The sequence below is a fragment of the Barbus barbus genome (genome assembly GCF_936440315.1).
Source record: "Barbus barbus genome assembly, chromosome: 43".
Classification (NCBI taxonomy): Eukaryota; Metazoa; Chordata; class Actinopteri; order Cypriniformes; family Cyprinidae; genus Barbus; species Barbus barbus.
Genome location: NC_136721.1, coordinates 10233667 through 10357609, shown reverse-complemented (window position 1 = coordinate 10357609; position 123943 = coordinate 10233667). Strand labels below are relative to the sequence as shown.

General features: G+C 37.8%; 6 protein-coding genes across 13 annotated transcripts in view; 4 read left to right on the top strand and 2 right to left on the bottom strand.

The window, feature by feature from the left end:
* Positions 1 to 11630: 11630 nt before the first annotated feature.
* Positions 11631 to 69049, top strand: LOC306862456 (protein phosphatase 3 catalytic subunit alpha-like; the record flags this gene model as incomplete). The annotated part of the gene is made up of 14 exons (XM_079405264.1): positions 11631 to 11685; positions 33130 to 33330; positions 41858 to 41982; positions 44318 to 44429; positions 49053 to 49198; positions 49328 to 49467; positions 58184 to 58261; positions 58451 to 58545; positions 59020 to 59145; positions 61754 to 61831; positions 62487 to 62571; positions 63863 to 63960; positions 64461 to 64508; positions 67177 to 69049. 14 exons carry the CDS (start codon positions 11631 to 11633, stop codon positions 67353 to 67355), a joined length of 1566 nt encoding a protein of 521 aa, XP_079261390.1. The 3' UTR covers positions 67356 to 69049.
* A 342-nt stretch (positions 69050 to 69391) lies between these two features.
* Positions 69392 to 75690, top strand: LOC306862465 (uncharacterized protein). Of its 5 annotated transcripts, none has more exons than XM_079405277.1 (11): positions 69392 to 69721; positions 69907 to 69972; positions 70172 to 70270; positions 70356 to 70397; positions 71158 to 71253; positions 71446 to 71487; positions 74344 to 74451; positions 74527 to 74622; positions 74733 to 74766; positions 75059 to 75129; positions 75255 to 75675. In XM_079405277.1, the coding sequence occupies exons 1-11, from the start codon at positions 69661 to 69663 to the stop codon at positions 75332 to 75334; spliced, it is 795 nt and encodes a 264-aa protein (XP_079261403.1). In that variant the 5' UTR covers positions 69392 to 69660; the 3' UTR covers positions 75335 to 75675. The 5 variants fall into 5 exon arrangements, with proteins under 5 accessions (XP_079261403.1, XP_079261401.1, XP_079261404.1 ...); XM_079405275.1 differs by having other exon boundaries at positions 69426 to 69721; positions 71377 to 71487; positions 75255 to 75628; XM_079405278.1 differs by lacking the exon at positions 70356 to 70397 and having other exon boundaries at positions 69426 to 69721; positions 75255 to 75690.
* A 424-nt stretch (positions 75691 to 76114) lies between these two features.
* LOC306862163 (serine/threonine-protein kinase pim-3-like) lies at positions 76115 to 79667 on the bottom strand. Its single transcript, XM_079404832.1, has 7 exons — positions 79245 to 79667; positions 78778 to 78941; positions 78429 to 78574; positions 77876 to 78256; positions 77501 to 77677; positions 77272 to 77360; positions 76115 to 77049 (listed from the first exon to the last, which is right to left on the bottom strand). The coding sequence occupies exons 4-7, from the start codon at positions 78105 to 78107 to the stop codon at positions 77038 to 77040; spliced, it is 510 nt and encodes a 169-aa protein (XP_079260958.1). The 5' UTR covers positions 78108 to 78256; positions 78429 to 78574; positions 78778 to 78941; positions 79245 to 79667; the 3' UTR covers positions 76115 to 77037.
* Positions 79668 to 80917: 1250 nt separating this feature from the next.
* Positions 80918 to 95080, top strand: LOC306862226 (dnaJ homolog subfamily C member 18-like). The gene is made up of 8 exons (XM_079404964.1): positions 80918 to 81383; positions 89449 to 89644; positions 89719 to 89864; positions 90430 to 90642; positions 90798 to 90910; positions 93265 to 93374; positions 93449 to 93621; positions 93701 to 95080. The coding sequence occupies exons 1-8, from the start codon at positions 81242 to 81244 to the stop codon at positions 93823 to 93825; spliced, it is 1218 nt and encodes a 405-aa protein (XP_079261090.1). The 5' UTR covers positions 80918 to 81241; the 3' UTR covers positions 93826 to 95080.
* Positions 95081 to 95436: 356 nt separating this feature from the next.
* Positions 95437 to 107147, bottom strand: LOC306862201 (bromodomain-containing protein 8-like). Its single transcript, XM_079404933.1, has 20 exons — positions 107045 to 107147; positions 106536 to 106629; positions 105902 to 105971; positions 105373 to 105422; positions 105160 to 105282; positions 105004 to 105084; positions 103978 to 104042; positions 103650 to 103774; positions 103371 to 103562; positions 102280 to 102373; positions 101920 to 102045; positions 101627 to 101766; positions 100273 to 100675; positions 99436 to 99479; positions 99048 to 99313; positions 97295 to 97387; positions 97113 to 97181; positions 96709 to 96991; positions 96382 to 96426; positions 95437 to 95977 (listed from the first exon to the last, which is right to left on the bottom strand). Exons 1-20 carry the CDS (start codon positions 107061 to 107063, stop codon positions 95918 to 95920), a joined length of 2442 nt encoding a protein of 813 aa, XP_079261059.1. The 5' UTR covers positions 107064 to 107147; the 3' UTR covers positions 95437 to 95917.
* A 15095-nt stretch (positions 107148 to 122242) lies between these two features.
* Positions 122243 to 123943, top strand: part of LOC306862792 (heterogeneous nuclear ribonucleoprotein H2-like) — a 5796-nt gene continuing 4095 nt past the window's right edge. The window contains exons 1-5 of one of the 4 annotated variants that reach the window (XM_079405787.1): positions 122243 to 122333; positions 122474 to 122505; positions 122709 to 122819; positions 122913 to 123068; positions 123517 to 123660. In XM_079405787.1, coding sequence (XP_079261913.1) covers positions 122735 to 122819; positions 122913 to 123068; positions 123517 to 123660 — 385 coding nt within the window. In that variant the 5' untranslated portion in view covers positions 122243 to 122333; positions 122474 to 122505; positions 122709 to 122734. Of the gene's footprint in view, positions 122334 to 122416; positions 122506 to 122708; positions 122820 to 122912; positions 123069 to 123516; positions 123661 to 123943 lie in introns of all 4 variants that reach the window. The other 3 variants (XM_079405785.1, XM_079405786.1, XM_079405784.1) reach the window with 3 other exon arrangements.

Here is a 123943-nt window from a genome sequence, read left to right as displayed (position 1 = left end):
TCTTTTTTTCTTTTTTTATAAAATCAGACATGTTGTTGACCCATTAATGTGTGAAATGCAAACATATGAATAACTTTTTTTTAATAAAGCATGTCTTTTTAAACGTCCGTGCACGTTAGTGATGCAGAATACACATTATACCGCCATGCTTTGGTAAACAGGGGTCAGCTGTGGTCTTTCGGCTCCTGGTTTCTCTTAGTCCACTCCGCTTCTTTTGAATGTCCTGTCTGCTGGCAGGCGGCCAACCGAAGTGTGTGGAAATGACACCGCCAGGGCGGCAGAGATTTTCCTTCATTTCTCTCCTTCCCGATCGCAGACGGGCTGACATTGGCTAGAAAGTGGAGCAGCTCGTCAGGGACAATCAATGCGAATCGATCGAGCCGCGCGGGTTTGAGGCTCCGAGCTGGAAAATAACGCGCGTGCGAGCGAGCGAGCGAGCGAGAGAGGGTGAGAGGCAGAGAGAGAGAGAGAGAGAGGACAGGGAGGGGATGTGCTACCAATACTCGCCTCTCTCACACACAAATATCGCCTTTACTAAACCCTCATTTCATGGAAGGCGCATCAAAGACAGTTTATTCCTGACGCAAGGATATTTTATCATATTCATCAACATTAAAAGGATATTGTTTTTCTCCAGCTGTCAAAGTTAGCCAAACGAAACGTGCATTGGCTGCAGCTATATGTTTATATAAGCAAGTGTGCCAATACTTCAATATAAATACAACGGGGTCCAAAAGTCTGAGACCACTACTGAAAATGCTTACATTTTGGCATCTTTCTAAATGAACTGTTATAAATTATAATATTATCATATAATTTGAAATAAAAGTTTAATTGAAAATGTAGCTATATATCATAATTTTTTAATATTTGGTTCTCAAGGTGCATGAAATTTTGTGTAAAACCTGATGATCGTGTTCCCCATCATGATTTGAGATGTTCCAAAGAGCATCTTGTGCTTCAGTGGAAGAAGAACATCTATATCAGACAGAAATATGCTTATTTGTTGTAAATTCTTCAGAATACTCAAATTTGGTTTAAATGTGATTTTGGATCCCATTTTTAATGTTGTTGCCGACTTTTAGACATTGCTGTTTTTGCAACATCCAATGGCATTCATAGATCTGGGCATTACATTATGAAGTTCTCATGGTGATTAATATAGACTTATGCTTTCATATGTCAAATTAAAGGCAAACGATATTTTCTTGTGCAATGCTATGGAATTTCAGAGCAGTGCAACTGCATGCATATTATTTCCATGATAAACAGCCTACAAACTGATTTACAAGATAATCTCTTGTAGAGATAGTAGAGATACCCAATGTCTTTGGGTAACATTCAAAATGTCTTGGTAGCCCATAGTAACACTCTGGTAATGGCATAGCAACTATGTGGTGATCCCATGGTAACACACCCATAATAGCATTGGTAAAGCTGTTTTGCCAACAAAAAAAAGGGAGGGGGGGGGGGGTGAAAAAGTACTGTTAAATCTATGGTAATTAAATTAAATATATATATAATGTAACTGTGTGAAAGTACAAGACAGCAATAGCTCCGTGATATGCCAAAATGTCATTAACCAAATTATTAATGTTAAATATCTCATTTAGCCTATATGACCTGTTGCTAAGCATATAAATCTGTTCTCATTGTTAGCTGTCAAAAATATATACAACATCAACAATACAGATTCTTCTCAGTAGAAAAAAATATATATCTAGCATGTACAGAGGCCACTGTTTTCTAATCCAGGTTTGTGCTGCCTTACACGGGTTGTATAAGTTTGACAATTAGCTTTTGTTTCACTGCTGACATATTTTCGTGGTCGTGGGCTGACACGCACGGGTTTCGTCAGAGAGATAAGCGCACAATGGACGCATCCAGTCCCTCACTGACGGGCTGGCGTGAATAAATTGGACACGCATTGCTTCGTAATCCCCTGAGTGTCTCTATGGCTCTGGCAAAGTGCCTGGCCTCACCGTATCTTACATTAAGCAGACGTCAATCCGTTCGTCCTCCTTACGCTTTTGAAAATCACTTCCATGTCGAAGTGCCTGACCGCTTTCTGTGCCTGGGCTCCGCCAACTCTCAAATAGAAGTGTAAACTACTGAATACAACGCCAGCGTGAGCAAATTATTTTCATAGGCATTTTTGTTTCACAAGCAATCTAAATATGTAGGTGAGCAAAGCGAAAAGCTGTATCCAAATAAGTTTTAAACAAAACACTTGTGTTTTGATATATTTGTTGTTGTATATGTACATCTGTAAAAGCGTGAAAAGTAATAGGCTAGCCTACTTGCGATGTTTTGACGGTGTACCGTACATCAATATTTATTTATTTGTTTCGTTTATATACCGTCTCTTATCCTCACCAGTTGTGCATTTATTTGATAAAAAATTCAGTAAAACGGTAGTACAATGTAAAATAACTTTTCTATTTGAATGTATTTTAAAATGTAATTTATTGCGGTGATGCACAGCTAAATTTTCAGCATCCATTACTCCAGTCTTGAGTGTCACATGATCCTTCTTCAGAAATCATTAATATGCTGATGCTCAATAAATATTTCTTATTATTATCAATGTTAAAAAAGTGAATATTTTTGTGGAAACCATAATACTCTGATGAATAGGAAGTTCAGAATAACAGTATTGAAATAAAACATTTTGTAACGTTACAAATGTATTTAAGGTCACTTTTGATCCATTCATCTTTGCTGAATAAAAGTATTATTTTATTTTTTAAATAAAAAAAAACTTTTGAATAATTATGTGTGTGTGTGTGGTATTCATATGGGGACCAAATGTTCCCACACGTATAATACCAGTAATTTTTTACCTTGTGGGGACATTTTTATTTTTATTTTCATTTTTATTTTTATAATCAAGCTTATAAATCAAAATACATATTTGAAAATCTAAAGCTGCAGAAAGTTTTCTGTGATGGGCAGGTTTAGGGGATAGAAAAATACAGCTTGTACTGTATACAAATCATGACACCTATGGAGAGACCCCATAACACATGGGAACCATTATGTGTGTGTGTGTGTGTGTGTGTGTGTGTGTGTGTGTGTGTGTGTGTGTGTGTGTGTGTGTGTGTGTGTGTGTGTGTATTTATATATTTCAGGATTCAGGAACACTTTTAAGCAACAGTTGTGAGGCAGCTTCAGAAAGCAGTGAATCTAAGAAGTGAGTGAATTACTATCAACTAATCAGGCTGATGTAATTAAAGTAACAGAATGATAGTGACAAAAAGCTGATGAAATCATGAGACCTGATAGAAAAGATGTTATTTTCTCCATTATTATTTCCAGCTAACCCTAACTATAAGTAGATAGGGACACAAAACTGAATTAACTCCCTCCAAAATCAGAAAGTGTCGAAACCATTCAACATTTTAGATTCATTGCATGAGACTGACCCTGAGACTTCATAGCATTCCAAGCTTGACCTCAGCATTTCTGAAGAATTGTCAGTATAAGTGTAACGGGGCGAACAAGACGTGAGGCGTGCGGATCCATGTGCAAGCTTTTATTTATAAACATAGTCAATACACAGGCAGGGTCAAACAACGGCAAACAGATATAGCACGGGCAAGACACAAGAGTGATCCTAGGGCAAGCGTGGGTCAACGATCGGTGAACAATATCCAATAGGGCAAGGCAGAGAGATAATCCAGGTACACAAGCAATAATCCAAACGAGGTGCAAACAGAGTCCGAACGGTAAGGCAAATGGTTAATCCAGGAAACACGGGCAAATATCAAAACACAAGGAAACAGGCAAGGCAAGACTAGAACAACTGAGTGCGCTCTGTAGAGTAGCCATCGCTAGGATATATGCTAAACAATACTCGGCAGAGAGGAAAAGGAAGTCCATGGTTTAAGTAGGGTGTGTGATTTTGTGATAGTTCTCAGGTGTGAGCGTGATTAGTGTAATCAGCTGTGTGTGTGTCGTCCGTGCAATGGATGATGGGAAATGCAGTCCAGTGTGCTGTGTGGTGTGAGAGTCAAAATATGATGGAGAGGCGACCTCTGGTGGCTATCGGGCGGAAGGCCACAGACCGGATTCATGACAATAAGAAACTGACATTGGATGAAACTGAGAGACTGACTCTGGGATTCTGAACTGTCGCATGGCTGTGCAAAGTGTGCAACCGCATAGGGTCCCGCACTTTAGGGTGCCTCGCAATATTCAGTTTACTTTTGAAATGCTGGTAAATTTCAAGTATGTTTCAAGTATTCAATTTCAATTTCAAGTATGAAATGTTCAAAAGTATGTGTGCTTCTATACAACAATGTATCTAACTACTTAACCACCATAGTAAAAGGCATTGTTGTTGGAACTAACCAGCTAGTCATGACTCTTTGTTTTAAATGGTCCATCTCTGTCGTTTGAACCAAGCTGGTTCAACAATATAGGACGGACATTAGTGACACCAGGCACAGGTGGTGAAGTAATAACTTCTACTAATTCATTGATTTGAGATCTGCTGCAATTATCATGGACTACTTCATTATTTTTTGTTACTGGTCTTTTTGCTTTATATGATGGTCCAAACAGGTTCAGGAGGGATGGGCAGGCAAACTTGTGAATTCATATTTTATATATTGCAGGCTCCTCTTTACGTCATACTCTGGGGTTCCCGTGTCCCTATGCTTTTATCTACATGTGTACTATTCAAAATATGGCACTTATTGAGGACAGGCTAAAATATAAAGATTTAAATAGATATACATTATGGAATGTAAGTTTTAGATCGTACTGCATGTTATGTTGCATAATTTATTTAAGTTCACATATCTTACTAACTAGAAACTGCTTCTAACCGCATGTCGAGAGCAGTAGTTCCGACCACGTAAGTTTGGGATGCAGTTTGCGAATGTTCTCTTTGGAAACACACCCCTGGTGATTTTTAAGGCAGCATAGACACTTGTTTATTACAGTATATCCTAAAATCCTGAGCTTGCAGTTGGTGGAAAGAACAAAATAAAAAATGCAAATTAATAAATAAAAAGTAAAGTAACTGAAAAATTTTCAAATGTTTGTTTGTTTTTTCTAGCAAGAAATAAGAATTTAAATGATTATATATTTTATTGGTTATGACTAATGCACTTGTATTTGTTCATTATATCATTATACATGAAATGACATCGGCCACATTCACAAATCAGTCCTGTCTTTATATTGATACAGTTCAGTTAACACAGTTAAGTTAGTAACAAGAGTGATTAATTCATTACCCAACTTATACACTTAAGAACCCCTGAAACAATTTAAATTTTCGGTCAAACTGTGCTTTGTGAACAAAACCATACTGAACACCTAGTTGTCTGCTACACATTTGAGCATCAGGAGGCATGAAAATGCAAACATTTGTATGAACAGGACAGTTTGAGAATTATATGGTTCTCAGTCTCAAACACTGACTTGTGATCAGTGTGCACCCCTGTGTAAGGCTAAAATAAAGTAAATGCAAAACTTAAGAGACCAATCATAATTCACCCTTTGCACACACCTGCCCCCTTAGTTACTGTTGCTACATCCGACAAGCCACAGCGCTCTCACCCCACACATGTACTGTGTTCAGAATTGCCCCCAGGATTGATTGAGTGCACTCAATAACCTCCACTATGGTTTACAAATGGCTTTCCCTTCAAATAGTGCCCTATATAAGGGAATGGGGGCAATTTTGGACACAGCAATGTTCTAATGCAGTAAACAAATACATCACAGAGCAAAGAGTACACTGACAATGTGCTGACAAGACAGAGCAGGTTCCTTTTGCTATGAAATTGTGTCATTTGTAAGAAATTTCAAACAATAAATACTGTTCTATTGCATTTTAATGTGCCACGTCAGATCCCTGTAGCACCTTAGTTCAAGTGGCACATGAACAGGTCATATCTTCCTCTTTACTACCAGTTACTGCACAAAATAAACATGAATGAACATGAATGATCAGAAGGTATGCAGTTCTGACATCAATTCACACAATTTTTCAAGTTCAAGTCTGTCAGTCAAACTCCCGGCGAAGGGTGAATTACATATTCAAGTGCAGAAGAAGACCAATCAGAATTCAGTATGTTGTGATGACATCATTGCTGCTGGTTGGATTTTGAATGTTCAACATTCTATCAATGTAAATTAATTTCACATTTTTAACCAATCTTTTTTTATATTTCAATATAAAATATTTCAAGTTCAGTACAAGTTAAGCTTAATGTTTTTGGTATTCAACATTATGCCAAATTATGCTGTATATAGATTATAACTTGTATTGAACCTGAAATATTTATTTAACTATACTATTTCCACCATATTAAACACTAAAGGCTGATGTTACCAAACACATTTTTAATAGAAACAGTATGTTAAGTGGTTTAACCTGAATTAATTGCAGAAATCTGTAGTCAGAAGACAAATTAAAATTGAATGTTTGAAGAATATTAATGCAGTGCTGACTTGCACATGCAGTAGTTGTAAAGTGATGATCTTTGCACCAGGGCTCTGTTCTCTGAAAGCTTTGAATTTCACAGAGTTCTGATTCCAAATCAATATTAGGAATAAACACTCTGAATATACTTTTTAAAAGTTGAAATTAAAAACATTTCAGATTTTTTAAATCTACAGTAAACAATGGCGGAACTTTTCTGCTGTACACATTGACAAAATATCTTTACAAAATACTTTTAAAAGTAACCTTATTACATCAATACAAGTGATAAATTTACAATTGTGTACTGCAGTATTTAACAGAATCTTAAGACCCTGATCAGATAATTTGTACAAAAACAACAAAATCTATAACAAACAACAAAATCTACAACGTCCCATTAGTTAACGTTATTAGTGTGTTATAACATTAACTTATAATCCTTGTAACGTTAGTTCACAAATACAAATGTTCATTGTTACTTCATGTTAGCTTATAGGTCCAGTAAATAATATTAACAGATACAACTTTTGATTTTAATAATATATTAAGAAATGTTTAAATTAACATTAACTAAGATTACTTAAAGCATTTTCATTAAAGCATTTTCATGTTAATAAATGTTAACAGTTAATAAATGGAATCGTGTTGTAAAATGTTATGCTTTTAATTCCTATTGCTAAATTTCCCAATTTCAAGTGCCCACATTAGAGATTAGGAAGGAAAGGAATAGTTACTGACTTACCCTGACTTCTATAGTATGAAAAAAGTACTATGGAAGTCAATGGGGACCAAGAAAGTGTTTGGTAGTGCATTTTGAAAAATGTTGGTAACCAATCAGTTGCACCTTCTATAGTATGGGGGAAAATACTATGCAAGTCAATGGGGTAGTGCATTTTGAAGAATGTTGGTCACCACACAGTTGCTGTTAATCACTGACTTCCATAATATTGGGAGAAAGTTAGAGGGGCGGGATCAGGAAAGGTCCTCGAGCCAGTATTTGAACTCTGGAGGCCCATAGTGCATCGGCGTTATATGACAGCGCCCTGCCCCAAGGCTATCTGTGTCGACTGGTAATGCATTTTGGAGAATGTGGGTAACCAAACAGTTGCTGGTAGCCACTGACTTTCACAGTGTTTTTTTTCCCCCATACTATGGAAGTCAGTAGAGACGAGAAACTGTTTGGTCACCCAAATATTGTTTGTGTTCAGAAGAAGGACAAAATTCATACAGGTTTGGAATAGCTTGAGGCGAGTAAATGATGACAAAAGTTTCATTTTTAAGCGAAAATTCCTTACTAGAATTTTAAAACTAGTTGTTTAAAAGAAATGCCAAATGTCAAAGCTGCTTGTTTGGCTGAACATTGCCTGAAAGAGAAAGAGTGCTCTGGTAGGGAGTAGCAATGCGTGACACAGGAGAGGCCTTGGTGGGCGCGCTCGCCCCGGGGCTACGGCCACACTCAGATCTTTGTTGCGTTCGCTCTGCGTGAGATGAGGCAGAGGCACTTTCCTGAGAGAGTGAGAGGGAGAGGGGGCTATTAGTTTTACTCTGCCCACTGCTTCCCACTCCAGCTGCATACATGACTAGCACCGCAGGAGTGCCCCAGAAGACTGCCCGAAAAAAGAAATGCCAGAGAGCAAATAGAGAAAGATGTCCGATTTCGCAGACGCTCAGGAATGTTGCGAGCTGTGTGAGATTTCCAAACAAACACCGCAGTGCCGCTCTCTCCTCTCTGCCCTGAGGCTCAGCCCAGCACTCCTTTACGTGCTCACCTCCCACCGCTGCCTCAGCACAACAAGCTACCCATCGGTCTGGATGATCTGTTTCACTAATCCATCAATTGTTCATTTTTTTTCCTTTTTCTTTTAATTTGCAGTGCTGTTTAACACATCCATTGTTTCCTCTGGACTGTCTCTAGCCTCTTTCCCCCATACAAAGTGTCAGATTATGGGACATGCAGTACTTTGACTCTCCCTCTGCGTTCAAGAGCATATGGTTGTCTGTGAAAAGCCGACCCTGACAGGATGACAGCAAAAAATGTGTGCCGTCTCTCTGCCTTTGACCCAGTAGTACGAGAGAGAGAGAGAGAGAGAGAGAGAGAGAGAGAGAGAGAGAGAGAGAGAGAGAGAGAGAGAGAGAGAAAGCTCCATCTGAACCCTCATGCACAGAGATCCATCTGAACACTGGCAGGCAAAAGTGAATTAGAGGAGGAGGAACTCAAGAGCCGAATGACTAGGATCATCATCATAGGAACAGGTGTGGCCAAATACTGATGTTTTCATAGGAGATGCTGATGAGACAGATCCGCTAGAGATGTTTGGCTCTCGTCTGGGATTCCTAAACACGAAACATCAGCCCAACTGCGCATGTTAAGAAGTGTCACGCAAATGACTATGAAACACAGAACAGATGCATAATGATGTAGCGAAGAAGGAATCTAGCGTTCTCAAGACATTTAGAGATGAGAAAAACCTGCAATAATAGATCACCATCTAGTGGTCATTTGGCTACATTGCAGATTTAACAAAAGTTAAAAATTAAACCCCCGGTTTAACAAAACAAAGTTTAAGCCTAGTCCTAGATTAAAATGCAAGTCTGAGCCGTTTCAACTGAAATAAACTTGATCTTAAAATATATCAGTGTCATTGTTTTGTCTCAAGATGCACACCAGTAATGTTTTTATTTCTAAGCATGTTTATAAAAATTACTTAAATGTCCTAATTGAACTATGTCCTAATCCTGGTTTAGTCTAAGCGACTAAAAGTGTGTTTATCTGTTACTTTAATTTATTCCAGTTTAATTTGCAGAGACAACTACAACTATAAGAAATTCATTGAGATGTATTGACAGAAAATGTTTGCCTGTCAATGAGTCATAAATCTAGAAGGGATTTAGATCTGGTATATTATTATTGTGTTACATAAGTAAGTAAGATAATATATGCTTATTATTATTGCTTAGTGTAGCTTTTTACCAACCCTCATGTTGTTTCAAAGCTGTATTACTTTCTTCTGTAGAACACAAAAGAGAATGTTTTGAAGAATGCCACTCTATTCCATGCAACAAATGCTCTAGAAAATAAATAAATAATTCAAAAAAGTAACCCATGCAACATATGCAGTGTAAGTCTTCTAAAATTACTTTATTGCTTAATGTGCATTAAATGGATCAAACATGACAGTAAAGACTTTTACAATGTTACAAAAAACTGCTGTTTTAAATAAATGCTTTAAAAAATCCATTAATCAAAGGATCATAACATAAATGTATCATGGTTTCCACCAAAAATATTAAGCAGTGCAATTGTTTTGGACTTTTATATTAATAAATGTGTCTTAAACACCAAATCTCCTGAGTTCATGCTTCCATAACTTTAGCCTGCCCTGACCTCTATAGGAAGAATAAGGTATTGCAAAACTCTAGAAATGCGTATATGAATGCAAAAGCAGATCAGCCCCCTGAACCAATGGGAGTTCCCTGCAGCTGTGTTTTTCACCAGCAAGAAAAAGCTGCATTAATGTCTTTCCGCAGTGTCAGTTCAAAGCTGACTGCCTGTTGCACCTCATTGGTTCAGCTTTCGGTCAGTGTTGCCCAGGGACATGTAGACTTTAAAACAATGAATGTGAAAAAAGTAAGATCTTTTAACACTGCAATATAAAATAAAGCTACATATAAATTAAAGCTACTGGCGTTTGACTGTTACATTAGATGCACCCAAGAGTCGTCCATTTGAGAATATGGGTTTCCTCAAATCAACTGGGAGATGATAAAACATTAATATTTATATGAATATTATACTTAAACTCATTTAAGCAGTTTTTATTTTTATTTTTTTCAGCAGAGAACACTGTTTTGAAAGATAACATTGAAATACCATATTTACTACAAACATTTCTGCAAAATCATTATCATTTTGCCTAATATTTGCCTAGTGTTGACATTATAGCTACTAGCACATCTTCAGTGTAATTTGATAACTTTACTAATTACTTGCTAAATCCCATATCAACTTTGACAGTTACAATGCAAGTAGGCTATAGACATGTAACTGCTTTGAATTAATTACAATTAATTTTCAAATTAATTCTGCTTTTACTTCTTTTAAATAAATAATATAATATTGTATAATATTAATAAAAATGTACAATATATAAAATTATTCATGAACTTACCAAAGTATTTAAAGGGAGAAGGTTACATTAAAAACATAATAACATTAGACGTTACATTACATTTTGATTTTAAGTCAAGTATTGTTTTATAATCGTTCTATATTCAATACAGTATTTAATGCAATTGCATCAGAAGTAACTAATAAAATTACAGAAAATTAAGAGTAATCCCTTACTTTATTGTTCAAAGGAAAATTACGCTATATTAATTAGGCTAATTAGTGCATACAGACTTAATCACTTAAACACTAAATACTTTTAGTAACGGCATACGATATTTGTTTTATTATTGTTGCATTCACAACTTAAAGACTTATCTAAACAGCCAATACCATATTTACTACAGCCATTGTAACTAGCCTACTGTAAAATATTTGCACATTTGTTTAATGTCTTTTTGGTGACAGTTTTGGCTAATTCCAAATTATCCGTTTTTATTGAAGTGTCATTATTGTGATCATAAATATGAACAACTCCCGTTTAAAAAAGCACAGAAACTCAGCGTTATTTAGAAAAATGCAATTCGCCGTTCCCCTTAAAGAATCTGGCAGGGCGAAGATGCCACAAGCGGGACACATTCTTCCAGACCTGCGTGGCATTTCAACTTGATTATCAGTCATGGCGATGAGCGAGCGGCACGTTTTCGGGAAAGCCCTTCACCTCCACCTGATGGCAGCATCACCAGGCCCTTCACACGGGTGCGTGGGAGTTCCCCGCTTCGCCATGTCGGGGTGGTGCAACGCGCTGAAAGGATCTCCCGAGCGCGTGCGCTCTCTCTCCCTTTTCTCCACCGCCCCCACCCCATCAGCTCCATCCTCCCCCGCACGACAGTCTCAGTCTCAGCAGCAGCAGCATCGTCCTCGCAGCAGCAGCAGCATCCGGCGGTGAGACACGGAGAAGACGCATCCGAGTGATGCCACTGCACCAACCGCATCTCGCCACCGCGAAAACACGCCGAGAATAAAGCGCTTCTTCTGCGAGGAGGGAGAAACACATTCGCCTGGAGAGATCCACTGCCCATGAAGATGTCTAACGCTGAAATGGTCTTGAACTCCACCGATCGGATAGTGAAATGTGAGTCTACATTTCCTCCCTCTCTTCTACCTGCATCTTTATTTTGTGCCATGATTTACGCACTAAATGTTAAAATATTGCCACGACGTATGGATCGCATTTATTAATGTGGTCAGTTCATCTTTAGGACTGAATGTTTTTGAGATAGCGATGATTTTCTCTGCTATGGATTGATGGTAATTGAGTCACGGGCAGGTTGTTAAGTAAGGCAGATCCAGTGGAGGCGGTGATGCAGCAGGATTTAGGAGGTGGCATCACGCAGCCCTTCCTGTATTCTTCAGAGACAATCAAGCAATAAGGTTTTCAGTTCATATTTAGCTGTTTGCGTTCTCGAGGGAAGCCTCCAGTCTGCAGGTAAACCATTAGAGATGGAAACTGTCACGCCCCCGTTGCGTCTGATTGATTTTCGCACATTTACCGGTCACGTAGCGCACATTAATATTCACATGTAGGAACATAAAAGCATAGATCACTGAGACTGAATATAAGCGTCTCGGTCTTAGGCTAGAAACTAGATTTTGGTTAATTGAAGGTGCACTAGGTAATTTTTTTGCTTAAAAAACGGGTTAACATTAATGGCACTTTCATAGTGAAATAGTATTGAAATAATACATATACACCGATGAGGAGGTGTCAAAAGTCATATAGTATTATTATAGCAAAAAAGCTGTTTGTATTTTACACAGAGCGGGTCGCACCTTCTTGGGCGCTGCTATGTTTGGATCACGTGACCAGCCGTTTGATACAATTGATCGTATTACTAATAAAATAAGCTAATAATTTTGCCAGGATGCTTTACAAAGCATAAATATAAATGTACATTCTAACAACAACTGACACAACAAAAAAACTGTGCCATGGTGTGGATCAACAGGTGTGTGACCCACCAGATGAATGAAAAAAAAATAAAAAATTACGACCTAAGCCACAATATGGGAAATATAGAGAAACATGGAAACACAAAACAGAACAGAACATGCACAAAGCAGTGAGTGAGCAAATTTAATGCATCCAGGCCAATAGGTGTCAGTGTATACAGTCCAAAACCAGTAATATTATTTGGATGAATTGGAGCAGATAAATGTAAACAACAATTTACTTAGTGTACCTTTCTGTCCTTCAAGGTAACAGACAGAAAACAGCTTCGGCGTTTTAATAGAAACATAATTTCTTTTAATTTAGTTTAGTAATGGGTCACGTTTTCACAATTTGCACTTTCATAGATTCTGCCTTCTCCTCTGAGGGCTGCTACTTTTGTCTTTTTGGTCCAGCGATGTATAATTTGTGATATTAATAATGTGATATATTCTTGTGTTTGAATTGGAGACTCTGTAGGCATGCAGTCTCCTCCAAACAGTAAACCACCTATGTTAATCTTTTTCTTGTTTTTACACAAAATTAACACTTCAGCCTAGCTGATTGATCTGAATTGCAAAAATCTGTGGGCTTGTGAACTTTTGAAACAGTTTCCAGGATATCTCAATTTGCATGCTAATGTGGCCGCATTTAAATGGGTTGTCTACTGTGTTGATTCGATAAATAGTATTAGCATTTAAAACACCCTTTGCGTCAAAGACATAGTTCACCCAAAAATAAAAAATCTGTCATCGTTTACTGTTTAAATCCCATATGATTATCACAAAAAGCAGATGTTAGGCTGATTTACGGCATGAATGAGGATCATTTTAGTCATGTTGCTCAGTCCTGATTTGTTGACATGGACATTTTTTGGCAGAACATTTGATTTGTATCTGCTTTTGAATGCTGAATCTTATGACAAGGCCCATTATAACTCAGGCTTTGATATAAGTCATCTGACCTCTCTAAAAGTTAAGGTTGCATTAGTCACTGCCACACGTAATGAGTCACAGTAGTGACCCCCCTCCAACGCACCGGCTACCTCATAGAGGTACTTTAGATCTGCCAGTTTTAGCCGTAATGCCATTCTCTGAACTACCTCTGTCTCCTCTCCCCCCTTATGTATAATTGAGGGCTTTATCATCAACAAAATGCATCAATAAATAACCACATCTAAAAACCAAGTGATGAGGTTAGCTAAGCATTCATATTTAGCAGTGTGCAGCGTCAAATGCAGGAGGCAAACAAAGAATTTGTCTCTGCATAGAATCCCCACAAAAGCAAAGAAGGATTTCATAAAACACTGCATGGTGTGTCATTTGCAGAGTCTCATTTACTAAGTGCAACTAGAGTTAGGCCTTTCATTCCTGCACTGGCATAATGGATTTTATGGCGCTTTCCATTTAGTGTTTTGTCTCATGGGAGCTGTACTGAGCATCACTCTTTGTATGCGAAATCATTATATTGTAGCCACACTGTTAACATTCTCATACTCGTTTCCAGCTTGCGTATGAATCTGTCGTAATGATCCTGGTATGAAGGCAGAAAACCATTCACAGATTTGCAAAGGTGAAATGAACAGACTAGGGATGTCGTTATGCTTCATTCATGTCTGTCTTTTAGCTCAATGTTGTGGCTATTCTGTGGTTGTATTAATTTTGGACAATTGACACTATTATTATTATTATCATCGTATAATTTTTTGGTATAATGTTTATGTATTAATATTGTTTTGGCCTTTTCTTCAGGCCATGGATGCATGGGAGTGGGTTTGCATCTTGTTACGCATTTCATTCCACAATATGATTTTTCCTTGTTCTTATTTATTTGATTTTGATAATTGATCAACAAAAAATATGTATTAAAATTAAGATACAAATAATACAAAACAAAATTCAAAAAAGGGATTTTCCACAAACAAAAATGTATGAAGTGGTCAAAAACTGTCTGGCCCACTCCGTTTCTTCTGGCGTATTGGCGTTGAATTCATTACCACACCCTTTATGACATTTACAAAATTACACAAATTTCTTTCATAATTAACAGATTAAACTGAAACAAAACACAAACAAATAATATTAAAATATAAAACAAAATGTTATTTTCTTGAATGACCACAACAAATATATTATAATATATTTATGTTGTTAATATAATACATTAATACAATACATTGTAAATTATTTTTTATATATAATAAAAATATTTATAAGGACTGCATGTTTTACACAGTAATTGCTTTATAATAATAATATAGTTCTGATTAATAATTGCAACGCAATCCATTGCTAAAAACTGAACAAAGACATTGCTTCACCTAAACTAAACTAAAAGTAAGTCTGTAATATTATTATCATATTTTTATGTAAAATTTATATATTTATATAACATGTGACCCTGGACCTCAAAACCAGTCTTAAGTAGCATGGGTATATTTGTAGCAGTAGCCAAATTATATGGGTCAAAATGATAGATTTTTCTTTTATGCCAAAAAATCATTAGGATATTAAGTAAAGATCATGTTCCATGAAGATATTTCATAAATTTCCTACCGTAAATATATCAAAACTTAATTTTTGATTAGTAATATGCATTGCTAAGGACTTCATTTGGACAACTTTAAAGGTCATTTTCTCAATATTTAGATTTTTTGCACCTCAGATTCCAGATTTTAAAATAGTTGTATCTCGGCCAAATATTGTCCTGTCATACATCATAACAAACCATACATCAGTGGAAAGCTTATTTATTCAACTTTCCGATGTTGTATAAATCTCAATTTAATAAAATTGACCCTTATGACAAGTTTGTGGTCCAGGGTCACATATAATAAATATATTTGATGAATAGAATTAAATGATAGCTACAAAAACAATTAATTAATAAATTAATATATAAAAACAATAACAGTATGAGGAGTATATCTTTTGCATGTGTGGTCCTGCCATCCAGCATGTTGATGTGCTTGTGTTTCATGCAAAAATCTGTGACGTGTCAAGAAATTGGCCACTTTAGGGGACTCGGGACAACATTTTGTGAATACTCCAAACAAACCCAGACCCCTCTAAAGCAAACTAAACTGAATGCAGTTCGCTTATACTGTATAATGATCACACAAGGCATTTTTCTGCTCTTTGTTATTGTTGGTTTATATACTCAAAAGGGCACACAACTGTAGTTGTGAGGCACAGTAGTTTGCTGATATACTAAACATTGACATAGATGTTTACATAGGTGTTTCTGGGGAGGATATGATAGGTAAAGTGATAGTGTAGTGCAGTTACTAGACAGTGCTCTTTAAAAATACAACATGTCAATCAGCACCTGGTTTTAAAGCCCAGAGGAGAAATAAGGTCAAGTGTTGCTTCAGCCTCTGAATTCTGGTGTGTAGATGCCACTAGCCCACTCACTTCTCTGGGATGCCTTCATGCCAGGCTTGGAACGGCCTACTTTACTGAGCCCAATTCTAGGGCATTAACTGTGTTAGTTCTAATGGGGCTTGGCGAGCCACATGCGGCTCAAGAGGTATTGTTAGGATATAAACAGGACACTTGGAAAGGTGAGTCATCTAGCCGTAATGGTTCTCTGGGTCATGTTCTGTTTAGGACACATGAATACTACTACAATTAGTGTTGTTGCAATGCTGTTGACCTAACATTTAAACTAGTAAGTAATGTTGCCAAGTAAGATGTGATGTTGTTTACTTGTCATTGTGTGGCAAAGTAAAATAACAAAAATTGGTTTAATTCATTTTCTGAGAAAAAAAAAAGTCGGTGGTGCTTGAAAGACATTTACTGAAGATGCACAATAAATCAGTACCATATCAGTTATAGGCCGATATTTAATTGATTGGTATTTGATTGTGCATGCATACATTTCCCCTACTTTTAAATTTAGACTACCTTTGCCATCACTTAAAGCTAATCTTTAATACACTAATACCTTACTAAATGTAACAAATCTTGTAATAAATCAGTTTTTGCGCCGTATATTAAAATAGGTAACACTTTACAACAAATTTCCTTGGTTACCCATTTTAATATACGGCACAAACATCGATTTATTACAAGATAAAATCAAATCAAAACTTGTATCTGTTAATATTATTTTTTAATGCATTGTTTAATTCATCTTTGTTAATGCATTAACTAGCAGCATTAACTAACAATGCTGCTAGTTAATGCATTAACAAAGCATATAAGGAAGGTTATTGTAAAGTGTTATCTAAAAAGGCGATGCTTTCATTTGTAGCATTTAAAATGATAGGTTTTAGTTTTTAGTGTAGACAAACTTATAATGTCATATCTTATAATGTATTGGCCAAAATTGTAATAATCATTGCTATCATGCTCAGGTGTTGAGGGTGGTTGCAATGGCATTGCAGTTACTAAGATGTTCTTACATTGGTTTTTAGAGTATTTGCTATGCAGTTGCTATGGTGTTTTGTGGTCGGATGCATAAACTGCTTATAGACTAGTCTTACCAGCTGATCTAATTTTTCTTTAATGCTGGTCTTATTTAGTCAGTTACATTAAAACTAGTGCTGTCAAACGATTAATCGCGATAAGAATATGAATATATTAATGTATAAAACATGTTAATATTTTCAAAATATATACTGTATGTGTGTGTCTTTGTATATACATAATTAATATACACAGTACACATACATATATATAATGTAAACAAAACTTTCATTTTGGATGCGATTAATCACGATTAATCGTTTGACAGCACTAATTAAAACTTGTCCGAAAAGTAAGACTGATTACCCGTTGGCTAACTGTTGGTTGGTTAGGCTAGTTTTTAAATCACAGTTCCAACATAGTGGCTATGTTAATGAAAATCATAAATCTTGTTACTTGGAAAAGTCACTTCTCTCATCAATAAACCATATGACTTGAGTTACCTCTCTATATCTCAAAAAGTGTCAGTATTTAGTGTCAGTGTTCCCTAATCTTCAATAGTAATAGAATCTTTTTAACTTTTCAGTAAATAAAACTGGTTGTATTTATTAAATCCACCCAAACAAATGGTTTCAAACAAATGATCTGTCATTTAAGCTTTGCTTTCTTTATCGGTTGTTACAAATAGCTCAGCATGAGCCTTCTCTGGCCACGATGTTGCAGTTTCCCATATTTATCATATACATTTTTAATGAGTTAATAAGCCTGTGTTTTCCCTTTGAATTAGTGTGATCCCTTGGGCTATTCATTGAGTGATCGTCCAAAACTGTTGTTCGAGCATAATCTGTTAGGTAGATGAAGGAGTCCATTCAGAGTCAGTGGTAGGGGGCAGGTGCACATGAAATAGTTGGTAAGGTGGAGTAATTACTGACAGGATTGACAGGGAGCGAGATGGATGCTGAGGATCCGCTTGCCTGATATGTACATGCAGGCTTTATATAGTAATGTGGGTGAATTATTTAAGCATTGGTTTGCAGCACTGTTTCACTTCACATGGCTCTCTTACATAACAACACTTCCCTGAGGTCTGCTGATGAGATGGAGAAGAGGGAGATGAGGGAACGAAGAAGAAAAGATGAAAGAGAGGATGAACAATCTTAAGGCCTACTCACACCAGTGTGAATATTCACTGCAAATATTCAGTCAGAGGACAAATGTTGAATAAAAACACTAGGTTTCTATGGGCCTGGGAATATCCGGGTGTGAATTCATCTGCCGACAAATCTAACGCATTTGGGGGTTTTTGCAGAGCGACTTTTTGTCTTCAATTGGCCGATAAGATAATAGCTTTTAATCATGTTTCCCAAGTCGCTGCTGCACAATCTGTTACATATGGTTATGATGTTGTCTTTGTACTCAACCAGAAAAAGAATACATGTTTCAAATATTTTTTAAATACAGAATTTGAAAATAAGTCTTATAAAAAATATAATTGAAATAATAGCAAAAGTAATTAATAAATAATAATAAAAAGTACTTATATATGTAACTTTTTTTTTTTTTTACATAAATTACTTTTGCTAATTATATTTTTATATGATTTATTTTCAAAGTACTTTGGTTATGCTGTTGTCTTTGTCCACTACCAGAAAAAAATACATCATTAAAATTTTAATACAGATTTTGAAAATAAATCATATAAAAAGTAATTTATAAGTAATAAAAAATGACTTACATATTTGTGTGTGTGTGTGTATACATATATACACATTATACATTTAATGCATAATACATTTGAATAATTTATGAAAATTGGGCAAATGCATTAGACTTATCTAAAGTAAAATGAATAATTAAATAAAAGTCTGAATTGAAATCCTTATGCTGACAGATGTGTGCGTCATTGTTTCAGTGATCAGTGCGTCACTGTTCAGCACCACCTATTCCGCCAGAAATTATTTGTTTGTCACATAATTCTAACAAATAATTGTTTACATTTGTTTTAATATTTGTATATACGTTTTGACTGCAAATCGTTTTGCATTTTTGTTTTTTGCTGGGTGTGAATAGGTATTTAGCCAGGGGGAAAAGAAAAAGGGAACGGGGGATGTGTGTGAGTGAGAAGGCTGGAGAGGTGTAAGACATAAAGGCGTTTCCATGGAGAAAGGTGGACAAAGGATCTGGAGGGCAACAAAAGAGAATATGAAGAACGTGAGGAGAAAGTGACAGATAAAGGCTGAAGTAGACAGGCAGGACATGATAGAGAGAGGGAGAGAAATAAGACGATAGGAAAGAAGTAGAGACAGAAGGAGAGCCACGCATGAGAACGCTTGTAAATTGCACAAATACATGACAGGTCTGTGGATGAAGTGTCTGCTTATTATAGCGGTCCTGCTTCAATAAACACAAACCTTCACACGCATCAAACATCACTAATGCTGTCACTCTTTCATCAAAAGGGATAATTCACCCAAAAATGGAAATTCTGTCATAATTTACTCACCCTTAAGTTGTGTCTGTATGAGTTTCATATATTGTGGAAAATGCAGTTTTTATTATTTCTGTCAGGACCACTAGCGATTATCGTCGATTTGATTGCACAGATACTATTTAAACTAAACTGAGCTAGATAGTGACATCTCTGAATTCAATAATGAAATGCCTTTAACTGAAAATTGAGTGTTAATCTTATCATTATACATTACTGACACTCTGATCTCCAATTTGATACTGTTAAGTGCTTTGACACAATCTGTATTGTTAAAAACGCTATATAAATAAAGGTGGCTTGACTATCGTCAAAGATGACTGGCAATTAGCATACAGTTTGGATTGGCGATATGGTTCTGTTCTGGGCAAGAACTCCCTGCGCATCCATGCAGCCTAGCTTGGATGAGAGCAGGAAGAGCAGCGATAACCCCCCAGGGTAAACAGAACAGAGTTAACATAAATGTATTGCTGATATCATTAAAGTTCAATAATTTTATGAACACATTTTATAATTAGTCTGATTCAAAGGAGAATCAGAAGGCTGAATCCTGACTGACAAGAGGGGGAGCTGGGGATAGAGGAGGGTAATTAGCTATTGAGCAACGCGAAAACTGCTGATGATACTGAGGGACCTTATACAGTATATGAATGCTTAGATAGGTGTCGTATTCCTATAGGTAGATGGGGATCAGCTGATGCGAGCTTGACTAACATGACCTACTCTTCATTTTTATTACAGTAACAGTAATGCAGAAAAATCTGTTTTATTTTATATTACACTGTAAAATTACAATACTAATATTTATGTGTTCAATGTTTCAAACGTTAAACCACAGAGCCTTTATTTTGATGGTTTGCCAGCAAATAAGTATATGTGCTGCATGTTTCAGAGTGAAGGGTAGCACTGTGTTGATTTTATTTCGATATACACTGTATTCTCCTGCCCCCCATTCTAATACCAGTCAGCAGGGATGGGCAGCCACACTAACTCCATCTCTTTCATCTCTCCCTTCTCCAGCATATTGGCTTTTCATGCATGGGTTGTGCTCAGGTCTGCAAGCTGCCACACTGCCACAGCCCATAAACACGTAAGGGCTCAGCACAGTCCAGGTCTGTGCATGTTGTGGGAACCACTGACACATTTCGACACAAGCGGTGCTCATGTTTTGAGTCGTGTCTCATAAAACAAGTGCTCCCAATTCTGGTTGCCAGATCTATTTAGTCATAAGTATTATTTTTTGTAATCCAAACAACAACAGAAATCAGATACAACGGCGCCTGGACCGGAGGGCGATAATCTGAATCGCTATTCCAAAGTGATTCCTAGCTGCGCTGCTTCACGCCGTGCAGTTGATCCTGCTAGAGTTAATGTGGTAGACACTTTGGAGTATGTTATGTAATCCAGTTTCTTCAGTTATTAATAATGTCCTGTCAACATGTCCACTTCTCTCTGTTCTTTTTAACAAGCTCCACAGCTTTCCACCACCTCTGAAACATCTAAAATGGTACACTGATAAAAGATCCGCTGTACAACATTAGCGGCTTGTCGTGTGCCGGTGACAGGCACATTGTTAGCCTGTAGTTCACATTATATTTGGCTAAAACGTGGACAGTGGGTAATGGTGAAAAGTGAATAATTTGACTAAATAAAGTCATTAATTATTGTAACAGAGTCATGAGCAAAATGAATAATGAAAGCTCTCAGTTCACCCGGAGATTGAGTAGGTACTACATTTGGTTTGAAAATTGATGACTTACTGCATGACTGTATAAATTAGTAGTATGATACAGTATTAATATGAGTAGTATGATTGAAATTTGGATGTACATCTGGCATGTTAATACTGTCAAGTGACCTACCTGTGTTAGTTGCGTTGCTTTAGTGCCATTCATAAATCCTCATCTGTGGCCCCAATAAAGTGTTTTTGCCTGCTACAGTGTATAGTATAGAAGTATGCCTATTCGGATGGACTGTTTATGTTTTCTGATAATTTGCTACATTCGAATATGCAGCAAAATGCAGAAGAAAATATCTGTAGTTTAGTTTTATTGTAACTCATAAACACATAAACTCAATTACAAAATCTGCTTAGCTGCCTTACTACCTAGTGCCACATAGACAACTTTGTACATAAAAGGTCATAACTGATTTAATGCAATACATCAGTTGATTTCAGTACAGTTTGACATTAGCATGATGCTAAGCTAGTACTCTAATAAGCATAAAAATACATAGCACACTATATGTATTTGGTAAAATTATTACAAGGAACTATTTTATTGATGCTTTTCACTATTTAGTACTTTTTCGTCCACCATCTTAGCTTGTTGCAGTGCATTTTGGGATTGCATTCTCTGCAAAGGATACATGTTATGCTACCTTACTAAATATAGCATCTGTTTGTGTGCAAAATATGTGAATAAACAGAACAGCTTGTATAACAGTGTAAATTTGCTGTCCCCTCAAAATAACTCAACACACAGCCATTAATGTCTAAACTGCTGGCGACAAAAGGGAAAATGTCCAAATTGGGCCCAAAGTGTCAATATTTTGTGTGGCCACCGTTATTTTCCAGCACTGCCTTAACCCTCTTGGGCATGGAGTTCACCAGAGCTTCACAGGTTGCTACTGGAGTCCTCTTCCACTCCTCCATGACCACATCACATAGCTGGTGGATGTTAGAGACCTTGCGCTCCTCCACCTTCTGTTTGAGGATGCCCCACAGATGCTCAATAGGGTTTAGGTCTGGAGACATGCCTGGCCAGTCCATGGAGGTGTGTTTGGGGTCATTATATTGTTGGAATACTGCCCTGCGGCCCAGTCTCTGCTTCAGTATGTCACAGTACATGTTGGCATTCATGGTTCCCTCAATGAACTGTAGCTCCCCAGTGCCGGCAGCATTCATGCAGCCCCAGACCATGACACTCCCACCACCATGCTTGACTGTAGGTAAGACACACTTGTTTTTGTGCTCCTCACCTGGTTGCCGCCACACACGCTTGACACCATCTGAACCAAATAAGTTTATCTTGGTCTCATCGGACCACAGGACATGGTTCCAGTAATCCATGTCCTTAGTCTGCTTGTCTTCATATTGACATATGGGACTGTTTAGAGTGGTTTTAAATGTCATATTAACATGTGCATGTCCCCTTTCATCAAGGCTATGCAGAGAATACCAAAATCAAATTATTTTAAATAATTCTAAATGTAAACTCTTTGACATACTTGAATAATGAAAATACGATGTTATGCTTTTACTGTCTATGTAGAATTTGACTTTCGCTGTACTTTATGCTAATTATATTCAGTGTGTGTGTTTGTGTGTGTGTGTGTGTGTGTGTGTGTGTGTACACATACACTATCATTTTTATGGTTTTGATCCATATTATGAGGCTTGTTCTGTCAGCATTTGCAGATTCTTTTAAATGATTCTGGGTCAGTGAGTTATTTAAATAGTCACGCATATGTTGCATTGAGTGACAATTCGGCATGTATTTGACGCGTCATCTCTGGTAGCATTAGCACAGTTGTTTGCGGTCTCGGCCTGAGGCTGAAGCTCTTCTGTTAACATGAGGACATTGACAGGCATAGACACTGTTACGCTGCCAGGTGTGCTTGTTGGTGATTCTTGAACTGTGTAAGAGGGACAACCGTAACGGTTGTGTGTTTTCTGCCACACACAAGTAGGGGTTATTCCCATATTATGGTCTAACACACAGGAGGGATGTTATGTGTTTACATCCTTCAGGTTTCAGCTAAAGGTTTACTGTCAGTCACAGGCATCCAGAGCTTTCCCACAGGAGCAAATGAGGAGAGAGAGAGAGGAAGAGAGAACCTGTTCGGTGTAATAGAGCCGTCGATTGCACAATGTGAGGCAGTCATGAAGACAGGCAACCGTAACAGAGCTTGTTAAGATGAACGTAAGATGAAGCGAAACTACAATAGACTCATCCATAGAGGAATGTAGAGTCACGGAGGCTGTTACACAGACAAGATTTCCCTTCTAATGAAAGTGAAGCTTGAATGACATTGTGAGAAAATAAAGGACTAGACTAGATTACTTTTGCATGTCTGTTTCAAAACCTGCTGAGCTGCCTAGTGCCTACCTAGCCAGCATTTAAGGCACCATATATTCTGTGTAATTTTGAGTATGAAAATAGCTTTGTTTGTATCTTTCGCGTAGTTTGAAATCCCACAATGCACTGTGACTCAGTGAAAAAAAGAGAAGAAATTGTTGAATATAGTTGTTATTTTTGTTTTTTTTTAGCACAAAAAGTATTCTCATAGCTTCATAACATTACGGTTGAATGACTGATGTCACATGGACTATTTTAACAATGTTCTTACTACCTTTCTGGGCCTTAAACGTGCCAGTTGAGCTGTCTGTGCAGTATCAGAAAGCTCTTGGATTTCATCAAAATATCTTAATTTGTGTACCGAAGATGAACAAAGGTCTTACGAGTTTGGAATGACATGAGGGTGAGTAATTATGACTGAATTTTTTGACAGTTCTGGGTGAACTATCCCTTTAAGGTTTATGCTTTTTTTCTGCAGGATTTTCAGCTATATTTATATTTTATTGCAACATGCATTCTGTGTAACAGCTCCATAACAGTTCTATAGAGTGCAATAGTGCCCACCTACGTTTTAGCAGCCTTGGTTCTGGAAGTATTTTTCCCAAAGAGATTGTAAAAAAAACCTTCATTACAGAGTTATAAGCCATAAGGTAAACCAGCCATTTACAAGGTAAAGCACAACATTACAAACTCATTTGAAACAAACAGCTTCAGTGAAGGAAAGAATGACAATCCCATGGCAGGAAGCATTGTAAATTATTTAGTAATATATATATAATAAATAATTATAATATATATATATATATATATATATATATATATATATATATATATATATATATATATCTGATATCCGATATGTATTATTGTATATATTATGTATACAGACTTACACAAAAATGTTGTTACTAATTAAAAATTGGCTGTGTATGCTGAATTGTCCTGTGTATTTCATTCTTTTTAAAGAACCATGCCATTAGCAACATGCTAACATCACACTCTATTAAAATGTATTGTGGCTTCATGTGCCAGTGTTTTAGTGTTTCAGTGTTTGACACACTTGAGTTGCTGACTATGTAGAGCACTTGTGCGAAAAGAATGCCCCGTAGACAACAAAGCCCTTCGCTAGGTTTTGAAACAGAGCTTATATCTTACATTTATTAAGCAAACAGGGAAGAAAAAAATGACAGGTGCTTATTTTTGAATCAGTGATCAAGGAATTGTGCATGTCTGCTTAATCTGAATTTGCATTGTGCCAGGGTTATTAAACTTAACTTAAACCATAAAGAAACGCATGTGTTACTTGACATAAATGTTAACTGAAATAAAATAAATAATTTCTGCCAGTTGCCATGGCAACATTTCTCATTTTCATTTAGTTCAACTAAATCCTAAAGCTGAAATCAAAATCAATAAAAACAATATAGACATATATATAGACAAACATTAAAAAATTATAATAGTATCTCAGTGATACTAGAATAACACTGCAGTTAGCATTTTATCATAATTAGTTCAAGCTATATCTAATTTTGCTGTATGCAGCTCCTTCTTGATTCATTTTTGTACATGCTCTTCCATATGAGTATGCTAGGTGTACCTTGTTTTATTTATATGTAAATTTGTGTAAATTATACACCCCTGAGGTACACCCATTAAGAGCAGTTCTCCTTTTCTGCTTGCCTTGCCTTTTTTTTTCTTTAGCTGAAGCATACAGTAGTTTACTGCTTATTAGCTGCAGAATAGAATATTTCAGAGTGTTTGTGGTGTGTGTAGAGAAAGACAGAGCTGCTGCGGACCTGCACATTGGAGATTTAATCCCCAATCACAGTGTATACTGTGTCTGAACCGGCCACACTTCAGTAGTCACCGGCTGTTGCTCAGCAACATGCACCACAGTCCAACATCTTGTGAAGTGAAGAGCCAAGCTGCTGTTTTCCATCTCACCCTTGAACCGCTCTCTCTCTCTCTATTCATTTGCTCTCCATTCCTCCCTACTGAGACTGTTGTTCATCAGGCATTTCACACTTTCTCCTGTTTCTCTCTTGTCTATTCTTCCTATTAAGTTTCTTCTCACTCCGATAGGCCACATGGTGTGCTCTGGAGCATCTCATTATTGTTCATATATACACAAAGTGCTTGTCTGTCTCGTCATCTTTCTGTCTTTCAGGATGCTGTGCAACCATATCTCAGCCCTCTAGAGTTTTGGGAGAAGGCGAAGATGTGGACAAATAGGGACATTATGTTCTTGTGGAAGAGGCATTATGTTCTGCGTTGTCTGTATGTCTTTCTCTCACTCGCTCGCTTCGCCTGACTGTGCCGTGACGTCTTTTGGTGGACTCTCGCACTGAGTCAGAAAAGTGCCAAAAATTTGTTGAAATACTGTCACTGTTCACACACATTTGCTTCTTCACATTGAGAAGCAAAACCCATAAATCTGAGTGCTTTCAAATTTTTTTTGTTTTATTTGTTCTCCTCCAGATCCATCAAATAGCCAAAGGTCCCTAAATCAATACCAAACTAGAAATTAGTTTATTTTAGCTCATGATAAACTAGATAACATTAGCATTAGTGAAGTAAACGGTTTCAGAAATAAGCATCTCTATGTTATTTTGTATGTGCATTAGGGCTGCACGATTAATCGGGGGAAAAAAATCACGATCTCGATTCATACATAAATGCGATCTCGTTTCTAAATGACGGCGATTCACTTGCGTGTATTTCCCTGCATTCAGATCATGCTGCATTCACGCGTTATTGGTCACACTCACACAATAACAAAACACTATTAATTCACTAATCAATCATAAATCTCGATCACTTTTCTCCTCTCCCTCATTGGCCACGTTCCGCTGTCACTCACGTGACGTGTAACAAGGCGGCAGACCTAAACTGAGCAGAATGATCACCGTATGACATCAAAGTACCACGAGAGCGATAAGAAAGCAGTCGGATCCTATGCATTCAAATCGCTCTTGCGGTACTTTGATGTCATACAGTGATCATTCTGCGTCAGCATCAACGCTTGACGGAGGGCGTGTCTGAAGCTTGGTGCTGACCATAGATATATATACTGACTAGATGTCGCCTTGGGCCTCTAAGCATACGTCAACATCGCCGCCATCTTGGGTCGGGGATCTGAAGGAAGCGCCAAAGTTTCTCGGCATTCAGATCAAGCCGGACTTTTGTGCTGTAGTATATATTTTCATGAACTGGATGTTTTCAAAGAATGGTTAACCTGTTATATACTGTAGCCTAATCATTTAATAACTGTTGTAAATACTGGAAGATGTTTTCACACTACGTACGCACGTTATGTTTGTTTTTGTGTTATATAACCATTTTACGCTGGGTCATTGTATTGCGGCTTGCTGATGTACAAAATAAACCAGTACAATTCAAATGTTTTAATTAACATGAATTTTTAAGTATGGATATCACACCATTGTAGCCATTTTGTGTGCAGTAGACTAGGCTAAGGTAAGTAACAATAGTTAATTTTAAGTTCACTGAAGTGGAAGAATAATAAACTTACACCTAGTTTTGAAGTAGATTAATATCAAAAGCTTCAATTTTCTCTGGACTCGATCATAAATACATGTCTGTCAGTTGTAACAAACCAAAAAACTAAGAAAAATCATTTGAGATTTGGACGATTTATGATGATTTAATTTCTGCCTAGATGCAGATGTTAGGTTCCCCATCCTAACATTCTGAGGTCTGTTGGTCAGGAAGTCCATATTTGTTTTTTCCCCGCTTTGTTTGTTTAACTCGTGCCTTTATTAATTTAAATTTTGCTCTATTATTTATTTATATTTTATATATACTTTATATTATTCATGTTTTTTTCATATCACGATCAGCATCCTTGTAATTGTTTTGTGCATTGTAGAACAAATTAATTAGTTATGTAGGTGTGTCTAAGTATTGTATTGTATATGATATATCACATATTTATGATAGAACATAGATTAATTATTTTACTTATATCATATAAGTAAAATAATTAATCTATGTTCTATCATAAATATATGTCTGACATTTATAATAAACCAAACGGCTTGAAAATCGGTTGAAAATTAAGCAAATTAAGGTGATTTTAATCGTTGATAGTTCTCTGCCAATGTTAACTAATGCAGAGTAGACGCGGCTTCCCCCGACACAAGATGGCGGCCGCGCTGACGCATCGTTCCTATGGACAGCAGCGTCAGAGGTGACATCTAGTCAGTATATATATCTATGGGTGCTGACCAGAGCCGTTGAGAAACAGAGTTGCGACACGCTTTGATCTCGCCGCCGCGCGGTCACGTGGTTCATGGAGCTCTCAATATTTCCAAACAAATCCGAGCTGTCTGTAGGTTTGAATGAGATTAATCGGGTCAGACAACAACAGCGGCTATACTTGCAGCATTTTCCGGCAAATATTAACACAAAATGTCCATTGATTAATTCGTTTAATACACTGATAGTAGCATTTTGTCTGTGGCGTTTAATGGAAATAATATTAATGGGGTTTTCTTGTTTAACTATGGAGTAAAATCATAGTACAATGCAACACACAGGATAAGGCGGTTGCATTTCTTTGTATGCAAAGTATAAATAGTGTAAACTGCTTAATAAAGATTGGAGACTTGAGGCATGACTTTGTGTGTTTTTGTGTTACACTTATTCCTGTGGATGTGCAGACCAATGAGGAAATAAATGATGCTTATTTAAAGAGTATAAGAAATCTAATTAGTATGTAAAATGTGTTATTGTATTAATATATATTTCTTCATCTATGGTCATCTATTATTCACATTTTAATACAATATGATGTTAAAATATAAGATACAATATGCATACACAAGTGAATATCAATGAATGCTAGAAAAATGCTAGAAATGGTTTTAGCCATTTTCAAAAAAAAAAACATCTAAAGACATCTTTTTCGCCACCATCTGACTAATTAATACTAGCACTTACCTATTCTATTCTATTTATTTATTTATATTTATTAAAACTCATTGCTATGTGAACTGTGATAGACTAACTGAGACTTGTATTTTGTTGCTCTTTCGTTGGTCTGTTTGCTTCTACATTGTAAGTCGCTTTGGATAAAAGCGTCTGCTAAATGACTAAATGTAAATGAAAAAATGTAAATTTAAGTTTTGCAAATACTTCAAAATAAAAAAGGCAACCAACTATATTCATCAAAATATTTTACGTTATCTAACTGCAAATATAGCATATATTGCCTATTATCTAAAAATAAACATTAACTATAACGTGTTTCATAAAATACAACTGGTCAGATTTCTGAGAATTCAGTTCGGCAACGCTTGACGTCACTCCATTCAAAGTAAATGAGAGGCGTTAACGCCGACGCCCCGTGTGAATGTGAATATTTTTATTTATTATTGTTAATGTTCTCTTATGTTCAACAACTTAAAGCTTTAAAATTATTAAATTTAAGGGGTCTAAAATAAAGAAAAAAGACAATTTTCTGTTACTCCGGCACTTTATTATACTGAATGTTCTGTGTTTTGTTTTGTTTTTTGTACTTGAGTGTAATACATTTTGGTTGAAAAAATGAGAATCGTGTAAGAGAATCGTGATCTCCATTCCCATGGAGAAAAATTGTGATTCACATTTTAGCAAGAATCGTGCAGCCCTAATGCGCATATACTGTATATTCCTCTACAATAGTGGTTCTCAACGAGGGGGCTGGGGCTCATAGGGGCCCTCAAATTTACCCTGGGTCCCACTTTATATTTGGTGGCATCAGAACTATGTACTTATTGTGTTAATATTGTATTGCAAAACACTTTTGCTGCTATTAAGGTGGGATAAGGGTAAGGTTAGGGACTGGTTTGGTGGTATGCGTAGGTTTAAGGGTGGTTTAAGGTGTAAGGGATTGGTCAACAGTATAAGTATAAATTGAATTACAGAAATTAATTACAGATGTAAGTACATGCAGGTAATTTTTAAAATATAAATACAATGTAAAATGATGTACACAATATGTGCATTATATCAACTGATCAATTTAAATGTAAGCATAGTAGTTAAGGCCATAATATAAATTGGTATAAAATCATAATTAATATGTATAAAATGTATAAAATCAACTTAAAACATATTTAGTTTTATTTTCCCTCAATATGTATTCTAATAATTGAAGAACAGTTTTTGAAATTTATGGAATCACAAAATAAATTGTGGATAATTAATTTATCAATACTACCAGTTTTCGGTAATTAAAAAAAGTTTGAAATAAAGTGGATTTGTCATAATTACAAAGATATTTTCTTGTCTTAAATTACCTAAATGTGTTTTTTTTTAAAGCCATTAGAATAATCATGATGAATTATTTTAATCTATTGATGGCACTAATATTTTTCATTTTTAAGATCTGTTTTTGTATGACAAAGCTACAGGAAATTGATTTTTTTTTCTGCTTTTCTCTAGAGAAAAAAAGCCCTTGTAATCTCACATGTGTCTCCTCAGATGTTTCAGAAGAGATCTCAGCAGTGTTTTACATTGTCCTCGGTTTTTCCCAAAATAGCAAAGTCTGCAATCAAAGACAGAGCATCGCTTTGTTTTAAAAAGTTGTCTGGACAGTTGGAGAATACAGAGATTTTTGCTGTTTCTGATTTCACAAAATGGTGACGGCTTGGCGCATAAATATTAATTACCTTATGCAGAAATTATTATGCTTTCACTGTTAGATATTGATCTTGGAGATCAAGTATTTGTCTATTACCAAAGTTTGCGATAATTATAGTGCCATTTGGGCTTTTAATTAAATTAATTTTTTTTTCTATGATGTTACCTTATTGCATATGTGGGATCTGGGTTCTAGTCCCCCTTAATCAGACTTTCTATTTTAATAAAATGAAAACATTGTACATCAATGCATATAAAATAAATATCACCACATTTCACTGGAATAGATAGCAAGCCGCAGAAAGGCTGTGTGAACATTGCCGTTGGTGCTTTCCATAAGTGATAACTACAACAAAATATGTTTATACTTTACATGCCAGTGGCTAGAGGACTAACAGCATATATTAATAGGTTTCTGGAATGTCTTGTACATATATCTTGCATTATAGTCAACATATGAAACATTAAAAATAATATGTGGCCATATTTAGCATTGTACGGCCAATTTTCGTCCAGCCATTTTAATTGCAATTGGGAGCGCAAACAGATTCAAATTGGTTCTGAGCAACAGAAAGCTGCTTGGTTTGAAAGTGACTTCTGTGTGAGCTGTGTTTCATGCACTTCTACACTATAGACAATAAACAATGGACCTTTTTTCCAATAAAAATTAGCTGAAATTTCACTAATGTGACCACATGTTTCGATTTATTAAAGTTCACATGACCAAGGAGACCAAACATATACAAATATGGAGAAGCAACGCAAGAACTTGAATGGACTGTTTTTTTTACTGCTGTTAAAATCCTATGCTAGGCCTAGTCTCGTTATCCCAGCAGCAGGAACATGAGATTTCTCTTTTCCCCCCTCAAGTCAAACATGAATTATTTAGCTTTGTGTTGATCACGTTGAGTCTCTGCCCTGAGCTTCCCTCCCCAGTTCCACTGCTGTATCTCTCTCTCTCTCTTAGCTGTGGATGTTGCTGCTAGCCTCTACTCAGCAATCCAAAATGCATGTTTTTCTCACAGAATTGCCCATATCTCTGAAGTCTTATTCTGAAATCCTTCTCCGAGTGACTGTGTCATCATGTACAAGGAACAATGTGTAGCATTTCTTCTCAATGGCACTGTAACTGCACTCAGTAATTATTTCTGTACAGTGTGGGGCGAATCTTCGCAAGCACACATGCGTAAATAATTCACCATGCCAATGTTTTGTTGAAGCCAAGTCCCACATTATCAGTGTACACATTTGTGAGTCATAACGGAAAGAAACTGCCTTTGCCCCAATTTTTGGTGCAGATATTGTTTTCTCTGTCTAATTTCTAAATTGAATTTTCACGCAGCTGAGAATCGGCAACTTTATCAATTATTCACGTCCAGCTTTTGGAAGCTTAATAAGCAGCTGTTATTATGACTTGTCAGTCAGCTAACTCATAGCAGTTCTGGCTTTGTTTTTGTGATAAAAGGCCAATTTTGCATTGCTGTAAGTGAACTTAACGAGCAAACGATGATGCTCGGCAGACATGATTAAAGAAAAACAGTTTTGTGAGGAGTTAAGTTAACAGTCATTTATGTTTTAAGAATGGGTCAACTATAGGTTAGGTGACTCTAACTATCATCTTTTTTTTTAGTGGTGGTACTTTATTTAGCATGTTAAGTGTTGGCATGCTAACTCCATTCATTTGATTTTTTTATATTTTTTGAAAGAAATGTATACTTTTTTCATCAAGAATGCATTCAGTTGATGAACAGTGACAGGAAATACTGAAGTAGATTTCTATTTCAAATATCCCTGATAGCACACGTACGTCTGCAAGATGTCTGTTAAAGATCTCTTGATCTGGAAAGCATCTGCTGTCTACAAACATCTGGCAGACGTCTTTCAGATGTCAGTTTTACATACATTCTAAATCATAAACATCTCAAAGACATCTAATAGACGTCTGTTTGACATCTAAAAGGAAACATCATATAGACATATTGCAGATGAGCAAACACCCTAAAAAATACGTCTTTCAGATGTAAATGCAGACATCAAATATATGTCTCTGTGATGTACGTGTGCTATCAGGGATGCTGTTGTTTTGAACTTTCTATATATCGAAGAAACCTGGAAACAATTTTCATGATTGTCAAAAAAATATTAAGCTGCACAAATGTTTTTAACATCGATAATGATAAGAAATGTTTCTTAAGTACTAAATTAGCATATTATAATGATTTCTGAAGGAGTATTATGTAATAACTAAAACTAAAATCATAAAAAAACAACATTTTTGTTACTTGAAATAACATAGATGTTAATGGTTAAGTAGATGTTAAGTTTTTTCATGTTTTATTGCATTTCAAATAGTTTCCAAGGCAGCATTTCTCATTGTCATAAAAACTACAGCATATAGACATATTTAAACAAAAACACAGCAAAATTGCTTTATCTTTAACTGAAATTAAAACAAAAATGGATAATATAAAATAAATTCAAAATATTAATTAAAAACTACACATTATTAAAAACAATGCTACTTATATAACCCTGCTAAAGACTGGAGTAATGGCTGCTGAAAATTCAGCTTTGTAATAAATTACATTTCAACTGTTTTCTATTGTAATTCAATTTATTTTAAATAGTAATAACTGAATTGAATTTAACTGAATTTGTGATCAAATAACTGCAGCCTTGGTAAGCATAAAAGACTTCTTTTAAAAATCTTCCTGTGTTCGTGCAGCCATTTTGATTTAACAGACAAGTACTTAAATCTGTATTTTTCCAACACACAGTACTACTGTTGATAAACATATATAGTGTGGTCTCAGAATCTGAATCATCAAATGAGGTAGTTACAATATCCCCAGAGAATACTTGCAACTGACTACTGAGTTACACTTATACAACATAACTGATGTATCAAAAGTGACTATAACAATCAAGTTCTGATATACTTTCTGTTTTGTGTTTCCCTCAGCCGTTCCCTTCCCCCTGAGTCACCGCCTCACCATGAAGGAGGTGTTTGACTGTGAGGGGAAACCAAGGGTGGATCTACTGAAAGCCCACCTCACTAAAGAGGGCCGAGTGGAGGAGACCGTGGCCCTCCGAATCATAGATGAAGGGGCCTCTATCTTACGCCAGGAGAAGACCATGCTGGACATAGAGGCACCTGTCACAGGTACTTCCCTATTCTTTCTGCCTTTCCTCACATACGGTATGAAGATAAATATACAAAGTACTAAAAGGATGGTTTCACTTGACATGCATTTGAGTGACTATGTATGGAAGCCCGTTTCTGCCACTGAATAAAAATGGTAATTGTGAATTTTTATCTCACAGTTCTGACTTTTTTCTCACAATTGTGTTATAAAGTCTGCAGGATATAAATGCAATTCGTAGAAGTAAAGTCAGTTGTGTGATATAAACTCGCAACTGTAAGAAAATAGTCTCTTTTTTTCCCTCAGAATTGAACTGTATTTCTCATAATTCTGAGAAAAGACGTCAGAATTGCGAGTTGTGAGTTGTGCTATTGTAAGTTATAAAGTCAGAATTGTGAGATATAAACGCGCAAAAAAGGTTTTTATCATTATTCTGAGTTTTACTTGCAATTGCAAGTTTATATCATGCAATTATGAGAAAAAATATCAGAATAGTGTGATGTAAATTCGCAATTGCGGGAAAAATTGAGAGATAAAAAGTCACAATTATCTAGTTTTAGTTTTATTCAGTGGCTGAAACGGGCTTCCATAACCATGTGTGCCATGTTTTGCAGCAGGGTCGGATGTATTTTCAGACATTAGTCGATAAAGAGCGTCTGTGCATTAGCATCTGTGTGTGTACATAATGCAGTTTGTTATCTGACGCCGTCTGCATGTGTTAACTGTATATCCGTGACAAACTGCTTTGATACCGTCAGCAAACAGGACTAAAGAGCAGCAAGACAGCGAAAGCTTGAGAGAGAATGCACAATCCTGACCTCAAATACAAAAATAAACTCCAAAACACCCGACTGGAAGTTGAAAGAATGAACAAGGCCAACAAAAACAAAAGTGAGCAAGCGCTCGAGGTGTTTCCGTAAGAAGTTTACCTGTGAAGGTAGCTGTCACTTTGAAGTTCCATCCCTTGTATACGAGTGAACGTGTATATGTGTGTGTTAATTCCCTCCTTACCTGTCATCATATCAAGTATGAGGTGAGAATAGAGGAAAAATAGTTTTCAATTAAAACTTGGGTAATGTACGTACCACATAAAGCATGTCTTTGTCTATTCGATGGATCGTGCGTCTCTGCCTCTGAGCGTTTTTTTCACTTTTATCAGTGTCTGTGGATAATCAATAGAGTTGAGTATTTGATACCCGCGTCCATCTGCAGGAGTGTGTCAGCACACCAGCTGGCCATGATTTCCGCTGTCTCATCCGCGTATGAGCCGCTTACTCCTGAAAGAAACAGGCCCTTGTGTAACCGCACCAAAAAAATTAAATAAAAATACGCAGAGATAATGGACAAAGCTTGATTAATTTTTCTTTGTAATGTGATTCTGCTCACCCAAATGGTACATCTCCTTCACGCTGGGCGAAATTGCAGTATTTTTAATTCTGTTTTAGTGCCTAGAGTTTTGTTTATTTAATTTTAATGTGTGCTATAGGAGTGAAGTTGCTATATACTGCAAAAGTCATTTTCTTAATCAGTATTTTGTCTTGTTTTGTAGTGTAAGGATTAAATTGCCTTAGAAGCAAACTTTTAAAGATATTAATGTTTAGTTTCAAAGAAAATACGTTGAGTTATGTTGAGTTATATTTTTCTCGTTTTAAGCATAAAACTCACTTTTTATTTACTCGTATTGTTTGCAGATAGGGGCAAAAAACTAAATAATAATAAAAGCAGCAATAATTATTGTTGTATGTGTGTTTATACAAATATATAAGGTATATACAGTGTGTGTGTGTGTGTGTATAAAGGATTTACAAGGATTTATTTAATTTCTTTTGAAAACAAGACAAAAATACTGATGAATAATTAGTGTTTTGCAGTATGGGTGGGCTGTAAAACTGAGACAACTTATGTTAAAATCACTTCACAAAGGCCGTTTTTGGCAGCCAAGAAAGTCACACGGTCACAGGCTTCAGTGCATCAGGAGTCGCTCACCGCTGTGTTTTAAGACACAAAGCATTTGAGTTCACCCCAGTTCAGTCACAGTCTCACAGGAAGAGTTCAATTCCACCGTGCACTTAGATTTGTCTGGTACAGTGCAGCTGTTAAAATCCATCAGTTGATCAGAGCGACCTACAGAGCAAGAGAGAGAGCGGTTCTCTGCTGCAGAACACACCTACACCTCTGAGTCATCTGCATCTAACAGCTCAATATTCTCTCTCTCCCTCTCTCTCTAAATCTCTTCCCATCATCCAGTTCTGCTTGCACCCTTTGTGCCTGCAGTGGGTGATGTGAGATAAGCATCCCCCCCCCCTCCTCAGTCAGCACTGCACAGTCACTGTCACACATGAAGAGAGATACTTACAATTATCACCGGTTAGAGTTTACTGTGTGTGTGTGTGTGTGTGTGTGTGTGTGTCTTGTGTCTGTGTGTCTGTGTGTGCTTGATTGTGTGATGTCTGTCCCTGTGCTCAGAATATTTGCCCAGATCAGCCGAAATTAGGCCAAGAGACGTTTATGCCTGCCGATCGTCTATTATTAATATCAAAGGGATATGAAATATGCAAGAGGCACAGTGTACACAAGGACCCGTCATTGTCAGTAGATCCGCTTCCTTTGTGATGCAACATAATGGCAAACAAAGACATATCTGCTGCCGTTTGTCACTACCTTCACCCAGCTGTATGGCCATCACCTCATGCTATTGTTAATCAAGACTGCTTACACAATCACACATTTACACACAAACACACACATAGAGGGAGCACAGGTTTAGGCCCATTCGAGAGGAGAGGAGAGGAGAGGAGAGGAGAGGAGAGGAGAGGAGAGGAGAGGAGAGGAGAGGAGAGGAGAGAAGTTGAACAGATGGGAGAAAAAGAGATCAGAGGAAAGATGAGAGATAAGAAAAAGAACAGATGAAATGAGAGTAAGAAGAAAGGGTGACAGGAGAAGATGGAGAGAAGACAAAAAGATGAGATTCTGTTCCTGTTCAGAAGAGGAGAGGAAGAATGAGATGAACTCATGATCTGAGTTGAGAGGAGTGAGGTGAAAAGTAAAAGAGATGAACAGAGGAGAGGAGAAGAGAGATGAGATGGAAGAGGAGAAAGGACAGGAGATGATGAAGTGAGAGGATGGGAGAAAAGAGTAGAGGAAATGAAGAGATGAGAAGATATGAAAGAGGAGATGGACAGATGAGAGAGTAAGAGAACCAGATGAAAGGAAAGAGGAGAGGAGAATAAAAGATGAGGAGAGAAAATTAGCAGATATGCAGAGAGGAGATGGGAGAATAAGGGGAGCACATGGGGGAAAGAAGAAGAGAATAATAACACTCGAGAGAATGAGGAGGCAAGGAGATGAACAGATGAGTGGAGAGTAGAAGAGAAAAGAGAGGAGGTGAACAGAAGTCAGAATTAGAGGAGCAGATGAGTTGGGGGAAGAAGAGAATAAGAACAAACTTAAGGATGAGGAGGTGAAAGGAGAGGGGATGAACAGAAAACCCCAGAGAGAGAATATGAGAAAAAGAGAGAGCAGAGGAGATGAATAAATGAGAGGACAGAGGATAAATAGAAGAGAGGAGAGGAAGTGAATCAATGAAAGGAGAGGAGAGGAAGATGGAGATGAATGCATGTGTTCATAGAAGTGAGAGGAGATGAGCAGAAGACAGAAAGAGCAGATGAAATAAGAGGGAATGAGTAGGGGAGGAGGAAATTAACAGATGGGAGGATGAGGAGAAGATGAAAGAAGAGAGAGGAGATAAAAATTACAGAAGGACAGAAAAGAGGTGAGGAACAGATGGGAGTATAAGAGGAGTAGATGAGAGGAAAGAGGAGAAGATGAGAGAAAGAAGAAGAGAGGAGAAGATGAATAGATGAGATCCTGTTCATCTCCAAAATAGGAGAGGAGGTGAAAAGATGAAAAGAAAGGAGGGAAAGCAGGGGATGAACACAGATGATTATTTGAGAGGAGAGGAGAGGAGAGGAGAGGAGAGGAGAGGAGAGGAGCGATGGGGAAAAAGGTGAAGCAATAAACAGATGGGAGGATATGAGAGAGGAGAGAAGAGGAGCAGATGAAAGGGGAGTGATAAGAGGAGTCAAATCAAAGAAAAGGAAAGGAAATTAATATTTGAGACACAAGGGAGTAGATGAGAGGAGAAATAGCAGATGAACAATGAAAGGAGAGGAACAATATCAGAGGAACAACGAGGAGTTAAATAGATGAGATCCTATTCCAGAGGAGGAGAGGAGGTGAAAAGACAAAACAAGAGAAAGAGAAAGAGATGATCACATGAGATGATTTGAGAGAGAAGAAGAAAGAAGAAGAGAGAAGATAAGTAGTTTACAGAAAAGGAGCAGATAAGAGAAGGAGGAGAGCAGATGAAGAGGAGAGAGAAAAGGAGATGCAGAAAGGGAAGAAAAAAGGAGGATATCAGAGGAGAGAAGCAGATAAAAGAAGATGAACATAAAAGACATGAAAAGAGACAAGAGGAGCGAGAGGTGTGAGCTGTTGGATTGATCAGATATCAGGTGTAAAGGAGGTATGCAGAGACAAACAGCATTCAGTGGAGTCAATGTGACACACATCGGATTCCATCTACATTCTTCTCCTCATGCGCTCGGGTGGCATGTGACCCGAAAATGTGAACAAGCATGTTAATTGCACATTTAATACCTGTATCTCCTCAAGCACAGTTCGTTTAAACAGAAGCACTTAACACCGGGACCCAGGATCATTTTCATGCACAATTCATATACCTCTTCATGCATAATGTAATGTCTCAATACATATCTCAATATGCAGGATCCGCTCATTTATATACAGTTAACGCTGCTTACTAACACAGCCCGGGTGCATCTGACTTGCCCATGCATTATGCAGCTCTGATTCTGCGTCGTGACTGGGCATATCTGCATTTTTTTTCTCCCTCCGATTCGGATTATATAAACCTATCCATATCTACAAAGACTTAAACAACAGGACTTTCATACAGTGGTGGAGCTCTGCCAGATGAGCAAGTTTGAAGTCGTCAGGAGAAAACCAGGTGCCCGGAGGGAAAGAGCCCACTTGGGTATACTTGGAGAACTCCTGCTCCTGCAGCAGTGCAGACGAAATAAATGCATTTTGTGTTTTTAATGATCCTCTGCACTCGATTCATAACATCTAAGATCTCCCGCCTCCTATGAGACGAAATCAGATGGTGTCGTGCACTGTTTCCCACAATGCATCTGCGTTTTTATCGATATTCAGGGTGAAAGAAGGGAAATAAGCACAGCATGAGAAGGCTGGAGCGGTAACAGCTGAATACAAGGGGGCGGAAGAATCTCTTTACCAGTTGGTGGAGGAGCGAGAGCGCGCAGACAAGAGAGAGTTCAACTTGTCACCTCCCTGTCATTCATCAGCCTTGCTCCAGCAGAAAGAAAGAGAGCAAAACAGCGTTAACTGCAGCCCCCATGGCCCCGGCCTTACAGAAAACGATCCCTTTAGCCCTTCTCGACATCATTTCCTCTTGAGGCTTTCGTTCTTCTTGACTATGCTAGTGCTTGATTACTTCTAGAGCTTTTGTTCTATAATGTGAGTTAATGGTTCATGTTAATGGCCCATTTTGCATGTATGTCAGACTCGATGGACTGCTTGCGGTTAACTCGATGGATAAGTCTGCTATTTCATTTGATGTGAGGAATCTTAATTTAAGCTGCTTCCCTTGAGACGTTTAAGGCTAAATGAATGGTCGTTTTGAGAATGGATCTATTGATTTGGGTATTGATCTCTAAGTAAACAGCTGTTTGGGTTGAGCCTGACAGAATGTTTGTGTCCCTATAGTGAGCCAGCGTTATAAGAAAAGGAGGTCAACATCATATATTTATTAAGCTTGAAAAACAAATACTGGGGTGTTTAGGAAACAAATATTAGAGTAGAGGAAGGCCTGTAGCGTTGATTAAAATACTCAGTCTGAATGATACTTTTTGACTTTACTCTTAGTGTAATCCTAAATGGTTTTAAATGTCACTTTTAGAAGTTGCTTTGAAATGAAAATTGACAATTCTTATTTTTTCGTGTTTAAATTATTTATCCATGCACATCATTATTTGTTAAAAATACATGTCCCCCTTTAATCTTTAATCAGAAACATTAACTTCCCCTCCCCCTCTTTTTTTCTGATGGCGTTTGCACTGGTTGGAGGGCAGGACAATGATCTATTGCTTTTAACAACCTGTCACTCTCATGAGATTGCTTCAGTTAGCAAGCAACAACAATCCAATCAATTCTTCGTGGTCCTACATATTTTTCCCTTTTGAGAAGCCGTTTCACTTGGATATATACATCACAAAAGTGATTTTTAGTTTCTGCCAACTTCAAAATATGCATTATTTCACTTCTGGGAAAGCCAGTCAAAAATATTGATCACTCATCCTGCACTACAAAGATTTTTGTCCAATCAAATTGCCTCTGGAATGAGAATGCCCCTCCTCCAGCAACCACCTAGCAAGCAGCAAGTAAATCACGATTGTGACGTAAGTTTATTGGTTGTTTAAAAAAAAAAATGTTTCGATTTTTCTTGTTTATTTTTTTTGTTATATTTTAATGGTGGTTAAAATGGTATTTTGGTAATGGTAATGGTAAAATGGTAATTAAAATGGTATTTTAATTTTGTTAATTAGCATGCTGACCCTGTACCGAGCTACAGCTGTATACATTCAGGACAGATGTATTTGATCATGACATGTCTAACGTGGTTTTTTGGATTTTCCATCATCATTGGTGCATTTTGAGATGCATTGTTTTATTCTATTGTACTTAACTGTTTTTGAATGCGTCATATATAAACAGCTTATACGAACTCGGTTCGAATGGGGTCTGGTGAACCTGAAACCAGTCTGTTATGCACGGCTCCCTGAAGACTGATTAGTTGCCCTAGTCAAAATTATCCATTTTGAAAAAATGTCAAATCTCATGGAAAATGGTAACTCTTTTAGAGGGTGGCTATGTCGTAAACACAACCGTCACTGAAGGGTGCACCGATCATATAAATAACATATGAATGAGATCATATGAAGTCATACCAATTAATTTGCTGAAACTTAAAATAGATACAATTTACCTAGAGAATGTTGAGTTTTGTGCAGTTCTATATCTTGTGTCCATATTCTGTATGGCTTGCCTTCGTGTTTCAGTAGCACATATGTACTATTCAAAAGATTGAGGTCAGTAAGAAAAACAGGGGTCAGTTTCTTGAAAGAAATATTTTGTCAATTTTCTACCGTAAATATATCTTCATTTGGACAACTTTAAAGGCGATTTTCTCAATAATTTGATTCTTTTGGATCCTCAGATTCCAGATTTTCAAATAGTTGTATCTCGGCCAAATATTGTCCTATCCTAACAAACCATATATCAATGGAAAGTTTATTTAGCAATATTTTCAGCTTTCAGATGATGTATAAATCTCAATTTTAAAAAAAATGTCCCTTAAGACTGGTTTTGTGGTCCAGGGTCACATATTACAATGATTTCTGAAGGATCATGTCACTCTGACGATTGGAGTAATGATGCTGAAAATTCAACAGGAATAAATAACATTTTTAAGTATTTTAAAATATAGACTTATAGTAAATTGTAATAATTTTTCAACATTTTTCACTGTTTTTGATTAAATAAATGCAGCTTTGGTGAACATAAAAGACTGCATTAAAAAATCTTGCCGACCCCAGACTTTTACACTGAAGTGTTTGTTAACAAAGGAAAGAAAACTGCTTGTCAAGCAACGTCTTGGTGTCTTTAAAGTGGGAGAAACAGGAAGTGAGATGCTCCACATTTTTTTCACGGGTCTCAAGCATGGTGACGCACTTACAGTAGATCATATCACACAATCTGGACCTTTCGCTGTAAAATCATATTCCTCAAGTGACTGAAATTCTCCAACTCGTTTCCCTTCCCACAAGCTCAAGAGTTGGAACAAACACACTTGCTAATTTCAACCTCTATCTTTGTATGTCAGTGATGTGGGCTTGATATCTGAGTTTTCTTACATGATGCATGAGCTAAGAGGGTTTTAAATGCGTGTGTTTCCCTCTCTGTCCGTGGCCACACCCACACACACTACAGGCTGAGAGGCCTCTGGGGCAAACGCTTAGGCAGCATCTCCATGCCAACGCAAACTCCTCATTTATTTCATTCTTTATTCTCATCAAATTCATGTCTCCATGGCAACAGGAGTTTGCATTTCGCTCCCTCTCTCTCTCGCAGAGAGAATGATGTTGCAAAGGACTAATGTAGATTTTCAGGCCAGCTATGTTTCGTATAGGTTCACTCTCCCAGATGTGCACAGCTGTCTTTGTCAATTCGATCAGTTCGTTATGGCTTGAGCAGTCTAGTGGCTGATATTAAGGGATTACACCTAGCACAGAGCTGCAGTTACAGTATGATTTTAATAGCTATGGCTGTATGAATCCGCCATGGATTAATGTTTGTACATTCTGTATACTGAACAAACAGTTGAGGCTGTTTGCATCCAGGTCAGCTAGTCAATATTTTCCTCTGTTTTTCTATTTCTTTATGCAGTGTGCGGTGACATCCATGGGCAGTTTTTCGACCTGATGAAACTGTTTGAAGTGGGAGGCTCTCCAGCCACGACACGATACCTCTTCCTGGGTGACTATGTGGATCGGGGTTACTTCAGTATCGAGGTGAGAAAAGTTGCACTGGAATAGTATATGCATCCATCCATCTGTGGTTTCACCATTTTTAATCAAGTTAATTGAAAGAAATGATTCATTTGAATGAAAAGGTTCATTTGAGTCATATCCAGGTCCAGACTGTATATGCATTAAGCATTTTCTCAACTGATTTTGGGAAAAAGCTACAGAATGTATTGAAACATGGTGTTAAAAAGAGTAACTACACTTTTACTGGTAGCTGAAGCCATTATTAAATTTATTATATTATTAAAATTACGTCCAATAAACAAACAAATTCTGCAAAAACTACAAAAGAAGTTCATTTTCATAATGAATATTAATAAATAAACATGCATAAATATTAATAAAATCAATATTCATTAATATTAAAGGAAAAAAAATACAAATAAAATAAAAATAAGTGTGGTGTGACGCTTTTTTTTATGGTGTGTGCGCACCAAAATTGAATGTAATTATTTGCATGAGTAGATTACATACAAGGTCAATGCGAAGACACGAATAGATGCAAATTTACGCCAGGCGAATGATGCGAATTGAGCAACACGATTGCTGCAACAGTCCAATATACGCCTCAATCGCGTTTTCCGCGCAAGTTGAAAAATTTCAAGATACGTTTGAGATACGTTTTCTCTTGTTTGGTGGGTGTGTCAAAAATGTCAGCCCAATCAGCAGCGACATGTATATAAACCACGCGGTATTAAAGAGACAGATCGTACAATGGGTCCAGGTGAAGTCGCTTACAAATGTGTCTGCTTCAGCTGGGTATATGCAACAATTGAAGATATTAGAAGACATGTTGTCGAGCGTATTTTGCAATATTAAACACATCATCAGGCTCCGAGAATTCTTCAAAAAGAACACAAAGAATGGCCTTCTCTGCTGCCATAGTTGCAACACTTGCGTCATCATAACAAGGTGTTCAACGCACCACCGTTTCCGCTTAAAAAATGTTTTGCACCATTTTGTCAGGGCTGAACGCAGCCCTGGTTTGACTGGTTGTATCAGAAAACAGAGAAGAGCATTGCGCACTGTTTTTATTTGTGCGAGCGATACGAAAAACATTCAGAGGGAAATCTAGAGCAGTAACGCGATGCAAATATTTGCTTCGCTTTTGTGTGCACATTATAAGACATATTCCGTGTAGTCTCTCTACAGTCTTATTGATAGCTGCAAAGCAGTTTTATATTTGTCCAAATATTTAATTAAGAAACAAATTCTATGTAAACATGCAGAGGTTACATTTTAAAAACATTTATAGCTAAATACTATAAAAAAATTATAAATACAGGGTGACATTTAAAAAAAAACAAATCTATTTAAATTTATTAATAAATTAATACACATTGTAACTATTTAATTAATCAATAAATGCTCATAAAACAGCATTATAATTATAAAAGCATTAATAATCTTTTGTTCAAGATAAATTACCACATTGCAAGACACTGCTGCAAATTTAACGACTGAAAAAAGTAAGAAGAAAATAAGATGCCAATAATAATGAAATAAAATCTAAAATAAAATAAACATTTAACAATATATTAATGAAAATCTGTGTTTGCAGCTCACGAATGACTTCTGTTGCACCTGAAGCATAACTGTCCTCCCTCAGTAATACCTGGATTTATTCAATTATTAAAATTCACTTAAAAGTTAATCTACATTTTTCATTTTCATTTTGTAATGCATTTTCTCTTTTCAATGAAAACGTAGCATGAAAGCATAAACTACACTTGCTGTTGACCAAGCAGGCTCGGTTATTGGCTGATAGTCTCATCCCAGTTATCTTGTAACTCTCAAGTGTTCCTTTGATAACAAGAATGGGCAATTCTGTCACACACATCAGGGAATCATCCTCCAGCTTCAAACAGAGAGGAGGAATCAGTCATCTGTGAGCGCTGTGCTCTGACGTTCGTGTTCTTTGACATGTCCAACTTCTGCCATCTTTGACTGCAGGCCACGATTAGCTCTGCGAACACATCTCAACACCGACTGCTCAATTAAATCATTCAGCTCCTAATGTTTCGCTGAAGAATTCTTCTTTTATTTGCTATATTATCAGCATGAGTTGTGTTTAACTGTGTGTGTATTAGCAGTAAAGGGAGAGGAGGAAGCCCATGTATGGTTTGGTCCGAGGGCAGCCAGTGAAGGTGATGGGGACTGACAGTAGATGTGATAACTAAATATGTAATGTAATTGGAAGAGTATGATTAACACTACACAGACCTTGCGCTGGCCTGCATTAGCATGGTGTTTGTAGGTATCTCATGGATGTAATGGCCGTATGTTTCATCTCTTTTTCTCTCTCCTTCTTTCTCTGTAGTGTGTTCTGTACCTCTGGTCACTGAAAATGCTCTACCCAAAGACGCTATTTTTACTGAGAGGAAATCATGAATGTAGACATTTGACAGAATATTTCACCTTCAAACAAGAATGTGAGTATCCCCCTTGTTATGCTGTATTGATATGCAAAAAAAAACAAAAAGGTTAAAATAAATAGAAGCTTTTTCACTAGTAGTCTACTAGTTTGGGATCAGTATGATTAATACTTTTAATACTTTTATTCATTAAAGATACATTAAAATGTTAGTAAAGACACCTATAATGTTTCAAAAAATTACATTTGATGTAAATGGTATATTATTTACATAATTCAATAATATTAGCAACACAATCGTTTTTAAATAAGAATAAGAAATGTTTGAGCAGCAAATCAGCATTTAAATTACTTTTTAAAATATAGAAAGTAAACAAATATTTTCAATTGTAATAATTTTACTGGTTTTGCTATATTTTTGACCAAATAAATGCAGCCTTGTTGAGCATAAGAGATTTTAAAAACATTTTAAAAAATCTTACCATCCCCAAACTGTAGAACAGTAGTGTATATATATTTAATATAATTTATATTTATATTATATTTTAACATTTGTACATTTTTAATTCATGATTTAATTATTAATGTTTTAAAAGGAGTACATGAATTTGTATATTTTCCTATAACAAAAAGGTCAGTTTTCCAGTATTAACAGAACAGATTGATTTATCATAATTGTGTGTATATGTATATACTGTATATATACAGTGGGTACGGAAAGTATTCAGACCCCCTTAAATTTTTCACTCTTTGTTATATTGCAGCCATTTGCTAAAATCATTTAAGTTCATTTTTTTCCCTCATTAATGTACACACAGCACCCCATATTGACAGAAAAACACAGAATTGTTGACATTTTTGCAGATTTATTAAAAAAGAAAAACTGAAATATCACATGGTCCTAAGTATTCAGACCCTTTGCTGTGACACTCATATATTTAACTCAGGTGCTGTCCATTTCTTCGGATCATCCTTGAGATGGTTCTACACCTTCATTTGAGTCCAGCTGTGTTTGATTATACCGACTGGACTTAATTAGGAAAGCCACACACCTGTCTATATAAGACCTTACAGCTCACAGTGCATGTCAGAGCAAATGAGAATCATGAGGTCAAAGGAACTGCCTGAAGAGCTCAGAGACAGAATTGTGGCAAGGCACAGATCTGGCCAAGGTTACAAAAACATTTCTGCTGCACTTAAGGTTCCTAAGAGCACAGTGGCCTCCATAATCCTTAAATGGATGACGTTTGGGACGACCAGAACCCTTCTTAGAGCTGGCCGTCCGGCCAAACTGAGCTATCGGGGGAGAAGAGCCTTGGTGAGAGAGGTAAAGAAGAACCCAAAGATCACTGTGGCTGAGCTCCAGAGATGCAGTCGGGAGATGGGAGAAAGTTGTAGAAAGTCAACCATCACTGCAGCCCTCCACCAGTCGGTTCTTTATGGCAGAGTGGCCCGACGGAAGCCTCTCCTCAGTGCAAGACACATGAAATCCCGCATGGAGTTTGCTAAAAAACACCTGAAGATTCTCTGGTTTGATGAGACCAAGATAGAACTTTTTGGCCTTAATTCTAAGCGGTATGTGTGGAGAAAACCAGGCACTGCTCATCACCTGTCCAATACAGTCCCAACAGTGAAGCATGGTGGTGGCAGCATCATGCTGTGGGGGTGTTTTTCAGCTGCAGGGACAGGACGACTGGTTGCAATCGAGGGAAAGATGAATGCGGCCAAGTACAGGGTTATCCTGGACGAAAACCTTCTCCAGAGTGCTCAGGACCTCAGACTGGGCCGAAGGTTTACCTTCCAACAAGACAATTACCCCAAGCACACAGCTAAAATAACAAAGGAGAGGCTTCACAACAACTCCGTGACTGTTCTTGAATGGCCCAGCCAGAGCCCTGACTTAAACCCAATTGAGCATCTCCGGAGAGACCTAAAAATGGCTGTCCACCAACGTTTACCATCCAACCTGACAGAACTGGAGAGGATCTGCAAGGAGGAATGGCAGAGGATCCCCAAATCCAGGTGTGAAAAACTTGTTGCAACTTTCCCAAAAAGACTCATGGCTGTATTAGATCAAAAGGGTGCTTCTACTAAATACTGAGCAAAGGGTCTGAATACTTAGGACCATGTGATATTTCAGTTTTTCTTTTTTAATAAATTTGCAAAAATGTCAACAATTCTGTGTTTTTCTGTCAATATGGGGTGCTGTGTGTACATTAATGAGGAAAAAAAAATGAACTTAAATGATTTTAGCAAATGGCTGCAATATAACAAAGAGTGAAAAAAAGGGGGTCTGAATACTTTCCGTACCCACTGTATATATATATATATATATATATAAATATATATTAGTGCTGTCAAACGATTAATTGCACCCAAAATAAGTTTTTGTTTACATATTATATGTGTGTGTACTGTGTATATTTATTATGTATATATAAATAAAAACACGTGCATGTATATATTTAAGAAAAATATGTTATATTTATATATATTAAATATATTTTTATATAATATAAATTATGTGAATATAAATATAAACATGTAAATACATGTAAATATTTTCAAAATATATACAGTATGTGTGTCTTTATTTTATACAAAATAAATATATACAGAAGACACACATTGTGTAAACAAAAACTTTTATTTTGGATGCGATTAATCGCGATTAATCATTTGACAGCACTAATATATATATATAATGTTTCATAACTTAATAACTTAGAATAAATAATTTAATGTTATTTGTTTTTGTATGACATGTTTTAATATGTTGTTTATACGTTTTATAATTTGAATTGGAGTTCACATTTCTGAACAATGACAAAGTTTAAAAGGGGTATTTCCCTATATTTCACTGAGAATAATCCAATTAGAATAACGGAGCACAACCCTCAATTCACATTGATAATTTCCTACAATGCCTATTGTTCCTGAAAGGACAAATCTTTCCATTTAAAGAGAAAGGTTTATAACGCAGAGCAGTTGGGAAGGGTGGAGGAGGGGTGGGATGTGGAGTATGAGGTAATGCTTCAGAATGGAGTTTTCCCATGAGGCCGAGCGGCAGAGCGCAGAGACAGGTGAGGTGGGAGGGAGAGGTACGGAGTTGACGGCAAACTCTTTCTGTGTCTACTCCACTGACCTGTCGCCATGGTTACAAATGCTTTTGAGAGGCGGCGTATTGAGACATAATGAGAATAGGACACGCGTCGACACACTGAGAGGAAAAAACCCTCCTCCGTCTGGAGACAACTGTTTATCTTGTGTGTGAGTGTTTCTGACGCACTGAGACACATGGGGCTGACCGCTAAACTTTGGTCCCAGTAGGAATCTAATGAGACCGGAGAAAAACATGATAAGCGCTGTTATAACAATATAGCTGTTGCTTGCTACAAATATTAGGTTGTTTTTTCAAAATAACTGTAAAAAAAATACATGATGTCATGTTTCTTTGTCATAATTAATTACTTTTGCAACTTGATGCACTGTGTAAACGTGCTTTAATGATAACAATGCAGTCTCAGTCATGCCTAGTCAGAATTTTTACTTATTAGAATATGACCAGAATTGATAACAACTACGCCATTATGTTGAAAATAACCAATAATATTCATAACATCTTATCTTTCCTTGTCTTAAAGGTACAGTAGCAAATACAGCCTGTTTTGAAAGCTTTAAAAGTGGTTTTCAGGAAAAAAATAAAGTAAAATAAAATAATTATAAAGAATGCACACCAACACCACAACAATGTTGCATTTACATTGTTTTAATGATGTGTCAATTAAAGAATCTTAGCAGAAGCTAATTTGATATTTATCTTTAAAAGTAACTATGAATTGTTAATGGTATTTAGTTTTTATAGAATAACAAAGTGATTAAGTAAAAAATGCTTCTCATTCAGTGGGTTTATGAGAATAGTGAACTACATTTCCCATCATGCTCTTTGCCAATAATGAAAATTCACAAAGAAAGAATGAAAATTACACACGTAATGCATATCCGTTGCTTCGCATTTTGTTATGCTAGCATTAAAATGTCTTCGTAAAACAGAGAAACAGATACTGGCTTGATAAGAGAATGTATTTAACATAAAAATTATGGTAACACTTTAGGGTCCAATTCTCACTATTAACTAGTTTCTTAAGGGCATGCATATTACTAACATATTGGCTGTTTATTAGGACTTATAATGCACATATTAATGTTTTATTCTGCATGATCATATTTTAGATCCCTTAATCCATACCTAAACTTAACAACTACCTTGCTAACTATTACTAAGCAGCAAATTAGGAGTTTATTGAGACAAAAGTTGTAGTTAATAGTCAAAGGGATAGTTCACCCAAAAATGAAAATGTTGTCATCACACTCTCGTGTCGTTCCAATTTCCATACAAGAAAATATTTTGAAGAATGCTGGTAATCAAACAGGTGATGCTCCCCATTGAGTCAATGTTTGGTTCAACTGTTTGGTTTTTCAAAATTCTTCAAAATATCTTCTTTTGTGTTAAACATAACAGGTTTGGAACGACATGAGGATGAGTAAATGATGACAAAATGTTCATTTTTGGGTGATCTATTATTTAATAGTGAGAATAGGTCCCCAAACTAAAGTGTGACCAAAACGACTTATTATCCTTTGTACTCACTCGCTGTTTCTCTCCCTCACTGTCTATCAGGTAAAATCAAGTATTCAGAGCAGGTTTACGATGCCTGTATGGGTGCGTTTGACTGTCTGCCCTTGGCAGCTCTCATGAACCAGCAGTTCCTGTGTGTCCACGGTGGCCTGTCCCCAGAAATACAGAACTTAGACGACATAAAGAAGGTACTGCCAAGCCATGCGTGAACAGCAGCGCTGTGTGTGGGAGGAGAAAGATTTCATGCATGGCCACAAGAAAGCAGTATATGTGTGTATTTCTGTATTCTGTATTATATTTGTGTCTCTGTGGCCTAGTTGGACCGGTTTAAGGAGCCCCCAGCATTCGGGCCTATGTGTGATTTGCTTTGGTCTGATCCCTTGGAGGACTTCGGCAATGAAAAGAGCCAAGAGTTCTTTAGCCACAACACGGTCAGAGGATGCTCATACTTCTACAGGTGGGTGGTTTTTGTGTGGTTAAGGGTGTGTGTTTTGATGTGTCTGAGTGGGAATATGCTGAATCTGCCATTAAATAGGCTATAATGGTATTATCAGCATACTGTAAATAGTAAAACCATTCATGAAACAACAAAAATGTAAAACGAAATTTTCGGGTCAGTAAGATTTTTTAAATGTTTTTAAACATGTCTGTTATGCAATCTACCAAGCACAGCGCAAATTAGTGTAAGGATCTGTTCGGATTCGGATAATGTGTTGTTCTGGCATTCCATGTAAATTAAAATGAGTGGAAAAAAAATCCTCTCCCTTCTACCACGCGTTCTCTGTTCTCTGCAGTGCCTCCTCCTAGCAACAAATGCAGCCATTTCAAGCGAAAAATAGTTTAAGACGTGCTTTTTGGGGGGGGGTTAAATAATGGCGCAAATACCAGTAATTTGACGAGGTCAAACTTTAGTAAATTGCATTACGTGATTCATTTTAATAGTCTTAATTTTGCGGCTGAAAGGGAAACTCCTATAAATGTATATTCAATAAGGTCAGGCGCAAAAATAACTTTTCAGCGCTAATTCTTCACGGCGCGTCTTTAGTAAATCCTGACAGTACTATTTTAATGCCAAAAGGCGGTTTGCAATAGCGCAGATCTTGCCCTTAGTGTCATATGATCCTTCAGAAATCAATCTAATATACTGATTTGCTGCTCAAGAAACATTTCTTATTATTATCAGTGTTGAAAGTGATTGTGGAATTTGAAACAATACCTTTTTTTAAAGACGACCACCATTTATTTAAAATATAAACCTTTTGCAACATTATAAATGTATTTTCTGTCACTTTTGATCAATTTAACATATACTTTTTTTATAAATGTATTCATTTCTTTGAAAAAAATCTTATTGCCCCCAAACTTTTGAATGGTGGCAGATATTTTTGTATTTGTTTTCTAAATATTTTTTCAAAAATGTTTATATATTCATTTTTTGTTCACTCTTTTAACCAGATATAGAAAATTATGATATTAGGATTTTAATTTGGAGGATTGATTTCAGAGGGTTTTAAATGAGGGATTTGAAACCTATGGAATCTTTTTACTGCCACAGAATAAAAAAATATAAATGGTAATTGCAACTTTATCCCACAGTTCGGTGAGATTCTATATGTATGTCTTAATTCCGCTGCCACGATGCCATGAATGTGCATAATATGTGTGTGCTTTGATGTTGTGTAACATATTGTTCACATATGTGGGCGGATATATGTGTGTGTATGTATGTGTGGGGACAGCTGGGTCGATGGGGGGTTGTTGGGTCTTTCCAGGTGCTCAGGGTTGATGTTGTTTTCTGTCTTCTGCTCTGACTGTATAGAGCAACAGCCTCTTAATATTTCACACACTCTGCTGAAAATCTGATGGAACGGCAGTACACTGGTGTATGTGAGAATGAGTGTTTCTGAGCGAGAGTGAAGATTGGTCTGTTTTTTTCAGCATTTCAATGTTTGTGTTTTAGCATTAGCATTAGCACGTAGTCTTCTGAAACCAAACAGTATCTATCTATCTAGCTATCTATCTATCTATCTATCTATCTAGGGATGCACCGATGCCATTATTTTTGTTATTTGCCGATACCGAGTACCGATACTGATATTTTAATTGCATTTGTACATTTTTAAAATATTGGGTACAGAAACCAAAAGAGTATGTATAATGTTAATTGGTTAACTTCATTTATCAAATAAATACAGTCAAACCAAAATGTATTCAGACACCTTTAAAATTTCTCACATTATCATGGTTTATTCGCTATAGTTTAGAAAATGGTAATAAAATATGACAATAACTCAGAGTAAAACTGTGTCTGAACAAATTCAGCTTTATAATGTCAGATAACTTTGATAGAAAGGTAAATAATGGATTTCAATCAACCAAAAATTATTCAGACAGCTGTTAGTATGACAATATTTACACAACTATCAATACTCAGTCTGTCGGGCAACCCTTAGCCTTAATGACAGCCTTGTAGTCTCCTGGGCATGCTGTAAACCAGGTTCATGCAAACCTAAACTTCAGTTTTTTTTCCCAGACTCGGTCTGAATAATTTTTTTCCCCAAATTTGTATCAATTTTACGGGTAGTCCACTGTATGACGAATTTTTGGTTATAATATATCACAGTTTACTTTATTTTGATTTGACTGTATAATATCTTCTGTTATTTTCACACTTAATTATGCCCATTATAATGTATTTTACAAGTTTTTGTTACTTTCACTGTTCATTTTTTTGCTCTATGGTACATCATCTTTAATTTAATAGCATTAGAGCTGCGCCATTGCAGTGGCTCAGTACTGTAATTACGCGTTTTGCTGTAATAATGCAGGGAACCACTGGTTATAAATCTCCTAACTGTGATATTTTCAGAAATAAAAGTTGCTAAAACGCGCTGCAATTTATATTCCAAAGCCACTCATATAATGCATAATCAATCATGAAGCAAGCAAAACGCGCGCACACATTGGTGATGGCGCAGAATGAGAGTTAACTAACTCCTGTATTGTTTTACTTACTTGTTTTTGACATATCCGACCGAACTACTAACTACCCAGTGATGTCTGTGAGAAAGGGATATTCACTCGACGAGCTCGCGCTTCTGCGCCGCCGCGCATCTCAATCCACTCAGCGTGCTTTGTTTAGCCCATCAGCTCACGTACATCAGCTATACAGGCGTCAATACTGAATGTTTAACAATAATTTCATTGCATGCATATACTTCGTAGACATCCTTAATCTCTAATAACTCCATTCTACTGTCTGTTGTTCTGTTGACTGTATTTCTTTGACTGAATATGGCACTTATCACAAGCTGTGTGGGATCGGCGTTTGGTATTGGGCCATTTTAACGAGTACAAGTACAGGAGCTCAGTATCAGACATCTATCTATCTATCTATCTATCTATCTATCTATCTATCTATCTATCTATCTATCTATCTATCTATCTATCTATCTATCTATCTATCTATCTATCTATCTATCTATCTATCTATCTATCTATCATCTATCTATCTATCTATCTATCTAGTGTTTAGTGTCTGGTCTGGTGTAAACTGCAGATTTCGGCCAGTGGTTTGGAGCCCTACATTCATTAGTGTGTCTCTGTGTTATATGCATAATACCAGAGGCAGCTATGTTATAGAACACACACATCTGAATTCATCACATATACACACAGCGCTGCATACTCTACTTAGACAGATACATACCCACACACATCTCTGTTATGCAAGGTGCACAGAAGCCATTTGTTTTAATCTGGGTTGTCAGTGTTCCTCGAGCTGCCCACCTACCTGAATCACCATGTTGGTGTTTAATCACCCCTCTTTCACTCCATTCACTCTGTTTGTTTATGTGATTGCCTTTATGCACTTGCAGACTCCATGTATATGGTTTTCTCACAAATGAAGACATTTAGAGAATAGAAGAAGCAAGTAGTATAAAGACCCTCTCCAGTTAACGTTGCTATGTCCGACAAGCCATGCCGCTCTCACACTACACATCATGTTCTTACGCAGTGAAAATTACATAGTGGAGCAAAGAGAAAACTGACAACACACAGACAGACAAGACAGATCAGGTTACTTTAGGTATGAAACATAGTCTCAGCTTTAAAACTTTGTCGGTTTAAGTGGCATGTGAAGCGATCATCTCTTCCTCTTTACTAGTTATAGCACAAAATAAACATGAATGAACATCAGAAAGTACCTTGTTTCAACCACAGAAAGACATAAAAACACACAGTTTTTCAAATTCAAATCCACCGACTGTCTGGTTTGTTTATCGGACAAAATGGCAGATTCGGCATTATGATTGGTCAGCTCACCTGTCAATCAATCTTCCTGCGGAGGGACAATTACCACAAAAAATAATGTTCCTATAAAAAAGCAAAAATGAAAAAGTAATGTAAATCATCACAGAAATGTGAAGCTTGTCATTTCATGAAAGAACTTAATGAAGTTCTTCTCTTAAAACTATTTTGACTTGAAAGTTGTTCTCTGCATTTTTACAATTGTTTTAGGAGTTTAGGCGTAGCATTGGCATTACAACAAAGTTCAAATGAATATAACTTTACACAGAAAAGCTTAGTAGGTGATTTTTTTCTAAACTAAAAGTGTGTTAACATGCATATTTTTCCGCCGTGATTTCTAATATGTAAAAATATTATGTATTTGTCTAAGTGGACGCTTCGTCAGATTAAATTGGAAGTGGACCAGATTTTATGCTGATCAAACGTCTGGTCATGCGAGACTATGGTGAAGCTGTCAGAAGAGGAGATGGGGGATGCCCTTTCAGCCTCTTGCATCGTACTGTAGTCAGCAGAAAGAGCGAGATGAAAGGAGTGAGTGAAGGGCTTACACTGCGGCCAGCAGCGGCAACTCAGCTTCGCGATCTATCCCACAATCCCCAAGGGCTCTGCAGTGTGGTGTTGCCATGACGACCCGTTTCCTCTTCCCAAACTGGAGCGAGTGATAGCGAGAGAGAAAGAGAGATGCAGAAGAAGAAGTGATTGGTAGAGAGCTGCGGTAAAGCAGCAGTGCCCCCTCATTAGCCGACGACATGAGAGAGAGAAAGATCTAGAGCAGCTCACACCTTCCGTTACACACTCTCTGGGTTGTAGGCAAACATATGTTAGCGCTTTCTCACAGTGAAGCTTGACAGCATCCATCTCCATTAATTTTCATTGTATGGAAAAGAGCAGCATTAACATTCTGCCTAACATCTCCTTGTGTGTTCCACAGAATAAAGAAAATGTTACAGGTTTGGAATATGGGTGAAAATCAAAGGATAATAAAAAATTATTATTATCGCGTTTGGAAATCGCGTTTGGTCTCGTACTGTATCGTGTATCTTGTCAGTGTGTGCACTTGCTTGGCCATTTGTAGTTGATAAACAGGAAAGTGGGTTCAAGCGCCAGCAGAAGGCAGTGTAATGAAGTGGTCTTTAAGAGAAGTAGTCTATCAGCGGAAGTTTAAAATCAGCTCGTAAGTGTATTTACTTGTCTCAGTGTTTAGGGCATTTGCCGTTGCTAGGAAACGCTTATTTTGTTTACTAGGATGAGAGTTGCTGAAATCGCGTTTGGTCTCGTACTGTATCGTGTATCTTGTCAGTGTGTGCACTTGCTTGGCCATTTGTAGTTGATAAACAGGAAAGTGGGTCCAGCTGAATTGAAATGATCATTTGTTGGTTTGGTATAATAAAGGTTATTATACCGCGGCAGCGGTCGCGGCAGTCGTCGTGTGAAGCCCTCTTAGTGTGAAGACCAAAGAGTGTAAAGACCATCGACTCTACCGTGCGACTCCACCGGGCAGGGACACCGGCAAGGGATAGTAGTAGCTTTTTATTTAATTTTTTCATTGATATGTTTATTATTGAAATGTTGTTGTTATATGCATGTGTTAATTTTATTTAATTTCTTTATTTTCTTAAATATGTGGGTAGATAGTATTTATAGAGTTGTAACTTTTTAGTTTTAGTTACTTTTTCTTATTTGTAAGTCGCTTTGGACAAAAGCGTCTGCTAAATGACAAAAGTAAAAAAGTAAAGAGTGTAAAGACCATCGACTCTACCGTGCGACTCCACCGGGCAGGGACACCGGCAAGGGATAGTAGTAGCTTTTTATTTAATTTTTTCATTGATATGTTTATTATTGAAATGTTGTTGTTATATGCATGTGTTAATTTTATTTAATTTCTTTATTTTCTTAAATATGTGGGTAGATAGTATTTATAGAGTTGTAACTTTTTAGTTTTAGTTACTTTTTCTTATTTGTAAGTCGCTTTGGACAAAAGCGTCTGCTAAATGACAAAAGTAAGTAAAGTAAAAGTAATATAAATCAGTTTTTTTGATTGCGGCAGAGTGTTCCGGAAGTAAAAAATTCAATTTTAGTGACTTAAATTGTGGCTGATAAGCCTATAAACACAGACCTTCTTTGAGTTCTGAGGTTGTTAATTGAAGCTATATGTTTTTGTTGAAGCCATTTGTTTGCATTATTTTTTTTAAGCTTATTTTTAAATTCATTCTGTTTAACAGTTGAATTTGTCATGAAAAACTACACTACCCATGATTCTGTTCAGAAAATTGCAATAATCAGAGAGTCGTGGTGAGCAAATTGAGCCAAAAGAGCTCAGCCTCTGCAGGGAACGCCAACTACCGTGAAGTTATAATGTAATCGAGTCAGCACTTGCTATGTGAAACTTATTGTTTCTATATGTATAATATACCAATATAAAAAAAATGTAGTTTCATAACTCTCCATTGTTTTTAATTATATTATGTCATTTGCAATGCTTCATGGGATTGTAGTTTTTCTGTGTAGTTAAGTACACAGCTATATTTTGTCTTTTTGTCTGATTTTCAAATGTTTTCTTGCTTTAAATCAAAGTTTGTAATGTTATGATTCACCTCGTAGCTGTTTGGCTTGGTTGATGGCTTATAACACTTTAACAAAAAATTTTTTTTACAATCCCTGTAGGAAAACCCTATGGTAAAAATACTTCCGGAATCAATGGGACTGAAAATGTGGACCAACACTAATTTACTCTATATGATATTGCAGGGTTTGTGTGTGTGTGTGTATATATATATATATATATATATATATATATATATATATATTATTTTAGTGTATAGCAATTGTATTCTGATTCTGAATTTATGTTTTGGTTGAAAAGAAGCAATGGCAACATGACACAATATGGTCCCATTAGTTAACGTTAGTTAACGTATTAACTAATGAGGAGCAATACATTTGTTAAAGTAAAGAGTTGCTCTGAATAGTGACCAATCTTCAAAATATAACAAAAATTCTTGGCATGAGAATATTGAGACAGCACTGTGAGATAAAGTACCACAATACTTTGAACAAGTAATTTAATTGAAACATAAATCATATTGGGTCTGCTGAGACTGTGAGTGAAAATGTCTATGAAAATACATATATGAACCGGGTATGTCTCACTCATACTGGAAACTGAAGCTGCGGGCTCTTTGATCGCCCCCTGGTGGCTGGCCGCAGTACAGGTCATAAACTCTCCATGTAAAGGAATGGGACTTGAGTCATAACAAAAAAATTAATTACACTTCCAATACAATTTTCCAAAATATGATTTTGGTCATGGTAGTTGTTATCACGCTGATATATGTTAAATTGTTTGTTTTTGTGGTAAGTTTGATTTTAGCTAGTAATTGATGCTATAAAAACGGGGCGTGTCATAATGGTTGATTGGGTGTGCGGGAGTTTGATTCCGCGGCTCCACCCCACAACTCTACTGCGCAGACTCGGGCTCCAAATGAATCTCTATTGCGCAGACTCGGGCTCCAAACAAATCTCTACTGCGCAGACTCGGGCTCCAAACAAATCTCTACTGCGCAGACTCGGGCTCCAAATGAATCTCTATTGCGCAGACTCGGGCTCCAAACAAATCTCTACTGCGCAGACTCGGGCTCCAAACAAATCTCTACTGCGCAGACTCAGGCTCCAAACAAATCTCTACTGCGCAGACTCAGGCTCCAAACGAATCTCTACTGCGCAGACTCTGGCTACAAACTAATCTCTACTGCGCAGACTCAGGCTCCAAACGAATCTCTACTGCGCAGACTCTGGCTCCAAACAAATCTCTACTGCGCAGACTCGGGCTCCAAATGAATCTCTATTGCGCAGACTCGGGCTCCAAACAAATCTCTACTGCGCAGACTCGGGCTCCAAACAAATCTCTACTGCGCAGACTCAGGCTCCAAACGAATCTCTACTGCGCAGACTCTGGCTACAAACTAATCTCTACTGCGCAGACTCAGGCTCCAAACGAATCTCTACTGCGCAGACTCTGGCTCCAAACAAATCTCTACTGCGCAGACTCGGGCTCCAAACAAATCTCTACTGCGCAGACTCAGGCTCCAAACGAATCTCTACTGCGCAGACTCAGGCTCCAAACGAATCTCTACTGCGCAGACTCAGGCTCCAAACGAATCTCTACTGCGCAGACTCGGGCTACAAACAAATCTCTACTGCGCAGACTCTGGCTCCAAACGAATCTCTACTGCGCAGACTCTGGCTCCAAACAAATCTCTACTGCGCAGACTCGGGCTCCAAACAAATCTCTACTGCGCAGACTCAGGCTCCAAACGAATCTCTACTGCGCAGACTCAGGCTCCAAACGAATCTCTACTGCGCAGACTCAGGCTCCAAACGAATCTCTACTGCGCAGACTCGGGCTACAAACGAATCTCTACTGCGCAGACTCTGGCTCCAAATGAATCTACTGTGCAGACTCCAAATTACATAATTTACTCACGATGGCAGCGGCCATACTGAGATGTTTTGGCTTCACTTTTCTATAGTGGAAGGAAGCGGAGACGCGTCGTCCATCTTTTTTTACAGTCTATGATATGAGCTCAGAATTGCAAATATGTAAAAAAATAAATAAACAGGATTTCTTTCTCAGGATATCTGATAGAGCTGCACAACAACAGTTGAGGCCCACGCTGCCCCTGCTGGATGCATGTTGAACTGCACCCGTGCTCCATTCACATATGAATGTTTTGGTTGGCTGACAGTGGAAAGCATTGAAAAAACAATACAACATTAATGAGGCACGTCCACCCACAGTTTCTAATGTTGGCTCTTATTTTCTCTCTCATTCTCCTTTCCTTCTCTCAATCTCTGTGTTGCAGTTATCCGGCTGTCTGTGACTTCCTACAGAATAATAACTTGTTATCAATCATTCGAGCACATGAAGCACAAGATGCAGGGTATGTATTACCGGTCTTTCGCTCTGTATTTAAATTTTTGTGTATTAATATGCACCCTTAAGGTGTAGATAAGGTACTAAGGTGTACTTTTAAAGGTACACTTTTTTCATACACACACAGTTTTCTGCACATTTTGTCTATAAAAAGTAAATTAAAGTGTTTTTGTCTTCTCTCTCTATCTTCTAAAAGGTACCGGATGTACAGGAAGAGTCAGACCACTGGCTTCCCTTCCCTAATTACCATCTTCTCTGCGCCAAACTATCTTGATGTTTACAACAATAAAGGTGAGTCGTGTTTTTCCTTATGTGCGAGAAAAATGGAGCATTGTGATGGGAACAGAGAGCTGGACGAGTGCGTGGGAAGGACCATCAGCTTGAGTGACTCCATCCATGTGGTCTTATCATCCGCTGATGGAACAGGGTCAACCTCTCAGCAGTACCATCTAGTGGAAGCTTTTTGTGAAAATGAATGTTCAGGCACATACAAAATTGATATACTGTATATCCAGATGTATTAACACCATGTTTGATTGACATTTTCTTCCTTATAAAGCTCATTTAGCTTGGGTTTTTTCATATTATTGTGTGTACAATAATTTCAGGCAAAAATGTAGACGACGATTCCACTTGAATCAGTCGATTAGGAATCAAACCCAGCGGCTCAGGAAGCCATGCTCTCTTGAGATTATTTCTCATATTATTGATTCGCAAATTTTCATAAGCTGGAGGCTCACTTTTCCTTATTATTCACTTCCTCAGCTGCCGTCCTGAAGTATGAGAACAATGTAATGAACATCCGGCAGTTTAATTGCTCCCCTCATCCTTACTGGCTGCCAAATTTCATGGATGTTTTCACCTGGTCGCTGCCATTTGTGGGGGAGAAAGGTACCTTTATTTCATATATTTCATATTCATACTACATTTATATTTAGTTATTTAGCATACACTTTTATCCAAAGCGACTTACAAATGAGGACAATGGAAACAATCAAAATCAACAAAAGAGCAACAGTATGTGAGGGCTATGTATGCACACACACACACACACACACACACATATATATATATATTAGTGCTGTCAATTGATTAAGAAACTTTAATTATTCGCACATTTATTCTGAAATTAATTGCAGTTAATACCACGTAACATTAAAGTTTTTAAATATTCTTTTATATTGCAATAATTTCACATGCAATCTTCAAATAAATGTACAAACAACATAAAGACAGTATATTTTTTTTAAATATTTGTTTAGTGGCATCTTTTTTATGACTGAAGGCGAGTATCACTGATACCAATACTGATGTCTCTATGAAATTAAGCATTGATTATAGCCATGAGAGCTATCAATTAGACTTTAAAAAATATCAACTTTTAATTTAACTTATAACAATCTTCACATAAACCCATTATAATAAATGTCAAACCTGTGCCCTTCAGCAAGTAGGAAATACATAGAAATTGAATAAATTATCCAGTTATTCCAGTTATCAAACACTGAATTCCTATTTGAATCCTTAAAGCTACAAAAGTTACTGATTTTCTTTTTTTCTTTGATTAACAGACATCACAGCAGCTGGGTTATTAGGTTTGTTGGCTGCTATTTTTTTAAGAGCTGCCGCTGCTAAACGTGACGTGGATCTTACACGCATTGTGTTTTCTCACAACCTTTTATATATAATTGTGCTTTAATATGAAATGATATACAGCGCATTTGTGCGTACAATTGAAGAGCATGTGTTACAAGCACAGTATAACAGCAGACAGGAGAGACATATGTGACCCTGGACCACAAAACCTAATAAGGGTCAATTTTTTTAAATTCTACATCATCTGAAAGCTGAATAAATAGCTTTCCATTGATGTATGGTTTGTTAGGACAATATTTGGCCAAGATACAACTATTTGAAAATCTGGAATCTGAGGGTGCAAAAAAAATCTAAATATTGATTTAAAGTTGTCCAAATGAAGTTCTTAGCACTGCATATTACTAATCAAAATTAAGTTGTGATATATTTACAGTAGGAAATTTACAAAATATCTTCATGGAGCATGATCTTTACTTAATATCCTAATGATTTTTAGCATAAAAGAAAACTCAATATTTTTGACCCATACAATGTATTTTTGGCTATTGCTACAAATATACCCCAGCGACTTGAGACTTTTTTTTGTGGTGCAGGGTCACATATGGCCTGGCAACATCTCATTTGACATCAGTTCACTGATGTTGTACTGAAGCTCCCCGTCACCTGTTCGTTTGGACTCACGCCTGGCACTGAGGCTAAGTGGAGTGCGCGTCTGAAAAGTCTCCTGTTTGATATGGTCATAAAGACGTTCTGGACGTCTAAATAAATGGAATTTTTGTCAAAAAAAAAAGAGGCAGAAGCAGCAGTTGTGAGTGGGGAGGCCAACCCTAGCCCTGCCCCTGCGTTAACGGTGTTAACTATCTTTAACTTCGTTAAGCTAGAAAAAAATCAATCACATGCGTTAAGGCGCTAATTTTGACAGCACTATTATATATATATATATATATATATATGTTTGTTAATGTTTGTATATATTTTCTTTGATGATTAGAAAGTCCAAAAGAACCATTTATTTAAAATAGTGTCACATTGTATAATTTTTAAAGGGATAGTTTTAAAGGGAAATGAAAATTCTGTTGTTTATTACTCACCCTCATGTCGTTCCAAACCAAGACCTTCGTTCATCTTTGGAACACAAATGAAGATATTTTTGATGAAATCGAAGAGCTTTCTGACCCAGCATAGACAAGAAGACAGCAATGCAACTGACACCTTCAAGGCCCAGAAAAGTAGTAAGGACATCATTAAAATAGTCGTGTGTAAAATGTGACATCAGTGGTTCAACTGAAGTTATGAGAATACTTTTTTATGTGCAAAGAAAACAGAAATAACAACTTTATTCAACAATTCCTTTCTTCTATGCCATACTTCATCACGCATTCATGAGAGCACCACAACGCATGTGTGTGATGCTGCTGATGCAGGAGCTGGCATTCTGATGCAGATCCCGGATGTGCTGCGGCTTGTTTCCGTGAATGTGCATTGAAGTCTGTTGTGGAAGAGAAGAAATTGTTGAATAAAGTCGTTATTTTTGTTTTCTTTGTGCACAAAAAGTATTCTCGTAGCATTATAAAATTACGGTTGAACCACTGATGTCACATGGACCATTTTAACTATGTCCTTACTACCTTTCTGGGCCTTGAACGTGATAGTTACATTGCTGTCTAGAGTCAGAAAGGTCTTAGCTTTGGAACGACATGAGGGTGAGTAATTGACAACAAAATTTTAATTTTGGGGTGAACTAATCCTTTAATGCAAAAATCTTAACCCAAAACTTGACAATCTTCAGTATTTTTCCTTAAGATAAAACCGAAATGACAAAAAAGCTTTTGCTAGTGTCCAATACTTTCAACTAAATGTTGTTTTGATATGTTGTGACTGAGTGTCGTTGTTTTGCCTGCAGTCACGGAGATGCTGGTAAATGTGTTGAGCATCTGTTCTGATGATGAGCTGATGAATGACGGAGACGAGATCTTTGACGGTGAGACATCTTCACTCGTTTGCTCCACAATGTCCTTTATATTGCATGTAGAAGATGAATGTAATTTATTAGTTCACCAGCATGAAACATGATTATGATTTCTCGACAGAAAGGGCCTTTTCTTTGACGTCAGGTACATCCTGATTTATGACTCATAGTTCTTTCCTGTTAAGTAGCACTCTTGTGATATTGTGCTTGTAATAGCCCTGAAGTTTCATCTTAGTACTTGACTTTGCTAGCCGCTAACGTAACTACTGTACCAGTATTGGGGAGACCAAAGTTTTTCAAGCTACAAGCTACTTATAATTTAAAGAAATGTAAACTACTACTACAAGCTGTAATTATTCTTTAGCAATATTGTTTAGTTTAACAGAAGCAGTATTTCTTCGACTCAAAAAACAATTTTGTTTTGTGTGAATGAATCTAATTCACGCTAAACATTGTTATACAGTGTAACAATGTGAGTGAAAAAGTAGCTTGTACTTGGAAAAAAATACTTGGACAAAATAGTTAGTAGTGTCGCTTCTTTGGGTTAGTTACTCCCAAAACTGCTGCCAACACAATACACATAACCTCTGTTAGAAAATAAACGTTTCTGGAGGTTTTTAGCCTCTGGTTATACTGAGACTGCTTGATTTTTTCTTTCCGCCCACAGCCAATGCAGCAGCTGCTCGGAAAGAGGTGATTAGGAACAAGATCCGTGCCATTGGGAAGATGGCCAAGATGTTCTCCGTGCTCAGGTAAAAATGGGGCTTCTTCCAGCTGAGTCATCCAGTTTGCGGTCAGCTGGGTCACATGCTTATGAGACCACTTTTGCTTATCAGATAGATAGATAGAGGAGAGGCTTATTAAAAGCAAGATATGGCTGATATTCAGTGCAACAAACTATTTTAAAGGTACAGAAGGTATTTTAAAGAAAGTATTTCAAAAGGTATAGCATGGAATTCTGGTCTCTCTATGGACATCTGTGGTTGTAACATAAAATTGCAAGTTTTATGTGGAGAGTATCTTTGAGAGACTTCTTTCCTAAAATAGGGTAGCTGTTTTTTTTTGCTATATATAGTCATTTATACTATGTGAGAAAACCAGTAAAAGTTAGATTATTAAGAAAACATTCATTGAAGGGATAGTTCATCCAAAAATGAAAATTCTGTTATTAATTACTCACCTTCATGTCGTGCCAAAGCCGTGAGACCTTCGTTTATCTTCAGAACACAAATTAAGATATTTTTGATGAAATCCGAGAGCTTTCTGACCATCGTTAAAATAGTCCATGTGAATAGTCAATTTATGAAGCTACGAGAATACAGTTGACATGCGTTCACAAGAGAACTCTCGTGAACATGCATCGAAGACGGACATGGAAGAGGAGAAATTGTTGAATAAATTGTTTTGTTTTCTTTTTGTTCACAAAAAGTATTCTTGCATAAAATTATGGTTGAATCGCTGATGTCACTTGGACTATTTTAACGCTGTCCTTACTGCCTTTCTGAGCCTTGAACATGTCAGATCCGTTGCTGCCTATGCAGGATCAGAAAGCTCTCGGATTTCATCAAAAATATTAATAATTTGTTTTCCGAAGATAAACAAAGCTCTTACGGGATTGAAACAACATGAGGGTGAGTAATTAATGACCAAATTGTAATTTTTGGGTGAACTATACCTTTAAATTGCCAATGTACTAAAGCCAAATGTTAGCACGTATATTTATTATTTATGTTAAGGAATAAAAAAATCACAATTTATATCATGTTTTATGTTCAAGCCTAAGAACAAGAGAAATGGTGCTGAAAATTCAGCTTTGCATTGCAACAGTAAATTACATTTAAAAACTGTTTAAATAGAAAAGTTATTTTAAATTTCAATAATATTTCACAATATTACAATTTTACTGTATTTTTGATCAAATAAATGCAGCCTTCGTTTTCAAAAAACATCCAAAAAATGTACCGACTGCAAATTTTTGAATGGTAGTGTAACATCAGTAATGTGTATTTTATTATTTTTGATGGCCCTATGCTGTGTTTGCAGAGAGGAGAGTGAGAATGTGTTGACCCTGAAGGGTCTGACCCCTACTGGGATGCTCCCCAGTGGGGTGCTTTCTGGAGGCAAGCAGACTCTACAGAGTGGTGAGCACACGATCCAGTACTGGCCATGTTCCTCTCTTGGTTCTTGTCTCCCTCTGTCTCCTTCTCCCCCTCTCTCTCTTGCTTCTTTTTATTTCCTCCTCTTCTGTCTCTGTTACGTCTGTCCCTGTCCCTTCCGCCTGTCTCTCCATCTGTCTCTTTCTGTATCCTCTGACAACTCCAAGCTTTGGGGTGCTGCTATTTTGGTTCCCCCAAAGCATGGACACATTAGTGGGTCGGTTTACCCGTCAATGGTAAACTGGGGGTGAGAATGAGTTCCTGAGAGGCCCGTAGGGTGTCTAGAGCACAGGAAGCGTGGAAAGCAGGAAAAGTCTCTTGCAAAGTGCGAATGGTTGAGGGGATTGTCTGAGTCTGTGGTCCATAGTCTGGTTGGCGTGCATGCGTCCCGGTACCCGCCGTTGCTTGTGCACAACTGCTGCCTGTGCGTTACTGCTGTTGCATGGCTTGTTCAGGTGTAACACACTACCCTCCTCTCCCTCCAGCAACCATCGAAGCCATTGAAGCCATCGATACGGAAGAAGATGGAGAAGGTAATTCCAGGACATGTATCTGGGCATAATCCAACATACGATGGTAGATGGTTTGGGATCTGGTTTGTTTCTTGTTCAACATGGGACCTACCAGTTGGGAATACATTTTAAAACACATCTATCGTCATATGCTGGATTTTCCGCCAGGGTCACCACATTCTGAAGTTGACTGCTCTAACCAACTAACAAACTACAATAGAGAACAGCAACAAAACCAGAAAGCCACTGATCACTACGAAGGGGCACTGCACATATCTGGGAACAGTTTGGTGTCAAATCATTTTCAAGTAATCTGTCATAGTCTGGATTGCTTATTAGTTAACACTGTGGCTGTGTCCGAAACACAAGGCACCTGCCTTATTATCCGGTCAGTCAATGACTAAACAGACAGCACAAGTGGATTTAGGCACCAAAACATCACATCAAATTACCAAATTCAAGTGAGCTTTAGAGATAACCAACCATACAGTCGATGCTGGGCTCAACATTTCTGATTTTTACTTGAATGTATATAAATGTAAATGTGAAATTTTACACTACTGTTCAGAAGGTTGGGGGTCAGTAATATTTTTTTTAATTAATACTTTTATTCAGCAACAATTCATTAAATTGCCAATAAAAACATTTATAATGATACAAAATATTTCTATTAACGAATCCTGGAAAAACAAATTTCACAGTTTCCACAAAAATATTAGGCAGCACAACTGTTTTCAACACTGATAATCATAAGAAATTTTTCCTAGGCACCAAATCAGCATATTGGAATGAGCATAATTCTTTCTAAAACATGAAAACATCTTACAGACTCCAAACATTTGGATGGTAGTGTATATTTACATGAATAATTTTATGTTTGTAATTGCAACGATATATACAAATTTACAGCCAATCCTCAAATTACATGCAGGAAGGCATTGAGGGAAACATCTATTGTATGCTGGCTTCAGAAAGCAACCAGATGAAGGCATTTTAGTACACTCATATTCAGATTTGCCTTGATCCCTTCCTACTTTGATGTATTGCCTGCTAGTGCAATGTTTTTAAGTTGTAGACACAGCCATTATGTAACTAAGGCATCACAAGATGCTATTTGTACCGAAAAATAGTTTTCAGTGGGTATTTTTAGCAATTGTAATTTAATCAGATATTTGCCGTGCCCTTTTGGAGTGGTGACATTAAGGGAACATGCCTTTTATTACTTGCATGATGGTTTGAGGTAGCATCTAAACTGGAGGCATGTTTTTTGGATATGATCTGTCGGGCGCTGCTTTTCCTCTGGCCCTCATGGTTCTAGTGTGGGCATAGCATGTGATTAATCCCAATCAGGAACTCTCAGCCAACCAGAGTGTGTTCCTCTTCTACAACCTCTCGCTTTCTGAGACCAGCTCACCTCAGTGATACACACATGGATGGACTCAAGGGGTTTGGACACTGGTTTCTACTTCCTCTAAATACAAAAATCAGTAAAATAGTTCAAATAGCACGTAGGGTGGGGTGATCTCCAAATTTCCAGTCTTTTGACTTGTTATCTTTATATTTATGTTTTCTCTGAAATGGCTTAAAGATTTTCATTTTAGAGGAACCTCTAAGGCTGGTGTGGTGTCTAAAATTCAGTTTGAGGTTCATTGGCATTTTCCAATTGGATAAAAATTAATATTAAAAAAGCAGCTGGCAAATGGATTAGGAAGTGCAACTGACCAATGACTTTAAAAGTTGTGCTTAGTTATGAGTTCTTAAAGTATTATTTTATTGAAATGTTAATAAATAAATTATTCACTATGTTTTATATAGTAAAATTTACTATGTATAATTATATTATAATATTGTTTATAATAATATTAGTAATTGGATTAAACACTATGCTGAATAGTACTTTTAATTTATGTCTATTTGTTAATTTCAAATAATTTATTAATGCGTTATTTTATTGTTACATTTGACTTTTTAAATCTGAATTTTTCAATGATTTTCCATTTTGATAAGTCATTTATAAGTTTACATTTTTATTGTTTAATAAATCGACAACTGATTCCTTTATTTCATTTTATTTTATGAGTCCTCCGTAGATTATGTTTTGAATAACCGAGCTATATAGTACTGTTCAAAAGTTTGGGTCTGTAAATATTTTTTAAAGAAGTCTCTTACGCTCACCAAGAATGCATTTATTTGATCAGAAATATGATAAAAATCTGTAATATTGAGAAATATTATTACAATTTAAAATAGCGGTTTTCTAAAGAAATATATTTTAAAATGTCCTTCATTCCTGTGATGGCAAAGCTTTATTTGCTGCAGTCATTACTCCAGTCTTCAGCGTTACATGATCATTTAGAAATCATTCTAATATGCTGATTTGGTACTCAAGAAACATTTCTTATTACATTTCTGATCAATGTTCAAAACTCTTGTGTGGCTTAATAATTTTGTGGAAACTGTAATACAAGCAGAATAAATTTAAAAAAAAAATTTGTTAAGAAAAAAATCTTACTGACCCCAAACTTTTGAAGTTTATATATGTATACATATGGTATTATGTGTTATAAGTTTAAATTCTAATAAAAAGAAATTGCAGGCCTTGTGGTGTTATTTACAAATGTAGTTACAGGAAGCTGATGAGAACCACGAGTCTAGTTGTTCATTGTGGGCTTTTCCTGTCTCTCCGCAGCCATCCGTGGCTTCTCTCCACAGCACAAGATCAACAGCTTCGCAGAGGCTAAAGGTCTGGACCGCATCAACGAGCGCATGCCGCCCCGCAAGGATGGAGTCAACCACGTGGGCCACTCCATGGGCAAGATGAACATGTCTGAGACCAACGGCACCGACGACAACAGTAACATCCAGTGATGAAACGGCTGCCCACTCACCTGCACCTGAGTCCATGCCACCGCCATGACGCATGGCAGGACAACGCCAAACCCGTGATTTAAGGCCTCCTGCTTCCAACAAACACCTAATGACATCACCTACACATTCCTCCCTGCTCCAATGTCCAATTAGAGAACCAAACTATCGTTAAATGTTTCACTGAAAAGAGGCAGACTGTTTTCTCGCTGTCAGTTTGCCGCTTGCAATTTTCAAAAGCGGATACCTTGCCGACGGCAAGTTTCTGCCTTTTTTGGGAGTGTCGAATGGGAAGGAGGGGTGGGGGGTGATTTGCCTGTGAAGGGCTGAAAGTGTCTTTATCAGAGAGAGAGGGCGGTCTCAGTTCCTTTCCAGCTCCGCCCACATGCCAAATGGGCGGGGTTTAGGAACTCTCTCTTAAGCCTGATCCATCCAGTTCGTCGGTGCGGGTGACGAGTCCGTACCGGATCCATGCACACTTTTTTCCTCTTTTGATTGCGAGTTTTTCTTCATGATCCCATCTCGTAATGAAATGATCTCACTGTTGACGATGTTTTGCTACTAGTATTACTAAATATACAAATTTGAAATGACAAAAAATGAAAATTGTTTGTAAGAAAGGACATTTAACAATGAATCCTGTACATTTTATTACTTACGATGCAATCTTACCTGGGTTTTTTTTATTTCTTGATTTGTTTTTTGGTAAGATGCCATGAAGCAGTAGAGGAGAAGAGCGGTGATGCTTGTCCGCCGTAGACTCTCGATCAAAGCAACCGTTCGGACGGAGGAAAACCGCAGTTGGAGCTCAACTTTGGCGCCACCTTCCTGATTGTTTCTCACTTGCCTGTATCTCGAGAGAGAGAATGCACATAGTACATTTCGCAAGTCAAATAAATATTATATATATATATATATAAATATATTTAAATATGATTATTAACAACGATCGAGGACAATGATTTTTAACAGCATCTATGGTACTGAACGCATCAGTGCATGCAATTAAGTTCCTTATTGATATGTGAAATTATAATTGTGATGTGTTTCAATATAGTAGACTTGAATTATTTCCCTTCAAATGATATTTGTAAAGGTCTAGTTTGTTTTTATATCTCTATAAATAGATATGATTTTGTAATCTTTTATTTAATTTCTTTTTCATCAATATCATTTCATTATGGTTGATTTTATTTTTGTATAGTTTCGCTGTACAGGCACTGACGCTCTTTCCGAGGTGTTTTTTCGTCATCTTTCATTCTTTCTTTCTTTCCGTTTCGTTATCTCTGTTCAGTTGGTGTACAGAAGTTGTTCAGTAGTGTGAATGAACATATTACTCAGTGAAAAGCAACATTCAGGCTGCCAAAGCATGATCGCATGGTTTATTCAAATGTAAACTAATTGGACACAAGGAAAATTCAGTGTCTCACTTTGAAGAGGAAAACTATATTATCATTATGATTCTTGATGATCTTATTATTCTTACAATTAAGCTTACGGTTCTTTCATTTCCACTGTTTTCTGATCCTTGTTTGGTCCAGACGTGATTTATTTCAAAGAAGGAATTTTATGGATTTGTGACTATTTTTCTTGTAATTTTCTCTGGAACTAAGTTTTTGCATTTGACTTCCTAAATGAAAACACATATTGTAAGCATGCCCTATGGGACAAATCACTTTTTTTACTCTTGAATAAAATATGCATGAACTAATAATGTCTTTCCCCTTTCGATGTTGGACTGAAAATTTGCTTGCAAAATTATTTTTCTCTTTCAAGAACAGTAAACTGATTATTCAACAGCTGCTTAAATAATAAATCATGAATGAAAATGCCATTTTTAATGTAACATTAATGTGTAGAAATGCAAAGACCACAGTTTGCATGAGGTTTTTTTAATAGGAACTTCTAAGTTTCAAAGGCTCAGTCAATGAGGGCTTTTTTCCATGAGGCCATCCCACCTGTTTCCTGCTATTCTTCCACAGGAAGCTCTGGGGGCCGCAGCCACTTCTCCCTCCAACCAGAGCTCGGCGCCCACTGACACACACCCAAACACACGCTTCTCAGCAGGGCTTTGTAATACTATGTGCACTCCCTCGTGTGTTACTATTATATACAACAGGAAACAGATTTGGACATACTGGTTAATGCTTCAACCAAATTCACTCGCTCAAGAACATTTCCATAGTTTCTCTACGTTGTTTTTCATTTTTTACACATACATAAGTGCTGTAATTATTTCCTGATATCTGGGATAAATACGACCTGTCCTGTGTAGGTGGATGAGAGTAAAACCCATTTGGATTGAGACATGGAGCAGCTCTTTTTTCTTCTCATTCCCCTGTTTGCATCTTCATCCATAATCTCAGCAGGTAAGTCAATCAGAAGACAATTTTTTATATACAGTATATAGTAAAAAAAATACAAATGGGGAAAAAAGTTAACGTATGGTGGCCCCCAAAAGTCTGCCTTTAGTGCCCAAATACTTTTTTGTGTCCATTTAATATATACAGTATATCTTTTCATGAAATGTATGTTCTCTATGCAATTTGCACAGGAAATGACTCCAGTATACCAACTATGGTATCTCCAAACACCACTGCTATGTCTGTTTCAATAACAGGTCGAGTATTTCTATTATATTATTCTTATATCTAAACAAGAATTTCCCATATAAAAGATGATTTGAACATATTTTGGACAACTGGTAACTGTCATTTTACCAATGTTAAGATGATAAAATAGTGTTTGTTTATTTATTTAATATGTAAAGAAAAATCAACTTAATGTAAATGTATCTGTCTTTTTATATATTTTTGAAGTCCAAACTGAAAAAACAGTGCCTTACACTTTGTCATCTCAATATGTGAATGGCATAACTGTGAGCACAACCACAGCTCCTGTATCTTTTAGCCACACAGGTAAGGCACAAATATAACTTCAGTTGATGTAAATGTACTGTGTAGTAAACATACAATAATGTAACCTGTACCTCTGTTTGCTCAGCCACTAATGATGGATCCAGCTTCTCTTTGCATACCACTTCAGGTAGTAATTATTACCCACTGGTAAAAGAGTAGTTCACCCAAAAATAAAAATATGCTGAAATGTACTCACCCTCATGCCATCCAAGATGAAGATGATTTTGTTTCTTCATCAGACCAGATTTTAGAAATTTAGCATTGCATCACTTGCTCACCAATGGATCATCTGCAGTGAATGGGTGCCGTCAGAATGAGAGTCCAAACATCTGTTAAAAACATCACAATAATCCAGGTAATCCACATGAAGTGAAAACCTGTGTTTGTAATTAAATTTAGCAGCGAGTCCTCTATTCATAATATTGCTTTCTCCAGTGAACAAGGTGTCTCATCTGAATCAGGAGAGAAATATGCCCAATCTAGCACCATTTACAAGTGAAAACCATTCTTAACAAATATGTCGGTGGATATATGTGACAGGATAAAACAGGACAGACTTTTTCATTGGAGGGTGCATTATTATGGATTACAGACTGGCATTTTGGCCAGAAATGATGGTTTAAAGTTAAAACACCTTAATGATGTATTTGTTGCTTATAAACATGCGACTTTTCACTAGACCTTAATTGATGGACTGGAGTCTTGTGAATTATTGTGATGTTTTTATCAGCTGTTTGAACTCTCATTCTGACGGCACCCATTCACTTCTGAGGATCGATTGGCGATTTACTAAGTAAAATTCTATTAAAATTATTTACTAAGTAAAATTCTGAAATGTGAGGGTGACACAATAAATGTTATTAAAGTTATAAAATTGTGTATTACAGGACAGTCCATCACCACCAACTCCATGTTAACCACAACAAAATCCTACACTGACACAACTCCAAATCCCACCTCATCCCTAGCGGCCAAAATAACAGGTTTACCCTCCTTCTTCTGGCTTTTCCCACCAAAACTCTTATTTGCTAAAATATGAACAGTAAGTATCATTAAAAATGTAAATGGACAAGATATAATTCATTCAAGAATGTCTTGGTTCATAGCTGAGTTTTGGGGATCACTGTCAGTGGAAGTGGATGACAGTAATGTAACCTGTTCCTCTGTTTGCTCAGGCAGTACTGATCGATCCGGCCTCTCTTCACATAACACATCAGGTAATAATTATTAAATGCTAATAAAAGAATACAGTCTGGCAAAAAAGTATTTAGTCAAGATTCAAGATTCAAGATTTGTATTTGTCACATACACAATTATACAGGGTATAACCAGCAGTGAAATGTAGGTCAGGTCCGCTCCAAGGACAGTGCAATTATAAAGTATACAAATATTAAGAAAAAGAAAAGTAGAAAAAAATAAGAGAATAAAATAAAATAAAAGATAAAAAAATATAAATATAAATGTGCAGGTCAGTATGTTGTTGACTTAAATAGTAATATAACAGGAATGTGCAAAAAGTTAAAAGGTATTTAAATAGCAGCAATATGAGGTAGAGAAAAATTATGAATAGCTATTGATATTAGTGATATTTACATGGAGTCATGTAATGTTATGACACAGAGTTAGAGTTTAGGAGCCTGATGGCCTGGGGGAAGAAGCTCCTCCTAAGTCTCTCAGTTTTTGCCATCAGGCTACGGAAGCGCTTACCAGATGGAAGCAAAGTGAATAGATTGTTACCAGAGTGACTAGAGTCCTTGATGATTTTGACAGCTCTACTTTTGCAGCGTTTGAGGTAGATGTCCTGCAGAGAGGGGAGAGCAGACCCTGAGATGCGCTCAGCTAAGCGCACAACTCTCTGTAGTGCTTTGCAGTCCTGATTGGAGCTGTTTCCATACCACACTGAGATGCTGAGTCAGCCACCAATTGTGCAAGTTCTCCCACTTAAAAAGATGAGAGAGGCCTGTAATTTTCATCATAGGTACACTTCAACTATGAGAGACAGAATGGGGGGAAAGAATCCAGGAAATCACATTGTAGGATTTTTAATGAATTAATTGGTAAATTCCTCTGTAAAATAAGTATTTGGTAACCTACAAACAAGCAAGATTTCTGGCTCTCACAGACCTGTAACTTCTTCTTTAAGAGGCTCCTCTGTCCTCGACTCGTTATCTGTATTAATGGCACCTGTTTGAACTCGTTATCAGTATAAAAGACACCTGTCCACAACCTCAAACAGTCACACTCCAAACTCCACTATGGCCAAGACCAAAGAGCTGTCGAAGGACACCAGAAACAAAATTGTAGACCTGCACCAGGCTGGGAAGACTGAATCTGCAATAGGCAAGCAGCTTGGTGTGAAGAAATCAACTGTGGGAGCAATTATTAGAAAATGGAAGACATACAAGACCACTGATAATCTCCCTTGATCTGGGGCTCCACGCAAGATCTCACCCCGGGGGGTCAAAATGATCACAAGGACAGTAAGCAAAAATCCCAGAACCACACGGGGGGACCTAGTGAATGACCTGCAGAGAGCTGGGACCAAAGTAACAAAGGCTACCATCAGTAACACACTACGCCGCCAGGGTCTCAAATCCTGCAGTGCCAGACGTGTCCCCCTGCTTAAGCCAGTACATGTCCAGGCCCGTCTGAAGTTTGCTAGAGAGCATTTGGATGATCCAGAAGAGGATTGGGAGAATGTCATATGAAAGAAAAGTGAAAGTCGTGACGTATTGTCAAGTATGGTGACCCATACTCGAAATTGGTGCTCTGCGTTTAACCCATCCAAGTGCACACACACAGCAGTGAGCAGTGAACAAATGCACACACACACACCGTGAACACACACCCGGAGCAGTGGGCAGCCATGCTGCGGCGCCCGGGGAGCAATTGGGGGTTCGGTGCCTTGCTCAAGGGCACCTCAGTCGTGGTATTGAGGGTGGAGAGAGCGCTGGACATTCACTCCCCCCACCTACAATCCCTGCCGGCCGGGGACTCGAACCCGCAACCTTTGGATTACGAGTCCGACTCTCTAACCATTAGGCCACGACTTCCCCATATGGTCAGATGAAACCAAAATAGAACTTTTTGGTAAAAACTCAACTCGTTGTGTTTGGAGGAGAAAGAATGCTGAGTTGCATCCAAAGAACACCATACCTACTGTGAAGCATGGGGGTGGAAACATCATCCTTTGGGGCTGTTTTTCGGCAAAGGGACCAGGACGACTGATCCGTGTAAAGGAAAGAATGAATGGGGCCATGTATCGTGAGATTTTGAGTGAAAACCTCCTTCCATCAGCAAGGGCATTGAAGATGAAACGTGGCTGGGTCTTTCAGCATGACAATGATCCCAAACACACCACCCGGGCAACGAAGGAGTGGCTTCGTAAGAAGCATTTCAAGGTCCTGGAGTGGCCTAGCCAGTCTCCAGATCTCAACCCCATAGAAAATCTTTGGAGGGAGTTGAAAGTCTGCGTTGCCCAGCGACAGCCCCAAAACATCACTGCTCTAGAGGAGATCTGCATGGAGGAATGGGCCAAAATACCAGCAACAGTGTGTGAAACCCTTGTGAAGACTTACAGAAAACGTTTGACCTCTGTCATTGCCAACAAAGGGTAAATAACAAAGTATTGAGATGAACTTTTGTTATTGACCAAATACTTATTTTCCACCATAATTTGCAAATAAATTCTTTAAAAATCAGACAATGTGATTTCCTGGATTCTTTCCCCCCATTCTGTCTCTCATAGTTGAAGTGTACCTATGATGAAAATTACAGGCCTCTCTCATCTTTTTAAGTGGGAGAACTTGCACAATTGGTGGCTGACTAAAATACTTTTTTGCCCAACTGTAATTCACCCAAAAATGAAAATTTGCTGAAATAAACTCACCCTCAGGCTATCCAAGATGGAGATGAGTTTGTATATTTGTATATCTCAAATATATGAAAAAATGGCATTTGAAGATCATTTTGAGCTGTATGTTGAAAAGGTGGTCATGCTGTGCAGTACAGTCAAGCATTTATCATTTGAGACTAGATGAAAACACTATTTTGCGTGTTTGCTCCATGTGCAGTGGGTGTTTCTCTGCTTACAAAGAGCGCTAATTCAAACATCAGCATGTCAGAGGTGACGACAACACCTTCACAGGCACCAGAGAGCGGTCTCACTTTGCTGGCCTTTGGTAGGTTTTATAACGATATAATCTCATGATACACATTATTTCTGGTGCTAAAATATTTCCTGTCTGCAATTACAGGTGTGATGAGTCTTATACTCATTTTAATTGTTGTCATGGTGGTCTTGGTGACCACTATCAACCTCAGGGGATGGTGTAGAACCAAACAGCACGAGGGTGGGTTTCTCTCTAATTCTGTCATTTTCAAGATCACCTTTAAAAGCACACATGGCTATAAATGTGCAATATAATTGATCTGTTTTGCTTTGTGGGTTTTTTATTTATAGGTATTAAAAACTGTGATTCTGTGGTGTCTGACAGGTGAGGACTAATAATAAATGAGTAAATTCACATGAATATGAATGTGCGGTTATCGTCATTGTCTGTTTTAGGCATATAATATAATCAAATATAATATAATAATAAGAAAAAATGAAATGTGAAAATTAAAAAAGCATGCAAGTACAAGTTAATGATATCAATATAGCTTACTGTAATAATGGGACATAAAAAATACATTAAAAAATTAAATGCATTTACTAAAATATATTATAATATTATGTGTTGCATTTAAATAACAGATATGTTGAAAGTTAACTTTTTTTTGATCCAGCAACATGACCAGCAACTGTGATAAAGAGAGCATCACTCTTGTCTCTATGAGGACAATAAACACAGAAAACAGTAAGTACATGCTTTCCTTAGTGTTTTTGTGACTGATACCGAGAGAATTAAATCCCATTTTATTTTATTCTAATATATGAAACTGTAAATGTCCTTCTGTAAGACTTCACTTCTCTTCTGTGCAGATACAGATTCTCCCCAGATGTCTTCAGTTCGCAGCACTATAGTGGATAATGATGACCAAGAATTTACCAGAGACCTTTGATGGTAAACCATCAAAGATGGACTGTGATTTTACTCAGTTCATCGTGCACGAGATTGGAGGCTGCATACTTTATTTATAATATTAAATCAATGTGAATTAATGTGCCTCTAGCTGATGGTCAGCGTACAGATCACACATCATGCTTATGACATATATTGGTGCACTGCGTATTAAATTACTCCTATATCAGACATGCGCTCATATATTAAACATGACACATCCTTCATTGATAAATAAAACGTCACTTTTATGTTCATCTTCTTTTTCAGATTAAAAAAAAGTGCATTAATGTGTAATGTCGTGTATTTGTAAAGTGAAATATGGAATGTAAGGTTTTGAGTCAAGTCCCATTTCACATATTTGGTTTTTTTTTCCTATAGAAGCCACATTTGACGTGATGTTTTTGTCATTGTCCTGATGACCCTGTCAGACTTTTATTTTGAGGTAATGACTGTAGTTAGTGGTTTTCAGTCCTGGTCTACACACCTGATTCAATTCATCAACTGATTTGGTGAGAGCTCCATGAACTAAGAGAGACATACAAAATGTACTTTGAGTCCACAAACACCAAATCAATGCTGTACATTATACCTTATAGTTCTTGAAATACTGGTATTTCCATCAGGCATTAGAAAAGCTTAGAAATGGCTGAGTGCAATTATATACAACATATCTGACCTTCTGTACTTACCTGGCTTTGCTTACCTGAGGTTATTACTCAACACACTCTTGACTGGTAAATTAATGTCCTGATAAAACAACACATTTTGTGTTTATTTTCACAAACATTGTGTTTTAATGTGGCACAAAGGTGTACTATATTTATGGAGGAATCACACCAGTGACAGGAAACACTGGGGCTGTAAGAGGATCTTCTGATGCAGTCAAGACAGAAATTTCTAGGGCCAGAGCATCTTTAGCAGGAACCTTTGAGATCAGGGAGGTTGAGAGAGGAGTTCTGGAACGGGAGCAGCTTTAGCACTGGCTGAGGTTATGACAGGAAACGCTGAGGCGGCATTGGCTGGAGGTTTTTTGGCAGCCTTAGCATTAATCTCAACACCATCATGGGAGGAACCTTCATGGCACACATGATGGGAAGCTTTCCAACTTCGGCTGTTATGAGACAGAGCTCTGAAACCATTGCAGGTTCTGGAGTTGCAGCAGCAGAAACCTTCAGGCCTGGACAAGAAGCTGAGGGACCAGGGCAGCTATGAAAGGGTACCATGTCGAGTAACCTCTGCGGTGCCTTTGATTCAGTTCTCTCTGACCTCTGCAGGTTCTGGAGCAGCAGTGTCAGGAACCTTTATGGAGGTCTTCAGAGTGATTTCTGAAGCAGCCCTGACAGTATCTTTGGGCCCAAGGTGGCTGAGAAACTGAGCTCTGTCTCCATGTGAGTGGCAGGAACCTCTATGGCAGCTGTGCCAGGAACTTGTGGGACAGACTTCACAGGGAGATCTGGGAAGCTCTAAGTGACTCCATTTTTAGAAATATGATTGGATGGTGAAGTACTTAACTAACTAAAACTAAATGAACTATTTACAGTACACAACCCTAGGTAAGTAGTTTCGCAAGACGCTAAAAACTACTGCCTCAGGCCAAGGCGCCAGATGCTACCATGGCCTGCCAGCCCCACAAGACGCTACGGCTGGAGGGGTCACCCATGTCAGCCCGCCAGAAGCAAGGCTGACCCCGTCCTCCATGACTTACAGGGGGACCTGAAACACAAATACCAATTATACAATTACAACTTGTACAAATTAGACAAACCGATATCATAAGGTTCTCATAAAAATACAGCTTGTTATCTATGCAGTGTATGAGGATTGACTAGGCCTATATGAGTTACTGCAGGTATTGAAAGTAATCAAACTAGACCATCAAAAACTAAACAAACACTATATCTTTAAAATAATTTTAGCTTCTCTTTGATGCTGTACCTTAAACCAGTCATGGAAGAGCATCTCCTCCAAATGAAGCTTCTTCTCCGGGTTGCTCTTCAGACATCCTCGGATAAAACGGCAGCATTCTGTGCAGAAAAATAGAGAGATGTCTGATTATTACCTTTAACTTTGCACTTCCTAAACTGTAAAAAAGATTCCTGGATTATCCATTATCCACTTCTTTTATGAAGTTGTTTTTTCTAATTACAAAAGTGAAAGATCTCACCATCGGAGAAGCCTGGCTGGGACCAGATATCAGTGTCCATCAGACTGATATCGCTGCTCTTGGGGAAAAGGCTGGTGATCATGCGGAACAGAAGCACTCCCAGTGACCACACCGTTGCCTGTTTCCCATGGTACTCGCCCCTCTCATAATATTCAGGAGGGCAGTAGCTCGCTGTCCCTGGAGGAAAGAGTTTGTCACATGTCTAAATGTGTTCTTTACCACTGCATGTTTTCTCTGACTGCATGAAATACTAGTCAGTTAAAATAATATTATGACTGGCTGTTCTTCTGAGAATGTTGTTTAATAATTAAGACATGGAGTCACTGGTCACTAGAGTTCAAGTACCAAACTACATGTTTGAAAAATAATACATACCACTGTAGGTTTTGTACAATGTGCTTTTCAGGAGGTCCCCACAGCCGAAATCAATCATCTTCACCTCCAGGGTCTCTATGTTGACCAGGAGGTTCGGCATCTTGATATCGCGGTGGAGGATCCCCTGGGAACAGCACACGGCAGCAGCGTTGATAACCTGCTGCATGAAATGACAGGCCATCCCCTCACTGAAGAGCCCGTCATAATGCAGCCAAAAATCGTACATGTCCATGCAGGGTGAGGGCCGCTCTGATGTACCATGATGTACTGTTCGAGATGGTCCTGTCAGTCCAGTAACTCTATAATGTGGCGACAGCCGGGGCCTTGATTGGCCAGGACTGTCAGGGCCACCTCCAGAGGCACTGGTCTGGGATGGTCAGGCTAGAAGAAAGACAGTTTTTGTGTGTTAGATTGAAGTAATTTCTCAAATGAGGATTTTGCCCACATCTGTTTGATATATTAATTAGTACACTGTCATTCACATTAATCCAAAATGTTATAAACAGCAAACAATGACTGACAGGAGATGACATAGAGAGCACAGCTCACTTACAAGTCTGATGTACAGCTCGTTCTCCATCTTTGCTGTGAATTTCACAGCCACCTGAAGGCCGTCCTCACAGCGGGTCGCTTCGTATACAGAGCCATATGTTCCTTTCCCCATCTTCTTGCCGATGATGTATTTCTAGCAAATGTGGTCTATTGAAATATAATTATAGTTATAGGTAAGCCATACTTATTCTACACCTATTTTAACATTATTTGTAATTCTCATATAATTACTACTTGTATATTCATTGATATACTTTCTTTTATACATATACAACTAAAATAATACATTGTAAGAATAGCATGTGTGAGTTATATTTTGGATAATGATAGTAAATACCCTCAACCCTCACAATCTCATCACAGTCCAGCTGTCTCAGCAGATGTGGTGCAGTCTCGTCTGCTGACGGACTGACTGGACTGTCCTGATCTTGAGGCTGGTCCTTCATTTGCTGGTCCTCGGCAGCGGGAAGGACTTCAGGAGCACTGGCAGGAGGCTCCTGATGATCACTGTCCTCTACACAACAGATGACGTCCTGTAGACAAGTCTGATCTAAAGAGGGGAATATCAACCAAATGTTTGTTTTAATTAAACAGCATCAGTAAAATATTGCATACTCATATTCTTTTTTTCATTAAGAGAAACATTTGACTACTTGAAATATTAAACTTCTTTAAAATATTGCTTTCTATATTTAAACTTTTATCACATGTTGTGGACTAAAGTAATTGGTCTGCATTTTTATAATGAGTGATTTTGATTTTTATATTGTGTGTAAATGATTAAGAGACTTTTGGATGTTCAGAGCTTGACATTTACCATCAGTGCACCTCCTGGATGGGGCCTCCTCAGTGTCCTGCACTTTACCCTGCTCCACCTGCTCATCCTGAGCTCTGGTGGATTTGGGTCGAGACATACAACAGAAGAAAGAGGCAAACCTCCGAAACCTCTTTTTCGTCCTCTTCTTCTTCGTCTCGTCACTCTCTCTTTCTCCTGTCTCTCCTGGCCGCCTCCCTCACCGACAAAGACAGGCATCTCGTCGGAGCGAGGATGGACCTCCGCCTTGTGTTCGGTGAGTGTAAGTGATGTACCGGGATTTACCCCGTGCACACACTCGCCACCCTTCGCTTTTTCTCTGGGAGATTGTCGCTGTCCCATACTCGACAAAATAAAACACTATATCAACAACTGAATACACACTGTCTGTAACCACTGTTGATAACAATACTCCTTACTCGCCACAAAGTGAGCAGGCGAGTCTCGCGCTTTATATAGTCCCGCGCAACGTTCTAAAACTCCTCTATGATATCATAAGCGCTCATACAGAGCCATAATTCCATAATCTTTGTGTGGCTCCAAATGTAAATGTTATAATAACTATATTATTATTGTTGTTGTTGTTGTCGGTATATTTTAATTATTAATTAATATTTTAATTTACATATTAATTAATTATTGTAGTTCCTAATGTAAATTAAATAATAATTATTATTGTTATTATTACCACAAGTATATTTTAATTAATTATGTATTATTTTAACAATAATTATAATTATAATTATTATTTTACTGTCATGTGTGTGTAGTGTAACCTCAGCTGCATTGATCATCAGAAATTCAATTTTAACAATCTTAATCTTGAATTAATCTTACTCTTGATAAAAAATTAATTGCAAGAAAGAGTAGTTTCTAGCATAATTTCTTTGCAGACCACTTGGTCTGATAATTTAGCTAATGCAATTTAAATGTGTCTGAAATATTCAAATATCTTCTCGGGGCCACGGTATAAAATCTCCAGTCCAGTTCAACAAATTTTGAAGTGGTGAAAATTTAAAAGGCAAAATACAACAGTATCAAACCATTGTTATATAATTGTGTCATTTTTAATGTGTAGCCTATATTAGCCTAAAACACATTCCACTTGATTTGACCTGATATGAATGCAAAATGCTGTTGAACATCCTTCATGCTTTACTCTTGTCAGAATGTGTTCAAGATATTATACTGGGATTTAGTGAAGAGGACAAATCTTTGTCTCCAATCCTTATAGTTTGTGAGATTCACATTTGATGTTTCATGCTGAATTTTCATATTCCGTGTCACACCCTCAAGAGGGCAACACACAGTGCTTTCATCTCATCTTGAAATTGTGTGCATCCCCTAACAGCCGACATTCAGTGGGAACAGGGTTGTTGTTGTGTGTATGTGCTGTAAAGTATATACCCCTAGTGATGGCTCTTTTTTATATTAAACGTGGATTTTTGATGAGCTCATATGAAATAGTTCTACAAGGTCACTGTGGCCATTGTATGAGATCAAATCAAAGCGTGTTTATCCAAAAAATAACGTGTTAACCGATAAACACACACGGCAACATCACTCATTAGCGCCGAGCTCCAGCTAGGATTTGTATGGTATTGCCATCAAGCCATTTACGGCAAGGAATGTCGCCTTCTAATTGGCTGTTTGGATTGTAGTCCACCGCAACATGCGCTTCCGCTTCCGTTTAGCGATGGAGGTTACAAGCAGTATTGCATTTCTGTCTTTCTCGCACATTTTACAATGACGAAGCCAAATCTAATATAGGAGGTCAAACATGAATTGTTTTGATAATAAATTCATATTCGACTAAGTTGCGGTGTCCGTTAGGATAGCGGAAGATGTTTAAAATCGGAAGTTAAAGTGTTGTGGTTGTATTAGCGTAACGCATTAGATTTAGCTTCATGTCAACAACACTGCGAGTCATTTTTACAGTTCAATACGCTTTGTTTTGATTATTTTACTTTGTCGCGTCATTTAAGGTGTCGTTGTTTGAAATGTCACTGTTTGAGATGGAAAGAGAGGAGTCTGACAGGCTGATAGAGAAAGCCAAGCTGTGTTTGCGCTCAGGACGCAAAGAGAAAGCCTTGCAGCTGCTGTACGAGGCGCAGAAGATCTACCCGAGCACCCGGGCCAGAGGTTTGTATCATGCTGTTGTGGTTTGATTGACAAATCAGGTGTGTTTGGTCAGTGCGCTGAAATAGAAAGTGCAGCGTCTGGTTGTTGTGTGTTATATAATCTGTCCCCAGGTCAGCGGTGGGTTTGAGTCTCTCCCAGGGCCAAGGGGTTGAAAAGATATGATATATATGATCAGTCTCTTGTGTGAAACACGTCTCTGTTGTGATTAAGTCTGAAGAAGAAAAAAAAAAAACAATTCCTGCTTTTCGCTCATTTTCTTAAAGGGATAGTCCACCCCAAAATGCAAAATCTGTCTTCGTTTACCCAAATCTGTATGCATTTCTTTCTTCTGTGAAACACAAAAGACATTTTGAAGAATGTTGGCAACCACACGGTTCCTACTAACTTCCATTTTATGGACAAAAGTACAATAGAAATCAATGGGACCTGAAACTGTCCAAAAATTCATAAAGCATGGCTTTAAATGTTGCATACACTGCAAAAAAGTAATATCTTTGTCAGTATTTTTCTAAACTGTCTAAACGTCAAGATACAGTTACTTGAGATGCAAAATGAAGACTTGAAGTCTTGTTTTGAGAACTTGAACAAAATTAAATGAGTTTGTTTAGAACGAGAACAAATATCTGGGGTATGAAACACGGATTTCCCTTTGAATTAAGTTAATTTTGCAGATTTGTTTTTCCTTTTTTTAATGATAAATGGACTTAATTTTGCATATATTATGATTTAAGAATATTTAAACATTTGCACTGTAAAACAATACAAAAATACATAGTTATTTCCATATTCGATTTAAGCTATTTTGTTTGTGTGTATGTGTAATATGAATTAAGTAATGGAGATTGGTTGTATTTTCAAACTTTGAAGTATTGCTAATATTCTAATGTAATATATGCTAATATATTATTGAATTATTTTCCTTAGTCATTTACTTTTAGAAAACATTGATGTATTGCATCCCCTTCAATTTGATCCTTACATTTTCTTTACTTGATTTTAAAAAGCTTTTTAAAAAAACTCTTAAATTTGCCTTCATAAAATTTGTAGAAACCCTGTCAATAAAACTCGGGGACCAGCAGAAAAAAAAGGCAAGGCAAGTTTATTTATATAGCACATTTCATACACAGTGGTAATTCAAAGTGCTTTACATAAAAGAAAGTGAAATAGAGATTAAAATCAATAAAAACATGGAAATAAAAATAATAAAAACAAGGAATTTTAAAATGATATAGAAAATGATTTAAAATAAATTTAAAGAAAATTATTATACTTAAAATTCATTGCAGTCAGTTCGGACATATAGCACAGTGCTCATTCAACAAATGCACAGTTAAACAGATGAGTTTTGAGTCTTGATTTAAATGTGGCTAATGTTTTAGCACATCTGATCTCTTCTGGAAGCTGGTTCCAACTGCGGGCCGCATAATAGCTAAACGCAGACTCCCCTTGTTTTGTGTGAACCCTTGGTATTTCTAACTGACTCGATCCTAATGATCTGAGTGGTCTGTTTGGTTTATATTCAGTGAGCATATCAGCAATATATTTAGGTCCTGGGCCATTGAGTGACTTATAAACGAGTAAAAGTAAATGTAACTGGAAGCCAGTGTAAGGACCTGAGGACTGGTGTGAAATGCTCAGATTTTCTGGTTCTAGTCAGAATCCTGGCAGCAGCGTTCTGGATGAGCTGCAGTTGTCTAATGGTCTTCTTGGGAAGGCGGGTGAGGAGACCATTACAGTAATCCACCCTGCTGGTGATAAAGGCATGAACAAGTTTCTCCAAGTCTTGATTGGAAACAAAACATCTAATTCTTGCAATATTTTTGAGATGATAGTATGCTGATTTAGTTATTGCTTTGACATGACTACTGAAACTAAGGTCTGTCTCCAGAATCACCCCAAGATTTCTGACTTGATTTTTAGTTGTTTGACCCCTAGAGTCAAGGTATGCATTTACCTTGAGAACTTCATCTTTGTTTCCAAATGCAATGATTTCAGTTTTCTCCTTGTTTAACTGAAGAAAGTTCTGGCACATCCAACTGTTAATTTCATCAATGCATTGGCAGAGGGAGTCAATGGGGCTGTAGTCATTTGGAGATAAGGCTAGGTAAATCTGGGTATCATCAGCATAGCTGTGATAGGCAATTTGGTTCTTCCTCATTATCTGACTTAGTGGGAGCATATACAGGTTAAACAAGAGTGGTGCAAGAATTGAGCCTTGTGGGACTCCACATGTCATGGCCGTTCACTTAGACTTATGCTCTCCTATACTCACATAATAACCTCTCCCTTCTAAGTATGACCTGAACCATTTGAGTGCCATCCCAGATAGGGCTGTATACCTTGGAGAACCTGGCGATACGATACATACCTCGATACACAGGTCACGATTCGATACGTACCTCGATACAGAGCTGTCTCGATACGATTTGATACAATGTGACACGATTCGATACGATTCAATAAAAATACATGGGCCAGAGCCAATTAGTTAATGCTGAACACATTTACTCAACAAACAGAACTCTGCATTTTTCTTCAATTTAATGAAGACAAAAGTGCATTATAACAAAGTGCATTTTGCTTAAATATTTGCAACTTTAAGTGCTCTGATTAATTGTACACAAATTGTATTAATCTGGAAATTACCACAAGTCAACATTTAACTTTCCAAGGGTACAGTCTGAGCTCACACAAGCACAAAATCTTCTTCTTATTATTCTTAACTTCTTATTAAATCTTCTTATAATTCTTTTTTGTGACACCATGTACTGCCATAACATATTTCACTATGAAATCACTTAAAGGTGCCATAGAATGCATTGATACAGTATTTTAAATTGTTATATAATTGATATCTACACAGAAGGTATGTGGCTTAGGTAAGGGCAAAAAATCTCCAGAAACGATTTTACATGTCCATTTACAACCCTAGGATTTCTCCCTAGAATGAAACGGTCTGTTATTGGCTTATTTGGCAGGATCATGAATAATAATGAGCTCTGCTCTGATTGGCTGTTTCACAGTACGGCTCATCAGCAAGAAGGACGCACAGGGAGGAAAATATATATTTAAATACTTTCTCTCGCAGTTATATCGTCGGGTAATTATACTGTATATAAAACGCGGGCATCAGGGAGCCGTTATTAATATGCGAGGCATTGAAACTGCTTTTGAACGATCCATCGATCGCGTTATAGTTTCACTTTCAAGAGACGCGATCACACAAACTATGTTTACATTATGGAGCAACAGTACTTACCACACATTTCACAAGATCAGATGCTTGTCAGTGGTGCTCAGGATCTGTAAGTCATTCGCCATCATCCTCATCTCTCCTTACTGAGAGTGAAATCGTATGTACTGTAACAGGCTACCGCTAGCAAGGAGCTAACCATGTCCCTTTAGTGGCTCGCGTTATTTGCTTTCTATGCCTTTCTGAATACAGACACCAACCCATCCCTGCACTTCACACCCCCTGCACGGCCTGGAACATAACATTTATTTTGTTATTTTCGCTGTTGTCCGCGCTTGTTTATTTACAATACCTGCAGAGCTTCTGATGGTTCGGTGTTATGTTCTGATTCGCCTGTTTTTCAGTGGTCTTTTTTAATCACGAGATTTACATATGAAGGAGGAAACTATGGTGTTTGAGGCTCACTGTATGTCATTTCCATGTACAGAACTGTTATTATTTAAATATGCCAGGGTAAAGACAGTTTTTCATTCTATGGCACCTTTAAATGCTACATCTTGCTTTAACATTTTCCATGAGTTTTTTTGAAACTCGCGGGCGCCGCTGCGCCCCCTAATGGCTGAGCGGAGTATCGATACTAAGGGCTAGAATATCGATACTGTATCTTTTTTTATTATATTGGTATGTATCTAAGAATCGATATTTTGAGCACACCCCTAATCCCAGAAAGCCCGACCCAGTTTTCCAGTCGCTCTAAAAGTATGTTATGATCGACAGTGTCAAACGCAGCACTAAGATCTAGTAGTACCAGCACTGATATTTTGCCAGAATCAGAATTGACGCGAATATCATTTATTATCTTAATGAGTGCTGTCTCTGTGCTGTGATGTGCTCGGAAACCAGATTGAAAATTGTCCAGGTATCCATTTGACTTTTAGTTGTTCAGCTGATTAGAAACTACCTTTTCAATAATCTTACCTATGAAAGGAAGATTTGATATGGGTCTATAGTTGCTCAACATGGTGTTATCAAGATTGCGCTTTTTCAGAAGGGGCTTAACAACTGCAGTTTTAAGGGAGTTTGGAAAAGTCCCAGAAAGAAGTGAGGCGTTCACCACTTCTAAGAGATCAGCTTCTAAACAGTTAAGCACATTTTTGAAAAAGGATGTGGGAAGTGTGTCAAGATAGCAGGTTGAAGATTTAAGGTGCTGTACTATTTCTTCCAAAATTTTGTTATCAATTTCTTTAAAAACACACATAGTCACTTCTTTTTGAAATTGCGGTCGAATCTGTGTGACCTCTGCATAACTTGAGGATGTGCCAATCTCCTTTCTGATATTATTGATCTTCTCAGAAAAGAAGGAAGCAAACTCATTGCATTTGCTGTCGGAGAGCATTTCACTGGGAATCTGACTTGGGGGGGTTTGTCAGTCTCTCAACAGTCGCAAAAAGAGTGCGGGTGTTGTTTAAGTTACTGTTTATAAGGTTTGAAAAGAAAGTCTGTCTAGCTGTGGCTAGTTCCACATTGAAAGCATGAAGGCTGTCTTTATAGATGCTATAGTGAATTTCGAGTTTCGTCTTCCGCCACATCCGCTCAGCTTTTCTGCATTGTCTTTTCATGCTCTGAACTGCTGTTGATTTTCTCCAAATTGATTTCTGTTTCCCCGTCTTCTTGCTGACCTTTATCGGGGCAATATCATCAATAACATTCTTAATTTTTGAGTTAAATGACTCCAGGAGAAGATCAACAGAGTCTGCAGAAATGCTTGGTGTTAATGATATTGCCTTCATAAATAGCGCACTAGTGTTCTCGTTAATGCATCTCTTTCTGATAGAGACAGATCTAGATTCAGTGGTGACCGAGATCAATATATCAAAGAAAATACAGAAGTGATCAGATAGTGCTACATCCTTAATTACAATGGATGAGATGTTTAGACCTCTACTGATGAGTAAATCTAGAGTGTGTCCACGATTGTGTGTGGGTCCGTGCACATGTTGACTCAGGTCAAAAGTGTTTAAAACAGTTATAATTTCTTTTGTAGTTTTGATTTCTGCATTATCTATGTGAATATTAAAATCCCCTGCAATAGCAAAACAGTCAAACTCTGAGGAAATCATTGATAACAGTTCAGTGAAATCATCAACAAAGGCTGGAGAATATTTTGGAGGCCTGTAAATAATGATAAACAGGGTGCGTGGAGCACCTTTCAGCACAATACCTAGGTATTCAAAAGATGAATACTGACCAAATGACATTTGCTTGCACTGATAAACATCTTTAAACAGAGCAGCTACACCTCCACCTCTCCTAACAGTCCTGCAGACACTTATAAAATTAAAGTTAGGAGGGGCTGTTTCAGTGAGGACTGTTGAACTGCAGCCGTCTTCTAACCATGTTTCATTTAAAAACATAAAATCCAGGTTGTTTGTGGTTATTAAATCGTTGATCAGAAATGATTTATTTTTAAGTGAGCGAATGTTTAAAAATGCTAACTTGATGGAATTACATTTTGTCTCTACAGCAATCTTAGATTGATGCATTATAGGCCGCCGGTTAGATGGGTCAGCCGTACGGCTTGAGAAGGCCTTAGATACACCAGTCCCAGCATACACCAGTTCCTCCATTTTCTGTGAGAAGCTTAGAAGTGGAGATTCTGGAGAGAGTGATAGTGTATCTGGTGAGCAGGGCTCTGGCTCTGGTGTTTCCGCTGGCTGTGAGATGTCGTTCTGGCTTCCCTGGCTGTTTTCCAGAAAGTCGTCCTTGGGTGCTGAGTCTTGGAGCTGTTGTAGTACGTCACAGTCTGCATGTGATGAGCTCTGTGGGCAGGGCTCAGCTGGGATGTCCATGAGCAGTGCTTGTTGTGGCTGCGTGGTGTTATCCTGTTGACTCAGAAGCTGACATGAAGTCCTGTGGTCACTCATATACTGTCCAGGTGTGTGTGTGCCATTCAGGCCGAGTAGATTGGCACACACCGCTGAAGGATGACGGAGGGAGAAATAGATATTGTCCTTAAGCACTCTTGCACCGAGTCTGTTTGGGTGGAGGCCATCTAGTTTAAACAGTTGTCTGTGGCCCCAGAAAAGATTGAAGTTGTCGATGAAGTTGACTCCTTTTATACTGCAGGTTCTTTGTAGCCATGTATTCAGCCCAAGCAACCGTGAGAACATGTTAGTTCCCCTTGCTGGGAGTGGTCCACTGATGAATGACTGAACTTCAAGACTTTGAAGCGTTTCAAAGAGTTCACTGAAATCCTTCTTAAGGAGTTCTGACTGCTCCTTCCGAATATCATTCTTCCCCACATGGATGATGACTCGATTTGCAGTCTTGTGCTTCATCAGAATGTTCCGAAGTTCTTTGTTCACATCAGAGACATTTGCTTGAGGAAGGCAGTATGTAGTTGTAGTCCTGCTACTGATGTTTCTGATAATAGCATCACCCACTATCAGAGTCCTGGGCTCGGCTGCGCTCTGAGCTGAAAGCCGCTGTCTGCTCGACCTTGAGCGCCTGTTAGTAGCGATGTTAGCTGCTGGCTGATTCGATCCGTGTTTAGTCACATTTGCGGATTTCTCACCCACGTTCATTAATGCTTCAAATCTGTTCTCAAGATGTAAAGGGGGTGGTAAGATACCAGTGTTTACAAGTCTTGTCATAGCCGTATCTGGGGTAGAGGGTGCTACGGCAGCAATACGAGATACTCGTGATAATCTGATGTCTCGATTGCCTTTGGGTCTCGCTCCCTGTTTGTGCCATCGATTTGTCTGTCGATCTGTTTCGGCTTTTTCCTCTACACTTTGTATAAACTTTTGAGATTCAGAGGACTCACCAGCTGTATGCTGAGGGGGTCCGTGATGACCGTCTGCTGTGTGTTCCGCCTGTTTTGGAAGTCCAGCAAGTAACTTTGTTTCAAGAACCGCAATCCTTTGTAGAAGTTTGTGGCAGTTCGTGCAGCAAGTAGATCCCACGAGAGGCATTTTCTCTCATCTGTTTGAATGTAGACAGCTGTGTTTTTCCGTCTCTGGAATGTAAACTGCTGGGAGAAAGTCTTAAGTTTCCCTGCAAAAAATGTGTTGTCTAAGCACTGTGCTGATCTGCTGAAGTTAAAATCTTGGAGAAATATGAGAAAAATGCAAAAATAGGGAGCAAAGCGGAGAGCAATAAGCAAGAGCGTCCGAACAGTAGCAAAGCCGAAAGTGGAAGTGATAATATAATATGTTTGTTTTTACACTTTAAAGTATTGAGTAAAAACAACATGTACTCAATGAAGGGTTCCTGTTAGGTTTGGTTTAGGGTTATCTGCATGTAATTATGCATAAATTACGTACGTGTAAAGCCTGGAATACACTACATGTTTTTTGGCCCTATTTTCCTCCAATTTTCAGTTTGGAGAAGTTGACACTAGTTGCCGAACGAGCCAGTCTGCAGTTTTGTGTTGACAGATTCCATAGAAAATTGCACAATGTATGATGGTCACAGACTCTGTTTTTTTTTTTTTAGCCTCAGACTGATTCCACCCAGTCAGAGTATATCAAACATGTTTGATATTTTCAGCCGATTTTAGAACACATACTGTTTTCATTTGTCAAGCATCTCCTAGCAAAAAGGTGCATGTTTCTGCATGAGATTTTTGGGATTGGAGCAACTTGAAGGTCTGGTAGTATGCGATCCTCAGTCATGTAGTGATGGCCAGCTTTCCTTTGTCACTATTTACAAAGTCAGGAAGCGTATGATGCCTAGTGTTTTAAAAATCTGTTCAGATTTTAGAAGTCAAGTAGTGTATTCCAGCCTTAATGTGTAACACCATTTTTTCTGTGCACATAGTAAGTTTTAACGGCTGATTTCCCTACATGTCTCTCTGATTTCTCTTATTAGTACTGATTGATGCCATTGTCAAGAATGGTGGCACTCCCCCTGAATACGAGCGTACCTACACACCTCCACCAGGCTGGAGAAACTCTGATGAGGATGGGCCGGCTCCACTTCAGCGGCCCAGAACACAAGAGAGAGCAGAGGGGTCCGGTGACGACAAAAAGAGCTACACGGAGGAGCAGCGGCAAGGGGTGCTCAGGTACTGACAGGAGTAGTCATCCAAAAATGAAAATTCAGTCATTGTTCATTTATGTGCTTCCTAAACCTGTGCAGGATAAAGAGATGCAGAGACTTCTATGAGATTCTGGGGGTGCCAAAGGATGCCAGTGACGAGGACCTGAAGAAAGCCTATAGGAAGCTGGCGCTACGCTTCCACCCGGATAAGAACTGTGCCCCTGGAGCGACCGATGCTTTTAAAGGTATCTCTTATATGTTATGGCCACTGCTGGTGCTAAAAAGTTTTGGTTTGTTTTTATAGAAAATTAATACTTTATTCAAATAGGATGTATTAAGGTGATCACTAAATACTTTTAGATTGGTACAAAAAAATTATATTGTAAATAAATAGCTGTTGTTTTGATGTTTCTATTTATTAAATAATTCTAACAAAATGTCATGGTTTTCCACAAAAATATTAAGCAGAACAACTGTTTTCAGCATTGATAATAAAAAAAATGTTTGTTGAGCACCAAATTGACATATTTGATGATTTCTGAAAAATCATGTGACACTGAAAACTGGAGTAATGATACTGAAAATGCAGCTTGCCATCACAGGAATAAATTAGGATACATTTTAAAATTCAAATGGAAAACATTTAAATTGTAATCAGAGTTTACAATCTTTCTGTTTTTACTGCATTTGTTTAATCAAATAATAAGAGACTTCTTACTTTCCACAAACTTTTATATTTAGAATAATGTATATATATTATTCATATTAAACTTTAATATTTGGGTTTCTCTGCTCTTTTTCTCTATTCAGCTATAGGCAATGCATATGCAGTGCTCAGTAACCCAGAGAAAAGGCAGCAATATGATCAGTGTGGGGACCAGGGCCCTGCCGAGACATCCAGTCATACTTCAGCCCAGCCACGTCACGCGTACGGACACCACCGCAACTTTAACAGAGACTTTGAGGCTGACATCTCTCCGGAGGAGCTCTTTAACATCTTCTTCGGGGGCAGGTTTCCTACAGGTCTGAACCTCTATGAAAAGCATTGCAGATAAGGAAGTCATTTTCATTCATTTGCAGTGTGTCCATCACATTTCTCTGTTTCAGTAATGAAAACAATGCAAGCTAAATATTTCTCTCACACATTTAAAGAACAAACAAATCTTACCCTCATGCAGGCAACATCCACGTGTACACTAACCGAGGAGCTTCTTACGCTCATTATTACCAGCCCCGCAGACGGCGTACGTATGAGAGACGGGAGGAAGAGGTGGAGGAGAGCCACAGTCAGGTGAGAAGATCTTGATCATATAAGCGAGGACACAAGCTAAGGGCTAATGCTGCCTTCACGTGCTATCGTAAATACGAGTTTCCTAATCGGAAATTAGACGTGATCGACCTCTCAAGTCGTATTTACTACTGGGAAATTCGGAAATAATTTTGATACCAGAGTTTCCGAGTTGGGTGGGTCATAAACTTTAAACATGGTGGAGGGGACAACCATTGATGCTTCAATGCTGTTCTCACAACAACTACATCCCTTTGTCTTGTCGTTAAAGTAGTGTATATATAGGCTAGATACGAACAATCATTCGAAGCATATTGTATGTTTTATAAGCAGTGAAATAATTATGTATTTGACCGAAATTCCAGAATTGTCAGCAAACTGCATGTATAGCGCGGTGAATGTTTATATGATTGTCAACCAATGGGATGCTACATTTTTATTCTTTCCGACAATAAAACACTTGATCACGACAAGCTCGTAATCAAGACTTCATAAGTAGGAAAGAGGAAATTTCCCATAGCATTTGAAGGCAACATATAATGAGAACAATCCTCAAATAAGGGTTAAAAAACACATACTATGACCTAAGAAAGGTACTCTTTGTATTCAAGTTGGTTTCATATGGTTTTGAAAAACTAAATAATTTAATGACTTACGACATTTAAAAAAAAAAATTAATTTAAAAGTAAAAATAATGACATTGTCCTTACATCTTGAATAAATGTAAGTGTATACATCTTAATCATAATTTTCCAAAATGTTTTTTAAATATATTTTGTAGTTGAACCACAGGACATCGAATGTTGCGTGGTGTTATGAGGTTTTTGTGCATAATATAATTTCTTGTTGGCTGATTTTAGCAGACAGACGTTTTTAAGCAGTAATGCAGTTTATTATATTTTTGTAAGAAATAATACAGATATTTAAGGTTTTACATTAAATTGCATCCTTTTAGTGAGCCCCTGTTCTTTGATATAAGAACATAAATAAATTTTAATTCAGAATTTTAAAAACATGGTCGGTAGCCTTGTGGCCAGTGTGCCGACATATAACTTGTTGTCCCAAGTTTGAATCCCTCGTGGACCTTTCCCGATCCCGTCCCCCTCTCTCACCCACTTCTTGTCACGGCTATACTGTACTATCAAAATAAAATGTGAAAACGCCAAAAATACATCTATTAAAAAAATATAAATTTAAACACTTGTTCATCGTAGAAGAGGTATATTTAAGTAAATGCGTGTATAGCATTTATGTATTTTTATGATGACACGCCATTGATTCACATAAACATTGCCTTAAAGGGGTCATCGGATGCGACATGCATTTTTACAAGTTGTTTGAACTGAAATGTGTGTTAGCAGTGTGTGTACACGACCACCCTATAATGATAAAGATCCACCCAGTGTTTTTTTTTTAATCTCGTTAAATCATTATCAACTATCCCACGATAGTTGATTGACACTAATGTTTCAGCACAGACTGGACGGGTGTCATCAGTCCGCCATTGTTTCGACGCTGGAGCAGATGTAGACAAGAATGACTCCTAAGCGATTGAGGTGTTTTGTTGTTGGATGTAATAATGAACATAGCAGTCGTCATTTACTCCCGACATCTGAGCTGCTGAAGATGCAGTGGATTACATTTGTTTTTGAAGGGAATGCGCCGAACCCCGATCTGCCTAAATGCGTTTATGTTTGCGTGAATCATTCGTGATCCAGCCTCACCTACAGAAGAATTGAGTATAAGGTTTTTTAATGAATCTTTGCAACTCACCTTTCCTAATAATGTGCTAGTTAGCAAGTTTCACAATAAATGCGGCTAAAGTTTACCATCTCTCAGAGAGCAGCTCGGAAGAGAGGGGCGGGGCCAACAGAGCTCATTTGCATTAAAAGCGACATGCAAGGAAACGGCTTGCTATGAACAGAGCTGTTTTTGACTGGGTAAAAAGGGTGTTGTTTTACACTACCATTGAGAAATTTTAACCAAACCATGTTACAGACTTTTCTTTAAGACCCTAAAGAATCATATCAACTTGTGGAAAATGGGCATCCGATGACCCCTTTAAGGTAGGTCACAATTACAGTTGCTCAGCTAATTTGAATAGGAATCTTTCTAATTTGTAATTTTGAGTGAGAGCGAAAGATTTTGCCATGCAGATTTTGCAGTGGGTTCAAGTCAGTCATGATTTAAAAGTGACTTCTGTGTGAGTGCTGCTTCATACATCGCTACACTATTGATAATGGACTTTTTTGGCCCAAGAAAATTTCGCTAATTTGACCTCTTCTTTATTATCTTTCTGACTTTCATACTGTAAACAGGGTCCCTCTCAATACTTGTTCCTGTTTCTCTTCATGTAGAACAACTTCACAGCTCTCCTGCAGCTGCTGCCGGTGGTGGTGCTCATTCTGATATCTGTATTCACTCAGCTGATGGCAACCAACCCTCCCTACAGCCTATTCTACAAACCGTAAGTCAACTGAGACACATGGATGAAAACCATCCTTAGAAGAAAAGACCTGACATATACTCTCTCTCTCACAGGTCAATGGGGTTAGTGGTGTCCAGAGAAACCCAGCACATGGGTGTGCCATACTATGTGGATAAGAGTTTTGAGAAAGAATACCGCGGTGCTGATCTGGACGAGCTGGAGAAGACCATTGAGAACGACTATATTGACAACCTACAGAGCAGCTGCTGGAAAGAGAAGCAACAGAGTATGATGCCTTCTCATCCATTAGGTTATGACTTTGTAATATAAACTCCTGTATTAATAAAGCTGTTGTTTCCTTTCAGAATCTGATCTAGCTAATCTGGGCCAGCTTTACCGAGACGAGCGGCTGAAGCAGAAGGCAGAGACCATGAAGCTGGATCACTGTGAAAAGCTGCACCGCTTCATGGGCCGACAGAGAGGAGACTGAGGCAGCGTCGCCCTCTAAGACAGCATGGTCAGCCTAATCAAAGAGCTTTTAGTATTGGTTAAATATTTCAATTTACTCGGGTGGGTCACCTTTTTGGGAAGGAGAAAAGAAGGGAGAGATGTGTTAAAGCAGGAACCCAAGCTGTTTTTCTTATGAGCATTTGTGCCTTTCATCCATGAATGGGGTGAAGTCTGATGGCCTTTAGCTCATCTGATTCAGCTGCGATGCACAACTGTGGGTAATTCGTGTGAGCGCCTGGTATTTTTTTTCCTTACATTAAGGAGCACCGACTCCAGGCTGGCCGACAGGATTAAAGCTAGTGATTGTTGTTTATTAGTCGCATTTAAGCTTTATTGTTAATAGGAATTTAACTTATTCAATAACCTATTTAATTTCTGAATTTGTGCTGTGAATTACATTTGACAACAACTTTTAATAGAAAGCTACATTTTTGTTTTTGGAAACAAACAGTTCTCAAAAACAGGGATATAAAGCACTACAGCTTTTCAAAGCTCTCTGGACGTAGCAACAACAAAAACTTGTGTACATTCAATTAGTTTTTTCGGTCCTTTGTTACAGTGGTGTATATTTTGGACATTAAAAGGTATTGGGCGGCTGTTTTTAAGCAAGGTAAAAATTCAGTGCACTGACAGAAAAGCTAAATGCCATTACCTCTGAATTAATTAATCAATCTGCAGTATTTGGTTTATATTTTGGCACTTTATTTGTCTTAACTTCTCGTGTATTGCATGCATCCATCCATGCATTCTCCCCACCTTGTTAGTGTTCGAAGGTATTAATATCAGTAATTATAACTAGGCAAATAACTGTTACTGAGCATCCGTTTTGAACTACAATTAATGTTTTACCTCTCGTCACTGAACACTATGTTCTATATATAATAACATACTGATCTTTAGCACATTTTGAGCCTGAGGGATGTTCAGAAGCGCTACCGTAGGCATCCTCTCATTCGGAATGAAATAGGGGAAGAGTGTTGGATGTGACGTGGAGAGTTTGTGCCAATGGTGGTATTGTGATATTGTTTCCACGCAGTATGCTGAAAGTGGAAGTTTTGTTTGGATTGAGTGCGTTTTTGTGCTGCTTAAATAAAAGATTAAATCAAACACGGTTTTTCTGTGGTCTGTGAAGTTGTATGCTGAATTCACTAATTGACAAAAAAAAACTGTCAGGAAGAGGTGCCAATTAAAGAGTGACCAAAGAATTTCAATAAATAATGACTTTGACCCAGCATAAACATTTTGTAGATTATTGATCTTATTTCTTTCATTTCAATTTTTTTTTATTGCATAATTTATCAGAAAAATGTCATTGCTTTATCTTATCATCCATACTTTTCTTTACTACAATCTCGCATTCACATCTGTCTCCATCCAGTCAACAACCAATGGTTTCGCCCTACTTTTTGTTTTTGATAATCTGTTTCACTCAGATGTGCATCACAATCTGGAAGAAAAGACTTGTCGTTACAGTTATTACATTCATTACACTGTTCCTCACACCAGTCTACTATAAGGCTTCAGAAGAGTTTGAATATACTACACAAGTCATAAGGTCTCTTTTTTATGATGCTTTTTTTTTATTTTTTTTAGAGCTTGAAAGTCCTTGGTTCTCCATCCGTTATGTGGAAGAATGTATTGTGAGCATTATTTAAAATAAAAATTAATTTAGTTTGGAATGACACAAGGATACAGCGTTATGGCAGAGTGAAAAAAGGGTAAAATATCAGTAACATTGTTCCCACTTAAGAAGGCATTTCAATTCAAATTTGTTGTCCTTTCGTCAGGTTTATTCCTGGTCGTATGTCAATACCTATAAAGGCACTATTCGTACACAAAACAAATCTTTAGTACTACACAACACACACCTCACAAAATTACATACACAGACACATATATGCACAGATTTTGAGGCAGTCCCATTGTTGTCCAATCCCCAACACCACGCTCCAGTGATACCCTCATGAACTTTTCTGTTTAAGCGTGTTGGCGATATGGTTCAGACAGATTGTCCTATGCTGTCAGCACTCAGTCACTTATTAGCGTTTCAAAGGAACCCACCACTGGCCCGCTCATTTCTTCATCTTCAGGTCTGCTTCTATAGCACAGCGTCGCCCCCTTGTGCCCCCGTCCTGCAGAGAGGGAAGGAGTCATGGTTGTCAAGGTCACTTTTCCCCAATTTTTGCAGCAGCTTTTCCAAATGACTTTTAATAATATGTGAGACTGAACATAAAATCAGAGAATTATGGTATGTAAAAAAATTGCTAGTAGCTTCCAGTAAACAAAAAGGTGATTTCTCAAAAAAGCAACTGGTTCTAACTTCACCCCAAAATTTAAATCCTTCATCTGTTCAACAGATATTTTAAAGAATGTTGGTAACCAAACAGTTGCTGGTAGCCATTGACCATGTCAGTCAGTGGTTACTAGCAACTGTTTGCTACCCAAGCATTCTTCAAAATATCTCCAAAAAATTTTTTGCATTGATAAGGGGTAGAAAGCATTGATAAGGGGTAGAAAAAGCAGACAGGATACTTACAAAGAGAGAGAGAAGAAATGCAGGAGACGCCATGGGAACACAGTCCTGTATGAGGATAAAGATCTGCGTCAGAGGAATAAAGAAGTCTCGAATACAAAATGCAAAAGTGATTTAAAGGTGGATGTTGCATTGAAACAGACAAGAACAGAAAGATAGGGTGAATGGTTTCATAAATGTTTGTAAAACTTGACTCGGACATCTATTGTGAATGTGATGTCTTTCATATCACTTTCTTCCCACATTATTGAATAATTTAAACTCAAATTCAATTCAGAATCTTCTGATGAAATGTGTAAAATTGCTGGGGCACCTTAAAGGCTGTCCCACCTTGTCATTGGGGTCCTGTTTGCGGTTGGCGTCTCTCCCACGCAGGCTCTTGGCACTGATGCCTGATTCCGAGGTCTGCATGATCAACTGTGTGGCTAGAAACTGCTGGATCTGCTCCAGAACATCTCTCTGCATCTCCACGGCCATGTGGAACACATCATGGTCCGAGCTGTTGTACATCACCGCATTCTGGAACATCAGCATGATGTCACGCTGGAACTCAGCTGTGGTGCGGATCAGCCCGTTCTCAATGTTCTTCTTGATGGTGGAGAGATCCATTGGCCTAAGAACCCGAAATTGTCACAAAGACTTTGTAGGTACCTCAAATTTATCTCAAAACATCAAGCACAATTGGATTCCTTATTACAAACCCTTTGAATTCACCTTCAACAATTCGCTCTCACCTGTGCACAATACTGTGGTAACCAGGGGCGATGTCATCAGTCACTGGTTGCAGGAAGACATTTGCATACCTGTTTAAAATGACCAATTATCACTCAGTTTTATCATTCTGGCTGCTCAGAACTGAAGCTTTTTGACAAGTCAGATAAAAGGGGGCGGGGTACAGAGTAATGAAGGCTCTCACCTGTGATTGGCTGCTGCTCGCCACACCAACATAATGGCTTTCTTCCAGATCTTCTGAGCCTGAATTGCTTCTTGATCTTCACTGCAGATAGAGCTGAGGAGGATGAAGATGAGAACATTATGTAATATGAGAACATTATGTTGAATAATCGTACATCAGAGTCTGTTTACACCAAGTCCGATGTGACTAAATTACACAAAAAGTATTATAGGAATAGTTCACTCGAGCATGAAAATGAGTTTGTTTCTTCATCTGAACAGATTTGGAGAAATAGCATTACATTACTTGTGACTTGTTATAACTGCAGTGAATGGGTGCCATCAGAATGAGAGTCCAAACAGCTGATAAAAACAACACAATATTCCACATGTAATCCACACGTCTCCAGTCCATCACTTAACGTCTTGTGAAAAGAAACTTCAAATTGTTGCTTCCAGCTAAAATATGAGTCATCTATCCATAATATTGCTTTCTCCAGTGAAAAGTTGTATACTATGATCTGGGAGAGAAATATGCACAGATAAAGCACCATTTACATGTGAAAACAGTCCAAAATAGTTCAAAACAAATACAGATTTTGATGTGAGAGGACAACAGGAGATGGACTTTTTCATTGGCGGAAGCATTATTATGGTTACAGACTAACTTTTTGCTTAACAAAACGTTAATTGATGGACTGGAGTTGTGTGGATTATTGTGATGTTTTTATCAGCTGTTTGGACACTCATACTGACGGCACCCATTCATTGCAGAGGATCCTTTGGTGAGCAAGTGATGTAATGCTAAATTTCTCCAAATCTGTTCTGATGAAGAAACAAACATCTACGTCTTGGAGTAAATTTTCATTTTGGATGAATTATTCTTTTAAATGTTTTTAAAGTATAATCATAATCATCAGAAATATTTACAATCAGACTTAGTGTGAATGCTCCTTAAAGGGATAGTTCACCCAAAAAAATGAAATTTCTGTCATTAATTACTCACCCTCATGTCATTCCAACCCCTTATTGTGAGCAAAGAAAACAAATAATGACTTTATCAGAAATTGTTGAATAAAGTCGTCATTTTTGTCAAATTAAGGTTGAACCCCTGATGTGACATGGACTATTTTAATGAAGTCCTTACTACCTTTCTGGGCCTTGAACATGTCAGTTGCGTTGCTGTCTATCCAGAGTCAGAAGCCTTCAGACTTAATCAAAAATAGATTAAATCAAAATTCCAAAGATGAACGAAGATCTTAAGGGTTTGGAACAACATGAGGGTGAGTAATTATTAGGCCCTTTCGCACCGCGGGAACCTTTTCATAGTACTCGAACTAATTGTGGAACTACACACTTTTTGGCATGTTCGCACCGCGGGAACTAGGAACTGTTTTAGTTCCCGGAACTGCATTTGGAGGAACTAAATTAGCTCCTACTTCAGAGTAGGGTCTAAAAAAGTTCCATAACAAACATCTACGGCTTACGTCACTTCCTAGTACCCTCCATCCTCCTGTTGTTAACGTTGTTCTTCTTTGTTTACGTTGTTGAACGCCGCGCACAAATGACGTCGCTGTCGACCGGCTTACGTCACTTCCTAGTACCCTGTCGGTGCGAATGCATCCCTTTAAATGGTACTGGGAAATAGTTACTTACCCAGTACTTTAGTACTGTACTTTTAGTTCTGGAACTAAAGCGGTGCGAAAGGGGCTAATGACAGAATTTTCCTTTTTGGGTGAACTATTCCTTTAATTATGAGAAGTTTCAGCACATACAACGGTGAGGAGGCAGGGCTGCTGGGAATGGAGTCTGCAGTTGTGTGGAGCTGTACGGAAGAGGATGCTGTGTGCATGCTGTAGCCATCTTCACTCTCGCTGGCCGGAGGATCCAACTCTGCTTCCCCCTCTGGCTCGGAGAGATAAACTCCATCTCCATCCTCTTCTCCCCCACAATCCTCGACTCCATCCCCTTCTAATCCAGCTTTCATCTCCGACACACTGCTCTCCTCAGCATCACTCACAGCTTCCTCCTCTTTCACTTCCTGTTAACGAGGAGTGTAAAAAAATACTAAAAAGGGCAGAGTTAATGGTTTCCGGGTCTATATGTACTCGTGGGTGGTACATTATGTATTAGCGTATGCAGACAGTCACAGCATCACCACACCTTTGAGTGCTGTTTTATCACAGGGTCATCTTCTGACCGTGTATCTGAAAGAGAATGGAACATCTGTGAGTTCTTACCAAAACTGTGTATAAAAGAGTGTTCAGGTTTTATCAAATTATATCACGTTTATCACATGTAATTTAAAATTCATGTTCTTAGAAATGTACTCTTTAAAATCATGTTGGTTTCATATGGGTTAAAAGTTTAAGTTTAATGACTTCAGTGTAAACATTGTGTCATTATGCATTTTTAAGGTAAACATTTTTTTTATATAAATATTATGAATTATTATTTATAAATATTGTTGTTTGTTGAGGGTCACACCACTTGACATCAACCTGAACTATCACTGTCACTAAAATTTAGATAAATGTTATTAAGAATTTCATTACTTGATTTTTTTTCTCATCTTACAACTTTGTCTTTGCCCAAAAATATATGACTTTTAATTCAGAAATAAAATTACATTCATCACAGAAGTATATACTACTGTTTAAAAGTTTGGAGTTTGGTAACATTTTGAAAATGTTTTTGCGAGAAGTCACATAAGCTGCATTTATTTAATCAATAATATGATAAAAAAAAAGTAATATTGTGACGCATTATTCAAATTCAAAATAATATGTTTTAAAATCGAATTTATTCCTGTGAGGGCAAAGCCAAATTTATAACAGCCATTACTTCAGTGTCACATGATACTTCAGAAATCATTCTAATATGCTGATTTGGTGCTCAAAAATTATTTCTTATTATTATTATCAATGTTGAAAACATTTGTGCTGCTTAATATTTTTGTGGAAATTTGCCATAACCTAGTGTAACGCAAGCACAGAATACCTGATTGAGACGGTGTCCATTCGTCAGTCTCACTTTTGATCACAGCATGTGATTCTGGCCGCCCATCCTGGGCTGCGTCAGTGTGTCTGAGGGCTTCTGGGTCTGAATGGGCTCCTGCTGTCAGTGTGGGGTCTTGAGGAACCAAGGGGATAGTGGTGGAAGGTGTGGTGTACCCCTGTGAGCAGCCACTGCTGGATCCACACATGTTAGGACCCTCTCGTTTCCCCTCTAACAGATGCAGGGAATGTGGGTCTAAGTCCTCCGAAGTGCTGGAGGGCTCAGGGCCAATGGTCCTGAAGGGGTTGGGCTCCCAAGTACCTGAAAGGTTGTGACCTGTGTCTTCACACAGAGACAGAGCGGCTTCCACCGCTGCAGCGTCCAGTGCTTCGGCATTCTCATCACCCTACATCAACACAAGATAATGTTTTAGTTTTTTTTTGTTTTTGGGCTAAGCAAGAAACGTCAGATTTTAGTGGTAATGGTTTAATGGATAATTGTGTATTTCTACAATGTTAACTAGTTTGATGCAGTTTGATGTTTTATTTTTTCATTCTGCTCAATATAATGTTTTCCTTGTGTTCAAATAGTAGTTATTGTACCTCAAAGGAAAAATTATTTTGTCTTACAAATTTTGTTTCTGGCTTCCTTTTTCAAATTCATATGTTTTCAAACTTGGAAATCCATATCCATTATCCATAATTTTGTTCTTGAAAGCCAAGCTCATCCTCACTACTGAACTACTATTGTGCACTATTCATGATTAATTATACATAAATGTGATTATATAACTATAAACATTTTTAAACAAATAAATAACTACACATACCATTCAAAAGTTGAGTCAGTATTTTTATGTATTTATTTATTAAATTTTTATGTATTTTTATATTTTTTATTTGATCATATTTATTTGTTTTTAAGTAGTTTTATTCAACAAGGATGCATTAAATTGATTAAAAGTGACTAATAGGCATAGACATTTATGTTACAAAATTTCAATTAAATACTGTTCTTTTGAACTTTCTATTCATCAAACAACCACTTTTAACATTGATAATAATGAGAAAAGTTTCTCGAGCACCGAATCAGCATATTAGAATAATGTCCGATGGATTATGGACTGGAGTAATGGCTGTTGAAAATTCGGCTTTAACATCACAGGAGAAAAAAAGACATCAAAATATATTACAATAGAAAACATTTTAAAATTGTAATAATAAAATGTTACTAATTTTACTCTATTTTTGACCAAATTATACAAAATATTAAATATTGTATACTACAAATATAACACTGAGACAAAAAAATATGTGGAATTCAAGAAATAAAAAAAAAAACTGCATGTCTGATTTACCTTCTCTTCAATAATAGCTATGATGTCCCCAACTGTCTCTAAGTCCAGCTCCTCTGCCATATAGGACACAGTCACCAGGTCCTCCTCCCCTAAAACCACCTCCTTATTATCCACTGAAGCACTGGGGGCCACATCGCCTCCTGTTTAAAGTATTACACACATACCAAACCCACTTTAGACTGCATTTAGACAAACATTTTTGTTCCAACAAAAGACAGTCAAAAGTACAAAATAGACTTCAGGCATCAGTAATGATCTAAAGACGGGAGAAGGAGAAGGCAGTGTCTAGAGACCTGTGCCGAGCGGGGCAGCGGTGTCCACTGCAGCGCTGGGGGCGGAGTCTACAGTGGCCAATGAGCTCAGCTGAGAGGGAAATTGGGCGGGGCCAGCTTCCAGCAGACGAGACAGTGTGGGAGCACCTGAGACACACGTGTACAAACACAAGTGTGGCACGACGTACCCACACACACAAACACGGTGCACAGAGAGAGCAAGCTAGGTGTTAAGCTGGAAGAGATTCCCATAACATGACTCTAATACACAAAGACAAAAAACACAAAGATGCTGATGGGACAGAATATGTCACTTTGCTTCTACTGCTCAGCTGCTAAACTGTGACATTGCTAGACACACAAAGGTGTATGAACTCATACCTGTCGCTGCTTGAGAGGCAGGTAGTGAAGAAATCATCATCTGATTCTCGTGACTCCCTGAAAGTTGACTGGACGGAGATTCTCCCTCAACTGCCTGCAATAAGGATATTCTTTAAAAAGCCACCGACTCAAAAAACATATTCCAACAACAATATTCTAGTGACAAGACATTTGTTTGTCCACACTAAAAACAAAACAGCTCTGATATGTGTGGATGAAACAGTTGTATCACTTTTACAGGGTTCCTGACATTTCCAGTCATTTGTGGATAAGGATTTTTTAAACGTTTTTATAAAGATTGCTCTCTCAAAGAATCCTTTCTAGCCAAAGAAATAATTTATATTAATGATTGTGATTTAAATATATTGAGCATACAGAATGTAAGCACATTAATATTGACTATATAAATTAGCATAATTGTTTTTTAATGACCTCTTAATATTTTATTAATATTCAGGATTTGTCAACACCTGAAAATCACAGTTTTTAGGAATTTTTTCTTTTCATTTTATCATAACATACGGTTAGGGCACAATTAATCACTACTACAGGACTGTTCAAAAGTTTGGGATCGGTCATTTTTTATTATTATTATTATTATTATTAATTATTTATTTATTTTGTATACTTTTATTTTGAAAGATGCATTAAATTGACTATTCGTGTGTAAAAAAATATTTTTCAATACATGCAGATCTATTCATTGAAGAATCCTCCAAAAGATATCTCAGGGTTTTCACAAAAAATATTAAGCAGTACAACCATTTAAACGTTGATAATAATAAGAAGAAATGTTTCCTGAGCAGCAAATCAGCATATTAGAATGATTTCTGCTGAAAATAAATTACACTTTTGAAATATATAAAAAAAAAATATATGTGAAAAAAGCTATATTGAATCGTAATAATAATTTGCTATTCTTCACTCAAAACCAGAAGAGTCGATTTAAATATCATACAATTTTAAACAAATCTTATTGGTAGCTAAACGTATTATTAAAATAGACTAAATATAATGAGCAGGATAAGTGTAGAACTTTGTGAATGAGATTTCTGTAGTTCAAGTGCAGATTCTATGTGAGGAATTCTGACCAGTCTGGGGCTGGTGGGCAGAAGACTGCCTTTCTTCAGCAGTTCTGACAGGAGAGGAGAGGGAGGTGGTGTGTTTTTCTGACCCAAAAGCTTCTTCTGCGTTGACTCATCTAGCAGTGACCCCAAACTCGCCTCTACCACTCCAGGGCCTGGCAGCTCTGTCAGAGGCACAAACACTGTTGATCCTGCCCCCTGCACCGGGGAGGAATGGTTATTAAAAGAGATAACAAATTCAAATGACAGATTTAAAATAAAAAAATTCAAAACAAAGAAACACACAGTGGTGCTAGGATCTTCAGATGGATCTCCAATGGGAAAATCCAGACTCGGAGAGCAGGTCCCAGAGGAGGAGCGCACTGTCACACTGGGCACACGTTTAGGAGTGTTCTTCACTGCCTGCCTGGCTGAAAAGAAAAGATAAACAGCTCTTACTATTAAGCATTTATGATTAACTGAAACTACATTTATGAATAACTGTTTTTGCCTCATACAGAATCTCAGATTTGCCCAATTATGTAATAAACACTTCAATATGCATTAAGTACTTTAAGACAATGTGACCAAACCAAGCAATGCTAATGACACTTTGAGGGCTTTCTTTACATACCCTGGTACGCCGCATCTGTGGCCTTTCTTTTCACTTCAGATTCCTCTTCCTCTTGTTTTCTGCTCCTAATGGACATACAGAATTGAAATCGCTAAACTGACAAACATTCACTTACAATCTTAAAAAGGACAGTTCATCAAATTGAAAATTGTATGATTATTTACTCAGCGTCTTGTTGTTGCAAACCTGTGGAATTTTTAAAGGATCTTAACATACAACAATAGTTAATAGTGACCATGGGCCGTCAAGCAATTTCAGTGTTATTGTTAACTAAAACTATAAAAACCGATAACTGACATAAAATGAAAAACTTAAAAACCTAAAAAAGAATAGGGAGATAAATACATTTAAGTTACTCAATTTAAAACATAAATAAAAATAAATTGAAGCTAAATAGAAATAGTTATTTAAAAAAACAAAAGGCACATAAACTCATTAAAACTTAAACTAAAATGAAAATAAAAACTTTAAATTGTAAAAAACTCAAAATATTAATAAATACTACAATTGTATATAAATTATTTGACCATGCGCTATATTGATATGATTTGCATATGATAGCTTTATGTGAGGAACATAATGATAGTCACTATGAACGGCTGCGAATAAAAAATATCTATGTTAATTAAAAACTAAAAAACTAAACTGAACTAAACTAAAATAAACTAAAATTTAATTAATATTATTAATAAATAATATAAATGGACCACACTGGACCACAAAACCAGTCATAAGGGTCCATTTTTTTTTAAATTGGCTGAATAAATAAGCTTTCCATTGATGTATGGTTCGTTAGGACAATATTTGGCTGAGATACAACTATTTGAAAATCTGGAATCTGAGGGTGCAAAAAAATCTAAATATTGAGAAAATTGCCTTTAAAGTTGTCCAAATGAAGTTCTTAGCAATGGATATTACTAATCAATAATTAAGTTTTGATATATTTACGGTAGGAAATTTACTAAATATCTTTACTTAATATCCTAATGATTTTTGGGTTGACGATGGATATACAGTGATTCTTACCGTACGATTTCCTCCCATAGCTCCTCGAGTTTAGAGTCCAGATGTCCTGCCTGGATGAGTTCAGTTTCTCTCTTCAGTTTCCTAAAGGGACATAGCAATACAGTTACAGTCAGCAGACAGCAGGTGACGGTCCAAGTAAGTGTGAAAATTTGGTACCTGTGCTTCTCTTGTGTGTCCCTGATCAATCGCTTCAACTCCTCTATTCTCTGCGCTGTCAACCTGCGGACGATCACATCTTCCACCGTCTCAACCACCTCCCCTTTCTCACCTCGCTTTCTCCTGTGAATGCGCACACATATACGCTCACCATTAAGTGCTGTCAGGAACGGAGTGGATACTGGAACGCAAATGAACAGGAAGTGGACTCACTTTGGAGCCTCAGTTGCCTCCAGGAGCTCGGAGTATTGTGAGGCACAATGCTGTGAAACAGAAGAAAAGAAAGAGGGTGTTATAAGTATAGTATATATCACATAATATTTAAAGAATTAATCCTTAAAGGGATAGTTCACCCAAACATTACAAAGCATGGGAAGATATGGAATACACTGCATGAGTTTTATGGACAATTTTGGTGATGGTTTTATGTTGTTCTTTTGTCCTTTTTTGGATTTGACAGTCTCCTTCCACTTTTATTGTAGTGAACTCATGTAGATTACTTGTGGATTATTATGAGTTTTTTGGACTCTCATTCTGACGGCACCCATTCACTGCAGAGAATCTATTGGTGAGTAAGGGATGTAATGCTAAATTTCTCCAAATCTGTTCCAATGAAGAAAAAAAAAAAATTAAATCTTGGATGGCCTGAGGATGAGTACATTTTCAGCTATTCTTAATTTTTAGATGAACTATTACTTTAAGTTTTCCATGTCGTTCGATTGTACTACTGCTCTCCCAATACCTTTTGAGAGAACCAGTCAGGAGGGCGTCCAGGTTCTGCAAATGGCTTGATGGCTCGGCTCACAGACACCCTAGAACAACACCCATGTACAAAACACATGATGGTGCATGTTAAATTAAAAGCCAGACTTGCTTTACTTAAATTAAACCAGTGGTTTTCAAGGGTGTCCTTTATATTTAACTGAAATCCATTTTAAGTGTAATTTTAAATCATTTATATATCTCTAAAAAACTGTATCAGTTGTGAACTTGTGAATGAAAGTTTCTTTGCTAGTTCTTATTTTAGTCTCATTTAATATATTTTGGAATGTAAAGAAAAATACACAATGCAATTTTTAATTTTATTAGGAAAATACCATATATCAAAACAAGCATTACAATAACCCAAAACAGTAAGATGTAATATCCTTTTATATGTATATATACTGAAGTTACATTTTTCTAGTTATGCCAAAAAAATTTATTTTTGTATTTTTAATTCTATCCTTAATCTTTATCCAGTAAATCACAAGCAACTGGAAACGTTATAGGGCCTTTGAATATAGTTGTGCACATTGGGGGCCTTGAAATCAAAAAGGCTAAGAACCACTGAAAGCAATGACATATATGTAAAGAAAAAATAAAAATAAAATCACCAGTTTTGGTCTCCACTCTTCATGACAGAGGAGGCCAGGCACAGCTTTTCTCTTATTGACCATGGCTCTGTTGGGCCCAAGAGCAATTTATGTTCTGTCCAAAGAATAAAAAGGCAGAATATAAAGAGAAGAAAGCATTTCAAGTGTAAACGGCATTCAAGCACATCTGGATGTGTTGCACTGCGGGACGCATTTTACAAGAGTGGGAGGGCAGTTTGGCAATTAATAAACGGGGCCATTTTAGACAGTCGGCATCTCACATTCCTCTAATAGATGATGCGCTCACGAAAGCTAGTCATAAATGTGTCATTTGTGTAGTGTCCAGCGATTCGGTCAATGAGCGTAATCAATGACTTCGCGTGTCAAATCCCGTAACACCTATGCACGCGCACCGCTAAATCCATTATGCACGCGCTTGACATGCATCAATTATAATCTGCCCTCCGCCCCACGCAGGACATTCGCCGTACATGCATGAATATGATGAAAATATAGAGAGCAATACTCACTTCCAACTCCGCTCGCCATTTTGTCATGACTGGCCTGTTTTCTATTGCTCCTTTGGCATGACAAAGTGTCTGGCTATCAAATGTAAATGTGCATATCCGGTGTGAATTTTCCAACAATCATTTTTCTCTAAAGGTGTGCATAAGCCCAATGTAGTTATGTCACATGTTTGCTGCATTTATAAAAGTCTGTCATTTTGACCAATATTTTGCGCTGGCATGCACCTATATGAGGTACATTTTCATAATACTTAGGAACTGGAAGGTATATACATGTCATTAAATATTAATTAAATATATAGGATAACGTTATCAATAATAATATTTCGTATTGGTATGCTATTAGGAGTAATCAACTGAACAAAATTCAGTTGTGAATGAGAGTTTCTTCCTGGTGCGTATTTTAATCCCATGTAAGGCATTTTTTGAAACGTAAAGAACAATCTATTATTTTTTATGTAGAAAATAAAAATTGATATTTTCCAAAACAAAATTCTTTAATTTTACAATGACTTTATATTATACATACACTTTTTGAAACCAACTATAACCAAAACAAAGTGCGTGGGGGGGGGGGGGGGGGGGGGGGGGGGCATTAATTTCAGTGTTTTTAAAACATTGCATTTGGCAGCTGTTAATAATGTGACATTCTTGTGGCATTGATTACAAAAATGTTCCATGTGCTGTGAATTAAAAAGAAAAGTAAAATAGAAAAGAATGGTTTTGGAATCAACACCAGTGCAAGCAAATGTTTACTTTGGATAATTTTATTTAAATATAATATGCCGAGGTATTATATGCTATGAAAAGCGATTTTACCTCAGCGAATAAACTAATTTGTCATTAACAAAAAAAATTGTAATATTAAGAAGAAGTAATGAGTTGGTTCATAAACAAACATTATTTTATTATCGCTTTTATTTTGACTGTCTGATCCTTACCGGAAGTGAAAATAATAAAATATATTATAAATTCAGAACGAACTCTCTTAGTCGTTTTGAATTGCCAAATTATTGATTATGGTTTCTTATTAGTCGCGAATTGTATTGTCTCTACGATTTAGCGAACACTAATATGAATGAAGTATGTACTTGAGTATTTGATGTGTGACAGATCCGTAGTCTACTTCACAAGAGGGGGATTAGCTCAGATGGTAGAGCGCTCGCTTAGCATGCGAGAGGTAGCGGGATCGATGCCCGCATCCTCCAAACTTTTCAACTTTCTGCATAATTTCTGGGAATGATATAGCGTTACTGTTATTGGTTACAATATATAATAAATATTCCACGAATAAAACAACTACTAAGCAATTGTATATATTTTTAAAAAGCACGTTTATTTGCTTAATTTAAACATGCACTGTTTTAGGTGCCCTTTGGTATGACGTATCTTAGTGTGAAACTTTTAGTCATATGGGGGCGGCCAAGATGGCGTCGTAGCAAGACAGCTCTTAAAAAACTTTGCTCAGATCCCGGGTTATTTAAAACTTCATGTTCAGAACTAACTAGAAGATACAATTTATATTATGATTTAAGTAGCCTCCTTTAATTACCGTTTTTCTGCTATTTGAGCTTTACTGAATGCGCTTTTGCCAGCTAGTCGCTAATAATAATAATAATCCACGTGCTTTTGCTATAAATTACTGCATTGTCTTGTGAATATGGAGGAAAAAGAAAAAAACTCTCCTTGCTATGCAAGGCGAACTCTAAACGCTGAATTGGATGCAGTTGTTGGACAGCCTGAGTTCACGCTTTTACCCAAAAAAAGTACACCGAGCTCCGACAGTCCTCCAGTGAGTGATGCCATGCTAATGAGATTCATGCAGAGGATGGAGGCCGTGCACGAAGAAACTTTGCGACGAATTCAAGGAGTTAAAAAACGGTACTTAACTCAAACTCTATTAAGCAGATAATCAGCTCCCTCAAATTCCACGGTGAACAGGTTTAGCATTTGAATGAAAAAACTGAGGAACTGGAAAAGAAAATCGTGGTAAGTATAATGATTCGTGACAGGTGTAATGATCTGGATGCGTATACTTTTCTTAAAGAAACACCTGTCTCAAACTTAAAAAGGTCCCTATTGGTACCAAAGGAAATTTGAATTGTGGCTGTTTTCCAATATCTAGCAATTAATTCTTTAATTTTATCTTTTACATTTGGTAATTCTAACAGTGAACTGTTAGGTTTCCACAAAGAAGCTCTGCATTGGCCTGTTACATAATCTGCCATTAAAGGGGTATTAATAAAGATAGTTTTGTGGTCGGTCAACGGGGTACATTGAATGCCGACATTCAGATCAAAATTTGACATTTTGATATGAGCCAATAATCAATATGAGATTGTCTTGAACCACTTTTATTGGCCCAAGTAAACTCTAAATTGTTAGGGAATCTCTCTCTCCAAATGTCCACCAATTCAAACTTGTCTATTAGGTCTAATAGTGCAGGACTAGAACAAGCGGTCCTTTTTGGAGGATATCTGTCCAAAGAAAAGTCTTCTCCTAGAATGAAAAATGCATTAGGAAATGTATTAGACAAATATGTAAGCTTCTCATCTAATTTGTTAAAAAAATTAATTATCCAAAGAATTATTGTACCCATTTATATTTCTGAGAATTACAGTTTGTTGGTTAACTGAAATTACTAATAAATGATTCTGACCCTAATATATCCTCACCAAATTTGTGTGTTCGGTGCCATGTGAACTCCAAATATAGTTACCCATTTGTAATCATCAAGTCGAATGACATTCCTGAAGAAAACAGAAATCTGATTTGTGTTTTTTAGCAAACAAAAAAAAAAGATTTATTTGACACTATCCCTGAGGCCCCAGGCATTAAAGGATATTAAAGACAATGACATGAACCAGATTCTATAGAACACTTTTAGCCAAAAAAAGAAGGGTTCTTGAAGACAACCTAATAATGAAATTATCTCAGTCTAATCATTTTGATTGCATGTCTCTAGAAGAAAAATCTGAAATTGCAGATTAGCAAATGAAATGGGATGAATTGTACTTATCAAAGGCTAGGGGTGCTTATATAAGATCCAGGAAAAAATGGGTCGAAGAGGGAGAACTCAATTCCGCATTTTTTTTTTTAAGCTAGAAAAGCGTAATTTTATCCTCTCAACAATTGAACAACTTTGTGTTGATGGCAAAATTGTTAAATATGCAAAGGAAATAGCAAACTACAGTGCCAATTTTTATAAGAATCTTTATAGTTCAAGGTATTCAGAGCAGACAACGTCCTCATTTCTAGACTCGGTTAATTACGTCAAGGTTATATCTGAAAGTGATAGATTTTTTTGTGATAGCATTGTTACTCCTGAGGAAGTACAAAGAGCAATTAAGAGACAATAAGTCCCCAGGGTGTGATGGATTTATAGCTGAGCTGTACAAATTATTTGCTGATGAACTTCTTTTTAGAGAAAGTATTGAAAAAAAGGCTTTACCTCCTACATTGATGCAAGGTATCTGTAATGCCAAGCCAGCAGAGGGAGCCCTCACCCGAGTACTGACTGCACGCTCCCTCTGCTGCTTCTACAGTCACGTCCTGTTTGGGATTATTTAAGCTGAAACCATGTGCTTCCTCTTCGCGAAGTATTGCCAGTTACCTGTCTTACTGAGCGTTATTCTGACTTTTCTGATTGTTTTCACGTGTATGATTCTGCCTCGTTTTCTGACCATCGATTTCACGGATTACCCTATTTGGATTGTTTGCTTGTGTGGACTGAATTCAAGGTTTGACATTATTGCCTGGCTTCTCACTTTCTATTTACGGATTATCCCCTGGACTGTTGAACGATTGGACTGCTCTTTTGGTTTTGACCCACTGCCTGATTACACGTGTATGTTTGTTGCTGTTTGTAATAAACTTCCGCACATGGATTCTAACGCCGCCTCAGCGTCTATGTTACAGAATACTTCGCCTACCATGGATCCAGCGGAGGTTTCCAACTTGCAAGCAGCATTCGCTTACCAAAGTGAACTATTGAAGAGTTATCAAGAGCAGCTCACTAAACTACAATCAGTCAACGAACACCTGACGCACTACGTACGATCCCTTCCACCTCCCATGCCATCAGTGGTAAGCTTCGCTCTTCCTAATAAGTTTGATGGAACTGCTGAGCAATGCAAGGGTTTTGTTCGTCAAGTGAGACTGTATTTTGATCATCAAAGGGATCGATTCGAGTCTGAGGAAAAGAGATGTGCTTTTCTAATGACTTTGCTCACGGGAAGAGCCCTCGACTGGGCTTCAGCTGTATGGGATACCGATCCTCTATTCAAGACATCTGTCGATTGTTTTTTACAACAAATTCATGAGGTCTTCGAATATCCCGCAGGGGGCAGGGATATTTCGACTCAAATTATTCATGCTAAGCAAGGTAACCGAACTGCAGCTGATTATGCTATTGAGTTTCGTACTCTGGCAGCCCAGAGCGGGTGGAATGATGTGGCGCTCAAAGCCATCTTTTACAACAGTCTCAATGTTGATCTGCAAACAGAGCTCGCCTGTCGTCGAGAGAACTCATCGTTTTCAGAACTCGTTAATCTCACCATTAAGATAGACAATCTCATGAGGCAGACACCAAGGCAACGTATTAAATCAAGTGGTCATCGCAATTCCCCGATCTGCATTCCAACAATGGAACAATCATCTGTTGAACCCATGCAACTTAATGCTTCACGACTGTCTGAGGAAGAACGAACAAGACGTCGACAAAATCATCTGTGTTTTTACTGCGGTGAACCAGGCCATCGTAGTGTGGGATGTCCACTCAAGGTCAAACCTTCATCAGGGGTAAATATCCACAACTTCTCTGTTCTAAAAAATAAATCACTTACCTTACCTGTTACCATAAGAACTGATACTCTGTCTCTTGATCTGACAGCAATGATTGATTCTGGAGCCACATTGAATCTCATCAATAAGGACATCATCAAGAAATATAACATCCCAACGCAACCATGCATTCCACCCATCCAGATCAAAGCTATCAACGACTCTCTCATCGATCATGGTATCCACTGCCAGACAAAAACATTAAAACTTCAAGTTGGTCTGTTTCACCAAGAAAATATCACCTTGTATGTGGTAGACTCACCCAAATACGAAGTCATCCTAGGATTTCCCTGGCTCTCCATCCACGATCCGTCCATTTCCTGGTTTCAAGGGGAACTAATTCACTGGTCACGATTCTGTGAGAAGAACTGTTTTTCCAGCCTGTTACAACCCTGTCTCACCACAAGCATTGAGAGCCCTGAGACACAGGTAAAAGTAACCATCCCCAGTCATTATCAAGATTTATCTGAAGTTTTTAGCAAAACCAAAGCCACGCAACTCCCTCCACATCGTCCTTGGGACTGTGCGATTGATCTGCTTCCCAACGCCATGCCTCCTAAAAGTAGAGTTTATCCTTTGTCCAGAACGGAGGATCAGGCTATGGAGGAATACATTGATGAAGCTCTAGACTCTGGTTTCATCCGTTCATCCACATCCCCTGCCGCAGCTGGATTCTTCTTCGTGAGCAAGAAGGATGGTGGTTTGAGACCCTGCATAGATTACCGTGGACTCAACAACGTCACAGTAAAGTTCCGATACCCCTTGCCGTTAGTACCCCCGGCTCTAGAGCAACTACGGGAAGCCAACATTTACACCAAGCTAGACCTGCGAAGTGCATACAACCTCATCAGGATCAAGGAGGGTGATGAGTGGAAGACTGCATTTCTCACCACCAGGGGGCACTATGAGTACCAGGTAATGCCGTATGGGTTAGCCAACGCTCCAGCTGTCTTCCAGTCCTTCATCAATGAAATTCTCAAAGACTTCATGAACAAATTTGTTATTGCCTACATCGACGATATTCTGATTTATTCCAAGACTGAAGCAGAACATATTACCCATGTCCGTGCAGTACTGTCCCGCCTGTTGGAGAACCAACTTTATGTCAAGGCTGAAAAATGTGAGTTCCACGTTCACCAAACCTCATTTCTCGGCTATCAAGTTAGCCATCATGGAGTTAAAATGGACTCAACCAAGGTTCAAGCAGTCACGGAATGGCCTCAACCCACTACCATCAAGGAGCTTCAAAGATTCCTGGGGTTTGCCAACTTCTACCGCCGCTTCATCAGAAATTACAGTACCATAGCTTCTCCACTTACCTCACTCCTCAAAAATAAACCTAAGAAACTCTGTTGGACAGAAGAGGCAAGTCATGCTTTCGTCACTCTCAAGTCAAGCTTCACCTCAGCCCCCATCCTTAAACACCCTGACCCCGATTTACCATTTATTGTGGAAGTGGATGCCTCAGATTGCGGGATAGGAGCTATTCTCTCCCAACGGCATGGTCAACCAGGCAAGCTTCATCCATGTGCCTTCTACTCCAGGAAACTCACTAGTGCAGAGAGGAATTACGACGTGGGAAATAAGGAATTGTTATCCATGAAAGCCGCCATCGAGGAGTGGCGACACTGGCTGGAGGGTGCTCGCCATCCTTTCCAAGTTATCACTGATCACAAGAACCTTGAATACATCAAAGGAGCCAAAAGACTTAACCCTCGTCAAGCCTGATGGGCCCTCTTTTTCACTCGTTTCAATTTCACAGTCACTTATAGACCAGGAAGCAAAAACAGCAAGGCAGACGCTCTCTCCCGCAAGCATGATCCTCCTATGGACAATCTCAAACCTGAACCCATCCTACCACCCACTGTCATTCTGGCTCCAGTCTCATGGGACATCATGGACGAAATTCATCGCCGGCACGAACAAGATCCGCCACCACCACAATGTCCCCCAAACAAACATTATGTACCCCAAGAGATGCGTCGCCAAGTATTACAATGGGTTCATACCTCCCTCAGTGCTGGTCATCCAGGTATATCACGCACCCTACACCTGTTAAAAAATTCATTCTGGTGGCCATCTATGACCAAGGACACGACCGTTTTCGTTAAATCATGCCAGGTCTGCGCCCAATCCAAGACCCCCAAGGAATTACCCTCAGGCCTACTCCAACCATTACCTATTCCACAACGACCCTGGTCTCATCTTTCCATTGACTTTGTCACTGACCTGCCACCTTCCAATGAATTTACAACCATTCTAGTAATCATTGACCGTTTCTCCAAGTCATGTCGTTTAATCCCTTTAAAAGGATTACCCACAGCCATGGAAACGGCCTTAACTCTCTTTAATCACGTCTTCCGTATCTATGGTTTACCTGAAGACATTGTCAGTGACAGAGGAACTCAATTCACCTCTCAAGTCTGGAAAGCCTTCTGCAAACAGCTGGACATTAACGTCAGCCTCACCTCAGGATATCATCCTCAGAGCAATGGTCAGGTGGAGAGACTAAATCAGGAGATCGGCCGATACCTACGTACTTATTGTAGTCGCGAACAACATAGGTGGTCAGAGTTTCTCCCCTGGGCCGAATATGCCCAAAACTCACTCACTCATGCATCTACAGGCCTCACCCCCTTCCAGTGCGTCCTGGGATTTCAGCCCCCCATGTTCCCGTGGTCAGGTGAACCTTCCTCGGTTCCGGCTGTCGACGACTGGATTAAGCGTAGTGAGAGGGTGTGGGACAGTGCTCATGTGCGTCTCCAGCGGGCTGTACGGGATCAGGAGATCCAAGCCAACAGACGCCGCCGTCCACACCCTCCCTACCAACCTGGACAGCGGGTCTGGCTCTCTACGAGGGACATCAAGCTGCGGCTGCCCAGCAGGAAGCTCAGCCCAAGGTATGTAGGTCCTTTCAAGATTCTTAAAAGAATTAATGAAGTAACCTACCAGCTTGAGCTTCCTGCTAACTACCGTATCTCTCCCTCTTTCCATGTGTCCCTCCTCAAACCGGTCCACCCGGAGGCTGACCCCGGCCAGCTTGCCCCAGAACCACCGCCACCCCTGGATGTAGACGGCATGCCCGCCTATCAGGTAAAGGAGTTACTGGACTCTCGGCGTAGAGGGGGTCAGCTCCAATATTTGGTGGACTGGGAGGGCTATGGACCTGAGGAGAGGTCATGGGTGGCCGCCAACGACATTCTGGATCCATCTCTCACTGAGGAGTTCCATCGAGCCAGACCCGACCGTCCAGCACCACGACCACGGGGACGTCCTCGCCGAGCTCCAGGAGTCGCTCCTAGAGGGAGGGGTTCTGTAATGCCAAGCCAGCAGAGGGAGCCCTCACCCGAGTACTGACTGCACGCTCCCTCTGCTGCTTCTACAGTCACTTCCTGTTTGGGATTATTTAAGCTGAAACCATGTGCTTCCTCTTCGCGAAGTATTGCCAGTTACCTGTCTTACTGAGCGTTATTCTGACTTTTCTGATTGTTTTCACGTGTATGATTCTGCCTCGTTTTCTGACCATCGATTTCACGGATTACCCTATTTGGATTGTTTGCTTGTGTGGACTGAATTCAAGGTTTGACATTATTGCCTGGCTTCTCACTTTCTATTTACGGATTATCCCCTGGACTGTTGAACGATTGGACTGCTCTTTTGGTTTTGACCCACTGCCTGATTACACGTGTATGTTTGTTGCTGTTTGTAATAAACTTCCGCACATGGATTCTAACGCCGCCTCAGCGTCTATGTTACAGTATCATAACTTTAATTCCTAAACCTAAGAAAGATCTTACCAATTTAGACAACTGGCGACCCATCACACTCCTTAACAATGACTATAAAACTTTCGCCATAATATTTGCTAAAAGACTTAAAGATTGTTTGGATACGGTTATAGATGAGACTCAGTCTGGATTTATGAGGGACCGACATATAATGAATAATATTAGATTAATCCAATAAGTCTAAAACTATAGTGATTTGCTGGAACATAATAGTTTTATTCTTTTCCTGGATTTTTATAAAGCTTTTGATTCAGTTGAAGATAAATTTATATTTTAATCAGTGTAAAAATGTGGTTTTGGTGAATATTTTTGTAAGGCGGTAAGAACTCCATTACAACTGTAGTAGCGCAATTAAATTAAAATATTGTACTTCTAGATTTTACTTGTCACATGTTATTAGTTAAGGGTTTCCATTATCCCCTTATTTATTTTCACTAGTTTCCCAGATATTTACTACTAATATTTCTAATAGTGGTCTTCATGGTATCTCTATTGCTGACAAACGGATACTCATCAGTCAGCTGGCTGATGATACCACTCTTTTTTTGCACTCTTGTTCCTTTAGCATTAAAGTATATCCAGCAATTCTCCAAAACATCAGGGCCCGTATTCATGAAGAATTTTAATGCAAAAAGTAGCTCCTAGTGACAAAATTCTAAGAAAATTCTTAGAAATGTGGGCGTTTACTCTTAAAATTAAAGAAAAAATCCTAGTAAAGAAAAAAGTAATTCAGAAAGCATCTTAACCCTTAAAAGAGGTCTTAAGGTCAAACTTGTTAGGAGTATGGACGAGGACTTTTAAGGGGCTTAAGAGTTTCTTTAGCAGCGGAGAAAATGGACGAAACATGAAGAGGGAGAAGAAATGTGTTGCACACAATGCATGACAGTGAGTTAATAAGACACTACACATTAGTTCGTGCAGGGATCATGTTTGTGACTGATCTTATTAAAGACATGCTAACATCTCAGACACCGCGCAGAATTGCCATAGCGCCAGAAATCACTACATTAAAATATTTGGCAACTGGAAAAATGCAACTACGCTGCAGTGATGATTTGGGTCTGTTACAGCACGTATTAGGCTTATATGTCTCTGTTCATTTCCTATAAAACACAGTAAATATGCAGGGCCGGCGCCAAGGGGCGTCGCGGGCCGTGCCCCCCCACTTTCCATCCTCTCCCCTCCTTGCTCCTTTTGAAAGCGAAAGTACCAATAAAACAGCGCACATAATGCGATTGCACGCGTTAGCGAGCGTCAGCAACTGCACGAGATCACAGATTGCAGACCCCCACCCCCCCCCCGACACACACACAACGTGATTTGTGCCCCCCCCTAGAAATTTAAATGCCCCCCGATGGAGGTGCCCTGGCGCCGGCTCTGTAAGTATGACAGCATGGTAAATAAAAAATTAAGAATATATATATACATATATAATGTGTGTGTGTGTGTGTGTGTGAGAAAGAGCGAGAGGAAAAATTCCGCCTGTAATTTCAAAGTGAAGGCTTATAATATACCCTACTCTTAAAAGCACTCTTTTATTTCCTTCTTGACAACCAACCAATCACAGTCTTCAAAAGATTGTGTCATACATAGCAACGGGGTCAACCCCGCCTCCTCACTAAGATAAAAGTTTTTGTCTTTTCCTTACTCAGAGTTGCTCTCAGATCGGTCCCGAATCGCTCTTAAGCTAAGACTCCTACGTAAACGTTTTTTAGCTAAATTAAGAGTTTTCTGAGAGGATTCTTAGAATCTTTATGAATACGGGCCCAGGTCTGTTCTTGAACCTCTCAAAGTGTGAACTGATGTCCATCAAAGAATGTAATTTTTCAGAAATTTGTAATATTCAAATCAAAGATCTGGGCCCGTATCCCTAAAGATTCTGAGAATCCTCTCAGAGAGCTCCTAACTTAACCTAAAAATTCCTTGCCAGGAGTTTTAGCTTAGAAGTGATTCCAGAACATTTTCAGTGAACTCTGAGCAAGGAATGGATGGAAAATCCTATCTTAGTGAGGAGGTGTGGTTGACCCCGTTGCTAGGTATGAGTCATCATTTCAAAAGCCGTGATTGGTTGATCCTACAAGTTTGATGAAAATGAACTTTTGGTGATAATGAGCAAAGGATGTACCCTCAAATCAATAAACATAATTATACACTCTAATCTTATGCAGACTGTAATTGTAAATAATATTTCACATTCAGGAAAATATCTGGAAAATGAATAGTAAGCTGTAGGGGTTATAGCCTAACATTAGAATCATTACACCCTCATTACACCCTGTTCAAATAATGATTTGTGTCTTATTTGCTCATATTAATATCCTAGCTGGCATATTTTGTACTTTCACTCCCATATGGACCCCATTGAAAACAAGATGGCCTATCTCAAGGGGCTGTCCTTAATGAAGTAGTAATTGCATCTCTAAGGAGATCCACCACAAACATGATTCCTGCACGATCCAATCTGTAGCGTCTCAATAATTCCCTGTCATCCAGTGTTTGCAGGACATCTCTCCTGCCTCCTCTGTTGGCCATTTTGTGCAGCTGCTTAGGGGAACTCCTAAGCCACTAAAAGTCCTCTTCCCTAGCAGATCTCGCCTTAGGAGCCCTTTTAAGCGCTAGGAATCTTGAGGAATAGCTTTTATATTAACTGGGATTTTCGTGTCACTTTTAGGGGAAATTCTAAGAAAACGTCATGACTCTGAGAATTTTCTTAGAATTTGGCCGCTAGGAGCCACTTTTTGCACAAAAATTCTTTAGGGATACGGGCCCAGGTATCTTATTTAGGTGTTATTATAACAAAAAATGAATTAGAAAGAAGCTCCTTAAATTTTAATCCATTAATTGAGAGTACTCAGAAAAAGCTGAATATGTGGCTCCAACGTGATCTCTCATTGAAGGCAAGAATCTTACTAGCCCAAGCGAAGGTTTGTCAAGGTTAACATATGCTGCTCTCTCTTTGAATGTTGACATTCAAAGAGAGAAATGTTGATTTTATTAGAACATCTGTATTTATGAACACCATTGAGAAAGGGGGTTTAAACTTTCTTGATTTCACCACTTTAAACAACACCTTTAAAATAAATTGGATAAAAAACTGTATCAATAAGCCCTCATCTATATGGAATCTGATCCCTAATGTTGTTTTTTCCAGACTAGGTGGTTTAAATGTCTTATTAATCTGTAACTGTCAAATGATCTCTTTTTCATAAGCAAATGTTGTTGGCTTGGTCCCTCATTTTTAAACACAATCTTACACCTCACTCGTATCTAATCTGCAATAAGAAGAATCTACCGTATAAACACAAATCTTTTTTTTTTTTTAATGGTTTAAAAATTTTATTTTTGTGTCTCAATTTTTCAATCAAAATGGTTCAATCTGTAGCTAAGCATGGAATTCCTGTTCGTCTGAAAGAGTTTGCAATTGTTGCTGATGCAGTTTCACATGGAGTGAGTTCTCGTGCTTCTTAGAGGGCTTTCTTTTCCAATCTCATGTCACTCAGTGGATCTTTGTAAAACATTTGTTGGAAAACAGTGCCTTTCGTCATCCAAGTCAAAAAACAATAAGAAAAGGAGAGTTTTGTTTCAGATGGAGTTTATTTCTGTGCCTCATGTAATCTCTTAATTGAATGGTTTAGTAAGTAATATTCCCTGGAAGAAAGTTTGCTCATTACTTTACAAATATTTAATTAACAAAATGAGAGAAATTGCATTTAAGTTGATTCATAGAGTTTACCCGGATATGTGCTCTCTTAAAAGACTTAAGAATGATATTAACACCAACTGTTCTTTCTGTTTAGAAAACAATGAAACTCATTTACATTTATTCTGGAACTGCTCTCACACAACATCATTTTGGTGTGACATTCTTGACTTTATCAAATGTTATGTGAATCCTAATTTTGAGTTTACTTATAGAAATGTCATTTTTGGCTTTCATGAATGAAATACAGTATCATATAATAGCATATCAAATACAGTAATGTGGAGTAATACACTGACATTTACACAGTAATAACCCAACAACAATAATATTTAGGCAAAATAAATTACAGTTTTTATTTCAGAAGCAACATGTTAAATAATCAATGATTACCTTATACTGTGCACTTTTACGGTCTGTTTTAGATTATGGAAGTATTGTATATGGATCTGCATCAATCAGTATGCTTAAAAAGTTCGATCTTATTCAAGCACGAGCTTTGAGATGTATTACAGGTGAAATTAAAACAACTCCAATTTCAGCAATGCAAGTTGAAACAGGAGAGTCCCCGTTAGATATTAGACGTAAAAAAATATCTGTTGCTTACTGGATCAATTTACAAGGGCATAATTTAGATCATCCTACAAAATCAATATTAGAGGGGAGTTGGGAGACAATGGTCCTGCGCTGATCAGCTCGCTGGTCTGTTCACGTCTATCTTTAATGAGTCCCTTGCTACCTCCGTGGTTCCCACCTCATTTAAAAAATCCGTAATAATCCCTGTGTCTAAGATCAATAAACCCTCTTGCCTGAATGACTATTGCCCAGTTGCCCTCACATCTATAGTCATGAAGGTTTTTGAGAGACTTGTAAAGAGCCACATCTGCTCCTCCATCCCTGATACTTTGGACCCTCTTCAGTTTGCCTATCGCCCAAACAGATCTACGGACGATGCCATCTCTCACATCCTCCACTCTTCCCTCACACACTTGGACAACAACAATGGGAATTATGTAAGGCTGCTATTCATTGACTATAGCTCAGCTTTCAACACTATAGTCCCCATCAATAGCTTCTAAACTCACAGACCTCGGCCTAAACTCCTCACTCTGTGACTGGATTCAAGACTTCCTCACTGGCAGACCTCAAGTGGTGAAAGCTGACCAGTTCACCTCAAACTCCATCACCCTGAACGTAGGAGCCCCACAGGGCTGTGTCCTGAGTCCCCTGCTCTACTCTCTCTACACGCATGACTGCGTGTCCTCTCACAGCTCCACATCTATTATCAAATTCGCTGACGATACTGTGGTTCTGGGCCTCATTTCCAACAACGATGAGACTGCATACTTGGATGAGGTAGAGAGACTCACATCATGGTGCCAGGACAACTGTCTCTCTCTGAATGTGAGCAAAACTAAAGAGTTGATCATGGACTTTAGGAAGAGACAGCAGCAGCCCTACACTCCTCTTATGATCAGTAGGACCCCTGTGGAGAGGGTGAGTAGCTTCAAGTACCTTGGTGTAAACATTTCTGAGAACCTGACTTGGACTACACACATCCAAACACAGGTTAAGAAAGCCAGGCAAAGACTGTACCACCTGCGACAGCTGAGGAAATTCAGGGTCTCACCAGCAATCCTGAAAACTTTCTATTCAGGGACCATAGAAAGTGTATTGACTCAGTGTGGTATGGAAACAGCTCCAATCAGGACTGCAAAGCACTACAGAGAGTTGTGCGCTTAGCTGAGCGCATCTCGGGGTCTGCTCTCCCCTTTCTGCAGGACATCTACCTCAAACGCTGCAAAAGTAGAGCTGTCAAAATCATCAAGGACTCTAATCACCCTGGTAACCATCTATTCACTTTGCTTCCATCTGGTAAGCGCTTCCGTAGCCTGATGGCAAAGACTGAGAGACTTAGGAGGAGCTTCTTCCCCCAGGCCATCAGGCTCCTAAACTCTAACATAACATAACATCACTTGACTCCATGTTAACATCACTATATCAATAAGCTATTCATAATTTTTTCTACCTCATATGCTGCCATTTAAGTACCCTGTACAACTTTTTTGCACATTCCTGTTATATTACTATTTATGTCAACAACATACTGACCTCCACATTTATATTTATATATATTTTTTATGTTTTATTCTTTTTATTTTTTTCTACTTTTCTTTTTCTTAATATTTGTCTATACAATTGCACTGTCCTTGGAGCGGACCTGACTTACATTTCACTGCTGGTTATACTCTGTATAATTGTGTATGTGACGAATAAAAATCTTGAATCTTGAATCTTGAATGAACTTAACAGGAACAGGGTTTGCATGGGAAGTTAAGGATTGGGCTGCAAAAATGTCACTAAATATTACATTTTTCATCAACAGTTACAATTTCCCCAATACCTCCTTGGTTTTTCAGTCAACCTGAAGTTGATTTACAAATTCATGAATGTATTCAAAAAGGACAGATTGACATTAATATCGAACGCTATTCAACAGAATATATCAGAACCGTTTATTATGCATTTCTTCCAATATACACAGATGGCTCAAGAAACCCAGAGATAGGTCGTACTGGATCTGCATTCTATGTTCCAGAATTTTAAATCTGAAAATATTTTTATTTATTTATGATGTAATATTTATATTAAATGTGGCAGGTTAACTGATGGGACTTCATGGTGGCACTTAGTTGGGTAGAAGAAGTGATTCCAAATAAGGTGGTGATTTGTTCAGATTCAATGGCTTCACTTATCAGTCTTCAACCCGTTAGAAATTATACCTTTAGAAATTATGAATATATTGTATAGATTAAGACATGCTGGAATAATACACGTTGGTTTCGAATGCGGAAGTGGGCGTGGAAACTCACCGGAAGTTGTCATGTTCTGCGCTGAATGAGAAGCAGAAAAACGTTCAAACGTGACCACGCCGACCAGAGAAAATACCAATTATATCAAGGTATAATTTGTGCTATTCGGTTTCTAAAAGTTAGTATTCACAGTTTAATAGTTTGACAGGCTCAATTCTTGTTTGCGTTAAAGCAGTGTTTGTTGTGAAGCTGCCGGCCTTCAGAGGCCTGCTTGCGCTCTTTGTTTCAGAGCTGGCCGTGTAGAAGCGCCTTCATAAGAGGGTCAGTAGACGCTGGTTTTGATCCACAGTAAACATTAGTCAGATTAATAATGTTATACATTTAAAGCGGAAGTGGACACCACTAACATAAAGACTATAAATAGTCCGTGTGTTGCATCTCAGTCACTGACTTCTGTTTTGTTTTCTTCATCAGCAATGCATTAGCGCTGTATGATTTTTTTTTTCTAATCTTTTTTTCTCTAGCTTGAAAGCAGATTCATTGTGTTATCATGGCTGATGATGAAGGATTTGTCGTCCGTGTTCGGGGTTTGCCTTGGTCGTGCTCTGTAGAAGAAGTGTCCAGGTTTTTTTCAGGTAACAACAATGTGGAGTCTACATACCGATCCTCATAATACTCTTGAGTATTTTTAGCTTTAAAGTTAACAAAGTTGAAATTTCTCTTTTCAGGCTGCAAAATTGGCAACAATGCAACAGCCATCCACTTTACATACACACGAGAAGGCAGACCAAGTGGAGAAGCATTTGTGGAGTTGGAGTCAGAGGAAGACCTGAAAATCGCAGTCAAAAAAGACAGAGAAACAATGGGGCATAGATATGTGGAAGGTACGAAGTTATGTATGCTACCATTTAGAAGTTTGGGATCAAGAAATTAATGCTTTTATTCAGCTTGGACGCATTATATTTATCAAAATAAATCCTCTGAAATTTGTATTTATAAAAGAATCCTGGAAAAAAGCATAACGGTTTCCACAAAAATAATATGCGCAACTGTGATAAGAACATTTCTTGAGCGTCAAAACGGCACATTTGAATGATTTCTGAAGGATCGTGTGAAACTGGAGTATTGGCTGCTAAAATAAATTACACTTTTAAAATGCATTCAAATAAAATAAAAAAATGACTTTAAACTGTAATAATATTTCACAACACTACAGTTTTATTGTATTTTTTTATCAAATAAATGCAGCCTTGTTAAGTATAAAAGGTTTTTTAAACAAATCACAGCACTACCTCACAGTTTGAGTTGTCCTCTTTCTGTTCTTATTCTCAGTATTCAAATCAAACAATGTGGAAATGGACTGGGTTATGAAGCACACAGGTCCAAACTGTCCAGAGACTGAGGGAGATGGACTGGTCAGATTGCGCGGCCTTCCTTTTGGATGTAGCAAGGAAGAAATTGTGCAGTTTTTCTCAGGTATTTTCAAACTCTTCCCTGTAGCCCTTCACATAGTCATCAGGAGAAGTAATGGCCATGCGTAGTCCTCACTGATGTGAATTTGACCATTCCCATGGTTGCCAGAATAATTTGACACATTAATTCATCAATTAATCCAGCACTGTTGCCCTAAATTATTCTGCTACATTAGGAATATTACTTTGTTAGCCACCAACTTTTGGGATGGCCACTTTATCATCAACTCCAAGCCAAGTTAGTGGAATGCTTGCCCACGTGTCGGCCATTTACCCAAGTGGTGGAA

Bases quoted from the DNA above. Each gene is read 5' to 3' on its own strand.
- LOC306862465 (XM_079405275.1), top strand. From the start codon at position 69,661: ATGGAGCAGCTCTTTTTTCTTCTCATTCCCCTGTTTGCATCTTCATCC. The intron at 70,271-70,355 runs GTAAGGCACAAA...CTGTTTGCTCAG, and splicing joins TGTATCTTTTAGCCACACAG to CCACTAATGATGGATCCAGC. The intron at 74,767-75,058 runs GTGAGGACTAAT...TTTTTGATCCAG, and splicing joins GATTCTGTGGTGTCTGACAG to CAACATGACCAGCAACTGTG.
- LOC306862163 (XM_079404832.1), bottom strand. From the start codon at position 78,107: ATGGACATGTACGATTTTTGGCTGCATTATGACGGGCTCTTCAGTGAG. The intron at 77,678-77,875 runs GTATGTATTATT...TCTTTCCTCCAG, and splicing joins ATTGTACAAAACCTACAGTG to GGACAGCGAGCTACTGCCCT. The intron at 77,361-77,500 runs GTGAGATCTTTC...TTTTCTGCACAG, and splicing joins CCAGCCAGGCTTCTCCGATG to AATGCTGCCGTTTTATCCGA.
- LOC306862226 (XM_079404964.1), top strand. From the start codon at position 81,242: ATGTCACTGTTTGAGATGGAAAGAGAGGAGTCTGACAGGCTGATAGAG. The intron at 90,911-93,264 runs GTGAGAAGATCT...CTCTTCATGTAG, and splicing joins TGGAGGAGAGCCACAGTCAG to AACAACTTCACAGCTCTCCT. The intron at 93,375-93,448 runs GTAAGTCAACTG...TCTCTCTCACAG, and splicing joins TACAGCCTATTCTACAAACC to GTCAATGGGGTTAGTGGTGT.
- LOC306862201 (XM_079404933.1), bottom strand. The intron at 105,423-105,901 runs GTATTGGGAGAG...TCTGTTTCACAG, and splicing joins CTGACTGGTTCTCTCAAAAG to CATTGTGCCTCACAATACTC. The intron at 97,388-99,047 runs GTATGTGCTGAA...CATCCTCCTCAG, and splicing joins AGCCCTGCCTCCTCACCGTT to CTCTATCTGCAGTGAAGATC.